The sequence below is a fragment of the Aulonocara sp. 'chitande type north' Nkhata Bay genome, linkage group LG12 (assembly GCF_057382095.1).
Source record: "Aulonocara sp. 'chitande type north' Nkhata Bay isolate Kocher_YH1m ecotype deep benthic linkage group LG12, A_spYH_male_GT1.1, whole genome shotgun sequence".
NCBI lineage: Eukaryota > Metazoa > Chordata > Actinopteri > Cichliformes > Cichlidae > Aulonocara > Aulonocara sp. 'chitande type north' Nkhata Bay.
The window spans coordinates 38,053,091-38,197,269 of NC_141355.1; the positions used below are offsets into that span (position 1 = coordinate 38,053,091).

At 41.0% G+C, this 144,179-nt stretch overlaps 2 protein-coding genes across 6 annotated transcripts; both read left to right on the top strand.

Moving 5' to 3' along the window:
* The first annotated feature begins 1,564 nt into the window (after window positions 1–1,564).
* Window positions 1,565–66,777, top strand: slc4a4a (solute carrier family 4 member 4a). Of its 5 annotated transcripts, none has more exons than XM_086257699.1 (27): window positions 1,565–1,662; window positions 2,170–2,258; window positions 7,718–7,791; window positions 15,986–16,159; window positions 27,280–27,415; window positions 29,568–29,728; window positions 32,281–32,433; window positions 36,059–36,135; window positions 41,330–41,487; window positions 42,428–42,515; window positions 43,596–43,750; window positions 44,424–44,531; window positions 44,739–44,913; window positions 45,003–45,136; window positions 45,687–45,961; window positions 47,148–47,218; window positions 47,544–47,729; window positions 47,851–47,964; window positions 48,338–48,499; window positions 50,050–50,228; window positions 51,855–51,927; window positions 53,709–53,777; window positions 54,503–54,676; window positions 55,860–56,021; window positions 56,909–57,002; window positions 57,872–57,951; window positions 63,889–66,777. In XM_086257699.1, exons 2-26 carry the CDS (start codon window positions 2,242–2,244, stop codon window positions 57,913–57,915), a joined length of 3,213 nt encoding a protein of 1,070 aa, XP_086113825.1. In that variant the 5' UTR covers window positions 1,565–1,662; window positions 2,170–2,241; the 3' UTR covers window positions 57,916–57,951; window positions 63,889–66,777. The 5 variants fall into 5 exon arrangements, with proteins under 5 accessions (XP_086113825.1, XP_086171653.1, XP_086171652.1 ...); XM_086315527.1 differs by lacking the exon at window positions 56,909–57,002 and adding an exon at window positions 35,036–35,131 and having other exon boundaries at window positions 1,566–1,662; window positions 32,281–32,460; XM_086315526.1 differs by lacking the exons at window positions 1,565–1,662; window positions 2,170–2,258 and adding an exon at window positions 35,036–35,131 and having other exon boundaries at window positions 7,173–7,791; window positions 32,281–32,460.
* A 27,604-nt stretch (window positions 66,778–94,381) lies between these two features.
* On the top strand, window positions 94,382–124,636 carry npffr2a (neuropeptide FF receptor 2a). The gene is made up of 4 exons (XM_086315521.1): window positions 94,382–94,579; window positions 102,122–102,456; window positions 109,778–109,877; window positions 116,171–124,636. Exons 2-4 carry the CDS (start codon window positions 102,129–102,131, stop codon window positions 117,021–117,023), a joined length of 1,281 nt encoding a protein of 426 aa, XP_086171647.1. The 5' UTR covers window positions 94,382–94,579; window positions 102,122–102,128; the 3' UTR covers window positions 117,024–124,636.
* Window positions 124,637–144,179: the final 19,543 nt, after the last annotated feature.

Genomic DNA, 144,179 nt, shown 5'->3' on the forward strand with positions numbered 1-144,179 from the left:
TGTTTTGGATACTGTGGTTTTGCAGCGTGGCCCACCTTGGATTTGGTCTGTGCTGCCACATCCCACAGATGCTCCTTTGGGATCTGGCAAAGATGGGTCAAGACTTGACCCTCAAGCTATTCCTGAGCAGACTGACCTGCTGGGCTATGTTGCTGATGTAGGACAGTGACAGTTTGAGTCACTCGAGCTATTGTCTTACTTTAACATTGCAAGTATTTGGTGTATTTAACTGTTACGTGGGTTGCAAACCAAGAAAAGACCTTAGTGAACAGTTTTCTGAACCACAGCAGATGATAAGATAAGAGTTTTGATTTAGAATGGGAGACTTTAGGCTTTAGACTTTAACAGTGGCTCAAACCAAGACACCACAAACAACTATTATTTTTATAACAGGGTAAGCTATAATTAATAATTTCATAGTGTGAGGAAGACTCAGGTAAAAAAGAACCTTCAGCAAAAATAACAAAAACCCTTTTTTTTCAGCCATGGCATGAAACTTACTTTCCATTTAGTCAAAGGAGCTTGCAAAGAAAAGCGTCTGGTGATGATAATGCCGATATTACAGCCAAGTAAGAAGGTCGACTCAGCCAATCTTGCAATATTTCTTCCAACAGATGGCGCTCTATAGCTGCAGAACTAAGCAGCTTCAGCAGGTGTCCTCTTTAGAAGCTGCAGCTATGCTGAACATTACCGGCATCTAATGAAAGCCAGGGCCGTGCAGAGATGTTTGAAGGGGCGGGGGGGTCAAAGCTAAAGTGATTTCATTATCCACAGTTAACAACCTTGCACTTAATCCATAATAAAGTAATGATAGAAATGTTATAAAATATTGCGTTTATAATTGTTTTTATACTTGAGTAATAACTTTAAAAAATCTATACACATAAAACACGCACAGACACATGCACATACAGTGACATTTTATAGTATATACTGTACGTACTATGGTCAAAAGTTTGCATGATGTTGCTGATCCAGAATCCTTCCCATAGGATTTATTCCTAGTGCTATAATAATAAAGTAATAAGGACAAAATAAATAAATAAATATAAAAGAATGCATTTATGAGGATCCAGTTTGTTTGACTATCCACTCTGTGCAAACCCTACTTGGGGCACCCATCAGGAAAGGGGCAGGTGCTCTGCTACCCCCCTCTGCAAGTGCCTGATGAAAGCATCCACAGATTGTTATGTGAGCCAAAAGTATGTCCAATAGTAATAAGTTAAACGTGATTTCAGAAAGTACAGATTACCAGATTTTGAAGTATTTACTAATTTCGGAGTATCTAATTGAATGATTTAAATCCAATGTCGCTCTTTTTGTGCGTGATTTTAGTTCGGACAGACTTTACTGCGAATATCCGCGTGCGTTCCAACATCGTGCCCGCGCGGTCAAACCGCGCAATGGTTCAGCTGGAGCAAAAACAAAGCTGGGGGAAAAACAGGACGGTGCAGCGGAGGGGCAGTTTGACCTCCCACCGGAGGAGTGGCGTTGAAGGAAGGATGGTCCAGGAGATAGAGGCTGCACGCTGAGCGCAGCTGCTGTCACAATGCCACATTCAAACTTACTCTAAGAAGTGGGAGCAGTACCTCTTATCTGCATGCCAGCGAAGGAGGGACAATAAAAACCAAAGACACAAAGCCAAAGATCAATAACACAGAGGTAAGTCCGCAGCTCCAGTTTCACTTTAGACAGCGGAACGTGTTCCGGCCTCGTGTACATGCGTAAAAAGACGCCTTGGTACGAAATCAGCTTTGTTTTCTTTTCATTTTTCTGCAGGTGTCTTCAGGAGCCGGTAGACTTTTTCTTGCTTTTTGTGACTTTATATGCTCAACTTGGTAAATTATCACAATACTCAAGAGTGGGCTGCGCGTAAAATGCGCAGCTGTTGTTTTGGTCAGGCCGTTTGCTCGTTCAACTTGATTTGATGGTGTTTTCTGGGAGCCAAAGGGTCTGCACACAAGTGCAAAGTTAATGAAGTCCGCTTGTTTGATCTTTCGGTGTGAATGTCAGCACCATATGTTGCATTTTTCCTGCGTTGTGATTTTAAGTCTAACCTTTGCTAAACTTTTACAGCGGCAGCAGCACATGTAGCACATTGTTGTGATTCCTGTGTGTAAGACTTGTCCGTGAAAGCAGGGAAATCACCTCTCTGTGTTACTTTGTCAGGTCAAACATCAGCAGCCGCTCGCTCCTCTGATCCGCTCTACTCAGCAGGGAGATTTATCGCACGCTGAAGAGATGAGTGGCACCAAGAAGTAAGTGATCCCGTCAGACGCTTTTTCACAGCATAGTTAAGACATTTTATATATTAAGATTGATTCGAACACACGTGTGTGAAAAAAAGCTGCTGATACTTGTGAGCAATTACGATGTTTTGATTTAAAAAGTAAAAGCGTAAAAACAGGCGTTTAATTTGTTCTTTTAGTCTCTGCCTTTCAGATTCATTTAAAATAAGAAACCTGTCAGTCAATTTGAGCGTAGCTCCCATAATAAATATCACATGTCGAGGCAGGACAGTCGTCCATTAACAAAGGCCCAGCCCTTTAAGGTCAGTTTAGGTTTAAAGATGTGAAAGTGTAAGCTCTGACACACATGGATTCTGTCACCTAACGTGCAATTGTTTGGATGGTGAAGCTACTTTAAACACACCGCCTATATTTCTCTGATAAATATTAATCACAGAATATATTGGATATATTGATCTATCTTTGTATTTTAAAAACATTTGGAAGGTTTTTGAAATAACTGTAGAAACCCAGATCTTGGTGCGGCTTTATGATGGGGTTTTTCAAGGTTGCAATTAGAAACCCAATAAAGAACACAAAGAAGAAAGAAGAACACAGAGACGATAAAAGCAAAGCTTATTACAGTTAATCAATCTGATCAAAAATGAATCACAAAAAGTGTCTGAATATCTTTTGTTTGTTCCATCACAAAGATTGGAGCCATAATTTCAACATCCATCAGCACCTGCGTTTATTTAGACACCACACTTGAATCTTCAGGTGTGATAGCTGCCAAAAAACTATCCTTTTACTGCACAACCACCCTTTTGGCTTTCAGAGTGATGACTTTTACTTCGCCCTAGTTGTTGTTAGGTGTTGTAGGGAGATTTTCCTTTACAAATCTGACCAGAGGTCAGAGATACTCGATACATGACCTGCATGCATTTTTTCATTTCTCACGTGAGCAGATGCCGTCAGCCACAACACAACGTGGATGCCTTTAGGCTGTTTGATGTTTCCATGGTTTGGAGACACAGACAGAGAGTGCACGCTACATGCAGGTTGTAGTGAAGACAGAGAGACTGATAAGTTATCTGTGAAGGGACAGATTGCACCAATGTAAGTGCAAAGTTACAGCCCTCTAGGTTCTGATTGCTTGTACAGTTTTAATAGGGTTGTTTCAAGGTTTAGTTACTAATCTTTAACATATGCAAAGTGTCAATTATTGATTAATGAAACTTGCATAAGGGTTCATGTGATTTGCATTTTAGGTGCATTTATTCTCCATTTGTTCTAACTGGAGAGCTAGCATAGCATTATTTTAGCAGAACTTCCATTAAAAGCAAAGGTAATGGAAAGCTTTCTATGTTAGCAGCAGACTCGGAGCAGATCAGGTTCAAGGTCAAGTCCTGAACTTTTGTTGTATGAAAGAAGGAACATCTGTTGAAGTGCTGCCCAATAAAAGTTATGTAAAGGTGGACGAAGTGTATCGTCTTCTGCACTTTTTGGTAATATTGTTTTTCCCCCTTTTGGTCTCATAAGCCGCCACACATTCTTTTTACAAAGATGATTTCTTACTATAAACTTGACTGGAATCAGACTCTGCCTGTCACTTTTGGTTTAAATGAGTTCATTATGAACTATAAGTCACTCACTTGTTAAATACAATAAGACTCGTGTTTCTAAATAGCAAAGCATATGACAGAAGATGCAAAGAATGTACCTTTATGAACTCATGAGATCACATGACATGAGACTGGTCTTTAAGTCAACTTGGAAAAGTCTGAAAAGTTAAGACTGTACAGAAAAAAAACAACACATCCTTTCAGCAGAGGAATCAGTGAATGTTTGGATTGCTTGTTTTTCATTATGCACTTTAAATCTGTCAGATTATGTTTAACCCAGTACTAAAAGGTGAGGCTCAAAGGTTTTGGTTTCATATCATGCACACAAAATATGAAGCCAGATATCTATTAAACCTTTACCTCTTAAAACTCTAGAGTTAGGGTAGAAGCAGATACAAGACAGAGTTTTTAGTTTTTTATAACACGAGGTCGTTTCTTCTTCTCTTATGTTAAATTTAGTGCAGGCATGTGTGGGCGGTCAGCCGAGGCCGAATGGAGTTTTGCATGTTATGTCCTTGGTTGTTCCATAGGTGGCAATGAAGGAAGTGGGAACGGCAGCATTAGCAGGAAAACCAGTGAAGTGCAGAGATACAAAACCACAGCTTTAGCTGTGACTGAAACTTAGTGTTATTTTAAAGCTCTTAAGAAGTTGACTCAGGCACATCAAAACTCCAGTTTGTTCTTTAACCGGTAAAACCACAAACCAGGCTGCATGGGCATGGCAAAGGGCACCAATTAAGAAACAGTTTATGCTAAATTAAAGAAATATAGGAAGTTAAATCAACCAGTGTGCATGTGTAGTTAGTGCAGTCAGGAGCAAGCAAACGCTGAAGCAGTGTCTCAGGGAAGAGGGCACCACAGGAACTGAAGTCTGAGGGCTGCTGTGAGGCACAGGTGCACTGCGCCCAGGTGTGCTGGCGTATTGATTGAGAACAAATAACAACTTCTCTGCAATACCTGTGGCGAGACACACAGACAGGCAGAAAAGGATGGTGGGGCGAAGGAGCCCATCACACAGCCTTTATCTGAATATTAGGTAATATCACCAAATCCTGGATAAGAGACTCTGTAACTCAGATCATTTGGTGGATTGTTGCAAACACACACTTCTTCCTGCCCTGGCTTTATAACTTTGCCTAACAAGAGAAAAAGTAAACATGTTATTTTATATGCATGATAATTACACAGCACAACACATTAATGAGTCTCCTGACAGTTCTGTAGCTGACCTTTACCCTCTGAGCCCTCTCATCCCCAAACTGTCAAACCTTCTGTGACCTAAACCCCTCAAAATGTTGAAAACGTCCTTAAAGGTGCTGTTGTTATTTATCTGATATTGCCTAAATACACAGAATAACCAAATGTAGATCATTAATATATTTCCTGTCTTGGGGGCTTCAACGTCCGTTACCTGAGGCTCTGCTGATCATTTTTTAAGATTACTGTTACAGAAAAAAGTGCTTTCATTTCCAATAGCTCAAAATGACGTCTACAGAGCGCCTGTTTTATGTACGCCTGTTTACAACACCTTAAACGTTCGATCTGAAAGTATGCCCCGCTGAAACAATGCTGCTAACTTAAAGAAAATTAGCTTGTTAGTGTTTTCTCATCTTTTAGCGTGTTTGTTCTTTTGGTTAGAAACTGAGTAGAAATAGATTTCTCAAAGAACGCCTCATAATCTTTTCAAATGTCACTCTGACCTTTCGACAACGGAAGACAACATTTCGTTGATGTGCAGAAAAGGCAAGAAATCCTATTTGAAAAGCTGCAAGAAGAGATTTCAGACATTTTCTTTTTTCTTTATAATCAATTAATTAGTGGAAGAAACGGATGTTAAATGAATTCAATATTTTATTGCTTTGCAGGTAACAGTTAGGAGGCTTTTAAATTCTGCAGACAGATTGGAAAAAATTGGACTGTTTCTTTGCAAAACACATGAAACAGTCTGTGTCTGCATTAAAACCTCTAAAACGACTGGTGTTGTTTTCACAGCAGCAGCAGATGTTTTGTTTGAACTTGAAGCTTTTTAAGGGCTTAAAAAGATTCAGAATCTGACTGAACTGATGAGGAAAGATTTGTGTTTAAGGAAAGCATTATGTCATGCTTTTATCATCTGTTTCCATCCTGTTTATCATGCAAAGGCACCAATTCCCAACAATCACAACAAGATGTGTCACACAGTCTGTCCAATGTTAGACAGAAAGCTCCCACAGAGACTTTCCCTTTTGAGCAGCACAAACAACGGCAAAGAAAAGGCCAGTTATAACAGGAAGTGGCCTCCACCTGAAGCAGGTTAAGGGCGGGGCATCCAGAAACTTTTTATTAATTGACAGAATATTTAATTTTTACATGATTTTTACAGTGAACTGACAGTTCTATAGTAGGCAGTGCACTTTCTGGTATTTAATTGTTATCCAACTTTTTTGCTTTGGTATTGGACGGGGAGTCACCATCAAGAAAAACTGTAAAACTTGAAAATACAGGTTTAAAATTCATGTCCTCCTTCATGTTTTCCTAAGCCGCTCAGTGGCCCAGGTTGGAGTCTTTGGTGGGCCAATTCTGGCCCCTGCACCTGATGTTTGGCACAGGCTTTCTGTCACTTTTCAACTGAAAAAATCATTAAGTGAACCTTGAAGATCTTAGTGATGAAAAGCGAATTTTAATAGACTGTTAAAACGACCGAATTCTGCACCCCTACTTAATTTTATCAGTTCAAAAGTCTTCGATCGGTCGTGTTAACAGACAGAACGACATGCACACAAAAGAATTGTCCTGGAAAAAAAATACTCAGAAATCTTTTGATTAAAACAAACGACATCAAAGTTTTTACCAGGAAGAAAAGCACACTGTAGGACAAACGAGGGTGTGAGGACGCTTGTGAATTATGAGGAAGATCTGGAACTTATAACTGTGAATGTTTTTGTGTGTGTGTAAAAAAACCCCCCAAAAAAACAGAGATTTGAGCTTAAAGACAGCAAAGTTTTTATTTCTGCTGTTGCTCGTCTTGCATAACTGGCAGTACATACTGTAAAGATCAGTATAAAATCTAGAAGGCAAAACCTGTTGTTACCTTCAAGGCAAGTCAGCCTGTAGAGACATTTGAATCCTTTTTTATTGTCAATGTTTGTTGGCCCATTTGAGGTAACGTTACGTTTGTGAGGTTCTTGGAGAGTGGCGGAGGCGCCGGTACGCCAGCCTCTTACGGGCTTGTGTGAGTGTGATGTCACTTAAGTAAAGCTGGTGTAATCCTGTAAGGGAGGATGAGTATACAGACATGTGATGGCCCACTTGTTTCTTGGGTGGAGGGTGATGGAGGGGGGGCTGGCAGGCATTACCAAACAGATGGAGAGGCTTTGTAATGTGGGGGCGTGTAACTGATTAGACACAACATTTATTGACGCTCCCTTTGATGGTTTTTCACCTTGATTCTGTTTCTAATCAAAGTCAAGTGAAGCCAAAGTCACATCCGGATTTTACCGGGTTTAAGTCTCGGTCAGTCGGACATTTTTTCGCGCATGTCCAGCGCGGACACTCTGGACATCGTACTCAATTAGAGGACTTCCTGTCCTCCCCTCACCCCCCTCTTCTAGATTAAATCCATTACACCACACTTACCGACTGCACACTTTGTCCTCCGGAAGGACGACGCGTGTTCTCTAAGTTAGGATAGTTTGCTTGCTGAAAATTACATCTCAAGGCGCTGTAACTCTGGAGCCTTTGATGGGTGGAGATGAGCGCCACCAGCAGCACCAGACTGAACCCCAGTCCGAACTTACTGCAAGTGAACGAGCCCAAGCGCTATGGCTCCACGCTGTCGCTGGAGGAAAAGTGTGAACAGTCTTTCTTCCTTTTTTACTACTACAGGATGGAGGATGAGGCGGTGCTGGACCGCGGGGCATCCTTACTCAAGCACCTTTGTGATGAAGAGGAAGTAGAAGGTAAGTTTTACCTGTTGCTCTTTAGTTCTTCTATGTAGCTGCCTAAAAAAAAAGAGAAATAAAATAGATTTTTCCCAGTTTTTAAAACTTCTGAGAGGTTCCTCAGGTTCTGAAGTAAAAAACAATCCCAATTTGCCTAGAAACAATAATTAACCAAGAAAACAGAATTTTATATATATATGTATATAATTCTTTTTAAGAAGTCCCAAAACACAGGGAGGTGGTTTAGCCTTTTCAAAACTGCCAGTTTCTACTTCCTGCATGTACAACCTGATGCTCAGCTATTCAGCGAGCTGGCAGGAGAAAGATGTGGACCACAGAGCGCGTGACGCTGTGTTTACCTCACTAATCCTGACCTACAGGACAGCGGACAGGAACAGGAAAACCTTTCAGCATTGCCGTCTTTAACATGCGCCAGTTAACAGCTTTAAAACTTTAGAATGAGCTGCATTCTGCTCTCTGCGCTCATTTAGGATTACAGGCAGCCAAGGCCTTTTGTTTTTGTTACATTTTAGATTGTGTCTGTAACAGACGAACTGAAAAATTTTTATACATGAAAGCTGATTTTAAATTCGAAATGAAGTAAATCTTAAATACTTTAAATCGAGGAACTTCAAAGTATGGCATGCGATCCACCTTGCTATTGTTTTGTGTTGCCCAGGGCCACTAATGAGACATTGGGGCATATTTACGTAATTTAAGTTCATGCCATGAACTAGCTGCACAAAGGAAGACCAATCTTCCCAACACTGACAAATACACCTGGAGTCAAGGAATGTAAGAGCCACCTAACCCGTGGTTAAAAAACTATAAACCTGTTCAATAATGAAAGCTGTCAACATTATAATAATAATAATAATAATAATAATAATAATGATGATGCAGGGCTCTAGAGTGCGACCAATTTGGTCGCAAATGAGACCAAATTTTTCAGTGGTGCGACTAAAAAAAATATTTGGTTGCACCAGTGCGACCAACTGTTCGGGTAACAAAAAACAAAAGAAAATCTCTGCAATTCTCCGTGTGGTCAACAACAGACACACATTATGCCCCTATCGTGGACTAAACCAATCAGAGATAGTCAGGGGCGGGACCTCTGTGATTGTCCGTGGTCCAGTTGAAAGTGCAGCGTGGATAGAGGGAGGTGAGTAGTTTGAATAAAGCGATATCGATTCATTAAATCCTGAATCGACTTTTAAATATAACTGTGTTTTGTCAGAAACGCCAGATTCTCAGATTAAAGCTCACAAAACTATTTCAACAACAACCAAACAGTAAATGAGAGCAGGTACACGGACTCCACACAAAGACGTAAACACAGACCCGACGCATCAGAATCAGCTTTGTCTTTCTCGGCTTTCTCACCCGACGGCCCGTAGACGGACACGCCATCGGAGCTCAGCGATTCTGATGCGTCGGGTCCGCTCTGTGTTTACGTCTTTTTGCAGGTTTTGTCTCTCTCCAACCAAAATTCACCGAGCCAGCAGCAAAAGAAGCAGCAAACTGCGCTTCACATGTGATCAATGTCGTCATGAATTCCCTCTGACTTTTGCTGCTTTGCTTCCACCACGATAAAAATCACACTTCATGCACAGCTCTCTCTCTCTCTCTCTCTCTCTCTGTACTTCAAGAACAGTTTCTCGTCTCCAATCTCTGTTTTCTGCATTATTCATTCTCTTATTACCCACCAGTCTACTGTTGTTTACAGCGCTGTCGGCCGCTTTTTATTTTATTTTATTTTTTTTCACTTAAATGACCTCGGACAAAAAAAGCCTCATTTCTGTTGTTCAATACTGAAGAAATTTAAACTTAAAATAAAATAGCTTTTATGCAAAATTACAGAATATTGCAGAATATTTTCTGCAATATTCAGAATATTTTTAGCCAGCTCTGACACGGTGCCATCAACCTCTGAATGCTGAAAAAACACCAGTGTATCCAGAAAACACATTATATGCTGCAATAAATGCCCAAGTGTCCCCTCTCCCCACTGCCTGTCAGCAGCATGCAACAGCAAACAGGCCGTCAGAGGAGCCGAGATGATGATTATGTTTAACATTTTCTACAATATTGACAAAGCACTTTAAGCACAAGTTTGTTAGTTAATAATTTAGAAATGAATATTGTCTGTATGGACTGCAACTTCCTCCCAAAAAATGTGCACATGTAAAACTGCGGTGTTAAGCGATGCTAACAAGTTAGGCGCACCGGTGCGCCCATGGCAAAAAGTTAGTGTAGAGCCCTGTAATGATAATAATAATCTCATGAGTTTTATGTATATTATCAATACACACAGAAGACTTTTCACTTGAAGCTGGAATTGGGAGCAATGTTATTAAAGTGAAGTGAAATTAGGAGTGAAACAAAATAGTGAAAGAAAAATGAAAAACAGCTTCAGCAGTGATTAAATGAAGGAGTGACCGACGGCCTGTCATGGCATCGAAATACATCGAGCGATTGTCCAAACATTTATGGACCTGACTGCATGAACAAGTCATTTTTGAGATCCAAAAGGTCAGTTTCTACATATCCCACTTATTGTACTCTTTGGGGACAGAAGCTCCGCCCACCTGCTATTCAAACCTTCTGTCTGTGAGTGGCATCCAATGAGAAGAAACCTGGCTCATTAAGGTGAGGAGCTCAAACAACCAAGACCCAGAATAAACAACAGAATAATCTACTTTAAAGATGCGTATTTGTTACTGTGAAATCAGTGCTGGAGTTTACACGTCAGTCTCGGATCTGATGGCTACGTTTTGTTTTCCCCCTCTGTGCTGCTCTCTCAGAGGAGCCAAACGGACATACAGCCGGACATATAGTCTCTCCTGCTGCTGAGTCAGCAAAAACAAATCTGTATTCTTTCTGACAAAGAAGCCCAACAATCAACAACACGTTTAAAGGCTGGAGTATTAGTATGCTGTCAGTGCTGTGTGGTGTGCTGCCACTCCCCCCACCACTGGTCTGGCAATGTCCCAGCAGTGCTGTTACTGGGGAAACTGGCTGTAGCCTTGCCTCTCCTCAGAAATCTGGCGAGCTAAACAAACCTCCTGGCAAACACAAGATTTCATTCACTTTGTGCTCATGGGCGACCCCAAAAGAAGTTCTTCTTCCACCCTCCAAAAAAGAACAGGAAGTTGTTTCACAAAGCCGCTCTGGCTCCCTGCAAATCTTCCCTTCCAGCTCCTTGACTTGACTATTTTTTTATTCCTTCGCCTTCATCGCTGTCCTCTCATTCAGCCGCCTCCTTTCTTGTTCTGCTTCGGCCTATGCAAGCGTCTCGTTTTTATCGCTCGTCTCTCAGCTGTAATGGCTCTGTGTTCTTTATTAGCGCCGTCTGTCTCTTTTAGCTACTGTTCAGCCATCTGTGTCTCAGCTTTTCTGTCATGTTGAGTCACAGCAACAGGAAAATCTCCACATTAGTCTCCAAATCCACCATTGATCCAATTGTTTAATTACATAACTGTCATTTATTGACACTTTGAAGTTGCTCATCAAACACAGGTGTTTGAAATGTGTTTTAGTTTCCCTTGTACCTATTGCACTTGATGTATCCAGGTAGGCTGTGTTTCCACTACATTTTAATTTGACACTGAAGATGGAAGCTCACCTGAATTTAAAGCTTGTTTACGACTGCGTCAGGGTTCAAGCTATCTTCTCCTATGCCACCTGTGTTATGTTAAACTGAGCTACCTTGCTCTGCTATACAACTACCAGCATGCCGGCACAGAAATTCACCTAGAAGCAAGTCTTGCCACCCAGCATCATCCCTGCACCCCTGGGCAGTTATTTCATTTTAACAATTTTCAGTGGTCACCAGCCCAAAATACATGCACCGATTAAAAAGAGATTTAAAAAGTTTGATGACTTTGACTCCATCGCAGGGTTTCCCCCACAGCAGGTCTTATCCTGCTACGTTAGGCTGGAGAGACGCAGACTCGGGCAGCTAAGTGAGTTCCTGTTCAGATGCTGGCATCTCCTCTCCTTTCTTTTGTACATGTTCCATAAGAGAAACAAGCATAAAAACATAAATAAATAACAGATCAATAATTAAAAATAGATTTGAACCATTGTTAGCTCTGCCTCGGATTTGCACCCTGTCTAGAGTGTACCCCACCTCTCACCCTGTGGTACCTCTGCGAGGCTCCAGCCCCTGATACTGATAAAGAAGAGAATTGATGGATGGACATGAACTGTAAGGAGGCAGGGGAAGGGCTGATTTTGTGCACAAAGGATGCAAAAGCTGGAAAAAAAATCTCCAGAAGACTGGAAAGAAGTAACAGCTGTTTTTGCCCGTCTGAAACTAAGGAACAGATCAATAATGATCTGCTGCTACAGTAACTTAAACGTGTTAGTGTAACCAAGGCTGCTGGAAGATTTCCCATGATGCACTGAATTCTTCTCTACTCCCTCTTTTCACTCCTGATGCATTTATGTGCCATTACTGCAGGGATGCCATTAACCTTTGTCTTCACTCTCCTGTAGTTTGTGTTGGTCCCTGTCTCTCTGTGTCCCTCTTGTCTCAGTTCTCTTTCCTCCGACCAGTCGTAGTCGATGGCTGTCCCTCCTTGAACATGATTCTCTTAAATGTCTACTAATTTTAAAATGATGGTCTTCCTCCCCACTGCTGCTGTTCAAACAAGATAAACAAGATACAAAGAGGTATCAACCAAACCACCAGTTTAATAGTTACTTTAGTTTAGCAGTAATTAAATCTAACAACTAACTAAATGCATAACACAAGAATCCAAGGAAGTAAAAACTATATTTAAAGTAAATGACACCAGTCGTCCCTCCATCATATAGCAGGCTTTCTCATTTCTCAACCTGTACTTCCTGTATTTAATAGTTCTGCTTTCAAAGACCCCAAGCACCACGCACAAAACCTTAGGGTGGGCAAAACTTTAGGGTGTCACGAGAGTTTACATTTAGCTGAAGGCTCGTTTCTTAGAGTACATGAATTCTGTTTGGATGTTTCCCCTCCTTGGCACAGGATCCCAGAGTTGTAGATTAATCTTGTGTTTGCATGTTATCATGTAAACATGGGAGTTGTGCCATCTTTGCTGAACCAAAAGCACAGAGGGCAGGAGGTCAGGTGTGGGTGATGGTGGCTCGGTCTCCAGTTTTGTCTTCCTCTGTCTCCGTTTTTATTTCTGTCATGCTTTTTATTCACCACCTCCCACACTGACGTCAGATATGTGGTCTGATTAAGCACATCAAGTTTTTGAGATACCCAGCATTGACGTTTTTAAATATTAATATAACAACACTCCGTGTGGAATTTTAACCAACCATCCATTCTCTTCCACTTATGCTTGTCAGGGTCACGAGGCTGCTGGAGCCTATCCCAGCTGCATTAGGGCGAGAGCCAGGTTCACCCTTGACAGGTTGCCAGTGTGCCGCAGGGCTCGCATAGAGACAGACAACCATTCGCATTCACATTCACACCTGTGGGTAATTTAGTTACCAATTAACCTGTCCCCACCAACTGCATGTTTTGGACTGTGGGAGGAAGCCAGAGTTTAGTTCTGAGAACAAAACAGAAGACCAGAGATGTGTTGAAGCATATTTCTGTCATTTTAGATGAAAAAAAAAAAAGAAGAGTTTTAAACAAACCACATCCAGCCGACCCGACGGGCCAAGGAAAGAGCTCAAGCTCTCCTAAAAGTGACGGAGGTAAACGTTGGGGGGCAGCTGTAGATCAGCCCCTGGCTCAGTGTAATATTTGCTCTTCACTCTGTTTGGACGTCATCTGAAAAATGTAATAAATGATCACAGACAGAGGAGCACAACGCCCGACCACCTAAAATAGTCCCCTTGGTTTACAGAAGCCTTCACAGTTGTTGACTTTCTCCGTCCCTGCATCAGCTCGGTGTTGTGAACTGTTGGTGTCACTGAATTTAGATGAATCCCTAAAAATAAAACACAAGGCGTTGTGGTACGGGTGAATAATGAACACTGTTGTGCTTCTAAGAGGTCATTGTTTGTTGTGCTGAGGGGTTCAGCCACTTCCTGGTTGGGTCATGTGCAGTGCTTGGCTCAGCTTCGCCCGACCTGCTCCAAAGGAGACATTTGACACCGATCGCACAGAGCTTTTTGTTCCTGGAGCCCGTTTGATGTTTGCTCTGTGATGTTGCTTTTATTGGGTTTATTGGTGAAAATAATAGATTATATAAAACAGATTGTATTAGCTTAAGTTAAAGGTTTGCAGGTATGAGAGAAGATGATGAGAATTATTCTTATTATTCACATTTTTACTAATTTACTACAAAGAATAAACATCTGAAATGAAAAACAAAAAGTTTTTTGTAAAGTTTTGGTAAACTGGCGTTCATGATTATTTGCTAAGTATTAGTGGCGTTAAACACCAACTAATCTGTTGAAACTGCAAGAAATGAAGCGTGCAGAACTAAATTATTACTCTGTTATCACTAAAGTAGCTTCAGGGGCACTTCCGATGTTTGATGCTATGAAAGAAAGTGTGTCAGGATCAGATTCAAAATTAATAAACTAATTTTATGACCATTTAACTCACAATGTAACACTCAGGTACGTGTGGCTTCAATTCTCACATACCCGCATTAGTAATAAGTTTAAGTTTAGTAACTTATGTAAAAGTTTCTCGCCTTATTCTGCACACGTGTAGATGTACAGCGAAGCCTGCTGGCATGAACCTCACATCCATGCAAATAATATGTTATTAGCATGCAGTATGGTCTGCTTGTCAGCCTGTATACGAGGGATGTAGCCATGCAGTCGGTGGTGGCTTCACTGCAGAGTGTGACTTGATGGCATACTGCTGCCACTGTTACGCTGCTCTGGTGCCATCGCTCTGCTCTGATCCATGTGAGAAAGCTCGAACTGAGGTGAGAAGTGGTCAAGATCAGATCGAGTCCACAGGTTCCTCGTTCCTCGTCGTTCTTATTGTAGTGATTAAAAACCAGGCTTGGGAAAAATGCTAGAATGCTAAAATGCTATGGTGTGTTGTTAGGGATAAGAGAAATATTTTTAATGTGTATCTGCTCATTATATTGTTTTATGTACTTTAATAAAGGCTTGTAGAGCAAGGCCGCTTTTGACTCCCAAACTAAGTGCTCAGCCAGACTGAAAAACAGGAAGTTTTAGTGCACAGCCATATTAATAGATAAGACACTGAAATGAGGAACTTGCCATATAAGCAATGTTTGAGACTGTGTGATGTGTAAAGTACCAAAATCACACCTATATGAAGCACAGTTTATGATTCTAATGTTAGAGAGCTCTTGCAACTGGCGTTTGAGCTGTGCAGGGGTCTCTCTCTTCCGGAAGATGATTGAATAAAAGAAATGTCAATATTTTAACACACTATGAGTCGGTTTTCTCCGTTCTGTCATGGGGACAAAAGCATCGGGTTTAATAGTGTTTAGGAAACAGGAAAATATATAAGAAGTTGATCAGAGATGAAGAATTATGGTTAATAAGTTTTCTGTCAGTGATGTTTGATAGTTTAAAATTGTATTATCTAAAGGTCAGAGGCACATCTGCTCCACTGTTAGGCTATGTGTCCTGAACTTCAGCACTTTTGGGTGCCAATATTTGCTTTATTTATCTCAACATTGCATAAAAATTGTATGAACTTCAAAGTCCTACCTTTAAATCTTGTTTGTATTCTAAGATCTACTCTGCACTTCTGAGAAATATGCCCCCGACATATAATATAAATGAAAAAGATGACTATAAATGTCAATATATAAAACTAAAACTGAGCATTGTTAAATAACAGCTGACATGAAGCGAACAAATCCCCTCAGGAAAGCCACCGAACCCCACCTGAATTACAAAAATAAAAACCTAAAATTGAATAACTGGTTTTCACTAACCAATAAAAATGGTGGGATGCTTTAACTTTTATCAGCTCCTGAAATGAGGTGTTTGAAAAGCACTGCTTTAACATCTGTGTATGTAGTGCAGACAGTGCATCTGGTTTATTTTAATGCTTTATAACAATGTAACTATTTTCCTCATTTAAATGATTATAACGTGTTGAGCTGAGGGCTGTATTCACAGGGTGACTATGAGCGCACAAGCCTTCATAGATATTCTGGCCTTGTTGTCATTTCTGGAAAGCTCGGACGTTTGTCTTTGCGGTATCATGGCGCTGTGAATTTGTCAGGATGTTGCGTGTCAGAGTTCATCTTCCTTTCTGCTTTATTTACAGGTCACCACACCATTTACATCGGCGTGCACGTGCCCAAGAGCTATCGACGTCGGAGGCGTCACCGCCGGAAAACCGGCCACAAGGACAGAAAGGAGAAGTTGATGGAGAATGTCTTTGACAAGTCGGAGACAGAAAACAACGACGAGGCCAGCAACAGCATCCTCAAACCTCTCAGTAAGTTCTGATGGACTCGGTGTCAGGCCTGATTAGAGTTCACGTCTGTCTTTGCTGAAGGCTGCTCTCTTTTCCAGAGAAAAACGCTTCTGTGACTCTGCGTGACCTGAGCAAAGTTGCTGAGTCCACTTAGTGGCCAGAAATAGCTTTGTATGTCCTGCTAAGTGACAAGTCTGCCTCGACAGAGGACAGTGAATTTCTTAGGAAGTCGTGGTTGTGAAGATGCGAATGCAGTAGTGCTGAATCGTCCCGTGGCTTTGTCATAATTTTAGACAGGAATATGTCTGTTTTGGGTATACGGTAGCATGTATGTTGTATGTGCTGGTGTTTGTTTTTTGGTTGCCTTAACCTTCTTAGGAGTGTAAAGTGCAAAACGCCCTCAGGCTGCTGAGATCAGTGGATGCTCAGACAACCAGCTCTGGCCAGTTGTGAGGAAACCAATAGAAGAGGCGGGTTATACTGGGTGACATAAGTATAAGCAAAGCTCTTAATGGTATCAGTATTTTTCTCGGTCATTGCCGTGTTCAAGTTAAAGTTTCAGGTCAAGTAAGACTAAAATCCTTCTGGCACCAGAAACCTTTAGTGATGTATTCAGTCACAAAGAGAAAAGCTCACGACTTAGTCAAGTGAACAAACTGAAAGGAAGCTCAGTGTTTTCGTCGAACTGCATGAACAGTTTGGTGAAGATGGGACTCTCCTGGCAGTTTTTGGAGAAACAGAGCATCATAACGCTGATGAGTCCTCGTGAAAACAGCTTAAGATGTTCTTGTGTTCTGCCAAGTCGTATAATGAGGCAGACCGCTGTCATTTCCAGAGAATGATGCAATTTTACACATGCCTGCATGCGCGTGATGTGACAAGAGGACTAAAGTGTGCCAAAACTGGATTTCACAGTGTGCCCACATCACTCCATGAGAGGGATTTTCATAAATCCAATCACAGAATAGATTACAGCCGGCCCATCTGGTTGGTGCTGGTCACTGTCCACATGCATGTTTAGCAAAAACTGTGTTTTTTTTGGTTTCTGGGATATTTTTTAAATTACAGTTAGGAGTATTGAACAGCATGGGGCTGAAGTCAACTGTAACTGGCTTTTATAGTGTATGAATTCATTTTTTTGGTATGTTTGTTTAGTAAGAGCTTTGTGTTTTTATTTGTTTATTGCAAGTAGAGGATGTGTCATGTATTAAAGTCTATGATTTTTCATCATCAGTGATAGCTCACCAATCAGTAATACATGTTTCATATGGTAAATGGCCTGTATTTGTACAGCGCTTTACTAGTCCCTAAGGACCCCAAAGCGCTTTACACATCCAGTCACGCACACATTCACACACTGGTGATGGCAGCTACATTGTAGCCACAGCCACCCTGGGGCGCACTGACAGAGGCGAGGCTGCCGGACACTGGCGCCACCGGGCCCTCTGACCACCACCAGTAGGCAACGGGTGAAGTGTCTCGCCCAAGGACACAACGACCGAGACTGTCCAAGCCGGGGCTCGAACCGGCAACCTTCCGATTACAAGGCGAACTCCCAACTCTTGAGCCACGATCGCCCTCGTATAAGTTCTAATTCGTGAAAGGGAAGGCTGTGTTTTTGTTCCTAAAACTCTCTGGTGCTGTCGGCGCCTCGATGGGGGAACAGATGAAACCTTACGCACTCTGATTTGTTGATTTGACCACTAATAAAATGTCCGTTTTATTAGCGGTCAACACTGTTTGCTGTGTGGAACACCACAAACGCAGAGCATACGGTACAGTTGGTGTTGTTGTACAATCGGCTGTTCTTATGTTTTATTGTACGTAAACAGACTTTTGCACATTGTGTTGATGTGCTCCATTTACTACTACACGTGAAAAGTCTCTCTTTTTAAAGTTATGAGCTGATTACTTCATAGATGAGTGCCAATTGTAACGTCAAGCTTAGCTGCATATATGAGTAACTTTCAGATTTCATTGTCGTCATAGTGAAATAACATGAAATATTCTCTGATCGATAGACTACAGGTAGGGGTGGGCGGTATAAATGGTATACGGTCGAAGCGATATGAATTTGGCCAACTGTAGAGATTTTGACTATACCGCTCTACCGCGATAGCGCATGTTGATGATGTCATCAAGCTGCACCTGTTTTGGTTGAAAGCATTGCCACTGTCACTACCCGATCTGTACCGAAAACCCGATCGGTACCACGCATGTGCAAATCTTACCTCACTTCCTCTCTTTGCCAACACTGCGACATTTAATGTATTGGAATGACACGGTCAGCGCCCAGTTAGCTGCTAGCATTTCTCGACAGCTCTGCCTCCTTTTCGACTGCCCGGGACATTTAAATAATGGATACCTCGTATACAAACAAATTCAGGCTTTTCTCCTCAACAGAGAGTGTCCCCCGATTGAACAACGACGCTGTAAAATAAGAAGAATGGCGCCTAATTACAGACTTAATAGTACAGACTTAGTAATGTGCCACGTGAAGATTCATCAGCCAGATTAAGTGTTTACTGATGACTGACAGTGATAGCGGACATCATCATCATTATTCCAATCAATCCTCTCCACACAGAAAAGCTTAAACACACTCGACTATCACTAAATCAAATTTAACACGCACACACAAACACGATTTGTAATGACGCAAATTGATACGATTGATGCATCTACTTAAAATCTTGTACGAGTTCGAATCTTAGTGATCGCAAGGTTAGAGGTCAAAGGTCAAGTTTTCTGAAAATCTTGTGAATGCGATAACTTGAGAGGTTGGAGATGTGGGAATTTGAAATTCATACTGTATCACCGGCCATCGGCAATATTTTTTAATTGATAAAATAACACAAATTACAGGTAATTTTAAACAAAAGGGCAGAGACGGGACAAAAAAAATTAATTACCTTGAGGGTTGATTTCATTCGACATATAGATTAACTACATTCACCGTCAAGCTTATGATCAGTTCTCCTGCAGTCATTTCAGTTTTTTTTATATACTGTCAAATCACAGCAACAGTTGTTTCAAGGTGCTTTATGAAGTAAAGACTCTGCAATAATACAGAGAAAACCCCCAAATCAAACAACATCTTGGAGCAACCACTTGGTGACAACGGGAAGGAAAAACTCCTTTTTAACAGGAAGAAACCTCCGGCAGAACCAGGCTCAGGTGGGAAAACCGCCTGCTGTGACCAGTAGAGGGTGAGGAGAGGGAGACGGGACAAAGACACTATGCTAAAGAGACCCTAATTTTAAAAAAGAAGACTTTATTAAATTCTTTCCATAAATGAATCCCCATCACCTCATGACATCCACAACATGGGTCCTCCCAAGTGTCATCCTCTACAATTGTAAAACTCAAATCTGCAGGCATTCAAAAACTGACAGGCATGCAGTAATGTCATGCTGTTATTCACTCCATGTTTGTCTCTGTGGAAAACATGGCCGCCCCCAGGGGAGGGCCGTGTTCTTTCTGAACTCAAATCCTCTTGTTTGGTCAGATGGACACTGCAGGGACTGCAAGTGCGTCCTCCCGGCTACGTGCATGTCCACTGCACAGCTTTCTGACCCTGCTCATTTTGATGAGTTTTGTTTTTTCCTTTTAAATCCTAACCTTTTACTCATCTTTTTCTGCTCTGGGGTCAAATGCTCTTTCAAAGTGGATTATAGGGATTACTTAGAAACTTAGCTTGCACACAGATAATAGCTTTAGTTTCTCAAAGTCACCGAGAGCAAGCTGTGATTGCTATAATTGTTTTTTGTATACGGATTCCTAAATGGAAAGAATGGAAACCTTTATGAGCTTTTCCTGTTTGATAAATGCAAAGATTTAGAGAAACACCGCAAAGTTTTCTTCTTATTCCTGAAAAGCATAAATGTGTGGCATGTATGCTATCCCAAAAACATTTCTAGGTAACAAGTTAACAAAAAAACTATGTTTACACCACAGGATGGTCTGTGGTACTTTAGGATTACCTTAATCCTAAACATATTCCAGCTGTTTGCTTACCTGGTCAACACACAAGAATGATTTTTAAAAAGAAACACTATACAGAACACTTCACTGTACTTTTCTGTGTGTTCACTGTAAAGCCTGAATGATTAAAGTGCTGCAAAAGTATGTTGAAAACTATAGATAGAAACATATCACACTATCATTTTATCTACTTTAGTTATTCTTCTACACTTTTTTGACACAAACTACTGAGACATGCATGAGGACATGCAGAGGTTTGGTGTGACAGAGGAGGATGCTGGGGATCAGGTGAGAGGGAGGCAAATTCCCTAAAGGGAGCAAAAGTGCCATTAAACTAGCTGAATATTCGAGGGCTTATTTGGATGCTTTTGGTATAATTTTGTTAGAGAACTTGTCTAATGAAGTGAGACAGAGCAGCGAGTACCAACTCATTTATTTTACTTGCAAGGAAGCAAAAGCATAATCTATGTAAATGCTCACCCACACAATCCCACGAGTTTCATTTATACACTTCTTTGAACGTTATCCTGGTAACAGATATGTGTGCGACACTCTTGCAGAGAAACAGTTCAGTTACACAGTGAACTCGGACATCTGGATAACAGATAGCAGAGGAGCCACAACAAGGCCTGAGACAAGGACAGAGAAAGATTCCTTCAGCTTGCAGTAAAGAGTGTTGCATGGCTTTAATAATTTTTCCATCAGATATCTAATATTAATAACAATAACCTCATTATTATCTCATTTTAGCTGTCTTAGTCATTATCTCAGCACTTTTTGCCTAGTTCACTTATAGTGATTAGCTTAGCTATAAGTTAGCAAGCTACTGAAGCTAGCTAAAACATGCACACATGGAGTCACTGGACTTTTTTTTAATGATCCACATTTAACGCAAGCTGCAGTGTTTCAAAAATGTTTGTTTGAAGTATCGTAACCTAACAGTGTTACTGATGGGCCTGCAGGTTTTTAACTGTTTTTGCTGATGCTTGCTTCTCATTGCTGGAATCTGGTTTAATAACTTGTAAAATTATTTAAACACATTTTGTTGTAGTGTGCAGCCTACTTTAAATCTTCCTTTAAATGCACAGGCTCTACTTCATTGCATAGCAGATTGATATCAGCTGCTTCTCTGCCACTCATTTCAGTTTCCTCCACTGTGGCAGCTGCAGCTGGAGCTGCAGGCATCGTTCTCCTCTTACAACCACCCAACACCCAGGCACTCCACATTTCACTCTTACAGACCTATTCTGTTTTTCACCCACAAATTTAAAAGTGATGTGAACATCCAAAGTAAAGAGTAGACAGGAAAATGGGGAAGAGAGCAGCAGCAAAGGATCGCAGGTCAGAGTCCAACCCAGGCCGCTGCATTTCAGCCGTAAGGCTGAATCAACCAGTGAGCTAAACTGACAGCCGTATGGTTAAACAGGTCTCTATTTGAAAAAGTAACAAACAATCTGTTTAGTAATGCGTCTCAGCACCGCCTTCTTATATCAGTTAAACATGACAACAAAGTGGAGCGCGCTCCCAGCTGAGCTGTCGTACGCAGGAGTGAAGGTCCTGCACGAAATCGAGCTTTCTAACTAAGTAACAGCACATTTATTTCATGCGAATTAAACATTACTTGGGATGAATGTGGCTTGGAATCAAACTTACATTTGAGCTCAGTGGAGGCACAGAGAAAATGTTTTTTACATCCAGCACACCTGCAGACAGCACAGTGGTTTCATTTCAGGTTATTTCCCGCAGCTGGAATTTGTTATATTGGCCACCTCAGCTATCACAGCAAAATACCAGAGCTAGATGTTCTTGATATAAATACTGTGTTCTCAATGAATCACCCTCAGGGTGTCACTCTGTATTCAAGCCGGTCCCTGCTCGCTGCCTGTGTGCTAGCTCCTCTGCATACTGAATGTCAGACTTGAAAACATGTCCTGCACTTTTTTTTGCTTTGAATGAGGTGAAATGGAGACACAGATATCATTGCATGTGTGGCCAAAGACAATGAGCATGTTACTACATCCCATGTAGCATTTATACTGCACTGAGATTTTCAGAAAGGTCAGAGTAGATGGAAGGTATTTGTGTAGGATGCATGTCAAGAATGGGACTAAACAGGCCTTTAGTGGCAGTCGCACTAAGCTTTCTGCCGGGCAGCATTCTTCCTCCGTACCCTATCCCATGAGCCTTTGCTGCTGGGACAAAGTCCTCTTTGTGTGCCCATGGCTCTTGGCTAGAGCACACAGAGCTTTGAAATTGTGTTTGAACGATGGGATTTTCATTTCTAGCCCTCCTTTTCGTGCTTGCTCTCACCCCTCTTTGCTTTCACTCTGACTCAACCCGCACCCTCCCCACCAAACCCACCTTTCTCTTAGCAACTGGCCGAGTAGGACGGTATTGCTCTGACACTAGCACTATTTGTGTTACCTCTTCATTTTTATATTGGATCACAGCACCTATTTCTCATGAGAAATTTCAAAAATCCTCGGACACATTTTTGTGTAACAGCAGTTTAGGTTGCGCGCTGAATATTTAGCTGTAAAACTTTGGGGAATTCATTTTTAAAGACGCTTCTAATTTACAGCTACATATTTGCATTCTTTGACTCTGTTATAGTAACTTTGGGTGAATCACAACTCAAAATAATCCAGATTTGAGAACTGGTGCAGCTCGTCAGTCTAGCCTCATCATTTAAGCCACTTTTCTTCTGATTGTCTGCCTCTGATAATCAGGAGGGTTGAACTAAGATGATCATATTAAGTGTATCCCCTCTTGTTGACATCATACAGAGCCAAGAATAGAAAGAATTGTGTGAAACAGCATTTTATACCAGTCTGAATTCCGAGCTTCCAGCTCACAGCATGTCCTCCTCCCCAAAGGGATTTTTTCCTCCCCACTGTCACCAGATGTGAACATCTACTCAGGTCTACATCACCGTTTGATTCTTGATTCTTCCAAACTGCATGTCAAAGGATCCTTGGGCAAGATGCTGAACACTGAGATGCCCCTGGTGCATTCATTAGAGGGCGAGTGTGTGCATGAATGTTAGACAAGGTGTTTGGAGAATAAAAGCGTTGTATGAATGTGTGTGATTGGGTGAATGAAGCTGGTAGTATAAAGCATTTTGAGTGCTCAATTAGAGTAGAAAGGCCCTATGTAAGTACCGATCCACTTACCATTGTACGAGGAAACGTGTGACAGGAAATAGAGCCATTCATAAAAGGCCCTTTAAAATGTGTTCCTGGCCTTATTATGAGGATTGTAGATGCCCCCTCACACCCAAACGTGCTTCTTTCGTTTCCCTTGTGTTAATTTCTTTGCTTGTGCAACATAGTTGATGATAAATGTATATGTAGCTCTTATTAGTAAAACCAAAATGTAAAGGCTGTAACTTGAAAATGCGGATAGGCATAGTAGTGGATTACAGCCGTATACAACTGCTTGCATGTTGGAAAAAATTCCTCTGGAAGCAAGTCTCACCACTAGGCGGCCATCTTGAAACTGCTCCGGGAACTTATTTGTATTAAGGTGAGGTTGGCCGTTATGAATGTCTCTCTTCCACAGCATGTCTTTATCCTGTCTTCCTTCTCTCTCCCCAACCGGTCACAGCAGATGGCCCCGCCCCTCCCTGAGCCTGGTCCTGCTGCAGGTTTCTTCCTGTTAAAAGGGAGTTTTTCCTTCCCACTGTCACCAAAGTGCTGCTCATAGAGGGTCATATTATTGTTTGAGTTTTCTCTGTATGTATTATTTTAGGGTCGACCTTACAATAAAAATTGCCTTGAGGTTACTGTTGTTGTGATTTGGCGCTGTATAAATAAAATTAAATTGAATTGTATGTATTTTTTTATTTATTTTATGTAAGTGGCTTTTCCCCCTAGAAATTGCACTTCTAGCACCATCTTAATTTCCGTTCTGGATTATTTGAGAGCCATGCCTCTCTCTCGACATTTCTCTGCTGTTAGCTTGTCCTAACCCATGCTAAAGCTGATTTCTCCTAACATAATGCTTGGCTTCATCTGGAGTGTCTTTACTTTGAATTCACAGGAAAGAAAAGAAATACTTACTGTCCACAGTTTGGTTTGTTACACTTAATGCCACTTTAAAATATTTCACGATGATTTTTGATTAAATATTTTGCACATTTGCCGCTCCTCTATTATTTTTTTTGCCGCTTCTTTTTTTAACCAGAAGTACCTGAAAATTACAGCAGTAGATCCTCGGTGTGTGGCCGCATCACTTGGCTCTTTGCACCCACCTGCCTGCCATTGTTTGCATGTAATTTTGTCCATACAGGTATTTAAAGCTTGTTTTAAATGTTTACTATAATCAGCCTAAATCGCTCTGGATGTGAGTGTCAGCTGAATGTGTGAAACACACGTGTGCTTTACTCCCTCTAAGATGTTATTAAACAGGTTGTGGTGTCTTAAGCTAGTTGCAGCTTGTAGAAATGAGTGAGTGTGTGTATGTGTGTGTATGTCTGTGTGTGCGTGCCAGCAGACAGTTTATCCCCTAACTAGTAATCTTACAGCTGCCTGTCTGGCTCATACCTGCTGCTGTTCCTGTGCCACAGAAAACACAATCGGGAAACTGCAGCCCTTCACCCCCTTTACTATTGGGCCATGAATGAATGAATGAGTCAGTGTGGTGGATGATATGATGTTAATTGTGTTTGCCAACATCTAAATTTGTCCTGCAAAGTAAAATCCAGACTCTTATAGTTAACTTGTAATTGGACCATGGTGGTGGCTTCAGAAGCTCCTACAGACTCAGAAGATTAAGAAACAAAAGCAAATTTTTACTAATTACCTGTTGAGAAATAAAGATGCTCCATGGTAAATATATCCATCACTGTAGTAGCTCTCTGGTGCTACAGTATTAGCAAGCTGTTGTGTAATCTGATCAGCTGGCTTTGCTATCACACAGAGACACACACACATGTGTGAGCAGAGTTATAATTCTGTGCTCTTAAGGCGATTCATTCCTGGATCTTTACCGTAAATCCAAGTCTTAACCCTCAAAAAAGCCACTGAAGGAATGGTCACTGAAAAGACCTGGGACTCAAAGTGATGCTAGTAACAACAGGGATGCAAGAACACCTCATTAGTAATGTCACAGAGTAAACTCGCTGTCCATATTTAACTTTAATCACTGCCTCCTAATATTTACTAGTTTTCTAAGTTTTGCATATAGCTGTACATACACAACTTCATTTTCAAAACCTTAATTCAGTCACGCTGTGATCATTGTTTCTGTTATGTTGTGTTTTGTTGTGACTTCGACGCTGTGGGTGATGTGGTTCCAAGAGTTTGTGTGAAGGTTTAGCTAGCAACAGCCTCCTGCAGAGATGAATGTTGAGGGTTAATGTTGCTGAATGTTGATAAATGTTCATAGTTTCTTAACAGGTAATAATTGTGTAGAAACACTTAGCTCGCTATGAAAAACAGGAAATTACTGCAACATTTTCCTGAGTTTACACTTGCAAACTAGGGTAGTATAAAATGCATTTACCTTTAAACTTTGAAGCCATTTACTTTGGTAAACCATTAAGTTCATGCGACTTCTTAAGTGCTTCACATTCAAAGTACAAAATTTAGCATAGATATATTAAATTGAGAGTATTTACTGATTTACGCAGCTTATGTTTTGCAGTGTACAGTATTATCTACTAGTTTTGTGAGCAAATGTTTGCTTTTTTGGCTTTTTTGGGGGATCCGGGCTAAAATCTGAAGTCTCACATGTCAGGTCGCAGGAAAGCCTGGAGAGCCATCAGAACAGATCAATAGAAGCTGTAAAATCAAGCCCCCAACACCACATTAATCGGTTATTGAATAACCACGTTATCTGTCTAACTGCGATGCGTGCCGCCAGCTAATTAAAAGCCAGGGCTATTCATTCTGGATTTAAACATTTAAAAGCTGGAGCCCAAGACAAGCACAAAAAATATCAGCAAATTAGAATTACAGCCCCGCACTATTCACGCCACAACAATACTAGAGATGGCACGATACCACTTTTTTATGTCCGATACCGATACGTAATATCGGATCGGTCCATCTCTAGACAATACTGAAGTAAACGTTAAATTTTAAGATCAGCAAAATGTTAAATGAAGACATGATCTTAAATGTAACATGAGCTTCTGCATTGAGCAGTACAGAGTCTGAATTTCAGTGACATTTGCTTTAAAAAAGTTCAAGGTGTAATTTTGACATGTGATACCAGCCAAAGGACAGAGTTACTAAATAATAGTGATTATTAATGGTAGTTGTGCTCTTTTTATGTCTCACTGTTCAGTTTTAGGCACTCGTGGATACTGTGCAGGTTTCTGGTGTCTGTGTCTATAGTGATGTTGTGTGGGTCCAGTAAAAAGTAGGGTTCAGAAGCAATGTTCAGATATTGTCTGTTTCACTCAGTGAAAGACGCTGTTGTCATGTCGACTGTTTGCACCATGTTTAATACTGAGGAGTATTACACCGTTATTGTTCCTGCTGGAACTGTGCTGGGTTCACTTATGTGTCACTCTCTCAATATTCAAATGAGAAGACAAGAGGAAGGAAAGCCAAGCCTGAGCTGAAGAATGGACCAGTTTGTGAACCATTTCCTAATTGTTAATGAGGGGCTTCAGGACAGCTTGCCAAGGCTGGAGGGCCAATGGCGAAGAACTGTTTGAAAAGTGAAGGGGGGGTTGGGGGGGTGGACTGGGGCTAGCTGTTGGGCCACTGTCACTGAGGGGGACCCTAAACCCAATCAGCCCCCTCCTACCTGCTTCACAAAGTGCTGGAGCAGGCAACTGAGAGCCGCTGTCACTTCCACCGAAGATTTTAATGAGGGTCTAGCTGGTGCTTTGGGACTGTGGTGAGCCTGTGACACTTGCAGACTACAGTCTGTTAAGCAAACGCTGTGTCAGCTGACTTGGAGAGCAAAGGGGGGTCAGATTTTAAAGATGTCCAACAACAACAATAATCAAGAAGAGAAGGAGGAAAAAGAAGAGGACGCTGAAGATAAAAGAGAGGAGGTCACAGTGAACACTGCGCTGCTTCCACCTCCTACTGAGGTCAATGTGAAGAGTCCAGCTGAGGACGAAAAGCCAGTGCCCAAGCCCTTGCCCAACGGGCACCACTGCCAGCCTATGAACCTCAGTATCTTTCCTCTCTCCACAGTCTCACCAGCAGCAGAGAGGATTCGCTTCATCCTAGGTGAGGACGACGATGGCCCGGCACCCCCACAGCTCTTCACTGAGTTGGATGAGCTCCTGTCAGTGGACGGACAGGAGATGGAGTGGAAGGAGACGGCCAGGTAAGATCCTCTTTGAGTGTATCTGCTTTGTTAAAATCATATCCTTTCACGGAGTCACTAAAAATGTGAATAAAAATGATGAAAAACCAGCCTCACGTTAAGTTTTTATCTCAAAAGGAATGAATATTTGTTTTTTATGGAAAAACAGTGAACAGACATTTGAAAACAGCTCCAAGTTTAAAACTGAGCTCAGAGTTTTACTGGTTTCTTCTGAGTGGCTCTCTAGTGGGACACACTGGGACAGAGATGGGATGATTGTTTATACATAATTAGCAGTGGATGAGTGAAGTTCTTTTAGGAGGAAACAGAGTCTCTGGACCGCTGCTCGAGGCACCCAATCAGCGATTCATTATCCTCAACTCAGACATACTGTAGAAGTTTTGATTCACTGTTGTTTAAACAGTTTGCAGAAGTACTGCTGACATTTTTAGTGCACTTTAAAATTGCTTTTAATTAAACTCAGTGAAGCTTTTAATTGCTAAGTTCTGCTTTAAATCTAGTTGACTGTCGTTTTAAATTTGGCCTTTTTGCCAGCGTTTCTAATGACTGACGATAAAATTGTCCGGCCTCCGCCCCCGTGCCTACTGCACACAGGAAGTTATTATATATGACTGAAGGATCAGATGAGGGGCTGATCCTTCAGTCATATTCGGTCAGCTCTGGAGAAACTTCAGCATAATTTAACCTGCACTGGACCACATGTTTGAAACGCACTATGATAGGTAAGTGTGGCCTCGGGAGTAATGATTCCCATCATTTCATGTCAGCCGTCTGAAAAAATCTAATAAAAAGCAATAAAAAAGCTGATCTACTTGATAGAAGAGGATGCAGCATATTTTTTCAGTCTCTAAAAATAAAAATCTTTAGCATACAGAAACTGTATGGAAAAAAAAAAAACAGGCTGAGGACAGCAGTGCAAGAGTTGTAGTTCAAAATTTAAGAACTTGTGCAGCATCTCGCCGAGTACACTCAGAGGACTCAAACTGAATAAAAGCTCTGCAACGTGCCGGGCAGTGCTGACTGCCTGCCAAGTGCGGTTTTGGCAGCCAGATTAAAACCGCAGTAGAGAAACAGCCGCTCAGTAACACCTCTGATTCTCAGGTCTCTCACTCTGAGCTGTCGAAATGAAGAATGGCAGAAAAAATATAACAATGCAGACTCAGAATCCAGTTTTTTTCCCAATAATGAAAAATTGTTTGATTTAAAAAATAATGGCTGACCCTCATCAAACAGTTGCTCGTCAACAGGTCCACCAAGCGTACATTTGATGGCTCATAATTTGGACTAAAGAGCAAAAAGCATGAAATAATCCTTTAAGTTTGTCATATATTTGACAATATTTACTTTTCCTTTTTTTCCCAAGACAAAGTTTAATTACATTTTATTTATACAGCACCAAATCAACACAACAGTTGCCTCAAGGCGCTTTATATTGGATGTTAATGACCCTACAATAATACGTACAGAGAAAAACCCAACGGTCATGTCGCACTTTGGCGACAGTAGGAAAGAAAAACTCCCTTTTAACAGGAAGAAACCTCCGGCAGACCGGATGGGGTGAGAGAAGGGCGAGAGTACAAAGACATATTACAAGTATGATTCAGTGCAGAGAGGTCTATTAAAACATAGTGAGTGAGAAAGGTGACTGAAGAAGAAACACCCAGTGCATCATGGGAATCCCGCAGCAGCCTACACCTATTGCAGCATAACTAAGGGAGGATTCAGGGTCACCTGGTCCAGCCCTAACTATATGCTTTATATGCTTTAGCAAAAAGGAAAGTTTGAAGCCTAATCTTCAAAGTAGTAGAAGTGCAATACATACTTGCATAGATATTTTTAGTGGTGGCATTTTTCACCAGGCTCTTGTTCATTGTGACGCTCTACATTCTGACATTATGAGAATAGCTTGGGCTAAAATTAGACTTGTGATGCCTCGAAGCCACCCATACTTACTCTCTAACACTGATATCTCTCCTCTTGCATCCTGACTGTACAGCCTGTTTTTGGTATGCCTGCTTCCCCCCAAGTTAGCAGGTTACTGCTTAGTACATTTCTATAAAATAAAATAATGTAAATGTTTATCCAAGACTATGATAAAAAGATTTTCATGTTAAATCGTGTGCCTGTCTGAGTCTTTTTTCTTTAAATCCAGGTGGATCAAGTTTGAGGAGAAGGTGGAGAAAGGTGGAGAACGCTGGAGTAAACCTCATGTGGCGACGCTGTCCTTACACAGCCTATTTGAACTGAGGACATGTATAGAAAAAGGCACCATCATGCTGGACCTGGAAGCTTCTACACTACCTCAGGTTGTTGGTAAGCTCATCTCTTCAAAAATAATTTGTTTGTTTTTTTTCTTTTTAATTCCAGCAGCTACAAATTAATTTAACCCATCGAGTGATTATCGCCATGATGTGTAATCACAGCTGTAACAAATTCATATAAAGCTGCAGTTCATCCTGTGATTATGAGGTTAAAAGTGCAGTAGAACACCTTTTACTTCAATAATAGATGTGTTGTATCTTTAAAAGGTTATGTTCACATAGTTCAACCACAATGGTTGAGAGAAGGTTAAAGTGGAAGGAGCAGCAGGACCAAAGTGTCTTCATCCCACTTCATATGTAAATTAAAGTGGTCTCACTGCAGAGATACATAAGTGGACAATGTTTCAGCTTCATCTCCTGGTTGGGGCTATGATGGGAACCTCAGACTGCATATAAATGATGGCTATAGCCACGGTGACCTCATCCAGCATGTGAAGCCCTCTTTTAAGTTATTTAATTTAAAGTTATTAGCTGATGGTACTTTACCAAGTCATGACATTTGTCAGATAATTTCATGAAAAATTCAACCTCAACTCTGCTTTTAAAAGCTGAGACTAGTGATGCGAACTTTTAACTTCGATAACATTTAAACAAATGTGTTATTTTAAAAAAAAAAACAGACCCTGAAGAGCTGTTGTGAAGGGCAAAATGGGCTATAGTCCGGTGGCCAAAACAGAACAATGCTCAATAAAACCCCCCAAACAACCCCAAAAGCCCCCAAAACAAACACACAAAACACGACGTAAGTGTTTTTGGGGAGACAATAATGTGACGGACACTTCCACAGCTGGTCCGTCATGTTATTGTGTCCCCAGAAACACTTCCATTATGTTTGTGTAATTGACCTCTCAGGGCCACCGTACTACAGATACCGTGAAGGTTTTTTGTAGCAGGGTGTGTCACTACCCGATCGGTACCGGAAACCCGATCGGTACCGTGCGAAAGGCCACTACTCCGGGTAGCGACAGGGTGTAAAGTTTTAACATGGGAGTAAATGGGGGTTGACTCACCTTTGCAGCAAGCCTCAAGTGGCCATTCATGGAACTGTAATAGAGCGACCTCTATGGAAATATTTTAAAATTTTTTTGAGTAAATAAATTTTATTTTTCATTTTTTACCATTCCATGAACTCTAAACTTTGAATTATCTCTATGATTAGAAGTAAAATTATTTTTGCTGAGTCTGAATATGAAGAAATTGAATTTTTGGGAGATACAATATAAAATGTAAATACGTCTGGATCTCTATCCCTAAAAAATCGTATTACTTAACAAAGTCCAGCACAAAAGTGCTTTAGAGTGTGAAAGAACTGAACTGACAGATTTCTTTGATGTAAGAATATTTTTTTCTGCGGTTTGATCGTTTCGTTTTTTCTCCCTTACACATCACTATTTTTTACTGCTGCGTAACGATACTAAAGGTCAGCATCTTCCTGCTCTGAAACAACAGCCCGTCTGCCAGCTTGATTAAATCAGCTGTGTGATGTGCAGCGTGTGCAGATCAGGTCGGCAGGTTCACGGATTGATGCGCATCAAAACACTCAGGTTTCTTTTCATTCCCGTCTTTTAAGAGCGAGAAAAGAGCTGAGTTGCAGGCCATGCTGTACTTTACATTACAGCACTAGTTGACTATAGTTTGGACTAAATGGCCACACAAAAACTTCCTAATCTGAGGGCAGCTAACCTTCTCCAGTTGCTCTAAGATGATTATATCTCTGTGTCCTCCTATCTCATGCCACCACCCCAACATTTTTGTCTGCATGAGGGAGCAGGAAGAAGAGTTACCACTTGGAGTGATTAATGTGAAGTAATTGTCTGTGCTGCTTGAGCTGCACTGGGCGGAGTGGAGCTGGGCCTCTTGCTCTGAGGCCTGCTGACTTGACTGATAGGCCATTAACAGCACTACCCTTACACAAGAAGAGGAACTGCCCCGGGCTGCTTTCATTCAGCATTCAGGCTTCTGACCTTCTTTTCAAAAATAGACTAGACCTTTTGATTGAGCCATTTCATGATGCCATAAAGAGGAGCATTAGAGTCTGGGAGGCACTAATTGAGTCCTTAAAGTATGAAGAGACTTTTATGGTGACCTGTTTTGGGTGATAGTGTTGCCAAGTCTACCTTTTTGAGTAAAATGCTGCAGGGTGGGGAAAGAAAGAGACCCCAAATTAAAGTGTCATTTGACAGAACAGCACAATATAATTTTACTCTTTGTGCTCATCTTTTAATTTATAAAACTTGAAACAGGTGGCACCTTTGCAATAAACTTAAAACAATATTTTATTTTTGTTCATGTTGCAAAAAAGTGTTTATTCAATCTAACATGTTAAATTTCATGTTTTGTTTATATATATATATTTTTTTTTCTTTGGATTCTTCTGAATTCTTCTGCTCCTAATTAAACCTAAAGCTCAAGAAATTAAGCAGTAATTAAAAAAATGCATCCACAGTGTCTTTGCTTTAATGCAGAGTATTTAAAGCCTGCATTTAAACTTTAACTCAGCTTTTCACCTTCTCTTCCTCGCCTCGTCTCTTTCTGCATTTTCAGAGATGATCACTGACAACCAGATAGAGATCGGCCAGCTGAAGGCCGAACTTAAGGACAAGGTGATGTACACGTTGCTGCGGAAACATCGCCACCAGACCAAGAAGTCCAACCTGCGCTCTCTGGCTGACATCGGGAAGACGGTGTCCAGTGCAAGTAGGCTGTTTTCCACCCCGGAAAATGGTAATACTGATGCCAGTTTGGTGCAGTCTTAGCTTAAATAATTAAAGCTCGATTGCTATTTTATAAGAATAAACTAATTGCAGAATGGAGTCGACATTGAATTTTGTTAGGTGAAGAAAAAGATGTAGAGTGGGTTCTGAGGAATACCACAGTGTGTCATAAGGGGCACACTGCTGCCCTCCTCTGCATGAACCCACTAATGGGGCTTTAAACACAGTTCCAGCTGGAACCAGCAGATGAGGGAAAACACTAAAGAACCAACCTGAATAACTCGACCTGCATTAACACCAAAGCTAAAGAATAATTGAGTAAAATTAGTAAAGTTCAGAAATGTCTTTTGCACTTTAACGCTTTAAGTGGACTCACTGCAGGGTACTGTACTAACTACATAAACAGAGGTAGAGGTTTAAAGGGGACCTATTTATTAGTCATCTACAGTCAAGTATAAAGGAAGTGCACCCTCTGTCAATTCTAGGTTTTTTGTATCAGGACATAATAAAAAAATAATCGTATCCTTAACAGGTTTAAACTCATTCAATACAACATCAGATGGACAACCTTAATTAACCTTAATTCTGATGATCATCAGCAAGTGTCAGTAGCTCTATAGCAGGGGTGGGGAACTCCAGGATTTAAGGGTGTCCTGCAGGTTTTAGATCCTGGAGGTAATTTAGCCATTTAAATCATCTGTGTTGGATCAAGGACACATCTAAAACCTGCAGGACAGCGGCCCTCGAGGCCTGGAGTTCCCCAACCCTGCTCTACAGAGATATGCATGTGATCAAGGATACTGTAAAAAAACACAAGACCAGACTCTGTAGGCCTCTGTTAGCTGTTTATGGCAAAGTTCATGATGGTACAAAAAAGTAAAGAAGTAGTGTTTGGAAGGGCAGCCAGGAGAAAGGCTCCGCTCTCTAGAAGGAACATGGCAGGACAGATCAGGTTTAAGTTCAGTCTGACCAAGCAAACTTGTGGAACAATATCCTTTGGACTGAAGTGGATGTATTTGGCCATAATGCACAGTGCCATGTTTGGAGAAAACCAAACAGCTGATACCAGCTGTCAGCACTGGTGGAGGGGTGATGAGCTGGGTTATTTTTCTGAGTCACAGGACCCGGACACCTTGCACTCGACCAGTCGATCAGTCGAAGTATCCTACAGTCCGACGTGAGGTCATCTGTCCTATGACCAAAACATGATATAAATTTGTTCATGCAAACTGGTCATTAAAACAGAAAAAGACAAGTCCAGACCTGAACATGACTGAAGAACTGCAGCGGGACCTAAAGAGAGCTGTGCATCAAAAAAATGCTCACTAATCTCTGTGCACTGAAGCAATGCTGTAAAGACGACTGGCCAACATTCCTCCACGATGATGTGAGACTGATAAAGTCATAAAGAAAGATTATTACTTCGAGTTATTACGTTCTTCCACAAGCTGTTGTTAATTTTAGAGCCTGCTCAGATGATTTTTTATGTCCTCATGCATAAAACCTTAGAACTGAAAGAGGGTTTTTTTCAACCATAGCCGTTGCAGTTGTTCTTACATCTGATAAATAAAGTCACATGAACAAGTCATTTCTGTAAACCTTAACTTTAATATGAGAGAGAACAATGGGTCCTCTTTAACTCTGAAGAAGTGAGCTGGGGCAAGACTTCACGACCCACAGGAGTAATCATAAACCTGAAATCATAGGATTCTGGTGTTTGCTACTTTGGTCACAATCTTCTAGATTTATGATTCATGTTAACAGTAACGTTTCAAATCAATTAACTCTTAGTTTTGATTAAATTCATGGAAATGCATGTTTTATTTACAGAGCTGTCACTTTGTTTTGCTGAAAGTTGTCAGAAAATTAACTTTTTTTAAAAATTCTTCTTTAAAAAATAATCATTAGTTCACTCCCGGGATAAGTTTCATTTGTCCCGGGATAAATGAAATTTCACTCTGGCACAAAATCTTCAGAAATATCTTGATGAAGAACTCAAAGTGACAGCCCCACCACACAGCTCTTACTGATGTTAACAACATGTGGATTAGTAGTCTGTCAAATATTGATTTACTAAATGTTTATTGTGTTGACAGTGGAATGAATCTGTTACTAGTCATGGGCCTTTGGAAAGTGAAGTTATTTATTAGCCACTATCAGATTTCAGGAACTTTGACGATCAAAGAAAAGGCTTTCTGTGTTCATGACCCAGCTCTAGCTGTGCTCGTCCTCTTATCACGGCAAAGATAAGGAGCCACTCTGATAAATATTGCTTGATTACCATCTTTTCAAGGATAAAGTTTATTTTCTGACTTATTAAAGTGCAGGTCAAACTTCTGTCCAAAGACCCATGATGTCCTCATTTAATGATGCCCCTCCTCTTTCCTCACTGTATCTCTGCACGGCTTGTCAATTGCAGCAATATCATGTCTTCACATATTTTAACAGCCACTTGATCTTTTGTGCATTTAACAAATCTTCTGCTTTGGCTCAGCGGGCTTTTCTGTCAACTCTGCTTTCCATCTCTCTTTCGTCCTCTTTGCTTCCCTGGATTGGCTTTGATAACCTGCTGCTGCCACTAAAAGCCCGCAGTCCTCTCGAGAACTCTGTGACTTGCCTGTCAGGTCGCATCTCAATGGAGGACTTGCAGACCCAAAGGAGTTCCAGTATGGACTGGCTCAGTAAGTTCACTGAAGTCTACATTCACACTGCAGACCCCTGGTGAGCTTCCATTTGGCGACAAAGAAACGAAGACCAGAGAGTTCAAATTTAGTCTCAAACTGAGGCTTTTTAAAAAATACAGACAGCGGATCGTAAAGTTGTGTCCGAGGGCATCTTTGTGCTGATGACCTGCAGCTTGAATGTAGTCACGACTAGCTTGAAATTTCACTAGATGCAAGTACTTGATGGTGAATAATCCCTGTCAGCTCAGGTTGTTTTTAAAGAATATTTTCTCTCACCTACACTACACCTATAAAAAAAAATTATCTGGCTGCATCATACTGACATGCACGTTATTACCAACAGTGCCAAAGGTGCAGATGCATGAAAGGCTGCAGTGGCACCAGATTGTTGCATTCTTTGAGGTTTTTCTTTCCCTCGGATCTCTGGACTGAAGCCTGTTCTGCTGTCACATTTCAGGATCATCTTCTACTTATTTTGTGTCTGCACCCATTAAGTCCATCCACAGAGTAAGGCTTTAAATGTGACAGTAAGAATGATGACACTAGATCTCATTATTATCAAAGCACAACAAGCTGATTGAACCTCAAGAAAGATGCATTAATAATGGTAATTTTACTATTCGTTTTTGACCTCCTGCCTTCTTTTATTTGAAATTCAAAGTAAAAAGTTGATATTTGATCTGATCACACATTTTATACCCGACGGGTTAGACCTAAATATCGGCCAGTTACTTTATCACAGACAATAGCTTTTGTCCTACAGCTTGCACGAGTATTTCTGATGGATTTTTTCTTCTTTTGGCAAAGCATGTAAGGAGCTAATTGTCTGGGCCACTTTGGGTTTCTGCCTCTTTTCCTCTTGAGTCTTAGACCACAGTGGGGGTGAAGCTGGTCTAACTAGTCAATGTTGCCCTGTCTGAACAGATAGTCCCACCACAACTCCCAGGAACCTGACATCCACCAGCCTGAATGACGTCTCTGACAAACCGGAGAAAGACCAGGTAAGTCGCCCTCATGCATCTGCTGTACTGTTTCTGGACACCAACCCTCACCAATCCATCAGACTCAGTGGTGAGAGGTTTATATTTCCTGGAAAATGAAGGGGATGGATCTCTGTATTCCCAAGTTCCCAGTTTAAGGTGGTGTAGTTGTAACAATACGCTTGATTATTTTTATTAATCTGTTTTATTCTGAAACATTTATAATGAACCAGCTTGTCTGATTTCTCGAGCTTGAGGCTAAAAACAAGCTAGTGCATTGGCAGAAGAGATGAGAAAAGCCTGACTAGACTCCATGACAGAGCTGCATGGTGTAGGCTGGATGTAACAGAGCTGAGGAGGCCCGTCGGAGTATTTCGTGGTTGTTGCTTCACAGCAGAGATAACATTGTCTAAAGTGCATTGTTCCAGCTCCTGGTATTATCACCCAGCCTGCTGTAGCTGCTCTGAACCTTCCCCGCCTTTTCCTTTGATGGTTAAAGTGGAAATTTTTGTAGCAACTTTAGACTGCAGTGAGGATCAGGCTGTGGCTGATAAAGGATGATGTCATCAACAGCAAAGAGAGACTGAATTTCCTCTGCAGCCTTACAGTCGACAGCAGCGGTCCCCAAACCCCGGGGCACGGACCGGTACTGGTCCGTGAGTCGTTTGGTACCGGGCCGCGAGAGTTGAGGCTTGGGTGTGAAACTGATGGTTTTCAGGGTTTTTAGTGTTATTGTTTTTATCGTTGACTCGGTTTCCCTGGGTCTTTTCCCACGTGTTATCAATAAATCTTCTTTTTTTGGTACTGGTTTTATTTTGTTGTATTTATCTGCGACACCTTAAAGGGCGGTCCATGAAATGCTGTTGGCCATAAACTGGTCTGTGGTGCAAAAAAAGTTGGGGACTGCTGGTCTACAGTGCCATTAAACTGTGTTTGCACCGTTCCTGATTTCTATCAGACAAAGATTACTCGAGTAAATACAAAATGCAGTTTTCAAATCATGGTTTAATTTATTAAGAGGACAAAAAAGACTAAAAAACTTTTTCCTACCAGCCCTCGGTGAAGAAGTAACTGCCCCCTAAACCTAATTACTGGCTGTGCCACCCTTGGCAGCAAGAAGTGCAGTCGGGTGTTTGTGATAACTGTCCGTGAGGCTTTCATGTGATTGTGGAGAAACTTTGGCAGAATCTTTTTTGCAGAATAGTTTTCATTCAGCTACAGCTGGGGGGATTTGCCTGTTAAAGGCACACCAGAGCATCTCGGGCTTTGAGGAGTCTTCACCAAACCCTTTATTTGTCTTTTGAGCCATTCTGAGGTGGAGTTGCTGGTGTGCTTCAGATTATTGTCCTGCTGCAAAACCCAAGTGCACTTGAGCAAAACTCATGGCTTGACATCCTCCTTCAGGATTTTCTGGTAGAAAACAGAATTCATGGTTGCATCAATTACAGCAAGTCTTCCAGATCCTGAAGCAGCAAAGCAGCCCCGTGCAGCGAACACATTATCACCACCATGTTTGACTGTTGGTGTGATTTTCTTTTCATGAAATGCTGAAGTAGTTCCACACCAGATATAACAGGTATGAAACCTTTTGTTTCATCGATCCACAGAATATTTTCTTAAAAGTCTTGGGGATCATCAAGATGTTGTTTGGCAAATCTGAGCTATGTCTTTGTATTGTGTTTGGTCTGCGGTGTTTTTCTCTTTACATTTTTACTCTGTGTCTTTCTTATTGTCTTTTGGATGCTGAGTCAGATGAGTCATTGTTGGGCTCTTGGAGTAATTTTTGTAGGCTCACCACTCCTGGAAAGGTTCACAACGGTTTCATTTTTTCCATTTATTTTTTCCATAATGGCTCTTACTGTGTTTCACTGCAGTTCCTTATAAATGGCTTTGCAACCCTTTCTAGACTGATAGAGACAGCTGTAGATCGTGGCATGATGCGTTTCATTTTGAGATTGTTGAGCCTACTTTACTTTGTCTTGTTTAGCAGGAATCAGTGACATTTGTTACTGAGTCTAGAGGAATGATTCTCACTTCGGGTGCGGATGAGCCCCAGTTCATGTTACGACCCGTCTAGGGGCCAGGTCATAGCATGGATGAGGCACTCGCTCCCCCACTTCCTCAACTGTTACGGAGCACTGCACCCGGCGGCTGTCACAGGCGTTAGGGGAAGCACAAGAACCTCTCTTGCCGGCGGTGCTCCAGGCTATATTTATAAGACGGGTCCTCCAGCTGGAACCAGTCATTCCGGAGCCATACTTCCACGCACCAATCGCAGCAGGGATTTACCATAACACAGTGAGCTGTTCAGACAGAAACAAACACACATGACAGGTGTCGTAACCCAGGTTTTAAACAATAGGGTTCATCACGAATTACGTGGAGGGGGCAATGACTTTTTCACAAGGGCAGGTGGATAGTTTGGATAGTTTTCTTCCCTTAGTGAATGAAACCATCATTTAAAAACTGCAGTTTGTATTCACTCAGGTTATCTTTGTCTGATATTAAAATTTCTTTGATCTGAAACATTTAAGTGCAAAAAACATACAAAAAAATGGAGAAATCGGGAACAAGGCAAATACTTGGCGCTGTTGCTATATTTAGATCATCTAACACGCCCACAGGACATAACACAGTTTTCCTCTGGGTTTTTGTCAGAGGCTTCCACACACTTGAGACACGCTGCTCCTTTGCCCTCACGCTATCTTATCCTTACTACTTGTATGCCAACATGTGTAGTAGCATCTGCAAAGGTTGTTCATTACCAAAGTGTAGCTCCTGGAATATTTCTCATGTAGTCTACCTGTGTGAGTCAGAAATGTGACATGTAAACTCTTCTGACTGGATAAATGCAAAAACATTGTAGCTGTGCTGATTACTAAAACGAACAAATAATTTTATTTTCCAGACTGAGTAGATTTAACAAAGTCAGATTAATCTAAACTAATCAGTGAGTTACTTTCTCATGAAAATATCCAACCCAGTATCACGGCAAGATGGAGAATAGACACACCAGTCGACCATGTCATAGCATGCAGAAATTGCATTACCACCAGGGGGCGCTAATACATTTAAAGCCGTGAGGTGAAGATCTACAGAAGCTCAAAAAAAGTACATTCCAAAGGCCTTAAGCAGTTAATGTGTACATACACATATAAATGTGATAATAATGTCTGTTAAACACTCAAATAAAATCTCCCCCTGCTGTTACTGCAGAGTACTGCAACTTACTGCAAATTCTGCATGCGTGTCATACGATTCATAGAAGCAAAGTGCCAAATGGACACAGTGGACCGGCGTTTCTATTACACGTTTTGTTGTGATGTTGGGTTGAAATGGCAGCTCTTCTCTGGACTGTACTCTATGCATTCTCATTGTATGTATTGTCATATTCCATGTGTCATGTTACCCCAGTTCACAGCAGACAATGTTTTATATGCCCTCATCCCAGACGAGGCCTGTGGGAGAGAGGAATTAGGTCAGAGCGACCCAGTCAGAGGGACCCAGTGAGTCTCCTGTGGGACAGATTAGAGACTCCCAGGCAGGAAACGAATCTCCTAAACCGAAGCTCCTCCACACCCACTCAGCCCATAAATACCATAATGACGTTTCCACATGGAGCGATCGTGACTGATAACTTGTTGCTAATGTAGAGATAAGATAAAGACGGGAGCTGTTCAGATTAACATACAGAGACTGCAGCCACTCGAGGTGCACAGATGAATTACAAACGTATATAATTAATTTTCTCTTCACAGTGTATTACTTTTGCAAGGACTTACAAGTATTAGTTTAAATTTGAACCTGAGTAACAACATCTAAATATTATATTGTATCATATTCAACAAACGCAGTTCTGAAAATGTTGGGATGCTTTTAGTGGGTTTTTGGTGCCTCTAATTTCTTAACACGTCACATCTCAGATCTCACTTTGATCTTTGCACTGGCTCATTTTAAACGTGCTAATAAACATTTCAGGTCCATGCATATTGCGTTTGTGTCTTAGGGCAGTAAACAACAGATTCAGGTGTACGTGGTTTACGAGCGCGGTGTGGATTAGCTGGGATTGGACACAGGCCGTGGTGTGCAGTTACACAGGTTTAACCTCTTGACTTGAATCATTTACAGACAAACTCTTTGCCAAGATGGCCCAACAGCCTGTGATTGGATCTGTTTGGCTGTTAACAGTGGAAGGTCACAAGTTTATGGGATTTCAGTCCTTAGACGCTGAGAAAGCCCAGTATGTCATCTGCATTTGCTTGTCATTTGAATATGTATGTTAGTCTGTGTGTACAGCAGGCTATCTAACGTCTTTTAGCAGCATCAGTCTGACCGCACCAAGCTGGCAGAGCTGCTTTTCAAGTCACTTTTAATAGTATTTGTTACTCAGTTTGGTGCCTCAAAACTTGTCTGGACCGATAATTGTTGGTTGCCAACAAGAACTCTAGTGCAGCGGTCTCCAACCCTTTTTGCGCCACGGACCGGTTTATGCCCGACAATATTTTCACGGACCGGCCTTTAAGGTGTCGCGGATAAATACAACAAAATAAAACTAGTACCGGTACCGAAAAAAAGAAGATTTATTCATAACATACGTGAAAAGACCCAGGAAAACCGAGTTAACGATAAAAACGATAACAAAATAACGCTGGAAACCGATAAAAACCCTGAAAACTATACATTTCACACCTGAGCCTCAACTCTCGCGGCCCGGTACCAAACGACTCACGGACCGGTACCGGTCCGAGGCCCGGGGGTTGGGGACCGCTGCTCTAGTGCACTAAAAAGGATAAAAAAGAAAACATTAAATCCACGACTGCATCAAAAGCATGAAAAAAACAAACCTCTGAAAAATGACCGAATCCAAACTGAAGCCGTCTTTAACACCTCACTGGTTTACTGCCGCCCCTCTCTGTCTATGCAAACACATTAATGACATAAGGATGAGCCGTCGTACAGATAAAAGTCCCATGAAAGACACACATGTAGCTGACCTCCTGGCATGTCTGTGTCATTATGTCGAGAAGAAATGCTCATTTTACTGCTTGCTTCTTATTTAGGCACCATGGGGGACGCCTGGTTTGGTATTTAACCTGAATGGGATTGCCTCGTTTGATATAGGTTTTTTAATTTCGAGTGCGTGCTTCTAGACGGCTTGCTGGTGTGAACGGAGCACCTCTCAACTCCTGTTGCTTTTCTCTTTTGTGCTTTTCAGCTGAAGAACAAATTCATGAAGAAGTTGCCAAGAGACGCAGAAGCCTCCAACGTGCTGGTGGGGGAGGTGGACTTCCTGGACGCGCCCTTTGTGGCGTTTGTTCGTCTGCAGCAGGCCGTGATGCTGGGAGCCCTGACGGAGGTTCCTGTTCCCACAAGGTGCCTGAAATTTTGTCCAATCCAGACTCCTGGTTGTCCGTTTGCAACCTGGATGTGTTGTTTATACATTTTGACAGGAACCTAATACGTTTTCCTTATTTTCTGTCACATCTTCTGAATGTGAATGAATCAGAGTGGATATCTCAGGCACACAGCTCTGACAATGAGCACAGGAGGCCGATGTTCAAATCTTTCTTTTGAGAGCGGCAGCCAATCAGAATAAACCTAGCTTAAAGGGAAATGATGATAATGTTGAACTGTGAATCATGCAAAGCTGCTGTAGCATCACAGTCCACCAGTAACATAGTAACTGTGGAGCTTGAAATAAGCTCCACTGCAAAATCCAATAAAAAGTGGATTATATGATAATTCCGGATATTTTATTATGATCAACAAACAGTAAAATATGAAAGAGTATTGCATCACAGCTGTAAAACACAGATGTATGACGGTGTTTCACCTGATGTTTGTTCACTGAAACAAGCATCATAAAGTTTGATCACTGACACCTGATGTCTGTTCTCATATTTAAGCAAAGGAGCCATAAAACAATTTAATTTTCAGTACTTTTCAGTGAAAGTATTTAAAGCTAGTTCATGGTATTTATACGACAAGGCCTCAGTTATGGTGTCATATCCATTATATCATCATTTGTTTATTCTTATAGTGAGCAACATCCTTTACTGCTCGTATCTGTATTGGAGAGTAGCTGAATAGATGATTGTCATACAAAGCAGCATCTTTGCAGCCAGAACAAAACAAAAATGTCTCTGAGCTTCGAGTTATGTTTTATAAACTGCACAGGGACCCCAAGTGTGCGCATGGCATCTGAATAAATGCAAACTGCCCCAAAAAGGCTCTAATTAAAATAAGAAAATATATTTTTAACCTGTAATCTTTTTGTTAAATTTGAACTCTGTTTTTTTTAATGTGGCTTCAGATTTTTATTCATCTTGCTTGGACCCAAAGGCAAAGCCAAGTCGTACCACGAGATCGGCAGAGCGATCGCTACACTGATGTCGGATGAGGTAAGATCTTAGATATTAGACATTAAAATGTGATCCTCACGTAAACCTGTTTAGGATAAAGTGCTGGTGCCAAGTGAACTCTTGGACATCGTGTCTGGGGAACGAGCTGAATCAGTAATCTTTGCAGTCGTGCAGCGACATGTCCTAGCTGCAGTAGCAGTTAGCATTATTTTAAGCTCTCCAATGAGGAAAATCGACCTCTTTAACATTTGTATTTGCCAGTATTGAGATAGATATAATCAATAGATACTTTATTGTCCCCACTGATAAACATGGTACACAACCCCAGCTGAAACAAAACAACAGGCATCACACAGAAGTGACCCTGCAGTGTAACCTATGTAGGGTTCATTTATTTCACACTGCTCTGTAAAGTCCTCAGCAGGCTCTTAAACCTACCCGATAGTAGCAGCTCATGCTGAGAACATATATTGTGCTGGATGAATCATAAAGTTTTATTACAAAATGTTTAAAAACCAGTTTATAATAAAACCTGAAACCAGTTTGGAGGCTATAGTGGTCTTTTTAACAATCGCTGCAGTCTGAACTAAGCAAGCTAACTTTGATTTCAGTGACACAGGAGGGTTCCCGTCCCATGCAGTTATCCCACACCTGATTACACTCAATAAAACAAGCCTGATTAAACATGCTCCCCTCCAAACACATGCCAGTGTCTGGAGGAGAACTTAACCAGTGAACCACATTATCCTCCCATGAATATGAAAGGTTAATGTACTGTATCACTGTGGACACTGAGATATTTACAGCACTGTATAATTGAGTGGTTATGAATAACACCTATCGCTTTGTGGGACCAGGTCTTAAATGCAAACTAAATAAAACTAGATGGGACAGGCACCTCTTTAATGTTATATTCATGCTGGGGTACATTATGAGAGTTATTGTTTTGATGAAAACAAACTGCATCTCTGTCCCCCTCCAGAGTTTTGGGATTTACCAGATGGGATTAGTTCACAATCCTTAGATCTGATATTGCAGTTTGCTGCCCCGTGACCCTGGATTCTTTGACAGGTGTCTTTTACACTTGAATGCCCCATCTCTCCCCCTCTGTGTGTTCAGGTCTTTCATGATATTGCATATAAGGCCAAGGACAGACAAGATTTGCTGGCCGGTATTGACGAGTTTCTGGATGAGGTGATTGTGCTTCCTCCTGGAGAATGGGACCCAGCCATCAGGATAGAGCCTCCAAAATCCCTCCCCTCCTCTGACAAAAGGTCAGTGAGCTCAAACTTGTCTGTTTTACATGATTCAGATTTGATGATTGAAGAAAAAGCTGCCTGTCACTAAAGAAGATACGCAGAATGGGTCATATCAGAGTTTGTGGGAAAAAAATATGTTAAAAAATAAGCGTTAGTGGTTCAGAGGGAAGTTGTCACTGTGATCTTATCTGAAACCAAAAGAGTTGATTGATTTAAACACCTGGGGCTGTATATTAGTGTGCTGGTCATTCATTAAACCTGTGTCAGCACAAACACTTCATCTAACTTCATGTGACCCAAAGTCTGCTCTAACTCTGGCAGCTTGTGTCTAAAAGAGCCATTTAATAACCAGCAGCATGAAAATATGTCTGCCTAGATGTTAACACAAATCCACAGAGGACCAGTGCGAGATTAGAAGACGTTTGTAGATAAAAGACGGAAAAATGAGGAAAAATGAGATGTTCCAGGAGAGTAAAATCACTGAGGTGCATCCAGGTGGACAACAGTGTTCAATTATGAAAGAGCTGGTTACATAAAGCTGGCATGTAGTAACTCTAGAATAACTTGACCTTCTATGATTCTTCTATGATCGATCGATCTCCCAGCACATACCAGTATCTGTAGGACCTGGATCAGGTACTCTGACTTCCTGCTGCTGAACAAATCTGTGCCTTCATGTGTATTTCAGGAAAAACATGTATGCAGGAGGCGACTCTCAGATGAACGGAGACATGCCTCACGATGGAGGTCATGGAGGAGGACATGCTGTGGGTGAAGAGCTCAGGAAGACGGGAAAGTATGACACTTTGAACAAAGCGATGTCATCTGCATGCAATAGTTGGGAGCACTGTACTGTTTTTACCTAACATATTGAATATTGAGTGAAACGACACTGTCCAGTGTCGCGTGTGTGAATGTCATGTTCGGTGCATCAAAACGAGTTGCTGGCTTTAGTAGTCCATACCACTGACAGCGACTCACCTTTTGCTTTGTCCTGTTTCAGGTTTTGTGGGGGTCTCAAACTTGACATCAAGAGAAAAGCGCCTTTCTTTGTCAGTGACTTCACCGACGCGTTTCACATTCAGGCCCTGTCGGCTATTATGTTTATTTACCTGGGAACTGTAACGAACGCCATCACCTTTGGTGGTCTGCTGGGAGATGCTACGGAGAACATGCAGGTCAGGCTTTTGCACCATGTGACGGTTTGAAGAGCGTTCACCGTTTACACTGTGAGCGTTTCCCTGACTGCTTTCCAACATGTGTGCAGGGTGTGCTGGAGAGTTTTCTGGGCACAGCCATTGCTGGTGGCGTTTTCTGTCTGCTGGGTGGTCAGCCTCTCATCATCCTCAGCAGCACTGGCCCCGTTTTGGTGTTTGAACGGCTGCTTTTCAACTTCAGCAGGTAGGTCTCCATTCTCTCTGTTTTTTAGATGCCTGGTTACTGCCCTGTGTTTTAGAAAATCTCAGCTGTCACTGTGTCTTTTTGATTCTGTTAAAGGCGATGCGTTTTATTCTTGGACTATGAATGAGTCACAGTTTAAAATGATCCTTATTTATACTTATCACCGTGCTTCAGTGCAATTCTTAGCTGATTCAGAAATAAGGCTTTTAGCTCTGTTTAATCCAGCTCGATTCTCATTTGCTGTCTCTTGAAACGGTTTGAGTAGAGGGCAGGTGGTGCAGAGCTTTCTGCACAGCCACATTAGGTACATCTGCTCTGACCTCATGACAACAGCACTCAACAGAAAATAAGGAAAAGCACAATAAGTTGTGCTTATGTTGTACTGAGCAATAACTTTTTAAGAAACAATATTCACAGTTCTTTGTGCTGTTTTTGTGCAAATTGTGTTCAGTGTCTATAATTCCAATAATACTATTGTTGTTTTACTCTGAAAGTCACATCCCCGTCCCATCATATGACTCATTTGCCCCCCCCCTTTTTTTTTTTTTAGAGATAATGAGTTTGACTACTTGGAGTTCCGCCTGTGGATCGGCCTGTGGTCGGCTTTCTTCTGCCTGCTGCTCGTGGCGACTGATGCCAGCTACTTGGTCCAGTACTTCACCCGCTTCACTGAGGAGGGCTTCTCCTGTCTCATCAGCTTCATCTTTATCTATGATGCCTTCAAGAAGATGATCAAATTAGCTCATCATTATCCAATCAACCCTGACTTCAGAATGGAATATGTCACGCAGTACGACTGCCTCTGCATGGCTCCTACTGTCTTGGGTGAGTAGTTACTAAATTAAAGGCATATCTACACACTGTACAGCCTGTTTTGTCCACGCATGCCAATGAGCCGGTCTGCTATTCAATGTTACAGGTTTTGCCAGAATCTTTAAGAACAATGCATGAAATTTATCTTCTTGTGAGAATAAGAACAGAGATCTTTTTTTAAACCAATATGATGCGTTTAATGTCTAATTATCAGTTAGAACAGAGGTTTAATTTAACACAGCTGGTGCTGTTCAGCTCTGTGTTCAGCTTACAGTAATGCTGCTGCATTGTGTAATATAGAAAAGAGGAAACGACAGTTCTGTGGATCGTCCAGTCCACTGGCATAAAGTTAAACCAGCAGTGCATTCATAGCTAAAGGTCTATGGTGCAAAGGCAGCAGTACACATGTGCATTTTCTTTAATCAGATTTGCTACAGCTGTACTTTTTATTTGTGTAACACTTTAAAAAACACAGATTAATAAAGTGTTTCAGTTTGAATATTACATTAAAGCTAAATGCACATGTTCACACAGACATCAACCAAATTATGGCCCAAAACAAAGGTAAAGATTAGGGAAAAGCTAACCTATAAAAACGAGTTTATCCTGCACCTAATCATAGCTGTCAGGTTGTATTGATGCTTTTCCCTCTTATTGTAGCTGCTTCTTCTGTGGCTTGGTCTAGAGTTTCCTAGCAGACATAAATGCATAAAACGTTTGTATCCTTTGTGTCAGATTACAAGAAGTTACAAGCATTGATGTCTCAATGTCAGATTGTCTGAACACTTATTATGTCTGCTTCAAGCTGTTCTGTGTAGATGGGACATTATTGAAATGAAGTAGCTGTTGAGTTCATTGTTAGCAGATTGCTGCTGATTTTCTTTGACATTCGGATGCACTCAGGTAACAAAGGCTGTTCCCAAGGGCACTTTAACATGATAGCTAATACTTATATTGAGATAGTATCACAATGAATGCAAAATAATCACTGTAACAAGTTAAGTCATAGCTGAGCTTTGTACTGTACTGCAAGTATCTTAACCTTGACCAGAGTTTACCAGGCTGATTGTCAGATGTCATAAATGGCCTCTGTAAAATTAATTTTCCATATAAGATTTCAGTCGTGTCACTTTGGAAACCTTTAAACGTATTAAAGCTCTCATGCTGAGAGGAAACATGTTTTGTTGTTTTCTTGCAGAAAACAGCACAGACATCATTGGCGATCCTTTAGAAGGCACTTCAGACTGGTTCTGGAACAACACAGATCTGGTGCGTCTCTCTCCTTTTATTTGATGCTTTTTAAGAAACAAACTAAAATGTATCATTTTCAGGTTAATAGTTTCTTTTGATGAGTCACCTGAGCAACCAAACCTTCTCGACTAAACCCCTCGCTGTGCTTTGCTGTATTAACCTCTGCAGGAGAGTCACCACATTAACACTGATGCTCTCGGTTTTCTCTCCTGTGTTTCTGGGCACTGTTTTATGAATCTCTTACACTGTAAAAGATGGAAATTCTCAAGCAGCTATTTTGGTTTAATTTAATCTGGAAGTTTGATCTCAAACTTTATTTAACCTGTTTGTTTCTCTCACGCAGCCACCGAATGCCACGTGGTCGTCCCTCTCCAGGACCGAGTGTTTGAAGTATAATGGAGAGCTGGTGGGCAAAACCTGCGACTTTGTCCCAGACATCACCCTCATGTCCTTCATATTGTTCTTTGGCACTTACACCTGCTCCATGTGTCTAAAAAAGTTCAAGACAAGCCCCTTTTTCCCCACCACTGTGAGTCAGTGTGCCGAGCTAATTTAACTGAACAAGCCATGTGTGAAGGAACTAAATGAAATTTCCACCTGTTTGTGGATCAGCAGGTTCCAGAGTCTCTTTGTGTTTTCTTTTCATTCAGGTGCGAAAACTCATCAGTGACTTTGCCATCATCTTGGCCATTCTTATCTTCTGTGGAGTTGATATGCTCGTAGGAGTTGATACGCCTAAACTTCTTGTGCCAAGTGAATTCAAAGTGAGTGCCCTCTTCCACCCAGAGAAATTAAAGTCCATATTAGTTATGCATGGCTTTATGAAACCTGAGGCAACAATAAACTCTTGTTAAATTGTCCTGCAAGTCATCATCATAGACTGTATGTAAAAGATGGCCAGTCGGCATAAGCGGCTACAGACAGTGGTGTAGCACTTTGTACCAGGTTCATCTTTCACTAAAAGCAGCCACTCTAATTGTGCACATAATGAACCTTAACACAGTTTCAGAGACAGGTTAACAAAAAAAAAGGTTTTCTGGAGTTTAAATGAACATGTTTGATGGACAGGAAGCCTTTGCAAGGATATGTACAATTTAAATCTCATGGACTGACTCTGTGTGTCTTCTCTCCTTATAGCCAACAAGTCCAAACCGAGGCTGGTTTGTGGCCCCATTTGGAGGAAACCCCTGGTGGGTTTATCTGGCGTCTGCTCTTCCTGCCCTTCTGGTCACCATCCTGCTCTTTATGGACCAACAGATTACTGCTGTGATTGTCAACAGGAAGGAGCACAAGCTAAAGGTAAGTCAGAAATCCTTCTGACAGAATGAGCTTTGTGAAGCGTCTTTACAAAGCTGAACGTTGTTGCTGCGTAAATACTGATAAATCCAACAAAAACAGCTTTTCATAAGGTGCAAACATAAGAGGTTTTTTTCATTTGGTTTCTCTTTTATGATGTATGGAACTTTTAGTGTGTTTCACATAACAACCTACAGTCCCTCTATTATAACAGGGGTGTCAAACATAAGGCTTGGGGGCCAGAATCGGCCTGCCAAAAATTCCAATCTGGTGCACCGGACGGCTTTGGAAAATGTGAAGAAGGGCACAAATTTTCACATTTTCTCTGTATTTTCAAAGGTTTTACAGCTTTTCCTACTGATAAAGACCTCCCCCATGGCCCTTCATACTAGAGATGGCACGATACCACTTTTTTATGTCTGATACCGATATCATAAATTTGGATAGTTTTAATCAATAAAAGTGTTTTTTTAGTATGTTGCTGCATTTTGTATAAGTTCATACTCAAATTAAAAAAGTCGCGACAGCTGATCATTGATCAGTTTCATGATTGAAGTAGCAGCAGGAGAGGGAGGGAGAGAGGCAGTCGCTCCATATATCTGTTGTTATGCTTAACGCTGGAATGCTTTACAAACATTCAGAGATGAACTTACACACTTGCTTTACTTCTGTCTGGGATCACTTTCTCGGAGATGAAATACCAGTTTGGTAACGAGGCTCCAAATGCTCAACCAGACCACCGACAGGTCTCGCACGCCACAGCCGCTCTATCAGGTGACGCACACTGCTCCGACGTGCTACGGTTATGAGCTGAGTTACGCCATGTTGCAAGTTTTTTGAGGTGCTTTCATGATATTTAATGGATCGGATTACATTTTTTATTTCTCTCCGATATCCGATCCAGTAATTTAGGTCAGTATTGGACCGATACCGATACGTAATATCGGATCGGTCCATCCCTACTTCATATAAGAACAAAGTAAAAAAGCATTAGACAAACAGTCAAGAAAGTTCCTGTGTTTTCACTATCTGCTATAGAAATGATGATTTTTACAGTGTTAAAAAAAATGAAAAAATTAACAACACTGTTTTATAATTACAGGATGTATTTAATTACATTTTTTATATTAAATATATCTAAACATCTTCATGTTGACATGAAGACGAGTTTCACTGGTCTGGCCCACCTGAGATCAAAGTGGGCCACGATGTAAAATGAGTTTGGCCTCCCTGCTCTAGAACACTGGATCCTTTCACACTGGAGCTAAACATCATTCTTCTCATAGGGGTGAGAGAGATGTCACGACAGTACTACCTGTTATTTTTAGGCAGTAACTGCTGAAGTAGACCAATAGGATTCTTTCAGCGGGGTAATTTGCCCCTTTAAACAATAAATGATGGAGCATCGCGTTGGTTCTTCTGTCTTATTCTGCAAACAAACCATAAATGAGCAGTTTGCAGGGTTTTAGGTCTGCCTGTATCTGCAGCTGTGCTCTGCTTACTGCCTGAACATACACACACGTTACCTCTGACCTTGTTTTTGTCTGTACCAGAAAGGGGCAGGTTACCATCTGGATCTGTTTTGGGTGGCTGTTCTGCTAGCAATTTGCTCCTTCATGGGTCTGCCGTGGTACGTGGCCGCCACCGTCATCTCCATCGCTCACATCGACAGTTTGAAGATGGAGACTGAAACATCGGCTCCCGGAGAGCAGCCAAAGTTCCTGGGTGTGAGGTAAGAGCAATGCTTGTTAGGAAGACGCCCCCTTTCTGGACTGTGGTCACATACAGCCCGATGACAGTTTTAGTTTGACTGTGAGAAATGAATGGCTTTTACATCTGATCTGCAGGTGAGATTCCAGGAAGAAGAAGGCAGAATCACTTGGTTAGATTTGGTCAACATGCATCAAAGAGCAGTAAATGGATAATCTTTCAGATATTTCATGCACTAAATTGAAAATGGAATTAAGTGCTTTCAGATGAAGGGCTGTGGTTAAAACTGGAAGGTCCATGAAGAAGGACTCGTGCTGTGATCTGCTCAAACACCAAGTGCTCTGCAAATGGCCCGAGTGTTGCAGCAGCAATGAGTCATTTTGAGATGTGATGAACACAGAAGCAAAAACCTTCCTCAAAAATAGTTACGCTAAGATGTTGAATTGGCTCATGAGTTAAACTTTTTCTTTTATTTTCTTAGCACATATGTCATGTGCACTGGAAAGAAGGCTGTTCATGCCAGAAATGCTCAAATTAGCCACACTTGTTTCGATTTCTGACTGTTAGATTAGCTGATTAGTCTTAGTTTAAAATTTATTAACTGATTAGCAAATAAGCAGCTAAAGACACCCCTGCCTACTTCTAGTAGATTCATGTTGAAGGACTCGATGACAGATGTTGCAGCTGTGGCCGCTGATCAGGGAGGCAGTTTGAAGCCTCAGATTTCTTTAGCCGATCACTCTGAATATGAAACCATATACTCATTGTTAATGACCTTTAACTGACAAGTATTGCTCCATTGTGAAACATGTTATTACCACGATTTATGAAGCAGACTCTGATTTGTTATTCAGTATGACCCCAAACGTGTGACTGAGCCCATAAACTCGTCACAACATGTTCACAGAGGTCATGGCAGAGAGGTGTTTTTCCATAGACTGCTATAGGACCAAAGTCTTTTTTTGCAACCGCATCTATCGCCATCTGGTGGCCTTCAGATAGAACGCAGGCTTAAGGCACGTCAACGCTGGCTTCGTTTTTCTGACCTGGAAGTTACGTCTGTGCTTTTTAACGTGCACACGATCTCTGAACAAAGTGTCTCGATCACTCTTATCATTCAAATCATAATCAATAAACACTTATTGCTGTTGGCTTGTTGATCCTAGCTGGTCAATATTGTTCATTCAGTGTTTGGTCTCAATAAATATTTCAGAAAAAGGCAGCGTGAGACAACTTTAACAAATGTTCTTTTTTTTCTCATCATCTCAGGTTTTTAATGATTATCTGTATTTAAATTAAGCTGTGTTATTGGCAGTATTAACATATTTTATTTTCAGCATCTTGCCTGGTTCTTCCTTTGTGTTCATTTTAGTTTTACGGGGCTTTTGATTGTTTTCATGTCTGACGTCCTCCCCGGCCTCCTGATGTGTCAGCTGTAAGCTGAGCTAACAAACCGTAACACCAGAACATCCACACTAACTCTGAACCCTCTGCAAACACTGGTGCTGTTTTCTTTTTCTTGGCTAAACTAATTTATGAATTGGTAACTGACTGCCAGGCTGCTTCAGATCATGACTTTATAGCAAGCAGACAGCTCAGACGCTGCAGTTTTGTTCTTGTGTAAAATGTATTTTTCTGTCCTTTGCAGAGAGCAGAGGGTCACGGGTGTGTGCGTGTTCATCCTCACAGGGCTGTCTGTGTTTATGGCTCCAGTTTTAAAGGTAATCAATCAGATATTGATTTTATTTCTTGTCTTGTGATTGATTTGTTAACTTGACATGCCAGTTAAACGGTTTATGAGTTTAATCAATGTCCTTCTAGAAGCAGGTCTTACCACGTAGCAACCATGTTGGTAACAGCTCTGGGGAGGAGTTTGAATTTATTTTCAAGCCTCTGACTAGAAATCAACAAACAACAATACATTTTTAATAGATCTAGAGACATACAATGCAAGTACTGCTTAAATGTGATTTACAAAAATGCTAAAAAGCTCTCTTTAGTTATACTGCACAAAGTTAAACAATATAAAGGCAGTGTAACTTGGCTTCATCGCCATCTCTGAGCAAAAGTCATGCTGCTTCACACTATGCTCCTGCAAAAAATGCAAAAACAAAACACAGCTAATGTCTAAGGAGCTTGGAAAGAAAAGCATCTGGACGTCTTTAGGTTTCTTAAAGATGTTTCATCCGAGAAGCTTCTTCAGTTCTAAGAGCAACTGGTGGAGAGCCCCAGATTTTAAGCCCTATGGGAGTGTCCCCAACAGGGTGATGGACCCCTTATTGATCCTCTACCTAATCACATGAGCCAAGGTGTCATCTGGGACCCTCTTTCCAACCTCCTTAGGCTACGATGACCTGGATCACTGAGAGCCCTCACAGACACGATTAGCTAATATGTCCCATTTCAGTTTAATGTGTTTGAATTCCAGTTGCTCTTACGTGACTTTTCAAATCTGCATCAAAATGCAACGACACAATAAAGTGGTAATAGTCTGTCTAATATGGCCGGTGGGTCATATTATTATGAAGAGGATCTGTAGTATTTAACCTGTTCTTCAGTTACCAGGACATATATGAAATCGGACTTCTCTGCTTTTTAACATAGTTTTCATTGGTCAAATTAAATTTAAAAGAATAAAAGGATTTCTTTATCAGGCTGCCCATAAACCTGCATAATAAATACACTCACTGATTACTGATAAGCTGCTATCTTATCAGAATCAGAATCTTTATCGTCCCTGCAGCAACGAGGCGCTGAAAAATGACATTGAGGTCCAGTTATCTCAGTGCAAAAGAAGATCGCTCAATACAATAAAAATTAAGTTAACACACACACACAATAAATACTTATGTGGATGAAGTCAAAGATCAGTGGAATTTTTTTTAAGTCCTTCTAGACGTCAGTTGTCTCTCAGTGAGTTTTACAGCAGCGCCATTAACTTTGATCTTCGGCCACCGAGAGGCCAGACTCTCTCACAAACTTTCATAAATGTTCACAAACTTTATAACTCAAAGACTTTTGCATGCCGAACACGTGCCAAGTTCCTTGAGAGAGTTTTATATGCAGCTTTCCCTCGATTTATACAAATCAGCCAATCTATCATTAGATTACAAAGATTAGATATACTTATTCTCACCTCATATTTTAAATTCAACCTCTGAAAGCTGGGTTCAAAAAGCTGTCATTGGTTCCCTTTGCAGCACAGTAAGTAATTTCAGACTTTTAAATGATATTCAGCTGCTCTTCTTTCCTGCGACTGTCGACAGCTGTGGAGTAATACGACTTCTCTTTTTGGAGCTGTGATGCACAACAGTCCACACGCTGTTGTGGGAATCTTTGAGAGCACTACACAACTCATAGGCGACTCCTCGAATTCAGAACAAATCAGACAAGTTTCAGTGGTTTCATTTTGCTCACTAACCTTTACATATTCTGTGTTTCCTAACAAACCAGGATCTAAGTATCATCTGTGATGTGCATTCTTCTTTTCCCCTTTACCTAGTTCATCCCCATGCCTGTGCTGTATGGAGTCTTCTTGTACATGGGGGTCGCTTCTCTCAATGGAGTGCAGGTATCATTTTAATTTTTAAAAAAAACAAGCCACAGAAAAAATTTGACTAAAGAGAAACTGATCTGAAAAAACAAAACAGCAGCAACAAAAAAACAACTACAATTACCATATTTCCACAAATTAGACTAGTCGGGGGGGGGGGGGATATAACCCAGTTGTTTAACCATCATTTCCTTTTAAGAAATGGACGGTTAAATGGTAAAAACAGACACAGGAAGCGCTGAGTTGGCAAGGGGAGCGTGGAGGATGGTCCAGCTTTGAAGTAGCACATGTAATGTTATGCTTGTTGCGTCAGAGCTGCTGCATGTTTGTTCTGGTTTCCTTCATGTTAGAGAAGCAAGCCTGTGACACCATAGGTGCAGAGGCTCTTTGGATAGAAGACCATCTGTGCATCAGCACAGACAGATGTGCTCAGAGTCAGAGAAACTCAAGCTGCCTTGCTGCTTTCTCCCCCCTTTGAGGTAGTCACTCAGCACTTGTGTAGGATAAACTGCATTATGCTGTAAATTTAAGGATACCAGCTGGAAATGATTGGCTGAATCTTCACGCTTAAACATAAAAAATCCAAACATGCTGCAGATGATGCCTGGGTACCTTCGGCAGCCGATATCAGTAAAAGTCTCAGAATAAGGACTTGCATAGTTTCCTTTACTTTAGTTGCAGTGAAAAGCAGTGATGGTTACTGAAGCTCTGTCATATTAATTGGTACCACGGTCTCTCTGTAGTTCATGGATCGTCTTAAGCTGCTTCTAATGCCGGCGAAGCACCAGCCGGACCTGGTTTACCTGCGACACGTTCCTCTCCGGAAGGTCCACCTCTTCACTTTTATGCAAATCCTTTGCTTGGCTCTGCTCTGGATCCTCAAGTCCACCGTGGCTGCCATCGTCTTCCCTGTCATGGTGAGACATCTTTTTATTGAGATGCTGCTAATTAAGTTTGCAGCATCCTAGAATGTATAGTTTTAATTAATATTAGTGAGTAATGTCTTGACGCACGCTCAATCACCCAGGTAAGTGGATCCCAAAAGGTTGATTCTGTTCATCTGGACGTTTTCAGTGTGAGAAACATTTTGTCACAGAAGAGCCACCTCGTCAGGCCAGGACTCTGCAGTCTGTTTACGCCTACAGGCCAGTGGACACTCTTTCAATGATGAGGATGTAACATCCTGGACAGGGAGGAACGCTGGTTTGAGGGCGGAGTCAAGGAGGCCATTTACGTGAAAAGGGAAAGACCATCTCTGAATGGAGGAGGGGCCTGAGGGTACATCTGTCACCATCTTACAATGCTGTGATTGCAGTCATTCCCCGATTCTTTGATCAATGCTCCGTGGGCTTTGATCAGTGGTCATGACAGTTAACATATTAACGATCAAAGAACTGACCTCACAGAACTTTGTTCATTCAGTGGTGCTGGTTTCAGTCATTGTGCAAATGTGCTGTTTATGAGAAACGTTTCTCCCATTGAAAACGTCCAGATGAACAGAATCAACCTTGTGGGATTAGTGAGTAATACTAACACCTTTTAGTATTATTGTAAGAGTCATATCACAGGCATCAGCAGCAGAAGGACTCTGATCTAGGTACATAGGTATTGGGCAGATTCATAATGGCATGACGAAAGTTTCATATCAGGACACATTTTTACAGCTTAAATGGAAAGTTCATTAACAGAGAGTTTGTGCTGTTTTAAAGCTAAGCAGGCACTATGTTCAGCATTACACTCACCAAAGCAGAATTAAAGAGGCTGTGACCAGAAATGCATTTTCAGTTCAAGTTCAAACCGTTTCTCGAAAGTTTGTTTTGTGTACGTAGACTTGAGTTTATCTGGGTGATAAATCAGCAGAGATCATCCCAGTACTTCATGTAACAGTTATATTGCAGGATGTTGTTATAAACTTCATTGAACGATAAAGTTTGTTGTACTTTTCAGAATCAAAGTGAAATAATCAGGTTTGACGTGTTAATGTGGGTTAATGTATTATTTTATTTTACAAATTACGTCGATTTCAGCTCATGTTTAAAAAAGAAATATCGATAGAATTAACGCTGACGTCTTTCTGTCAACGAATGATCTCAAAATCAGATCCTCGCTCTGGTCGCTGTCAGAAAGGGGATGGATTACCTGTTCTCTCAGCATGACCTCAGTTTCCTGGATGATGTCATCCCAGAGAAGGACAAGAAGAAGAAAGAGGATGATAAGAAGAAAAAGAAGAAACGTGGCAGCATAGACAGCGACGCTGACGACGTAAGTTTGGGATATGTTCATCTCTTACATTTCTAACTCACTCTTAGGTTTATTTGAGATTCTTCATTCTTAACTCTTTTTGTTTGTTTTCTGTTACAGCAGCTCATCCTAACTCGGAGTTTATGCACATTTCTTTCATTTTTAGGTTGTAGTTCTTCCAGTTAATGAACATGAGAATGTTTAAGAGGCGACATATGCTGAAATCATACCTTCACCGTGTAGACCGGAGAACGCCGTGGGTTTTATTCAAGCACTTTGCATTTTTAGATATTTGCAGCACAGAGAGAGATCTTATTGCAAGAGTTTTGACTAAAGGCTAAACAGTGCACCTCAGCACAGTTATCGTTAACTAACAGTTAACGAGTCTCCTGCAGCCCAGTCTGTATGATTGCATAGTAAATGAGGTGAAAAACAGCCACACCCCTTTCTTTTGAATACATTTAATGAACTATCGCTTTAAAAACAGATGAGTCTGTGACGCATCCGTGTTTTTCCACCCTCAGTGAGTTTGCTGGACATTTACATTATGATTTGCAATCACAGTGGGCATTAAAAAGTACAAAACTTCATATACATTGGTTTTAAAAACTAGACAATATTATTTTATGTCTACATGAGTTTAAAAACAAGTTAAAATTTCCACATATTTTTACTCCTGTGTGTTAACGCCATCGTCGTGCTGCATTCAAAATATAATGAATGACTTTGCTCCAATTTCTACACTTTGCAGAGATGTGCAGTGGGCCCAGTTGGACCCTCTGGCAGGCTGCTCTGAATTATTCACTCATGACTGATTTTCTTGTAGCTCTGAACTGGATATGGCTGGAAACAAGCCGGTGAAGAGAAAAAAGAAAGTTTCCAATGATGATGTTTCCTCTCTCCAACAGTCTGACTTTCCTTACAATGAGAATATTCCCAGCATTAAAATCCCCATGGACATGATGGAACAGGAGCCCTTCTTAAGTGATAAGGCTTCTGACAGTGAGTAACTACCTGCAGCACCGGAGAAAACTACTTCTTGCGCCTGCCTAACTTGCTGTACTTAGTGAAGATGTGGTGCCTTTTTGTCTGTAACTGCATGATATTTAAATTTGCTTCACTTCTTTGCCGTTCTTTGTGCTTACTTCCTTTCAAACATGCATGAAAGCTGCTCGCTTTCTACCTCGTCCTGCTCAATTAACTTCTTTCCCCCCATCAGTTTCCATTTTCAGTTACGTGCTGTTAAGTCTGACTTTGTGGATCCTGCCTGTTTAAACATATTTAACAGTAACTTTAGTTTTATGTACAAAAGTCTTCTTGAATTCTAACTTTTGCCTTAATATATAACTAATGTGTGTTTGCTGAAGGACTAGTGTGTAGACTTAATTACATTTATTGGAGGTTGGAACTAACTGATTGGCCCTGCTTTTCAGAGGGTGTTGATTATTATATGTTTTAGGATCACTTCACCTAATAAAATCAAATAGAATACAACACAGCAGACCCTCTCCTGAGCTTTGTCTGGGCTGGTGTAGAAATATACTAGAACAACCTTTAAAGACTCTGTTGAAGCAGATAAAAGTATGATACACGCTGGATGGGGAAAAATAAATGACCCCAGTATCACACACTGGTCCTTTAATACTAGAACAAATGCCTGTTTACAACATTAAATGAACTGACTGGTTTCTATATGTATTCATTACAGTATCTTTGATCCACACTGTGTTCCTGGTTTTACCCGCTGCTTTGCTCTTACAGATGCTATGACACACACAGGATGTCAAACATTAAAGTGTGTCAGAGGCTATCTAACAAGTTACATGGATATCTGTGAGCTAATGGCTGTTTTCTTTGGGGTTTTTTCGTAGGAGACAAGTCCTCATCATTCCTTGAACGACACACATCGTGCTGAGCAGCTTCGCTTCTACCAGGCCAACTACTTGTCCAGGTGAGATGTGTGTGTGTGGATATCAGAGTGTGTACAGACGGGAAGCTGAGAGCCACAGACTGTCACAGTGCAGCTCACCTGCCAGACTAAACAAAATGGCAACGAAACAAAACAACCTCCACCAATTTCCTTTTGCATTTAATAAAGACAGTGGCATCAGAGATGGCAAAAGGTCAGAAGGCACGCTAACTATCCCCACGTGTAATGCTAGCCTGAACTTTAAAGGTCAGTTAGGCTAATTAGCTTACCTATGGCTAAACTGTATTTTCCTCAAGGGGAAGCAAAGCGCTGGGCGCCATATGCCAGCTCGTCTGTCTGCCCCGTCATGCTGTTTGCATGCTGTATGCTAAAAAGTGAAAGGCTTCTGAATACTAGTTTTTTGCTGTGCTTTTTTTCTGCTATGTTCACAAAAGAGTTTTTACTCTATTTTATTTCCTTCAGTAAAACAAAGGAGCTGCTTCAGTGAGACTTTTTCTTTTTTAGCTAATATTTTATTTTGTTTTTGGTTTACTTTTCCACAGCTTTAGAGATAAATAAAGTTTGTCCTAAACACATTTTGTGACTTAGTCTGTGTTTTACTCAAATTAACTGACATCTGTAGATGCTGGCTAACCTAAGCTGCCACGTAACTGTTAAGCCTTTTGAAAGACAGCAAACTGAAATCTTCCATGCTCGGCTGCAACTTGCACCCAAAGTGCTTTCTAATGGCCAATGATGCCTCCAGAATCTGCATTATCACAGATAATACTTTATTATTTTCAGCAAATATGCATAGGATTAAAGCTACATAATAATTATGGCCCCAAACTATAGCATTCAGACCCGACGGGTGTACTTGGAAGCAAAATTAGCCCATATTTTCAGTCTCATGGAGACTCATCTGTTTGTATGAGTTTTAGTTAAAGTCATATGTAAGTTTTCCACACTTTCCCGTTTGTGTGATTTAGTTTCTGTGCCGTAGCAATGCAAAAAGTATATAAAACAACAAAGTGTGTTTCACTAATTTTCCCATCTTTATGGGAACGCGTCAGACATCAAATTTCAAATTTTTTCAAATTCAAATTTTATTTGTCACGTACACAGTCATACACAGTACGATATGTAGTGAAATGCTTGGACAACTGCTCGTGACCTAAAGAAAACAAAAAAGGAAAAGGCTATGAATAAGATAGGAAATAAATATGAAAAATTAAAAAGGGTAAATTTAACTAGGAAGGAAAAAAATATAAATTAAGGTTAAAAATGAAATAACTGTACAACACAAATTAGAATGAAGGGTAAATTTAACTGGGAAGGAATAAGATAAAATATATAAATTAAAGTTGAAAATAAAATAACTGTACAACAAAATACACAATATAGAACTATATAAGAATGTATGAAGAAATCTAAATATAAATAAATATATACACAATAACAGCAGCTGTACAAGTATTAACTGGAAATGAAGAATATAGTGACCAGTGTTGTGCAAAAACAATGTCCAGAAAGTCCAGTGTGTGTGTAAGAACCATATGTGTGGGTCAGTACTGTGTGGTGGTGTGATTGAGAGACCGTATCGCCTGCGGGAAGAAGCTCCTCCTCAGTCTCTCTGTGTTGGTCTTCAGGGAGCGGAATCGCTTTCCTGACCTCAACAGAGAGAACAGTCTGTTGTTGGGATGGCTGAGGTCCTTCACGATCTTCCTGGCCTTGGTCCAGCACCGCCTGCTGTAGATTGAGTGCAGGTCAGGGAGCTCGGAGCGGATGGTGCGCTCAGCTGACCGCACAACCCTCTGTAGAGCTCGTCTGTCCTGCATGGTGCTGTTCCCGAACCAGGTTAAGATGTTTCCCGCCAGGATGCTCTCTATGGTGCACGAGTAAAAGTTCCTGAGCACCTTGGAGGGCAGTTGGAAGTCTCTCAAGCGTCTGAGGTGGTAGAGACGCTGTCGGGCCTTTTTCACCACGGTGTTGATGTGACAGGACCATGACAGGTCCTGCGTGATGTGAACTCCGAGGTATTTGAAGCTGTCCACTCTCTCCACTGGGCACTCGTTGATGACGGGGGTCTGGTAGTTCCTCTCCTGCTTAGTGCTGAAGTCCACTATCAGCTCCTTTGTCTTACTGACGTTTAGAAGGAGGTTGTTCCTCTGGCACCAGTTCTCCAGATTCCTAATCTCCTTCAGGTAGGCCGTCTCGTTGTTATCAGAGATCAGGCCCACCACGACGGTGTCGTCAGCAAACTTGATGATGGTGGTGGAGCTGGTAGTGGCCACACAGTCATATGTGTACAAAGAGTACAGCAGGGGGCTCAGAACACACCCCTGGGGGGCTCCAGTGCTGAGAGTGGTGGAGGCTGAGACATGTCCGCCCATCCTTACTGCCTGTGGTCTGCCAGTTAGGAAGTTGGAGATCCACTGACACATAGATGAGCTGAGTCCCAGATGCTCCAGCTTGGTGGTGAGTGTGGAGGGAATTATGGTGTTAAATGCAGAGCTGTAGTCTATGAAGAGCATTTTAACATAATTCCCCCTTCTAGTGTCCAAGTGAGTGAGTGATGTGTGGAGGAGATGAGAGATGGCATCGTCTGTGGAACGATTTGGACGGTAAGCGAACTGTAGTGGGTCCAGTGTGTCTGGTAGTGAAGAAATGATGAAGTCTCTGACCAGGCGTTCAAAGCACTTCATCACTACTGAGGTGAGGGCTACAGGGCGATAGTCATTGAGAGAAGCAGGGTGGGGTTTCTTCGGGACAGGAACAATGATGGACTCTTTGAAGCATGTGGGGATCACCGACTGAGATAAAGAGATGTTGAATATCTCAGTGAACACAGGAGCACAGTTGTTGAACTTCTACAACTGTGCCATCAGCAGCGTTCTGACGTATGGATTTCTAGTGTGGTTCCCCAGCTGCACCAAGGCCGATCAGCAAGCACTCCAGCGGGTGGTGAAAGAAGCTGGCAGAATTATTGGAACAAGTCTGCCAGAGATCAGTAATATCTTCCCCACTCGCTGTCTGAGGAGGGTGCACAGTATCCTGCGGGACCAACATCACCCTGCGCGCCACCTTTTCCATCTGCTGCCCTCAGGGAGAAGGTACAGGTCTATACAGGCCAGAACATCCAGACTGGCCAACAGCCTGTATCCACAGGCTGTGAGGCTCCTGAACTCTCTGCCCCCTTCTCACGGACAATAACCATATCCAACTTCTTAATAGCAATGAACTGGTCTGCATTGGTGCATCATATCTTTATTCTCTTCCCCCTCCTGCCCCCCCCCCCTCTTTCTTAAATAGATAACTATCATATCTGATATCATATCTCACAGTACAATAATATTGAATGGGTTGCATTGTTGTATTTTGTCATGTTTCTCAGGTCTTTGTCTGAATTTCTACGAACATTATTGCTAAGGATTATTGCATTGGAGTCACACTGGGTTAAATATGTACACTTGGGTTTTAAGGGGTATTTATTATTTTCTTCTTTTTTTTGGGTTGTATGGAAGCCCCAAACGCAATTTCATTGTTCTTGACAATGACAATAAATAAATAAATACTAAATACTAGCTGGTATGCGCAGTCTCTTAGGATACGACCTGGGATGCCGTCTGGTCCTGCTGCTTTCCTGGTGTTCACTCTTTTGAAGGCTCTCCTTACTTCATGCTTGGAGATGACGAGCACGTTTCCGGTGCTGGCAGTATCTTCCTGTCTGCAGCCGTTAGCGCCGCTAACACTAGCATTGTTGGAGACCTTAGCTGCAGCCTCGAAGCGAGCATAGAAAGTGTTCAGCTCGTCTGCCAGAGTCACGGCCGCGTTCGTCACACACTGAATAACATCAAATGTTTAAACAAGTTAAAGATTGAGAGCTGTAATGTGCAGCACCACCACAACGAGTGGTAAAATATATGAGCCTGAGTTACTTTTTCACTCGTGCTTGTTACGATCAAATCGAAACATTTACAAAATGTCTGCAACGTCTGTGTCGTGGTTCTGGGTCCTTTTAACCCAGCATTTTGAGTTAGTTAATATTTTGTAGTATGGTTTATGTTCTGGTTCATTAGTAGTCCTAGTGCTGTTTTGAGTTTCCTATATTCCCTGTTTAGCTCTCCGTGTCTCTGTTTATATCCGTTTGTGAGTCCTTGTGTCTTGTTTCGCTCCTTATGTTTCGTTGCATGTTCCCCTGTCTACCATGTTTATCCATGTTCCCCTCGTGTTCCCTCGTGTTCCCTCGCTCCCTCTCATCTGCCTTTTCTCCACTCCAGTGTCAGTCTTGCGTTCGTTTCCTGTTTTATTGTGAAAGTCTTGCGTTCCATGTTCAGTGTGTTTCGTTTTGCTTCCTCGTGTCTAATTTGTCTCCGCTGTGTTCCCCATGTGTTTCCTGTTCCCTCATCATCCTATTGTGTATTTAAGCCCCGTGTTTCCCCCGTGTCCAGTGTCGCGTTCTCCCTCATGGTTGTGTGTCATTCTGTTTGCCTCCACATGTGTTTAGTTCTTATCATTTCCCACTGTTGTTTTGTATTTCCATTTACTTAATAACGCTGTGTTATATGTTATCTGCATTTGCGTCCTTTCACAGCCAGTTCACGACAGTTTCTCTCATGCAGACAAAGTTGATAACCACCTTTGTGACATCCATCATCTCTGACTGGGATTTAAGGTTTTATCGAGCCAGCTAATGCTAACAAAGTCTGACTATGTTGAACTTCATTGAACGTCTGCAGGAACATAACCTGCAGGATTATCAAAAGCAACCAGCTGAATAACAGCTAAACTGGTTCGTCTTAAATTTGCCTGTGACTTGTAAGAGATTAGTATCTAAAGCTGCATCTTAGGCCATTTTGTAGTGTTTTTGTGTATTTAGGAACACAGATCAATCTGCTGTGTGGATGTTGTAAGTCTATACTGCATGATAAATGCACACTGTGTTCCACTGATAAGAGCTTTAAGGAGACAATCGGTCTTAAAAAGGCATGACAGGAACTGCTGGTGTGCAAATATTTATAGCAAAGATTATGCTGCTTAAGAGAGATTATGTTTTTCCATCATGTCCGCAACTTCTCACAATGACCAGGATCTGCGCATTGTGAGCACATGCAGGGTCAAGCTGCCTTCCCATCACCCCATCTGCCCCACAGTCGTCCCACTAATCCTCTTCCATCATCACTGTTACCACAATGTGTGAAAAGCAGCTGCGATTACAGGACATCTGCGATGTCAACAAACCACAACCAGTGACATAATTGGTCCGCAGCCACAGCCGCAGTGCTCTTCAGTCACATGTTGTTTTCTTTTAGGGTTAATTAGCTGGGTGCTTTTTGATGTCATTTTACTTTAAAACATTTTAGGCATTTTAATAGTTACATGCTCATTATTATCACTGGCATCGTTCCTGGGTATCTATTGTAGGAATGACGTTACGCTGACCCTGCTGTTAAGGTAATCCTGTCCCACTAAGACTGAAGGCAAATTGTTTTGAGCTCAGACGACCTCAGGAAACATCAGATCTATACTGAGGTATTAGTGAAATACCACAATAAAGTGACCTAGAGGTGAGATGTTAAGTCAGCTAAACATAAACTAGTAACCAAGAAAAGCAACAATGCCAAATAATCACCGGGTACAACCTTTGAGATGTGAGCATGATTTTTTTGGTGGGCATCTATCAGATCTTTGTCATATTTACTCTGCTCCCAAAAAATTACAGGAAAACTTTGAAATCCTCCTGGATATCTACTGAATACTGATAAGGACAGGATGATGTGTTAGGAACAGAAGGATGCTGCGTTGTTTCAAAGAAAAGAAAGAGCTGAATTTAAAGACACCCTAAAAACTGAAGTGAAAAGTGATGCAGCAGGCGAGTCTGCTGAAGCTTCATCTAATCGACCCCGAACACCTAGATGATATAGTCGACGCACTACGTCTGCACACATGTACTTAAAATATTTTATTTTTGTGTTTCAGTCCTGAGATGAGTCCGCTGAAGTCTGTGCCTCAGATTAGAATAGACATGGACCCAGACGATGATAACACTTTCTACTGGAAGAGCAGAGGATCCGAAACATCTCTGTAGATCTCCACCAACCTGCAGCACAACTTTTCTTTTTACTGACCTTCGGTGATTCTTTTAACTCCGATCTCCTTCATGACTTCAAGACTTTGTTGTGAAGAGCGGCACGCTTTAGAAGAAGCATTACGCTGCACGCTATATGGTCTTTCCTCACCACGTTTCTCTCACAGCTCCACAGCTAGTCTTTGCTTACAAAGGTAACCCCTGAATATTCTTCTATACAACTCCTCCTACGCATCACCGACCGAGGCTGCAGCTCACTCTGACCACGCATGGACCTGCTCTTTTTATATAAACATATACAAATATCATCTGTCTGAGTTTTTATATAAACCGAATTATTCTAATAACATTTTCCTGTAGCAGGAAAATCATGTTTTTATAGCTCTACCTCTTGTTTTAGATTCAGTGCTTATCATGAATGATTGCAATGTGTTGACTTTTGATGGGGTTTTGATATTTTCTCTCTGTCCTCTTGTAGAAATGATTCACACAGATTCACTCTATGATCATAGCTTGTGAAGGAAATACAGTAGATATTTAAGTAAATTAATAGCAGATTAACAATGCACATTTGTATGTGCAGATGAGGAAAATATTTTTATTCTCACTTTGTGATGCAGTTTTACTTGCTTCAGTTTCTAGTTTTCTGAATCTTTTACTCTTTTGCTTTTGTTACTCGTTTAATTTAAATCATTTTCTTCTTTTGTTTTGCTTTAAAAAAAAAAGATTTTATTGTGTGTGTGTTTGTAACATTTCTTATTTTTTTTCTGTTCGAGTAGAAAACAATCCAGCGACCTAATCATCCGATTTTCCTCCGCCAAACTTAAACTCTAACTAGAAATGCATATCATAATAATTACTTTTGCTGCACAAAGTACTTTACCTAAGTGGCTTATAAGAGATTGATTCTTAAAGTAACAATGTGAAAAAGAGGAGACGGGAATCAAATCCATGCGAGCTCAGTTCGGTTCACGGCAGGTTTTCTTTGTTTTTCTCAGCTGTTTTTGGAATTATCTGATGATGTGAAGACGTTTTTCATAAGGACGTGTTTGGGCTGTAATACAACGGTCACATGCCATCTGTGCTTACATTCAGAGACTTATTGGTCGGTGTTATGCAATCCTATCTTCTTCAAATCCACACAAAGACCCGTGCGCACGTCAGCTGTCAAACATGTCTTTGAATCTCTGATTGCTGGTCAGTGTTTGACTCAGTTTTCTTCACTTTAACTCAAATTTCTAATTATCAGGCAAAGCATTTTAATTTTGGCCCCCATAATAAACTTGCTGAGCTTGTAGAGTGTGCACAGGGCATGTGAGTGTTATGTTTAACCCACACACATCCTTTAAACAGTTGTTAAAACATCATGTCAGTGAGGCAGAAGATGCACAAACTCCATATTTGCTCCAATGTTTTTACTTCAGACGGTTTCCCACAGAATGACCGCGTGCATCTCTCTGACTGCTCGTCTGTTTTTGGCCAGTTATAAAGGATAATTCAGGTTTATGTGAACTTATATTACATGAATGTGGCTGCTGTGTGGGTCGTGCTAACTTTGAACTCTTCCCTTCTGTTGTAGTAATCAGGCAGGAAACAGAAGTTGTATTTAGAGAAATACAAGCTCCAAAGGTTGTTTGAAAAAACAAATTTGCAGCTGACCCATTATGCATCAGCTGTAGGTTTCTTGGTATATACAAAGAAAAATGTTCTTTTCTTCAGTGCAAAAACATTTTACAATTTCCCCCAAACTGCAGTAAGTATCTCACTGAAACAACTGAAAGCAAAGTGCTCTGCTCCTGGTACAGGTAATTAAGTAAAAAGAGTTGCTGTACACCCACTTTCACCTGACATGCATTTTACTTTAGCAGCTTTGTTATATAATTTCCCATCAAAATAACTGGTGGGAATTATAATAATAACTCCATCAGATAGCAGGACATACAGGTGGATGTAGACCCTGTGCATCTTTAACATACTTATTCCTGGAGATTACAGATTACCTTTGCATGGTAAGATAAATAATCCATATTTATCTTACAGTAGTCATTACTGTTTGAAACAAGTAGTTTTAGCCTCAGTTCTCCACATCTGAAGAAAGTGACTGGATGACTCTCATAAGCAAAGAAAAACAACTACAACAGCACAAAAGAGCCGCTTTAAATGTTGAACGACACACTCTTGCAGTTTGATCTGAACAATAGACACAAAAAGCTTTTACATGCTGTTTTCTGTTTTTGTTTTGTCTCTGTGGTGAAGATGGAGCTCAAAGTTGGCATGACCCACATTGAAAGGTTAAAAATAACCCACGGTTATCTTTTAACTCCAGTACAGTGATCGACACCATCTCCCCACTGAATCTCTAATGGGTGCACTGAAGCACTTTCTCACTTTTTTCATTTTAATTTGAAACCTCCGGGCCTCTGTACGGATCGCCACGGTAGAGATTTCAAAGACGTAGATAAGAGTCACGACATACTTAATATTCCACCTCAGTATTTACAGCTGTCAGCAGCGGCGAGTGGAAACGAATGTGAGTCAGCGCCCGGGACATCTTCTGTGGGGAGTGGTTAGTTTAAAGTGTGATTCTGTGTAAGTGTGTCGGACAAAAACCTACAACACGACGTGAAAATCTTCTGTTAATCCTAGTGTTCGGAATACTGATGCAATTTTTTTTTTTTATTATTAACATTTTGTGACTTTAGAATAGGTGAAATTGTTTATTTTAGAATTTATATTTTTCAAATGAAATGTATATTGGAAATAAAGAGAATTATCAAACAGCACTCGAGTGCTCGTCAGTCTGATGTTGGGGATAATTAAAGTGTTCCATATTGAAAAGCCAGCATAATTACATTTAATGTCACATTTATGAACTGAAACTATTTGAGGATTATTTATGTTAAAGTAAATTTAAGTCACTATTTTGTGATTTAACAAACAAGTGAAACCTGAATAACTGAGTCACTGCTCTTTAAACCTTCCTTCAGAACAATCATCAGAAACCACTTTTACTCTGGATAAAAAAAGTCTGAGGTGAATGGTTGCTGAGTGATGGACAGTTAATGATTTTGCATTTTTGCCTTTTGAACATTAGTTAAAAAATCTCCTTTAATCTCTTTAAGACACATAAAAAGTTCAAGGACATTCATCAGTTAGACATGTGCTCATGGACTATATCCCCCATAATGCAATGCACCAAGAAGCTGGCAGACCTGAAGCACTCACTAGAAAACACCTTAAAATAATAGTCTGTAAAAAAAATATATATGATGGTGCTGGAAGGGTCCTCTTTGCACAGGTTTTTGATTTTACTCACCATTACTGATTATGTAACTCCCTCTACTGTCAGCTGAACGCTATTAAAGACTATAGTACAGATGTTTCAATAAAAGAGCTGTGTGTGTGTGTGTGTGTGTGTGTGTGTGTGTGTGTGTGTGTGTGTGTGTGTGTGTGTGCTTTTGAAGGCTCAGTAGTAGTTGTTGGCTATTTAATTTAAAAGTTTCATAATACTGTAAATACTGCACTTGGTGGTACAGTTTTTCTTAGTTATCAAAGTTCAAAACAGTATGTGTGACAAGAGAACAAGACTGAAAAGTGTAAAAAGACCCAAACAGCACAGGAAGATGCAGAAGAAGAGATGCTTCTTCACTCACCTTTTTGCTCACCATGTGTTTACACACCACTCTGCATCTAACCATTAGTTGTTATCAATCTCTGTCTTCTTCCAAAACTATCTTCTGACCATAAACAACATAATGTCATTGTTCATGTACGATGACAATAGAGGGCTCTTCTATTCTGTCACTTCAGCTACAGTTTAAAATACCTGCAGGTCATTTTCAGAGCAGCTTCAAAGCTCCCGTTGGCTCTGTAACAAAAGGCCAACAGTGCTCTCAGATGTCAGCTAATTATTCTACACAGAGTGTAAGAGGCGCTGCAGCTTATCCACCTCATCAGCATTTAGAAACACCATCAAAACAAAGCACTAATCAGCAATGTGTGATTCCTGCTCTCCCATGTAACCAGGGACTTCCGGTTCATTAGCAGACATGCAGAGATAATTACAGAATTACATGAAAAGCATGATTTCACGTCAACTTTGATACTGTGTCAGAGGTTATAAAAAGGTAACTGCTCACTGTTTCCACTAGGGGGCTATAAAGAGCTGTGGTAGAGATAAAAAGCACCGGTGAGGATGAAGCTGCATTCAGCTGGAAGCAGGTTGAAGGGAAAATAGGTAAAAAATACAGCTAGACTTATTCTGACAAGACTTGTAGCTGAAGACTATAATTTATGTTAAATTGCTGTGTGAGCAATTGTGGTAGTTTGCTGCCAAGTGAAAGAGACAAGAAAAAGTCCATTAAATGAGCTGAATAGACTTAAATCATAGCTTGACATGAGCCGTCTTTCAGATGAAAGAGGACATTTCTAGAAAGTGCAGCAGACATGGATGTAACAGTAACTTTATCACAAACCTGGTCATGGTGTGACTGCAAAAACTGTGCAGATCAAACAGAAACCAACAGGTCACAGTTTGAAATCTCAGTATCTACTGGGACTGGCACTACATCAGAGTTAGAATTTATTAGTTAATTTCCTTCACACTTCACACACTACAGGTATTTTCATACTGGAAATACCTGGAAAGAGCAGCAGCATACCATCAACTCAGAGAGTTTTCTTCACATATCTTTGAATTTTGTTTCTGATTTGTTGAGGGGCCAGCACGCCTCATGTATTCACCGTTAGTGAATTCCCTAGAGAATGAGTAGATTGTCCATCGGATCAGTGTTGGGCAAGTTACTTTGAAAAAGTAATTAATTATAGTTGCTAGTTACTTCTTCAAAAAAGTGGCTCCTATCCCCAAAGCCGCCTCCTATCCGCCGCATAAATGTCCTTGCGCTTTTACACCAGTCTTCACGGTAGCGCCTTTTCGCTTTATATCCTGATTGAAAGCCTAGACTCGCGCACACGTGCGCGCGCGCGAACAGTCACACGCACACGCGCGCACACAAATTATAACTTTGTGTCCTTCTCTGGGACACCTACTGTACCTGTGTGCCAAGTTTCATCCAGATTCACTGTAAAATTCCTCAGAAATTAAAGGACATTTATATACAATTCAATACAGCCAATACACTACAATTATGTAAATTTCGAAAATTCATTAAAAATCATCCTGAGTAGTTGAGGAATCTGTTGAAAGTTGGACCTCAACTATTCTGGAAAAGGCGAAAAGGCGCTACCGTAAAGACTTGTGTAAAAGCGCAAGGACATTTATGCGGCGGATAGGAGGCGGCTGGCTTGACCGCGGCTCACAAATGACGGCTCACTTTACCGCGGTCCCATGTTACTTACATAGACAGCAACCTCCGCGCAGCTGATATAAGATGCGGTAACCTGAAGACAGCTTCAAACGTCTGTTTGTTGAAAAATAGTAATGCGACCGCATTTTCTTGTTAGTAATGGTAACGGCGTTGTAACGATAGAAATAGTAATTAGATTACTCGTTACTGAAAAAAGTAACGCCGTTATTCCCATCACTGCATAGGATGTATACAACAAAAAGGAGGAGGCAGCTGCCATGTCCTGACAGTGAAGGCAAGGGCATGAACCTTGCATTCTTCTTTATGGCCAGCAGGGGGCGACTCCTCTGGCTGCAAAAAGAAGTCCAGTTATGCAGACGTTTGTGCAAATGATGGCTCTCAGCTCTATGACCTCACTAAACATCTTCTTCATGGCATATGGTGTCAGTCACTCCTTTCAAGTCATGTTGAATACAACATGGATCTCATTCAGTAAGTTATGGCGCCCGTTAGAGTCGCCTCGTGATTTAGATGTTGCTAAATGATCATGTAGTGTTCCTCAGTTAAAAAAAACCCTAAATAACTAACCTACTAACTAACTAACTAAAAAAATTGTAAAAGGCTCATTTTAATCCTGGAGTGGCATGTGGACCTTTAGCAGTGTTACTGGTGTGATGGGTGTCTTTTAGCACAGAGTACAGGTTGTAACCGAGCAGATTTCAGTGGCTGAACATGAGCACAGGCTCCACAGGAGAAGAGAGGTGACACTTGAGTTGGGGAGCGAGAGCAGGATCCACCCACACGAATAACACAGTCCTTCTAGCTGTGTGTCTGGGGTAAAATAATATTATTTTACTTTTGTACATGCAGTACTGGTGTGCATTTTGAGCTACAAGCACATTTGTGGACAAATGCAGCGGTCTGATTGGTCAGATTTGCTTATTTGCATTCGACAAAACAAAACAAAAAAGCATCAACCTTAGTCAGAAAAAATAAATGCTGCAAATTCATCCGAACGTCTGCGGTTCAACTGAATTTTTAACACTAAACATATTCACACAGATCCTGTGTGTGAAAGGCCTTTAAAGCTAGTGATCAGAGACCATAAACACATGAAAAACGTGATGATCGAGGGCACACTTTAAAGGGTTTTTTTCCTATAGACTTCTAAACAATCGGACTTATTCCTGCAACCAGAGTCGCTGCCTCCTGCTGGCCATGAGAAAGAATGCAGGTTTAAGGCATTTTTGCACTGATTGAACTTTGCAGACGCTGACGCTTTGTTGTCCAGTGTCGACGCTCATCATTTTTACTTTCATGATGAGAACTGACACAGCCTCATAAAAAAACAGCTCATTCTCTTTAATGTGTTAAAATTGGAAGCTCATTGTGTGGCAGGTTGGGAGTAACAAAAACAAGGTATACCCGCAGAGAGGATGAGTATAAGCTCTATAAACATAAACTGTATTATTAAGACGTTGTGTCCCTTCACCGGAGGAAACCGGGTGATTAATCGCAGTGCACGAGTGATCTGTCACATCTTAATCAGTATGTGTTTGCCTGCTGACGTCAGGATATTTCACTGTTGTGTGAACACAGACCAACACTGACAGGGAAGCATTCAAGAAGAGGAACATTTTGTGACCGATTTAACAATAAATTCATGGTTGTTCTTACAGCACAGCTATTTCAAGGTTCAATGTTCTGTAACTACAAAGGACAAACAACAACAGAGTGCAAGGTTTAGGACCTGAATGATTTGCAGGACGAGCTTCAGTTTGCACGTTTCTTTTAGAAATGTGCATTTGAGCCTCGGTTTGATTCTCCATTTACAGTAGTGACATAACTAAGTGTGCAGTTTTTATACAGTGGCTTGAAGCACAAAGGAACTACCTTCTGACAATAGTGCAGGTTCGCCCTTTGTCTGTATGTGGAATTGTTATATTGATGTCTTTGACCCTGAAACAACCGAGCTGTTTCAATAAAAGGACTGAACTGAACTTTTAAAGTATTTTGTACAAAAGCACTGAAAATCAAGCCTGCTGCAGCAGGATGTCTTTCTACTATATTTATATTAATTAATTCAGGAAATTACAATGTAGTGATTATAGGTGCAAAATCACAATAAAATCAAACCCAACCGTGATAGAAAGAACAAAAATTAATGGGCTGTAAATGACGTCACACAACTTTACAATACTCTCACCACACAGTGGGCCACTTCCTCCAAACATGAAAACATGTTTTTATGTTTGGAGGAAGTGGCCCACTGTTCGTTGCAACGAAAGGTTGTAGGACTAGTTATAGGGTGACAAATCTATGGGACTAGACACTTTTAAGACTGAAAATCCTTTTTTTAAATAAAAAAAAAACATTTTATTACACTGATCTTCAATTTTTTTTTTTCAGTCCTTTATGCTGTTTTTGCCACACACACCTACTGGAGAGGAAATGTTTACAGGAAGTTTCCTTCATTATGATTCAGCTGTTGTTTTGTTGTCTGTCACTCACAATATGAAGGCTCAATTATAACCTAACTGCAGTCAACAATTAGTTTATTGACAGGTTAAATTCAGATGAAATTAGTTTGGACATTTTGGGCTTCACAGCATCCTCAGTTTCCATCTCTCCTGTCTGTCTTTCTGTTACCAATATGAACCCTATGAACCCTTCCAGTATGGCTTCCATACACACTGCAGTGCTCAGACTTTAGCAAAATAACTAAAAGCTTCTCATTCCTGCTGACTCTGGCCACATCAGCATCCCCATCCTCCTGGACCTTTGGAGCCTTTATCAACCTTTCTCTCACCATCCTTCTGTCACATCTATCCAACTGTCTTGGCTTCACTGGTACTGTATTCTCCTAGTTTCAGTCCCGTCTCTCTTGTCACCAGTGGGAGGCTCCTGATCCACTCCTGCCCCAGGAAATCATGGTGTGCCACAAGGTTCTGTGTTTGGACCCCTTCTCTTCACATCTATTCTTCTTTTACTCCCTGTTGGTCAGATGGGAGAACATGTAGATGTGTAAAATCTCCCCTCTTACTCATCACAACAAAAGCAAAGGAGGCACCATCCTGTGACGCTATGTAGCAACTGTGTTTTAGGAGTTGCCAACACCAATAAAACAACAGGCCCGGGACTCTGGGACCACTGAGAAATGTGTCATGACCTCTGGGATGCAAAGTTTACATTTTTAGTCTGATGAAGTCCGTCTGCGTGATGTGGGACTTATGTGGAGAGATTATTGTACAGTTAAGTAACATCTTTGCTCCAGATCCATGAAACCCCCACTTTGTCACCACAACAACTCTTGAGCCTGACACAAGCCTTTGTCCTGTTTATGCCGCTTATATCTGTGACAGTGGGGGGAATGTTATCACTAAATTTAAGCCTGCCTCGCTGCGCAGATATTCACCTCGTCCAGTGAACCCAGATGGGGCCCCGAGGACGAGGGAGAGAGGACCAACAAAAACACAACGTCTACAACCCTGATGCTCTGATAAACTCTGAGGCTGCTATTTTAGGTCAGTGTCAACATGGAAAAGTATTGAGCATCATCCAAACATGAGTCATCCTCAAGAATTAAATTTTATAGCTCTGTAATTAAGTAGGACAAAAAGCAAATGAGATAAACAGAATAAACCGAGAGACTCATTATGAAATATGTTTACAGCTTCAGGATATATATATCGCCACTGATTTACATAACTATTGATCAAAGGAAGCCACGCCATTGGATCTGAAATTCACCCTGATGTGCCAACCTCACAGCAGGACTAGAGGAAACATACAGGAGGCAACAGTTAGTAGGATTCATCCTTTGGGAATCCCGAGTATTTCTCAACATTAAACGTAGCTGTCAGTCTGAGGGCCGAACCACAGATCCGCTGCTCCCAATAATATAATGTATTTCCAGAAGTTTTCAAAACCAGAACAAACAAATCACAGCTTTCATTCATTTTATTTTATTCACAACCCTACTTCCAAAAAAGTTTGGACACTATGTATAACTTAAAAAAGAAATCAGTATTTCAGTATTTTGAAAATTTGGTGACAGAAACGGCTTAAAAACAGTTGGCAAACATCTGGGGACTGAGGAGAGCAGCTGCTGGACCTTTGGAGGAGGAATGTGTCCTGTTCTTGTCTGATAGACGATTGTAGCTTTTTGGTTTTATGATGAGCCGAACGTTGTTGGTTGGTGAAAGGTCTGTTCAGGCCAGTTCAGCACCTGGACCCTTCTGCTATGAAGAGTCCAGGTCATTTATGAATTTGAAATGAGCTTTGCCCCAGAGAAGACAGCGGTGTTTCTGCATCATGTTCACACATGGCTGCTTCTTTGTATGACTCAGCTTTAACCTGCATTTGCAAACATTTCCTGAGCCCATGATGAGCTGATGTCCAGGATTCACGGGCATCCAGGACTGATTTTCTGATCAACTCTCACACTGCTGATGATGAGATATTCAGTCTTTGCAATTTTAACATTATTTAACATCATATTGAAATTGTTCCACAGTTTATAGATGCAGTTCTTTTTGCAGATGGGTGATGCTCTCTAAGATGTTCTTTTTCTATTCCCAGTAGGGTTTCTGACTTGATGCCATTTAAGCTGATTAGGTGCAAAATGTTCCTAAAACTGTTTCTTTTTATTACCGTTTTCCCAAATATCAAAAGGAGCAAATATTCTTCAGGAAACAGTGAAATGTTTACACATTTTATACTTTTTCTTTGTTCTATCTTGAATAAAATCCGGGTTTATGAGATTTGCAAATCATTGTCTTTAATGTACATTTTACATGGGATCAGACTTTTGGGATATGGGACTGGAATTTGTTGGCAGGAGATTTGATCTCTGGTGACTTGTGTAAAACAGCATACTTCATTACCAAGTGTGTCAACTTTATTACACTGATTAACAGAAAAGGCACCAGAGAAGAAGAAGTTGAAGACATTTTGGTAGTTAACACAGCTGTAAAATAATTGAAACCTCAAAGCATCCAAGAAAAATTTCTGATGCACCAAAGAAACTGAAAACGTGCTTTAAAAGGATGGATTACAGTCACCACAGGTAAGGACACGTTTTTAAAGAGGAAATGACATTGAGGGCAGACCTAGATGTCACATTAGTGCTGTCGGACAGTTTGCTCTTGAAAAATAATTGAATCAGGCTGCGCAGATGTTACATTTATTCAGTTAAAATGATGGATTATTGCCTTGGGGCAGCAGAAATTTCTCTGAAGTTCTGAAAGTACATCATTAGCGTGTGTTAGTGTTTTTATAATTACACTGTTTTAATGGGACAGAAACTTTAGTACTCGTGGTTAAAACATCACACTGTATATTATCATCTTAATTTTAATCTTGAGAGCACCCGTGTGCGCACACCCTGCAGAACTGGCTGGAGGTAATACAGAAATACAGAAGCACAGCGTGGTTGTTTTTTCCTCGCCAGTTATCCTGCTCAGGTTTTCAGTGCTCTCAAATTTAGATGAACATGTGGTTACCAGTATTTATAGATTTTCTAATCTTTCCCTATTTCACATTAGAACAGCCACAGACTGCTTTCGCTTCTAGCTTCTGTACGGTGGCCCCAAGAGGTCAAATGCACTGCAACTCAAGAAAACACCAGCAATTAGAAGAATGCTCCACAATGAGCGGAGCCAGTTGAGGTAGCTTGAGGATCTGAATACGACGTCTCCTGAGCACCTCCTAAGTGAGTTGTTCTAGACACGTCCTGGGAGCAGGGCTCGGGGTAGACCCTGGACAGGGAGAAAAAGATGCAAGGTAATGTGTATTTTGACTGCATTATTTACAATCAGCCATTCCTAAAGTAAAGAGAGCTGTTACCACTTGTTGGCTAGAAACTAGGAATTTCTACCCAGTCATAGTCAAGGGTTTCAGTCCAATGTGTGACCCAGCTGCTACTGGGGCACAAACTTTAAAATCAACAGTAAATTTATGTCAGACTAATGAGTAATATCACAGACTAACCACCTGCTATTACACGTTTTAATTCACTTTTTATATAAATAAAATCATTTATAGAAATATGTAACTGTACATACCTTTAAGCTGTATTTCTGTTCTGAAGCCCACCTGCAGTACCGTCACTGCCCACCAGGTGGCCCACACTTTACAAATCACTACTGTCGATAACAGTTTGCCATTTGCTGGTTACTGTTAACTCGTCACTTCTGTCACCTTATAAAAACACATCTGTCATGTTTTGAGCTTTTGCAGCATTTTTCTACTTTCTGGTCTTTCATTAAGTGTGTTGACCTCTCTGGGTCACTGTAGAGAAGCACTCGATTTATTGCATAAACCATTTTTGCTTCTCTGTAGTTTGTATCTGAAAAATAATAAATAACTTGAAGGACATTTTTAAACTTTAGTTTAAATGCCTCTCTGCTGTGCTGAGACGGTTCTGCTTACACTGAAGGAAAGAAAAGCAAAACACAAACATGTGGATCCATGCTGGGTTGCACTTATTCGTGCTTCCACCCAAAACCTAGAATTACTAAAATAACACCCCCACATTAAGCTTGTTACCAAAGGTTTCTCAGAGACCGCGGCAGCACTGCAGCTTCACTTCATACTAACTGAAACTCCAAAACCCAGGTGGTTTATCAGGGGTCCACAACCGACCGGTTTAATGTCCAACAGTATTTTCACGGACCGGCCTTTAATGTGTCCCGGATGAATACAACAAAATAAAATGACACGACCAAGACAAAAACTGTGGTATTTTGTAAATATAATAACAATCGCGAATTCAGTTTAATTGTGTAACTTTATTAGCAGCGTCCTCCTCCCCTTAATGCTCTCTGGTCGCTATGGTAACAGGTAAATATTTCTTTCAACATAAGACACACAACTACAGCACGGTAAAGGCCCAGTGAAACCGAGTTAATGACAAAAACCCAGAAAACCATAAATTTCACACCCGAGCTTCAACTCTCACAGACCGGTCCATGGCCCGGGGCACCGCGGGACGATCTTAGACGATCTTTTCTCCCGTACGAGCATCCCAAAATGAAAACAAGTCACACAATGAAATTAAGACCAGGCAGTGATCCAAAAGCTTTTCAAAAATATATATATATTTTTTACAATCTTGGCCCAGGAGAACATTTCAAAAAGGTATTTCTTTACGGTAAACACAGTGAAAACTTTGGAGTGGTGTTTTCACGCAGCTCTTTCACTGCTCTGGCTCGTTTTAGATCGATGTGGGCAGCATGTGGCGTATTAACTACAATGAGTCTGACACCTCCGCTCTGAATGCAAAAAGTTGTCTTCTGATAAAAGCCAATATTCCTCCTCAAAAAAGGCTTTCAACGATGCTTCAAGTGTTGAATGTGCCATTTGGAGGACGCTCGCCAGACAATAACATATTGGCTTTGGAAAAATCTGTCTTCACTCAAATATGAGATGAAATACGCTCCGAACTCCAGCTCCTCCAATTCTGCTAGAATTAAGCTTTTATTTCTGGGTGCTATTTACCAGCAAAACCCCTCCTGACATGCATTCCTGCCATTTTCATCAATTGTGTCAAATTTAGGGTAAAGTCTTTTGTTTAAGGCAAGCATCAGTCCATTCCATGGTTTCATCATCGTTTCCAGGGAGAGATATTGAAACCGTTGCTGCTTGGACACGTCGTCCTGTTCTAAAAAAAGAAAAAGAAACATGACTGCTTGGCTTCAAAGCAAAGCCCCAGAGTGGGCACAGGAGTAGATTTGTTTCTGGAATACTTTTGCAAATAAAATTTGTGTTAACTTGCAAACTTTTGTGCTATTCTACAATGTACAGCAGCAGTTAATGTGCTGTTCCAGTCCAGATTTGATGACGTGTCACATTCAGAGAAAGCCTTCTAGGAAGAGAGCAGAGATAACACAACACTTGAGCTCTGTGATATGGAGCAAAAATCTTGCACTCATCTTAAGACACTGATTGATATAAAATGTGATGATGTTCATTTTCATTCAGAAAACCGTTTCCACTTAGTTCATTTTCTTTAGAATAAGCTGGTATTTTCCCTCAGACACAGGACATAATGACAGACATGAAGCCAGAGTGAAAGAAAGAACATGCACAGTAGAACAGATGAATAAATTAGAGAAGCTGGATGGAGAGAGAGCCTGACGGCACACGTTTCTATTAATATGACAAACTCAAGACAAGTGAAAATTAAAAAGACCTCAGCAAGCTTGCATCTGCAGAAGTGCCCGCGCTGTCATTTTTGTCACATCCTTGCTTCACCATGAGAGCTCACCACGGCTACATCACAGGTATGATGGAAAAGAACTCACACAGTGAAGCACAGTGACATTAGGTGCAGGATTTGATTTGATATACCTTTATTAGTCCCACAACAACAATCAATCAACAGATCCATGCAGATCCTTCAAAGGAAAGGACCCCCAACTGTGCAACCAAACATCAGTCTAAGGCCTCAGCACAGCAACCCTGATGCTTCACTGATACAAACTCAGACCTCGGGCACTTGACTGAATATCTTGAACATGAACTCATCCTTTGATCTGTCACATGAAACGCTGAACTCCCGACACAACAAAAAAGGAAGAGAACACAACCCTTTGGCTTTACTCATAACCAAACCTTATGAGTTGTGACTCAATTGTTCACAGAGAAAGATCAGTCGGCAAATCAGATGTAGACGTGCTCCTATTCATTTAACCGTAATGTGTTATGGGACAATAAAAGCCTGAGCATGCTTCTCTTGTTGAAAAGTAAAATACGTTCAGCTTGATTTGCCTGTGTCAGCTTGTTTGTGTGTCACTTACCGTTCTCCTGTTTTCAGGACGTCCTCATTCAATAATGAATAAAACAGAGATCAAGAAATTTATTTCATTAAATGAAAGATAGAAGTTTGGACACACCTCATTTAATGGGTTTTCTATGTTTTTAAAGCCTGTTTACATTGTAGATTCTCACTGAAGGCATCAAAACTATGAATGAACACATGTGAATTATGTAAACAAAAAAAAGTGTGAAATGTCTCAAAACACGTTTTATTTTTTAGATTTTTTCAAACAGCCACCCTTTGCTTTGATTACTGCTTTCACACTCTTGGCATTCCCTCAATGAGCTTCATGAGGTCGTCACCTGAAAGGTTTTTGCAGCAGTCTTGGAGGAGTTCACAGAGGTGCTGAGCACTTGTTGCACTTTTGCCTCACACAGCCTGGAGCTGTGTTTGGGGTCATTGTCCTGTTGAAAAATAAATGATGGTCCAACTAAACACGAACCTGATGGGATGGCATGTCGCTGCAGGATGCTGTGGTAGCCATGCTGGTTCAGTGTGCCTTCAACTTTGAATAAATCCCCAACAGTGTCACCAGCAAAGCACCACCACACCACCACACCTCCTCCTCCATGCTCCACAGTGGGAAACATGCATGTAGAGACCATCTGTTCACCTTTTCTGAGTCACACAAAGACACGGCGAGTGGAACCAAAGATCTCAAATTTTGGCAGTCAACTTCGTCGCAGTGCTTGATGGTTTTTGCAGCTGCACTTGTGGACACGTTCAACATTTTAGCAACGTTTTACTCCATCATTACTTTAAGAACTGACCCTCAGTTCTTATAGTTTCGTTTCTCTTTACTTCACAGATTGGCTCTTGCAGTAATATGAATTCTAACAGTTCTCAAGTAGGACTGTCAGCTGTGCACCAACCTGACTGCTGCACAACACAACTGATGGTCCCAACCCCATTAAGAAGGCAAGAAGCTCCACAAATGAAGCCTGACAGGCACAGCTGTGACGTGAAACCATTCCAGGTGAATACGTCATGAAGCTCATTGAGAGAAGGCCGAGGGTTTGCAGCGCTGTCAACAAAGCAAAGCGTGGCTACTCTGGAGAATATAAACTATGAGACACATTTAGAGTTATTTATTGATTGTTTCTTTGCTCCATTTATCTTGCTCTGATGTTTTCAGTTTGTAGCTATAGTGTAGAAAGTAGTAAAAATAAAGAAAAAACATTAAATGAGAAGGTGCGTCCAAACTGGATTTGAAAACCTTTAAATGCAGCCAACATGCATTCAGTGATAAATTGTAATGCAGCTGACTGGAGGGAGTGCTATGCACCAACCTCTGATATTTGGAGGACAGCAGATAATGGAAATGCACCTTAAAAACAAAAACAAGACACAAGTACTACAAATCAGAGCTCTAAATATGTCTAAAAACCATTCATGCAGCGAATGGTTGCCTCCTGCTGTTCTTGTGAATGTTCACCTTGAACTATGTCTCTGCTTGTTTTTAATGTCAGAAAGACATTTAAATAAAAAAACAATGCAAGAGCCAATTTGTCAGGAGCCAGTGCATCATCAGCTTTGGACAAGGTGATTATCAGTCCTCTGCCAGCAGTGTGTACATCATCACTTAGCTTAAAATGACTACATCAGTCATCAGCCATTGCAGCTACAAACCACTTTATTAGGCTATAATGAGATTAGACTGGGTGATGCTTTCACCTGACACACACCTGACACACACATCACAGTGGATAAGAATGTAGTTTTCTACAACAGGAATGTCCTGCAATCTGCACATTAGCTTCACTTGTATCAGTCATGCAAACTTGCTTCAGAAATGTAATGTAACAAAATCCCTCCTGACTTCTGAATGCAGCTCATTAATACAAAAAAGATGATCAAGATGACCAAAGAATCGATCGGTCATTAAAGCATTTTACTGAAAGCATAAACAGAAGCAGGACTGTTCATCAAATTCAACTCCTACACTCCCCAAACTGTGAAATAGGTAAAAACAATGTTGGTGCAGTAGCACTGAAAACTGATACACAGGATGATACAGAAAACTTCACTTTCAGTGCAATCCTTTAACCAGCAGTCTTTGGTCTTACAAAAGGTTTCACACAACCAGCAGCTCTGCAGACACGGTGACTTCTTCGATTGAGATCAAAGATCGATGCTGTTATTGAGGTCGTTCATTGACAGTCTGGCCAGGAGGCAGATTTAACAGCTGTGTTTTAATCAAACTATAATAACTCATTAAGAGTCTGCACTTCTCACTCTGCAGCTGGAATATTACTCAGGGTGAGACGGAGGGGAGAGAACCAAGGAGCAGGAAGGACGGCTCGGTCTTTATCATCTATCAATAGCGAGCAGCTTTCCGGGGCGTGAAAGCGACTCTACGACGTGGGTAATTTTTACTGTAGATTGCTGGAGCCGCTGAACGACAAGGAGACAAAGCTCACGCCGAAAGGAAGCAAGAGGAAGTAAATTAACAGTTTATGACCTTTGTGATGCTTGTAGCCCTTTTATAGGAGCGTTCATGGTGCTGCTTCTAGTGGAGGCTAATGTGGAAAAAATGACTGTCTGCCACTAGTGCTACGAATCAGTGATCTGACCTTCAGGCCAAAGTCACTGGGATTTGAACTCATCTGAGATTTTCAGTAGACACAACTATAGTACAGCTACCACAGGGCGAGAAGCAGGATGCACCCTGGACAGGTTTCCAATCTGACACAGAGAGACAGACAGCTACACCTCTGGGAAATTTATAATCGCCAGTTAACTCAACTCCACTAACCGAGTGTCTTTGAACTGTGGCAGGAAGCTGGAGTATCCATTTTATTATACTTGACATACCTGACAGGTGTGAAATATAAAAGGCAGATCAGGGGTCAGAGGTCAAATGTGGAATGATATTTGGATACAAAGCATAATGTGATATTTAGAATCCTCTTGTAGCAGTATCATTTCCTAACTGTCAGCGATACAACCAAAGGAATTTTAAGTTTTAAAGATCAAACACATTTTAAGAAAATTTGATCTTATTTGACCTTGAAAAAGAGGTCAGAGGTCCAAGGTCATGTGATATTTTGAATCTCCATATATCATTCCCTGTATGCCTCTGTAATGCCAATGCAGACAATGACAGTAAGAAATATAGTTTTAAATAGCTTCATAGGATTATTATCATTTTGACCAGATCAGATTCAGATCAATCTACTGAGAGGTCAGAGGTCAAATGGGACATATTTTAATTAGTTATACAATACTTTCCAAATGTTGCTAACATACACCACACTTATAAGAAGCATAGTTTTTGTCTGTTTTCAACCAACAAATTGTGAAGTTGACCTTTACAAACTTGGTAGTTTAACACGTTAACCGTTAACACGTCCTCCTGCTACACCACCACAAAGTCTCATCAGAATTTGCTGAAAACTTTTCGAGCTATCGTGTTTACAGAGCGAACGACATGCACGCATGCACACAAAAAAAACGTAACTTCCTTGGAAGAAGTAATCAAATCGATTCCTTGCAGGTCTAATCAGTTGTTTGTTTTCAGCAAAGCTTCAGCATCCTCAGATGTTCATTATGTGTTTTTCTCATTGTCACAGCTGTTAAAGTTTATTAACTAAAATCAGTATTTTTGGAAGAAATGTTGCCATCACACACAACAAGGCCCAGGAGAACAACAAAGGCAGGAACACAGACAGCATACTAATTTTACTTCTTCTTCTACTCCTTTTGCAAACAGTCAGTGTATTTTCTGCCAGCTTTATCTGAAAGGATAAGATGAATGCCTGTAGGAAAAAAAGCCCTAAGCTAATTTGTTGTGGTAAGGTGATCAAAGCTGGGATGAAATTAAATTTGAGTCTGTAAAGGTTGAAATGATGACTCTAGAACAGCTTAAAGTGTTTTCCATGTTACAGCTTTTGTCCTTTTCTTTTGGTAGTTTTGGTCGACATTGAACCGCTGCGCTCCGCATCACAGTCTGCCTTTTTGCAACTTCTTGTCCCTGGATTTGTCTCATCTAAATGCAAACATCCTGAGGTAACTGCTTACTGCCCAAGAACATGCATAACAAACAAACAGAGACTCTTAAATCCTCAGGCAAGGACGGCTGTCCCAAAAGTCTAGACCGGAGATCAAAACACGACAGTGCTTTTCATCCTACTTGAAATGTGTGTTTTAAGTGGCACCACCTTAAGTCATTAAATGTATTTCTGACTTTTGTTTTCAAAATTGACACGGTGCTGCATCATTCTGTTTTTGCCTGTTATTATGTAACCAGCTTTATTCTGACTGACAGCGTTCTTATTTTATAAACAGGGTTTGTATTAGCAGAAATACGCCTGTCTTGTTATGTTCTGCACATGAGCTTGTCTAATTGGCTTCCTGCGAGACTGAGGTGCCTCTTGTGAAATTATTAATTAGTCTCTTGGATGTTTTTTGATATTTCCATTTCAAAAGATACCCTGCAGTGGATTCCTGCCACATAAGCTGTAATATCACCTGGGCAGGAAGCTGGGCAGCTGTGAGATCCAAATATCACCATCACGAGTGAGCCGGATGTTTCTTATTATGTTCCAAGATGCCTGGCAGCTCACTATTTCACTTATTTTGTCCAGTATATTCACTATCTGCCCTCTGCACATGTCCAAAACATCTATAAACAACTTTGTCTGCCTGCTCTCTTCTTCACCTCTCCTGTGCCCAGGTATTTAAACTTTCTCTCTTATTCAAACTCATGTATTGGAGGTGTGCTTTCTTTTCATACCTCCACCTCTAATGCGTCTCTACCACCTGCTCCCTACTCTCACTACAGGTCACAATGTCATCGTCTGCAGACACTCCTGCCGGTCAGCCTGTCCATCACTGCTGCAAACAAAGAATGAGCTCAGAGCTGATCTCTGATGTGAGCCAACCTCCATCTGTCACTCCTACTGTACACCTCACCACTGTCTTCCTGTCCTCATCCATGTCCACCACACTCACATACTTCTCTGCCACTCGTGTCTACCTCAGTTCTTCTCCCTGTTATGTCCTTTTTTCACAAAGACAGAGTGAAGTGCTGTCTGACCTTCTCAATACTTGTTTTCTTCCAGGACTCTTTTCTGGATCTTCGCGGTGTGGCTGATCAGCTTTGTGCAGTTACCACAGCTCTCTTATTCCTGAAACTCAGTATCAACACACTTCTTCTCCATTCCTCAGAAATCCTGTCATTCTTCAATATTGCGTTAAACAACCACTCTCCTAGACATCCTCACACCTGTGGAAGTACAGAGATTCAGCTGGACCAGCTACCGTTCTTCATCCTCTTCAAAGCTTCCCTCGCTTCCTTTTTACTAATTCACTTTCCTCCATCTGTCCTCTTCTCTCATTTTCCTCATTCATGAAGTCCTAAAAGTACTCCTTCCATCTTTTCATCTCACTCATCGCTCTCCTTTCCAGCTCAATGTCTGTCAATGTCTCTGTCAAGCCAAAAATCCCTTTCTTGTTTCTTAGTTCCTAACAATCTGTAAACATCACAGTACTTCAGCTTTCAGATTTCTGCTATAAATATATCCACAAAAACATCAAGTTGGAAAAATGTTCAATCCGTAGACAGCACTGCTTTGATCTTTCTGCACTTTGTTAAAAATATAGACATATAAAGCACTTTCTACTATGTGCTATATATATAGATATAGGCTCCAACCCTGAGATATGTATGAGTTAATATATACAGTATGCAGAAAGTGTAATTCTCTCTTGGTTTGTGTGGGTGTGTGTTTAAAAAAGAACGAGCTCTGCCTCGCAGGAAAACCCCTTCTGGCAGATGGCAGCGTGTCTGAGAGGACAGACTCCCCAATGATTTCCAAGCTTGTTAAAAGAAAAAAAGGACAGTACTGTGGAAATATCTTTTGTTCCGATCTTTGTTAAAGTTATCAAAAACTGCTTCGAGAAAACTGAAATTTCTCATTTGGGTTCATCACTCCGTGCCATTGACTGTCAGTCCAGTTCTGTGTAATTTGGTATACCTCAGTCTTTTCTCCCTGATCCTCCCTGATCCTGTCTTCCTGACAGCCACTCGGCTGAAGGATGAACTGAAGGCTCTGATGCATCTCTCAGGCTCCGTATCAGGTCTTTGCTGGATTTTCTTTTCGTATTTGTTAAGCACGTGACTTTCACATGCTGTTCATCTGCTGTAGATAGTTTTTATGCCTGCCGTTTCTTTGTTTGCCCTCCACTTCCTCAGATTTTTAAGGGAACGCTGCACAGCATGCAGAGATGTGCCACATTTTCAGCTAACAGCTCTTTTGGAATCGCCTTGTTGATGCTAAAATCTTATTTCATGTCTGTGAAACGGTTACCTTTAACATTTTTATTAGATTCAACTAAAGAAAGCCTCGCGAGTGATGGATGTCTGTGGAGGGACGTCAAAGTGCTGAAAATTGGCACATTGTTCGTTGTGATCTGTCAGGTGGACTTTAGTGACAAAAGAAACAAAAGAAAATGTGCTGGTGACAAATTCAATGAAAAACTGTGAACCGGCAGAACAGCCAACAAGTTTCCAGACTTTTTTTCCAGACTGTTGGTTTTTTTTGGGTTTTTATCATATAGTTTATTCCAATAAAGAAAAAAAGGGAAATCGATCACCAACTTCCTTATTTAGTGAAAACTGAAAGGGCACTGAGCTACATTCAAGATGTATATTACAGGCTGTGGTTGGAGCTAGTTTGCATGTTTCAAATTCATGAGCCGATAGAAAGAAAATTTGTGATGCTGATGAACCTGTTGCCCTGAGGCCTGTCAGGTGTGCAGAGGTAGACGTTCCAGCTGTATCAACCCTCCTGTCTGTAATAATCAGGATCTAAGGGTCGTCCCTGGGGTGCACTTTTATAACCCTGCAGTGCATCTCACCCTCAGCTGCTCTACACTTTTCTGTCTTAGCACTCTTTTCCCCCAGAGTCACGTCACCTGACACCACAGTTTAGTCAAACCAACTGTGGGTGGATGCAGGGAATTTGAAAGAGGAAAGACTGTAACACACATGCGCAAGACATATAAGTGCAGGACAAGACGTCATTTGATTAACATCCTCAGAGACTTAGCAGCTACTAGTGTCTTTAACAACCAAGCGCATTTTAAGAAACTATATATTAAAGTCGTAACCAGGACTCTTATCTAATCTTGAGTCTGATAGTTTTTCAGTTCTTTAAAGGGCTATTACCATGGTGACTGATCATATTAATGATGAAAGAGAGCATGACCAATCCTTAATTAACTAATTAAATAACTCATTTATAATGTTAATGTTTTTAAATATGCCAGAATTACTTTGTATTTTCTGTATACATGTCAGAAAATATAATTTGTAGCAGAAAGAGTATGGAGAAATCTCCCCGGTTTATCTGCTTTTAGCCTTTATGAATAGTGGTGGCAACACAGAAGTGCTGAAAAATGTTTGAACACAGTGCGGCTGCTGGTTGATCGTAGACGGGCTGATAGGTTTGTTTAAGGGTGTAAAATAAGCAAAAGGAAAAAAGTGAATGAACAAGAAAAGTTGCAAATGATTTTATGCTGCAAAAAGCGTATAAAGGAAAGTCAGACTGATACAACATCAAAGCTGACAAATTAAGCGGTTCAGGAACGTGGTGATAACTGGGCACCAGGAAAGACTTGACTGTTGGGATGTGTGTCTTCAAACATATTCGTAACTAGGGATGGGTATCGTTTAGGTTTTATCGCTGCCGGTGCTTAAAGAATGGAGAACACACACTTTGTCCAAAAACCTCTCATGTTCAGCTGTTTTTTTGTAAAAAGATAACAATGTTAGCCTTTTCTGCAGCTATGGGGCATATATGGTATCACTCTTGGCTGGAAGCAGTGCTTAAACAATGGAAAAAACACAAACTTTGTCCAAAAACCTCTCATGTTTAACTGTTTCCCACTTTTTCTTTGGTCATTTTAAGCTTTTTGGCCAGGGTGAAGGGAGTATCTGCCATCAAACAAGAAGACAGCCGCATGTAGCTATGATGATGTTTGCTAGTTTACCTTACATGCATTAATATAATAAAGTGGTTAGAGTACTCAACGTAAATTACACACGAACAACATTAAGCTACTCACGCAGAGAAGAACAGCTGCTGCTGCATCATCATCCTCATCATTTCTGCTACACTGGCAGGGCTAGGGGCCAGGACTCTCCTCTTCGGGTTTTTGGGGGATGTTGCTAACTCCGGGTCCGATAACAGGCACCACACCGCAGTAGATGTGCTCGGTGTGAGGTCTCGCAGCAAGCTATCAAATACAGCACATTTCTCGGCTTTTAACAGAACGCTATGCGTCGCCAGGTGTTGTTGCAGGCTGCTGAGTTTGCATCTTTTGCTGTGAAGTACAGCCAGACTTTTGACCGCTTTTTAAATCTGTAGCTCTGCTCTAAAAGAACGTATGTACCTGGCCCCGCCTACTATCCTCGGAAACGTAAAATGATTGGCTAGAATCTAAAGCGTATCACATCTCAGGGGGAAAAAAGCACCGAAATGTGCTCTGCTTTTCGGTCTGGTTACTACCGTTTATGTCAGAACCGGTGCCATCATGGCATCAGATACCGGTACCCATCCCTATTCGTAACAGTTTATAACCTGATCATTTAAGCTAAAATGCAAAAAACAAAAAATAAAACAACACACACACACACACACACACACACACACACACACACACACACACACACACACACAGCAGTTAAATCCATGTTGGACCAGGAGTTCTTCCTCTTTCCTCTGTGTGTACTTTTGTTCCTCGGTGTTTGGGGAATCCATTAGCTCAGAGGACTTCTGACAGTAACACATTTTTCATTCACTCCCCAACCAGTGCCAAAAAACCTGTATAAATGTCTGAAGTGGGCCAGAGGTAAAGCAGTCGCTCTGATTAGCATCCTGCCTTCACCGTCACTGGAGACAAACAGCCTGCTGCATGTACAATACTTCAGAAGAAAAAACGGCTGACAGATGCTTCCCACGACCACTCCAGGGGGGAAAAAAGAGATGTTTCCCTGAATTCCCTCATTGTTGCTGTGAGATAAGACAGAATTTAAACAAAGAATAACACGTGTTCTGCATTTTAAACATATCAGACTTCAGAGAGTTAACCCATGACTTCACCTTCTTTTCACTTGTTGGGTAAAAACTGTTGCAATAAAGTGAATGTGAAATCACTCCTGTGTGTCCAAATATGAACTGTGAACGTTCACATAGATTTATATAAAAAGGAAAATGCATGCCGTTTTCACATTCCTCTGGATACTTCAGTCTGCTTAGCTCTAAACATGCAAAGAGAAGGTCTCATTTTTCTCTTCTGCAGGGATCCACAGATGCATGATTAATTTTATTCATAGCTTTAGCCTCAGTCGACTTAGTCTACTGTGGACTTGTTGTCTGCAGGTATACACACATTAAGTCTGTAACTTTGTGACCTTTTTAATGGCATATTAAATTATATTTGGGACCAAACGTCAATGGAAAAAAACCTCATTAACATCCAGTCGTCCCAAGTTTGAAACACCTTCAACACAGCCGTGTTTGCTTCTGCATTTTCAGGCCTTTAATATTTGTCATTAAAGGTTTGTGGGTTTGACAGAAGACTGGATGGAAAGATCTTCTGACATCTACAGAGTTCATGCGGTCTGATATTTCTAAAGCTTTACGATGTTCTCTGGAACACATTGCTCTACAGTCATTTTGTAAACTACGAGTTTAGACTGGCTGAAGCTGCTCAGGCATCCCCAGAAGCCTGTCTGCCTCATCCACAACAAAGGGATGCCGTGCAGAGTGATTCACAGTGCACGTGAGACAGAGGAGTGAGACAATCCATTTAGATTGTTCTGGTTAATGACCGGATCATGAAGTCTACTGCCAGCAGTAAGAGGGATCCAGTGGACACTTTGTGGATGACCTTGAGCTCCTGTAATTATACCTACTCAACACCAGCAACAAAGAACCTGTTTGGCTTGATGCTGCGCAGCTTTCATGTGCCTTAGCAGCACGATGGATAAGAAGGTGGGACAAATGATGATGTGAAGAGCAGAAAAGTCCAGCACCTTTGTTCGGATAAGCTCCGAAGCTCCAAGGAGATCAGCCAACACACCAAGCTGCATTCTATCAGCCTTACTCTGAAAACAGCATCTGAGCAAACAGAACAAGAAGATATTCTCGTGTAGTAAAATATTTATCTGGAACACATGAGGAAAAGGATGGAAAGTTTGAAGCAAAGTCCTGCATGTTAAACATGTTTTAAAATCAGAGTGTAGGAAAAGTCTCCAGGCAACAACATTTCTGAGTCATGAGATGAAAAGTAAGATAAAAATCAGCTCCTTGTTCAGTCTGAAAGCACCTGCCTGACACTAGATGTCATTTACTGATGATGCAGGTGAGTACAAGGTGAGATGAGACACTTCCTGCCAGAGGCACCTTTAAATCAACAGCATTATGGTCACGTAAGACACAGACATTACATGTCATGACTCACTGAAAAGTCGGATTTTTATCTTCAAATGCACTGCTTAGAAACTTGAGATAGGTCATTTGACATTTCTTTCCCCCTTTTTTATCATTTGAAAGAAAAACAGCATGAAAAGATTATTTTCTGAAGCTGATACTTCTTTCAGTCTGACCAAGAAGAAATCATCGTCCGTAGAAAGGCCAGCTACATAAAGTAGTTCCCGCTGTTCTTCTTTATTCACACTTGTCTTAGCCAAATTATGCATAGATCATAAGCTGAATAAAACTAACTGAATAAAGATCTGGCCTCGCACTAAAGCCAAATGTCCAGTGACTCTTAGATCCAGCATGCACATTCATTCCTGCGGGGTTTGGTTATGGCTTGGAGCTGCAGGTAGGTGGTGCTTATCCTTTTTTATTTGTCGTCTGTGTAGATCAGGGTAAACAAATGTATGAATCTCATATTTATTTATCAACTTGAGAATCCAAATAATAATCTTTTATTTTATTTTCAGTAGTAAAACGGGCGAACATACCGAGACAGAAAACAAAGAAGAGCCCTACAGTTTGGCTAAGCAGCTAGAGAATGATGTATGCAAGTAAGCGCATATGTATGTAATATACAATGACAGAGCTGCAGTAACATTTCTTTATCAAAGCCTTTATGAAAATGTTTCAAATTACCATGGAAACAATATAAATCATTTCAAAGACCAGGCACTAAGCCATCTATGCAGCCTTTCTTCTGGAGGCAGAGTTTATTTTTGTACAGGTTTTCATATTGTAAAGCAGAATGAACTGATGATTTTATTTTTATATGTGTACCAATATACAATATATACATACTGACAATAAAAATGTTAAATGTTATACAATCTTTAGCATTAAGTGACCCAGTCTAGGCCGACTGGAGGCTGTGATCAGCTCCAAACGTCGTGCTGTGTTCCTGGAGTTAACCTTGCTAAAGGCAGGCTTTCCATGTAGACTTCCTGTTCTGTTTGCCAGTTTTTATCAAAGTGGTTCTGAGACTGAACTTCACCAAATGCACAGTCCAACCGCATGAAGCCAAAGCTGGTTTAACCAGGAAAAAAAACAGAAAGCATTTTGCTTCCAGATGTCTTGTCCTTTGTCTAAAGATAATGCACAAATGTACATGGAGTAAAATAACATTTAAATACGCTGCCAGATGTGTAGCTATATAGCTCTAACAAAGCTTAAAAATGCTGTGGTTTAGACAGAGACATGCGTAAAACTGTAAATTTGCCTCAGTTTTAATATACGGCGCAATCTTACTTTCTGTTTTCGATTTTGTTCAATTTAAATTATTACGGCTTTAGTAAAGAGCCAAACAGATTTGGACAGACATTTGACAAACATTGGATTGATGATTTGGATTTTAGGTCTCTATGTAAAGTTCTGATAATGATGAGGAAACTGAAAAGACCTAATCACACATAACTCAACCAGCCCGTAAAATAATCAGAATCAGAATACTTTATTCATCCCGAGGGAAATTAGGGGTTACAGCAGGCAGCACGCTAATGGCGCATGCGCACTCACAAAGGAACCTTCTGACCAACTTTACACAAACATCACATTGGGGAGACATGTCAGTAAACACTCCACTGCAGGCAAGTTCAGTAAACAAAGCACAGGGTCAGGGAGCTGCAGTGTTTGTAAAGTTTGAAAAAATAATGCAATCCTATCTATCCTTCCACATGAGGCCAGCTCTCTGCACTCTCTACAGCTGCTGTGCATATAAAACAATGTTATTCTCAAGGCTCGACCTGCATATACTGCAGGATGCCTGTCGTCCACAAACTGCCTTCTTGTTACCATGGTGACTTTCATCAGCGCACACACACACACACACACACACACACACACACACACACACACACACACACACACACTCACAGGATTCCCAGAGAGTAATCCAATTGTTTGAGGTGTCCTGAGGGATGACCCAAAAGTTGCAGCAAGTTCAAGTTTTAAACTGGTGTCATTTTTGGATTTTATTAGTGCAAAAAGTGTTTGGCATCACTTTATTTCAAATGACAAAACCCCCTTGCTAAAACAGCTGTGTTGCCATACTGCAACTCCCACAGGGGGGGTGCAGTTACTACTGCACGATTTCTTACCACAAAAAACCGAAGTACAATGCACAACATTGCTTCTTTAATAGAAGGGCAGCCTATTTGAAGCACCCACTAATCTGATATGTTCGACCCTGTGCCACTCGCTCCACCGGTCACCCACAATTTAAGTTTAATTATAGATTAACATGGTTCAGTGACACATTCATTACTTGGTATGAAGTTGGACCATCAAATCAAAGCTCGGTCCTAAAAGTCTGTAAAAAAAGAAAAAGATTTAAAATGAAGAGCAAATGTGGCAAAATTTAAGAATGAAAATAAAACATCACAGTGAATAAATTAATTAAGAAGAAGCCAAGTGTAAAACTGGGAACGCCAGTCATACCTAAATCAGCTCTTTGTGGGAATGACCCATCTTAATACTGGGAGACAAAAGGAGCAGGGAAGCAAATACATGCACATGCATGCCCTTCAATAGGTGGAGAAGGTTTAAAAGGCTACTTTAAACATGTCTGCCAGCAAGATCTGCATCGCTTCATCTCTGGTTCTAAAAAACCTAAATGTGGATCATGTTACTACAATTAAATCATTGGGTGGGTAAACCAAATTGGAGTTAACCAAACATGTAAGTGCTTTTCTCCAAAAATAGTGTTTCATTGCATATCTGCGCAAACAAAAAGAAAAAGTGAGATGTTTTCAAAATAACACAAACTGAAGGCAGCAATGAGCAAATATATATAACAAAATATATAATGGGAGGAATTCAGTTAATAACTGAAGGGGATAAGAGAGCAAGAAATCCATATAAACATCTGCATAATGCCTTCTGAGTCCTGTCTGCAATGAGACAATTTGCTCCTGGCGTGCTGAGAACTGAACTCAGAGTCTATGTTCCTGTGATTTGTGTGTGTAAGTGCACTTGGCTGCACTGTTCACCACCAGTTGTTCACATTTGAGAGTGAGAAAAAACATTCTTCATGTGCAGCTGAGGTGAATCTAAAATCTCACAACTTTTGTGCAACGTGCTCAGAGGCAAGGTCAGAATATCAGCACTCGTCTGCACAGAAATAAAAAGATAAAGAGTTTTATTTACATTACAGGTTAAGATTTTTAAAAATATCTTCTGCTTTTCTATTTTTTTCTACAGTTTTAAACTCGCCGAGGTCTCACATTTATTCTGAGAAATAGAGAAGATGTTCAGAAGGTTATCCCGTTAATACACACCAGCCTGAGAGCCTGAAGCCAAATAATCCAGCAGACCGACTGGTAAACTAAGACTTCAGGCTGCAATCACTACAAGCAGAGAAACTGTCTCAAGAGAGAGTCGGCACACTTTTAGATTCAGGGTTGGTAACTAAAGTTTATTTAAAGACAAAAAAGAAAAGACATTTCTTTTAGAAAGAGAAAAGCGTGACTGTCAAATCTAAAGGGTTTTTTTGTTGCTCAGCAGGTAACATGGAAAAATGAAAACACCACAAGATGGCAATCACAGTCCTCCACAAACGCCGCACAAGCCTAAATCAATTTTAAAAGAAATACTATGATATTAAGATGAGGCAACATCTGCTAATACTTTCGTGAGAAAAAAGTGAAAAAAAAAAAAAAAAAACAGCTGACAAGTAGATTTGAGATCAAGACAAAACAGGAAAAGGAAAGAGTCCAGAAAATACAAGCAGCATAAAAGCAAAAGTTTTAGAAAGTACAGCAAAGTTGTAGCAAAGCAGCAGGAAGAAAAATCACAAGGGGCAAAACAGAGACACGAGGAGACCGACAGGGAGGTGCAGAACTATGATTGGCTAACAAGTCACAGGCAAGTTTACAGGAAGCAGAACCAACTGAGACACACGAGCACGTAGCAAACAAAATAAACAGTAAATAAGAACAACGAGCGACACAAAGCTCACACAGACAACAGGGAGGGAAACACAGGAGATATGGTTTAAAAACAAACGTGTTTCATGATGAATCCTCACATATCAATAAAAGACGCAGCAATAACTGTGACTGACTACGACAATCGTCACAAAATCATGATAACGTTTATCTCACTTAATTGGTCGCTTTAGGCTTCAAAGATAAAGCATCTAAGGGTAAGGCAGCCAGGAAGGCCGCCATTAACGATGCTTCTGCAGGTTAGATCTTGTTGCTCAATAACTTTTTCTCAATGATTCAGACTCGAGCCGAATCAAACATGCCAGAGCCTGGGGAAGAAAGTTTGGGCTTTTAACTGCAACGCTTTCTCAGTGTGTACGCAGCAAAACAGCACTCTCTTCCATCTGCCATCTACAGGGGAGCATACTGTGTGCTGCACACACGTTTCATCATCAGAGTCCAAAGAACAAAAAAGAAATAAAATACAAAGTGGGAATTTGCATTAATAGAAGCTGATTTAGAGACAGATTAATACTTTCTTAACATATTAGCGCAATGAAAGGAACACATGCAGGAAAGGTCCACAGCAAGATTCAAACCAGTAACTTCATAGTTCAATTATTTGACCAACACATTAAACCCACAAACCACAAAGAAACCCAGATAAGAGAAGTGACCCTGTTAGACCAATCCCTTGATGAGGCAACAGTCAAGCTGTGGGAGCTGAAGCAGCGCAAGCAGGCGGGTGGTGGTGGTTTTAATGCAGCACAGCAGCTACCAAAGCAGAAATACAGGTTTTTAATGTTGGGCTATCAAGCCGACCGCATTTGGTCCAATTTGATCTCAAGTGAGCCACACCAGTAAATTATAAATAAATCCATCTATAGATATACAAAAGCAATAAATGCTACTTTTCATCGTTACACACTTAATCTTCTCTCATTACATTTGCATTCAATTATATGGTTCACAAATAGACCTTTAAAAAAAGCATAACAACACATAAAAAATCATAATTTGTTAGTTCTTAATAATCCAAAACAACAAATGAAATGCTGTATGTACATGGATTTCCACTGGAAAGGCATTTTATTGATAAAATCTGAGGTTATTATTCATTTCTCTGCAGGGAAGTTCGGCCTCAGTCACACAGGTCTAAAGATTAGATGACAACAAAAAATTGGGTGGCAAGTTTCACCTTTCAAAACACGTTGGCTGCAGCATTGAGGCACTTTTACTTTGAAACAAGTGTGCGTCACACTTTTTCTAGTTTCACTATTGCTCGTTGATTAGTTGGTGGGGGCAGACAAGTTTCTGTCTTCAGTGCAAACTATGGGCAACCAAGCAAACTGCTGGCACCCAAAGCAATTGCAAGGTTTTGTTGTGCAGCACCCTGATTTAAGGACTGATTTTAGCTAGCACCATTCAGCAACAGACAGCAACCGCTCTCCAACTGGTTGGGGAATAGCCAATTTTCCTAGCGACCAGTGGTTGCCAGGGGAGTGCAGACTTAATAAATTCTGGCATCTCAGGGCTTCCATAAATTTGTTGACCGTGGCTTTGAACATTTTTAGAAAACATCCACATGACTATATGGGGTGTTGTGTGACGGTTCCTGAGGCTATGTTTTACTGCGCAGACCATCTGTGTTCTGCCCCCCCACACTTCCACCATCACAGACAATGACATTTAAGAGTCAGCAGCTGGGCGAGATCGGGGCGATATCACTCAACCATTAGCCCGTTCATCCTCATCCTCTAATCCCACCCCTGCGCCCCCGACGTCACAGCATCAAACACGGCTGGATCTGCACAAATCCCACACTTGCGCTCTGAGCGGCCGGCAGAGCGCACCATGTGCCACGAGAAGCGCGCTTTCAGGCGACGCGCTTGAACGTGGATTGGTACGGAGCTGAGTGAGAGAGAGAGACTGGCTTCTTTCTGTTTTTTCTTCGGTTTCATATAAATATGTCTCATTCGGAGAAAAGTAGAAATTTGGACATTTTCTTTAAATGAACGCTGCCCGTTGAGGTGAAAGCAAACAAGGTAGGACAACATCATAAATAAGGCAATGGTGAACATTTCAGTGTTTGGCAGGGCGACGTGAATCTGTAGAATTAATTTTCAGTAACTTTTACTTATCTTCAAGCTGAATAGTTAAAACTGGACAGCGTTTAAAGCTCGTTGGGGCGTGTAGAGGCAGGGAACAAGTGCGCATCCATCCAAACCATTATCACCGCGTTTTTGTCCACTGCCTGACAGGACGCTCTTTGTCCAGGAGCGCTCAGTCATTCAGCTCCTGAAGTCTGCATCCAATTCCTCTCCTGTGAGATTTACTGGGAATCTGAAGAAGCGATATTATGTCCTGATTAACTTTAATGTTTCATTAAGTGATGTGCGCATAATGGTTGCACAGTGTGTTCATGGAGCTGTCTGCTCGCCTCGATGCATCAGGCAGAATGCTGCTGGATGGACGCGAACTTAACGAGCTCCTGTGTACGTGTTATCATTATCATTAGTGGGAAAGAGGATCATGCACAGTCATCACTGGGGACTTTTGGAGCTCCATTAGAATTACATTTGAATTGTTTGATTAGTTAATAAAAAAACGTAACTTCTTTTCACCTTTTTCATTAAAATATAAAATTTAACTGGGTTTGACTCTAATTAATTAACTTCTAAACACGTAATGAGCTCCTCTTGTCTCATGCAGACGAAGGTGGAGCATTAAAATCTGAATACAAACGTGCACAATGCAGCTCTATTAATGCCATTACAATGGCTGCTTTTAATACATGCTTAAAGAATGATGAGAAATGCAAAATCTGGGGTTGGTGAAAGATGATGAAGGACTGGATCTGACATTTAAGTTTATTCTAAGCTGCATGTTTGACAAACATTAGAGAAGGCAAAAGGATCTTATTCGTTTTTGAGCTACATTTCCAGTTACACCCTGGATAAATGCACTGTGATCACAAGTTCACCAAAAAATGATCAGTGGCATATTAGGGACATGAACACAGTCTGGAATTCCCTTGCGGCTCCCAGCTCATATGCAGTATCATGTGAAGAGCATGTTTAATGACAGCAGAACCTCCACTGTTTATTGTAATAACTTTATTGTTTAGTGAACATGAGTGAGAGGAGGAAGCTGCTCTGAACGTGGTCTTCTGCCTGCTAAAGGAGAAGCAGTTATGGTTGGATAGTGAGATTAGTGTTTAATTAAGAGGTCACGATCAGTCGATTGAATTTTAGAGGGTTTTTTAACATTAAGATGTAAATTTGTTTTTTCACAAAATGTAAATGTTTTAACATGATAACATGTATTGTTGGGCTGCTGTGGACCACTTAACACAGTACCTCCCCAGTGCAGTAATGTAATTAGTAAAAAACCTTATTTTATAAAGCCTTATTTTAACGCAGATCTTAGTCAGATGACTGAGACGAGGCTCGTTTTGCTGGTCAGCTCTTCCCCTTTCATACTTGTGCTGTTGAAATACAGAGAATTACCCAGATAGAAGGATTGATACACTTTTATGTTGAAGTTCAAAAGCTTTTAGCACAAACCAGAACACAAACTGAGAAGTTATCATGTGATTCCTGAGGTCCACCTAATGTGCTAATGTTGTAAACCCGCTCAACATTTGGCAATAAAACCCTTTCTGATTCTGATTCTAAAACCATGTTTAGATATTTCCAGCTTACAAATGATTTCCTTTGAAATCCAACAATGTTTCTGACTGAAATTTCATATAGTGGTGCTTTCTTTTACCTGCAGTATATCTGCTGTAGAAGTAATTCACTGAAGGAGGAAGACACTTCAGTTGCACTTTATTTTACAGTTCCCTAGTGAAGTGTCACACAGTGTACCAGCGGCATCAAACACAGAAAAACACTCATACACTAACAGATTCAGACACTCTGATTAGAAACCGATCTCCAAAATGGACTTGATTTTGTTGGAGGGTGGGCTGCTTGGAGTGGCTGATATATCTGTGTCCACAGCACATGACTGTCCTGCAGAATTCAGTCGTTTTCGCACTTTTCTCATCGTTATAGGTAATGTGGTGGTTGACAATGTGAACATAGTGTGAAAAGATGGCTTCATAGCTGCACAATGAAGCTTTAAAGTGTAGTGTGCATTAGTATGTCCCCACCAATTATACTGAAGGCTCAGCTGCTGTGGGTTAGCACATTAGGACAGTGACACTGAAGTCCTTGAGTGTTTCTGGGTCAAATTTTGCTTCTCATATGGAAATTAGCATCCAAGTCTACCATAGCTTGGAGCCTGTAACAAGCATTGTTGCCTCCTCCTCACAAACACTAGCCGGCTGAGTGGGGAAAAGCTCTTTTGCCCTTTTCGGCGACTTTCTTCCCAAAGGTTCCTTAGAGCAAGTGATGTCCTTGTAATATCAGTCCTGGGGTAACTGTGGTGCTTGGAGCCAGTATGTGAGAGATTTAGGAGATTTGTGCAGACCAGTGCACAAGTCCACAGTGTGTAACATGCACAAGGCAACCAAAGGTGCTACCTTTTCTAAGGGTTTACAGGTGATAGACCAGCCCTGATTACGCTGGAGCTTAGTGGTGCTGTTGATACCGTGGATCATAACATTCTTGCCTGAAACACTGGGTTAGCCCTAAGCAGCGAGTTCTTCTCGGTTCAGTTTCCATCTTAAGGATACAACGTTCTCTGTTTGTCAGATTTTCTCATCCTCTGCTCTCGTCCGGGTTTGTATCTGTTTCCATTTGGTAATATTATTAGGAGGCACAGCATCTCCTTTCTTTTCTATGCTGATGACCTCCAGTTTTATCTTCTACTAGAACCTCAGGATTCCCTACAGCTTCTTATGAACTATTATGAAGATATTAAAGCCTGGATGATTAATAACTTAAAGTTATAACTGAGATCATCATCTTCAGTTCGGCCAAATCTAGAAGTGCTTTTGCAGGCTGTTTAAGTCATTTCACCTCATATTTAAAGCCTAATGCAAAAGACCTCGATGCAATTTTTTAAACCCATTTGTTCTCTTGTTAAAAATCATCTTTAAACTCAAATCTTTTTTTGGCTTTTCGTGATCTGGAAGTTCATCCATTCCTTTATTACTTTATGTCTGCTTTTTTGGAGATTCCTGTACCTTGGTGTCACCTGTGTCTTTAAACACGTTAACAGAGTTCAGCAGCTAGATTTTATTGCTGATTTCTTACATTTCCAATATCACATTTGGAGTAACAAGGTAACCATCTTTGCAGTCACTGCTCCACAGCTATGGAATCACTTAATGCTTGAGATAAAAGGAGAGTCTAGGCTCAAAACCACCTTTACTCTCTGGCCTTTCCAACCCACTAACCTCTCATTTGTTGTTATATCTGTAACCCTGCTGTCTTCTGGTTGATGTAGTAGTAGTTATGTACCTGCTACTGAAGGCCACTTAATTCTGTATTCTGCATCTCCACTGTTTACTTTACATTGTACAGTGGAACCCCGACTTACGAAATTAATTTGTTCCTGAGGGTCTTTCGTAAGTTGAAAATTTTCGTAAGTCGAAGCACCCGTCGCGCCTTTTGAGTGAGGCGATGCTGAACGATAGGCTATAGGCTAATTGCTAACTAGAACAACAACACGTTGTTCAAGTGGAACAGCGAAGCGCAATTATGAAAGCCAAGGGGTTGTCACATGATTCGGAAGGCATTGTGGGCTCAGCCAATCAGAGCCAGCGGATTTCGTAACTCGGGCAGAAATATTGCCGTTCAGCGCCTTCGTAACTTGAATTTTTTGTTTAACGGGGTATTCGTAAGTCGGGGTTCCACTGTATTTGTATGTATTTTTAATGTAATTACATTTAATGCAACTGTATTCTTTGCACAGCAATTCAAAAGCTCAATTTTAATTGTGCTGTGTAAATCTGATTTTGTTATACCTGTGAGAGGAAGTAAGAGACGGCCCCTTTTTTAACTTTCTTGGCTGATTACATTTTGCTTTTTAAAAGTTACATCTGCTTATTACAATTTTTTGAGGTTTTTGATTTTCTGAGAACTATAATTCACAGCATACCTAAGAATTTTTATAACAATCTGCAGCAGCTATTAGAACCTGGAATCAAACCTCAGAAAAACCTCAGGTTACTGGACTTAGGTTAACTTTTGTTGATTGATCTAACTGAAAGTGTAGCCAGCTTGCATGAGTCTGTAACTATGTTGCAGTTTAGTTTGCACTGGGCTTTCTATGCGGAGCTGGGATTTTTTGTGCATTTCAAACAATGGCAGCTAACACTGAGGTGATCCACCTGCTGTTGGACTGATTAAATGTTGAATAAGACTTAACATAAAAAAAGGGTTAGAATCGACAGAGTATATACATGCATTGGAACTGTGAGAAACAGAAATCAGGATGTGGCTACACTGGCAGATTAATGACTATTACATTAGAATTATAATTTATTTGCAGGCTATTAAATCCTACACTTTTTTGAAAATAATATCTTATATCAAATCACAGAAATGCAGAGACGGATGAAGAAGAGCTCGATACTTCTATCAAAAAGGTGTTACAGAAACCATCTGTCAACAACACCAAATGTGATACACTTAACTGAAGGGGAATTGTTGATCTTGGGTTCAATGATGAAATTGTAAAAACTGTGATGCATCATAAAGGAGACTCAGAAAATGTGATGGGAGGATGACGGTGATTGAAGGAATCAATTTAAGACATCAGCAAAGCACAGGAAGTCAGCTCCAAAGTAATATTGTGTTTTCTTCCATCTAGACTTTCATATTACTCCATGTAAGTAACATCCAATCATGACCAGACAGTTCAAATCAGACTTAATGATTCTCAGCAGCTACCCTTATCTGATCCAAATCTCTTCTATATAATTTCTTGAGTAGACGCTATCACAGCTGTTAATTTGCTGTCTGCTTGAAGGCACACGAGTGTGACACTCAGACAGCTGAGAGGAGGCTGACTTTTTCATTGGCCCATTTTGTTGTTCACATATAATCAATAGTTATTTTACTTTTCTTCACGTGTGTCAAATTCAGGTGGACCTACTCTTAGAAAACAGATTAAGTTCTATACGAGAAGAGAGTAAAAAATGAAAGTGTTAAATTCATAGCTTTTCATTCTAACATCAAACATGATATGAGATACCAGTACAAGGGAGGGAGGCTGTCAAAAGGTTTAAGAGACTGAATAAGCCTGTCAGAGAGAGAAAAAAAATCAAAAAAAGCTGAAAGACTGCAGAAAGCGCCTCGAGGAGACTGTTGTTGTGATTAAATAAAACTGAATTAAATAGAGGCCAACTAGAGTGGATGACATCTAACCAAGGCAAGACCCTTTTTGAGGGGGTAAGCGTGTCACTGTCAACATTTACAAACCAAAGTTGGCTTAATGAATAGAAACACATTCAGGGTTTATTACAAAGCATAAACCACTGGTTTCACTGAAAAAGAGGAAGATTGCTTGAAACGCTCTAAAAGAGCCTTCACAGTTCTGAATGCAGAAGGATGTCAGAGTAGAAATGATTAGCCTGCACTTACAACACGTTCACCTTTGAAATGTTTTCGACAGCATACGAACATAAATTCACAATTGCGAGTTTGTTGACTTGGTGGGTAATTTTTTCTTTGGCATTTTCTTTTTCCCTCAACAACCATCTCATCTCGTTTTATAAAACGCAATTAGACAGCGACAGCAGGATCCCACAACAAGAGCTGCTCCAGTGTGCCAATGCTCGGGTTGAAAAAGTGAAGGGGGAAGAAGTGCTCTTTTCAAGTAGCAACACAGATGGAAAATAGGACAGTGAAGTAGCGCGCTGCTGCTGGCACGGGGCCGGTTTGACATGTATTGAAAGAGATGCTGATTTATTTATTTTATTAAAAAGGCTTAAACAAAATGTTGAGGAAAGGTTTGATAATCTCATTTATACCAGAGACTGAAAAGATGGACACAGCTTGGGATCTGTAAAGTGAAACAAGTGGTTGTAAAACCAAGTGCAGCTGTTAAGAGGACGACTGGGAAAACTTAATCCATCAGCTTTTCCAATAACGAGTTTGAGTTGCAAGTTTCAAAGTCTTATTGGACACTTTAATATTTTCATTTTGTACTTCATAATGTACGGATGTACTGAATGCTGACTATACTAAACTACGTTTGAATAATGGCCAATAAACGCCCAGTAGGTAAAAGTTGGACAAGAGTTGGCAGTTTGTCTTGTAATGGGAAGGTTGCTGGTTCGAGCCCCGGCTCCGACAGTTTCGGTCGTTGTGTCCTTGGGCAAGACACTTCACCTGTTGCCTACTGGTGGTGGTCAGAGGGCCCGGTGGCGCCAGTGTCCGGCAGCCTCGCCTCTGTCAGTGCGCCCCAGGATGGCTGTGGCTACAATGTAGCTGCCATCACCAGTGTGTGGATGTGTGGATGACTGGATGTAGTGTAAAGCGCTTTGGGGTCCTTAGGGACTGAGTAAAGCGTTATACAAATGCATTTATATTTTAAAATCAGACTTACTCCAGCCTGGAAAACCTCAGGGGATAAAGTACAAGCAGTTACAACAACGCTGCTCAAAATGGAGCTTTTAAAAAATAATTTATCATCACCTCCATTAAAATAACAGACAAATAAAACACAGCGGGTGATCAGATAACCATCAGATACATCAGCCGACTCGAGCTTTTTTGATAAGAAATGATCAAAATCAAAATGTATCTGCCCACACTCAACATCTGGTATCATGCAAAAATCGCAGCATTGTTGTAACACAATAAAAACCCAACACGCTGCACTGATGTGAGAGTGAAAGGAACAAGGTTTCATCACAGATTTCTCTGAACTTTATCATTCAGCTACAAAGGCAGAAAACTTCTCTTTGAAGAGGTGAGGGTATTTCTTTTACTTTTAGAGGAGCATTATCTTTCTTCATTTTGATTTCTTCCCGTTCTTGTGTAACATTATACATTATAATCTGACAGGATGATATGTTTTTAAGGTATTTTTGTACTCCTTAATGGGTGCTTTTTTAAAAGATTGGGATTAAAACTTTTTGATTAAGCTTATAGTTAAGGCTGGATCAGGTGACCTGAATCCTCCCTTAGTGATGCTGCAGTAGGTCTAGTCTGCTGGGGGATTCTTCTTCACTCACATCTTTTTTGTTTGTTTGTTTTTTTAAATACTATTAATCTCTGGCTCACTTCCACAGTGCGTCTTTTTCCTTTCTTCCTCCCTAACCCCCAAGCAGATGGCTGTCCCTCTCTGAGCCTGGTTCTTCTTGTTTTTCCTTCCCACTGTCACCAAGTGCTTCCTCATAGGGTCATCTAATTGTTGGGGTTTTCTTTCCAGTATTGTAGGCTCTTACAGTATGATGCACATTCAGGTGACTGTGACTGTGATTTGGTGCCATGTGAATAAAACTGAAATGATTTACAACACTAGAGAGGGATTCAGCCGTGGTCAACAAACATGTTTTCACCAAAAATCCTTTAACAAACCTTCGATTGCAGGATTTTACTTAATACAAAACTAATCTTAAAATAAATAAATAAATACTCCAGTACCTTCTCATTGCACTTTTCTAACGACTTTTCATATTACAGGGTTAAAATGAACGAAGGATTTGAAAACAACTTGACTCAACTGAATGACAACTGGACGTTGTACAACTCCTCCCTGGAGTCTGTCATACCCAGGAGCAACATCACTTATGTTGGATTTTACCTGCATCAGCCATCCACGGCAGCCATCTTCATCGTGTCCTACCTGCTGATTTTCCTCGTGTGCATGGTGGGAAATGGAGTGGTGTGCTTCATCGTGCTGAGGAGCAAAAATATGCGGACTGTTACCAATTTGTTCATCCTAAACCTTGCCGTGAGTGACCTGCTGGTGGGGATTTTCTGCATGCCAACAACGCTTCTTGACAACATAATTACAGGTGAGCAGACAGTAATAGAGGTGTGTTGCTCTTTTGTGCTATCAGTGGCAACACTACCCAAAAACTACCTGGTGAAATTGCATCAAATTTGAGAGGTTGAGCATGGAGTAGGGAAGAAACTATTACCTTTTAGCACAGAGGAATTTCTGCATGTGGATTCTTATAAATTAGATGATTTATTGCTTCTTGCTTCCTGATAACCCAGATAGAGGACAAACTTCTATTGTGATTAACATCCCGAAAGGCGTATTGAAGCTTCAGTGTGTAGACCGAACAGCAATAATGGACAACAAAATAAAAGGTTGCCAACATGAAAGTTAAAATCTAATTTCCTTGATGAAAGTTTTGCAGATTATCTGCAGAACTCAGCAAATACTAATGAACAGAATCATAACCAGCTACTTACCAGGTTCTGAAGCAGAAAATAACCACTTTTTGGTAGCGATAGAACATCTTAGAAAGATTTGGTATACCCACTGCACACATAAACCTAAATTACAAATGAATGTTAAGGCAGCCGGAGTATGGTAAAATCCAGCCTGACCAGCAACAGCTGAGTCACTGCAGTGGAACCAGATCTGATTCCTGGTATCCTGAAACGGCCACCGAGCAGAAGGGTTAAGGTTTTTCTGTCGTCTTCACTTTTGCCCTGTTTTACCAAGACTTGCTTCACATTTCAGTGATCGCAAAGAAAATGCTGTATGAAAAAAATTGTTCTCACCATCTTTTCCAGAGTTCAACCAGCCATTTAGCTTTCTACTGTGAAATCACAGCGTCAGAGCTGCTGGCTTTGAGTTGTATTAATGTGGACTACCCAAGTTTTCTGTAGAGCCATCTGAACCTTGTGAGCACTGAGACATGACCCACCGCTTTCTTATCGCCTGTGGTGGTGAGAAACAGAAGAGGCTCGGCAGAGTTGAAATTGTGAGCTGAGATGGAGAAACCGGGGCTTTTTCCACATTGTGCTCCAATTCCGTTTGACAGTTGGTTGCTGATGACTAAATCACACATGAGCAATTTTTAAGGCAAGTGATAGTAGCTGGGGGTTCAGATACTGTCTACAGTTACACATTGAAATTAAATGACTAAAATTTTCCTGACAATGATTTTATGATAATTTACTCTTGGAAAGTGTTTTCAAATTCCTTTGATTCTGATATGAAATGACAGTTTCAAACTAAAGCCCACGAGCTTCTGTATTTTGCTAACAATAAGAATGTCAACTGAGTGACAACGAAATTGCTTTACTCATTTAGAGCAACAATTTTGGATGTATAACGAGAGCGGAATCTGCAATTAGTGATTACAGTTACAGACCAATTATCCACATCTTTCCTCTTTGTAAGAGCAGATATTTGGTATGAAAAAAAACCCCATTATAGTCTGAATCAAGAGCCAAACCAGACATGTGAACGTACAGCTGGCTGGAATTCTTTGTGTGATTAAATTCCTGCTGCGATGACATAACAATGAATTTAATCCAGAAATGTAAGGGACGGCTTGCACCCACCAGCAGGAAGCATATTCCAGATTAGCTTTCCAGTAGATTATCGCATTAAAAATTATGCAGAGTTTTAGAAAAATCTCTTTCAGTGCGAACCTCTAACCTCAACAGTTCAAGAATACACCAGTGGGTAAGCATTTGCTGCACTATGAATGGCACTGGAACAGCTAAAAATAACAAAAGCATTTAATAAAATAAAGCGTGTATGCAATCCCAGTGTCATCCATTAATAAAAGAAACCTAGAGGAGAGACATGTCAACGGAGTAGGAATTGAGCTCTGGAATCAACACCTGCCGAGCACAAAATAATAGAAATAACAGGATAATAGTAATAATAGAAAAAACATCAGTAAAAATTATTTTGTGATGTAGCTTATTGGAGAGAATGATGATTACATTTGGCTAATAATAGTAAGATTTTTGCACTTGGATATATCCATATCTGCAGGGGAACAAACGTCTTGCACAGAAGAAGCCTAATGTGTAAACACTGAACCCAGGAGATACAAGTATACCGACCCCTGCTCGCCACCTCTCACTGAGGACGACTTTACAGACCGTCTTTAGGACATAGGCTTCAAAACCCGAGCTGTGCGTTGAAGAAAGCATGACTATATACAACTGGCATCTCTCAGCCTGGTGCAATAGCTCCAGCTGCTGCTGTTCAAAGTGCCAAGAACCAGTTTGGATCTGACTGCCCAGACCTCCCCCCCGACTGCTTCCCCATTCATATTGCATCAGACACCAGTGGACCCCCCAGCCAGTAGGAAGGGTGATTGGCAGGGCTGGCCTATGGGGCTGTCTCTGGTTGAGGTCAAGTATTGACCAAACTCAGGTCATCTGCAGAGCACGTCTCCATACAGAAATCTAAAATATTTGATTAGGCTTCATCAGATATGGATTTTAAAAGGATTACACTTTGGTGGGAGGTGCATGCTTATAGGTCATAATTAAGCGGGGATCCTGATTGCTTTCCAGAATGCATTAGCCTTTGCAAAGGATGTACCACCCGAGAGCTTTACATTACCTGACTCTCTTATCAGCAAGATTATAGAAAAAATGAAATGTGGATATACCATCTTATTATGTGACGCCACCTGCAGCCATAACTGTTTTTGATCGCTCCAGAAGGTGATTATGTGAAGATTCTGTCAACATTAAGGTGTCATGGCCACACAATTTCATGCAATCATGAAATGATAAAGCGGGATAGGAGACATCAAAATGAAGGCCTGGTTCAATAAAGGGAGGAACAAGTGGCTGATGACCCCGACCACTAGATGCCTGTTGCAACACTTTTATTTTTTGGGTCTGTTCTGAGAATTCATGAGTCAGCTTGTCACATTTCATGTTACACAAGATAGGATAACACAAGATGTTTTAGAAGAATATACTCCAGTAAATTCTCTGCAGTTTCTTTAGTGTGTTATGTTGCATGACCTAGTGGAGAGGCCGTGTTAACAGGGCAAGAAAGATTACCGTCGGCGTCTCCAGCAGATTTTTCATGCCACTGAAGATCCAAACATTTGAGCAAGAAGGGAGCCCAAAGTGATGATCAGGCGAAAAAAGATGGCCCTCTATGTTTGCTGATCGACTGTTGAGATTTGAGTAAAATATCAGTGGACATAATGGTAAATGTGATGCAGCAGACAAAAAAAAAAAGGTTCAAGGTGAGTCAAGCTGCAGTTTGTATGAGGACAAAATGAAAGATTCATTCAGACGCCAGCAGGCCAAAGAGCTTTTGGCACAGAGATGAAAATTGAGCTCACTCAGCTGGGCTGTGTCAATCATAAAGTGGGCAGAGCTCATCACCTGTCTGCCTGCACTCCATCTTTCAGTTCTTTCAGTGTTAGGAGTAGGATACAGAGAAATTCAGTGGCATTTGGCCAATAAATCACTCCGACATCTCAATTCAGCTCTGCTTTCCATTATTGCGTCAGAACAGATTAGATGCCATTGTAATCTGTCTGTCTGCAGTTTGCATGTTACTCAGGCTGCATGTATGAAAACATGACCTTATGCATAATTTTTTCTCCTTGTAGCGTAATAGTCATGTGTTTACAGTGATCGTGCACCGAGCTTCGAGTGCAGCCAAGCATGGGCGACCTACAGCTGAGTGATAATGCACGATGCATTCAGGCACAGACAGAGTATGGGAGCCGCTGCTGCTGATACTGCGCTCGTGTGCTGCTCACACCTGTAAAGGCTCAGGGATGTGATGCATATCCTTTTTTGTATGTTAGTTTCGGTTGTCAATGAAAACTCTGGGTGTTTGATTTATATTTAAAATTTCACAAATACCAAAAAGATATATTTCTGTGAAAAAATGTGTTGATGAGAGATTGTGGACAAAAGGAGAAAAGCACAACTTAATTTTGTAGGCAATAATTAAAAGTTAGGACAGGGGCGACAAAAACATGAAAAGTGATAATAATACATTTTAAAAAACACACAGTGGAACATCTGATAACTAAGATGTTAATTAGTAGCATTATTTGGAATAAACAGACATTTCCTGAGAGGTTGCAAATTTAATAGAGACTAGAAGAGGATCACCACTCTGAAGGACTGCGTGTGCAAACGTCTCACAATTATGAAGAATTTTTGGTACATAAACAAGTAAATGTGAGGTTCGGCCTCTCAGGAGCACTCTCTCTGCGATCAGGAAAACAAGTAAAAACTCTAAAATGCAAACAAACAGATGCATAATGCACATTTTCGAAATGCTGATATCTCCTGGGTGCTCAGCACTCAAATCTATGTGAGCTATGAAACTACAGCTAAGCCCTCAGTGGCTGAAAACACCTAGAAATGTTGTTAAAAGGAGAGGTGATGCAACCAGAGGTAACTTGCCCCTCATCTCACCTTTCTGAGACATGTTGCTGGCATGAATTTAAAAATGAACATACTAAAATGTGTTTCTGCATTTTTAATTCACATTTTTTCAGCTTTTTTGGAAACGAGACTGGACTCAATGTTAATGGAGGTCAGGGGTCAGGGCTTTAACACAATGAAGTGAAGCAATAAATAAAATGTACAGCTCTCCATTTGACAATGAGACTGTGAAGCTTCCCAACACCAACGAAAAGCAGTGCGATGACGGTTACAGTCATCTTCTTTCAGCTATAGTGATAAGAGGCTCTTGTTTAGCCCATGAGTGCTCTGAAAAGACTGGACTACTCGCAATCTGCCGCAGTTTCTAAGAAAGCTTTCATCTACAGCCCATGTGATGATGCTCTAGTTCACCGTGAAGGATGGTAGTTTCTAAGAAAGCTTTCATCTACAGCCCATGTGATGATGCTCTAGTTCACCGTGATTGATGGTATTGAATCTGCATCAGTGCTTACTGGCAATTCAAATTATATGAAAGAGGCATCACAAGAAGATTAAAGACGCCCAAAATCTGCCTGCTCGTCTGCTCAGCACTGTGAGCAGATTTGGCAGATGCTGTGTAATTTTGGTTAATAACATATTGTGTGTAACAGAAGTGCACTATCGCACTGTATAATATAATTTTGTGAATAGAAATTATTGTAAAAAACAGTAACTGCAGACCTCCAGCAAGAAGGAATTGGTGTTTGAGGATATTTTTTATTATGGAAACCGTAATTAATAATGACACTAGACCGTGTCTGCTGGTTCTAAATCCAGTATGCGGATGGATGGCAGCTCAGGATATCAGCATATTGTCTGCCTACACAGAAGAAATTTGATGAAAGTGGGTCTGTCTCTGCCTTATTTAGAGTTTTCTGTTCTGAAAGGGATTAAGAAGCTGAGCGTATTATGTAGACAGCTTGTTAATCTGTTTATTCCTTAAAAAAATGAAAGAAAGGAAGACAAGGAGGTAAACATATACACAGTGAAATAAAAATACGCTTTCAGTCCAGTTATTTCTGCCATTATATTTATCTGACATCATCCATGTAAGAGAGCAAACTTCCAGATCGTTGTGCTCCCAGCTGTGCGAGGCTTAATCCTCAAATAATTTACATAGTTCAAAAACAAGACTATCCCCTCCTCTTTCAAATCCCTTATTCTGTTTCCTAGATATACATTTTAATATCTTAAACCAGTAACAGAGATATGCCTTATGTTATTATTAGAAACCGAAAAGAAAAATAATTTCATTAATTTTTTTGTATTTCATTTTGATCAATTAATTTTAATTTCAGCAGGTGGTATCACACTCGAACAGATTGAACACGGACTGAACAGTGGGAAATACATGATTTAAACCTCCCTATACCACAAAATATTTTTTTTCATTGTAAACAGCTGTGTTATACTTGGTGAGACTCTAGAACTTAAAGAAATATACATATTTTTTAAATTATTAGTAATTGTTTGTATGTACTGTTAACATATACTGTTTTATCAAACAGCCTGAGCTTATTAATATTAAAAACATTTCACCGTAATTTTGACAATAATTCTAACAATGTTTTGACATTTTGTTAAAATTAAAAGTACGGTATGTTTTAGGTAATATACAGTTGTAAATCGTAAATTCAAATGAAAAAAGCAGGAAAGATTGCCATTCATACAGAGTTATTATGTAAATTGTAGGGTGATTCATTGTAAATAATGTTACAGATTTTTCCTGTTGTTTTCAAAGACAATGTGCCATATTACAGTACATTAATTTATTTTCAACATATTAGCAGTGTAAAAATAAAAGCAAATCACCATTTTTCAATTTACAGAAATGTAATGTCCATATTACAATAAATTACTCTTTTTGATTTAATGGTAATTTACCATTTTACAGTTATTAACTGTCATTTTTATGTACATTTCTTACAGTGAGGTTCATTTTCAAACTCAAAGAGCCCTCATCAGATCCCCCAAAACGTAGTAATACTGCTGGTGGGTGGAGATAGAAACACTATTATAAAGTTCCCTGAAAATCTCGTCCTATAAATGTTTTTCTCGTCACTGTTCAATGCCACTATTTTAAAACTCAGATTTCAACTTCACTAATAAGAACAACACGCTCTGCCAGGAACCCCGTGAGGTTTGTTAGTCTCATTCAACCTTCATCTGGTATAACAATTAATTGCAAGTGCAGATAAATGGCTCATATCAACATCCTTCTAGCCTGCTGGCCTCTCGGGCGCTTGTTTGTGCAGTGAAGCTCCTATATGAATGAACTGGAGAGGGATTCACACGTTTTACTGAATGCTTAAAAGCATTTTCTGCAGATTTTACTAAACTATTCTTGCACAAAGGGCGGATTGAGGATTCCTTGAGTACCGTGTTTCTTCTTCCTGTTCACTCTGTACTGATGATTGTCTGCAGGCATATTAAACATCAACACTGTAGGTGTTACTGTTACCAGCATCACTGATTACGTATTGTTCCCAATCAAAACACTTGCTTATGGCATTAAGACAAATCCCCTCAGCTTCAGCGTACACTGGTGAGTTTGTGGGTGTAATCTTTGTTTTCTTGTTTCTTATTCTTCTCCAGAATTTACATAGGTACTGGAAAACTATCATATAGAGCAGTCGTGCCTCTCAGGCCTTTGCATACATGTGGGTCGCATAATTACGTTAGTCCTTCCAGACTAACCGGCAGTGTTTAACACTATGGTCTGGATTATTAAAAGGTTGTTTTGAAAAGTGTTTCCTAAATGGCCTTCTGGCTTTTTCAGAACTCACTGGTTAAATATTTCTTAGAGGAACTGATGGTTTCTTCTGTGTCCCAGAAGTATGCCATTACATGAGAGTCACAGCCTGGGGCTACAGTCATCATGCCAACTGTCACAGTTTGTTGTCTCAGTAGTAAATCAGCTGAGTGCATCTCTCTTGTCAACAGGATGGCCTTTCGGAAGCTTGGTCTGCAAAATGAGCGGCATGGTTCAAGGCATCTCTGTGTCAGCTTCTGTCTTCACGCTCGTCGCTATTGCTGTTGACAGGTAACGTAGATGTATTTTATCTTTTAAGCTGCTTTTGAAAAATATAAAGGTCGCAGCGTCTTTTATGCAATTTGTTCAATATGTGCTTTCCATGAATTTGTGTAATTAAGTACTTTGAAGTCCTGTCATGATCCTGGGTTTTTTGTGAGCTTGTGATTCCTTTTAGTTGTAAGAGTCTCTCGTTTGGAATCTGTTTGTACTATTTTTATATTCTCGTCCTCCTTTGTCATCCCTCTGTCTCCTCAGTCATGTCCCCCCATCTGTTTGGATTTCTTTTTCTATGTCAGTTCGGTGTTTCTTGTTTCGTGTCAAGTTTGTATATATCAGTCAGTCACCTGTTCACTTAGTTCCTGTTTAATTTGCCAGTCCCTTGTCTCATGTGCTTTGCGTGTAGCTTTGTTTCACTCTGTCATGCTTCCCCTGATTTAGCTCAGCTGTGTTTCCCCGGTGCGTTACATCTCCCAGATTACCTCTTGTGTATTTGAGCCTTCAGTTCTCCTGCAGTTCCACCCCCAGCTTTATTTAAAACAGTCTTTTAGAGTGAATGATATCATTAAGCTTATGACAAAGCTCAGATGGGTAATGATAATAATAATAATAATAATAATAATAATAATAATAATAATAATAATAATAATAATAATAATAATAATAATAATGGGGTGCCGAGAGAAGAACTGTGGTACTGCATGAGGAAGTCAGAGGTATGTGAGGGGGCATAGGAAAGACAGTGGTACAGTGTGAGGAGTGACAGATGAGTTTAAGTTGAGTGTGGGATCGTTTGTAGTAGGGATGGACAGGTTGACAAGTGAGGCTATGCAGGAGTTTCTGTGGACTATGATGTTTGCAGACAACTTTGAGATCTGCAGTGAGAGTTGGAAGCAGATGGAGGAGAATCTGTAGCGGGGAGGTATGCTCTGGAGAGAAGGGGAAGGAAGGTCTGCAGAAGCAAAACAGAATACATGTGTGTGAATGACAGGGACGCAGAAGCAAAGGTGAACATGTAAGGAGTAGAGATATTGAAGGTGGATGAAATGAAATACCTGGGGTCAAGCATCCAAAGCGATGGGCAGTAAACAAGAGAGGCGAAGAAGAGTGCACAGGCAGGGTGGAGCAGGTGGAGATGAGTGTCCTTCTATCACAAGAGTGAAAGGGAAGGTTTATAAAATGGTAGGAAGACCTGCTGTGGTGATGGCACTGATAAAAAGACAAGAGGTCGAGCTGAAGATAGTAAAACTTAATTTGGACAGACCAGGAAGGACAGGATTAGAGGGACAGAGGGCTAGCTCAGGTTAAAAAGTATGGAGACAAAGGTAGAGAGGCATGGGTAAGATGGTTTAGGGATGCTGGAGATACTGGACAAAAGATTTTGAATATGAAGCTGCCAGGCAGGAGGAAAAGAGTGAGACTCTAAAAGCAGCAGCCCAAACAAGAAGACGTTGATGACAGTAGGCAAGTAAATGGTAGTGCTCTGATGCAAAGAAACAGGAAACTGCAGCTTCAGAGTTCTGAGATAATTTTATGGGGATTATCAAAATTCCCATAAAATCCCCTTGTTTCTATACTTTCTGCGGCCCATCTGGCCTGAGTTGGGCACCCTGCTGGCCCCAAACACCACAGATAGCTGACATACATCTATTTGTGTCCTCTAATCGAGGATTACACGCATGTCAGTGACGGAAACAGTGGATCCTGTCTCCTCTTTTGTTATCTCGTGTGTGCAGAAATGCACCTAAGCCATCACAGTTAGTTACGTCCTCTTGGTGAGTGTTACAGGAGATTTGTACCATTACAGTAACAGAGTGCATGGGCTGAACAACTACTGAGCAAACAGAGAACCTTTGTCTTCATCCGGTCGTCCTTCTCTCACCAGTCAGGGCAGATGGCCCCGCCCCTCCCTGAGCCTGGTTCTGCCGGAGGTTTCTTCCTGTTAAAAGGGAGTTTTTCCTTCCCACTGTCGCCGAAGTGCTGCTCATAGGGGTCATATGATTGTTGGGTTTTTCTCTGTATCTATTATTGTACGATCTATCTTACAATATATATAAAGCGCCTTGAGGCGACTGTTGTTGGGATTTGGCGCTGTATAAATAAAACTGAATTAAAAATTGAATCGAACCAGAGAATCGCCTTAATCTAACTTCTCTCAGCCTTTGGGTATTTAATAGCTGAGCTATTATACCAATAATTTTTTTTTCATTCTCAGACTGTTGCTGTTTTTGCCTCAGCAGGAAATGGAAATGCTACGGCAGTGTTTCCCAACCTTTTGGAGCCGCGGCACATATTTCACATTAGAAAAATCACACGGCACACCACCAAACAAAAGTGTCACAAGAAGCATATTGATCATTTTTCACCAGGCACAGTGGAATTGGCTCGGTTTGTCCCCAGTATACCTTTTTTGCTTTCTTCTGACCACTACTCCTGCCTTCATCTGGGTGAGAATTTTCTCCGGGACCAGGTCGGATTGACCACTTTTCCTTTTCAAATATGTATCTATTGCTATTACACGCTGGTTATCTCACTCACAGCATGACATTATGTAATTTCTTCTTTGTCTTCTGTTTTACTGGCGGTTGGCAACCCATTTACAGTTTTTTACAGACGCTAGGACACATTTCTCAATACTTAGGTCACTTTTGCAAAACTCCTCACACAGTGAGCACAACAGAAGTCTATGTGGGCTAAACTGAGGACCAGTTATCATTGTTTTGGTACAAAATGCATTCAATGACTACATCTCTCAAATTTCATGAATTATCTTCTCACTCAGACACAACAACTGCCAAAAATCTTTGTACGTACAGGACATTTTGCATGTGCTTACATACTGTTTTCAAAACTGTTAAACTTACGGCCAAAACAATAACACAATGCAAAACTTAAAAAGAGCAAAATGCAACAGCAATATTTTATTGAAACATATTTTAAATCTAAAAATGCAGTTTAACCAGCCACAGCTGATTCTCATTGTGAACATCTACACAGGTGTTACTCCTCCAATTGTTCAACTCCTTCAATTGTGGCAGCCAGAAGATTCTTTCCTAGGTGTATTGCCCTAGATGACATAAGATGTGATGTGGATGAGAACCTGTGGCCAAATGGAGAAGACCGAGTAGATTAGCATTACTATTGTATGTGTATCAGTGGATGGTGTGTATACAAATTCTTGTATTTTGGGATTACTTAGTGCAAAAAAAATAAAAATACATAAACAAATATTAACGAATTCTGCATGATGTCTGATTCATTCCAGTAACATATATTGAAATTATAAACAGAGATGTGTCCTTGTTTTACACAAGAAAACACTGTAATGCTACATGTTGCTAGTGTTTTTTAGGTCATTGTTTTGTGGGTGACAAAGTGTGTTTGTCGGCTGTCAACCTTTGCTAGTGTTCTGGAAGAATGAGTTTATTTGAGACCTGAATGAAGTGTTTTGGTAGTTGTAGTGCATTTTGAATGTGAAATGAACTGCTTTGCCAAGCTGACGGTCAGTTAGGAGGATTGTGTGAAGAGTTTTGCAAAAGTGACCTAAGTATTGGGAAATGTGTCCTAGCGTCTGTAAAAAACTGTAATAAGAGCAGGTAGTTGTGCTGCCCTCTAGTGGAAGAGAATGTAGTTGTTACTCACACCGATCACTACTAATCAGGTGGAACCGGATAATCTTCCACGGCACACCTATGTGCCGCAGCTACGGAGCATCTGTCAGCTAAAGGAGGAAAGATTTTCTCTTGGGTGCAAAAGGAGACCAAAAACAATCCTTAAAATTGCCTGTAGTGCAGGGTTCTTCATAATGCTTGAAGTTGGAGAATATTGGACTGCAGGCATTAGATCACAGAGACACGTCTGTAAAACACTGCCAGTCTTACTTAGCCATAAGTGGCGGCTGTGTTAAAATTTTATCTGCTTGTTTCCCTCAAGTGGCAAAAAAAATAATAATTAAAAAACAAAACAACTATCCTGCCCCTTTTTTCAAATTCACCAAATGTCAGTGAAATCTGTTTTGTGATGTCTTGTTGAAAAAGACATACGCCGGACAGGCTTGTGCAGCTTTATTATCTTTAACTGGCACATGTCTTCATTTGAATTGCTTCATTGCCGTCCACAAAGATGTCAACAGTCGGATGTTAATCCTGCTTAATCGCTTTACAAACCAAAGCAAGAGGCTTTAGAATCCAGTCTGTCGCCAGCACTCGAGCCCCACAAAAAGCCCCACATCCTAAGTGGAGTTAGAAGGTGTAAATATGAGGGTGACAAAAGCTCTGCGTGGTGTAAACTGACAGCGCTGTATATTATCATCTCTCTGTCCTCAGACACTAGACATGCAGCGATATCACTCCATCACTATTTGATATCACTAGAGGCTGACTGTGCCTCTGGGATGGACAGATTTTGAAATGCTTTGACATACAGAATTGAAAGTCACCTTCAATATCCATCAGCTACATACTTAGAATTAAATTTGAAAGGACAAGGAGACACAGAGCTGTGTGTTGTCACCTTTGCTGTCATTGTTCAGTGAGCCAGTAATCACTCAGTCTCATCTTCTGTGCCTTCACCTTACTGCTGTCACATTACACAGCACTGTATCATCATGACTAATTTAATACCAAAATATCTTTTCAGTCTACGAGCAATTCATTTTAAACTCCGAGAGTCATGCAGGTTGAATGTTTGCACAGCATCTCCAGTTGGATTGAAGCTTTTGATTATATGTTGTTGTGTTACCGTGAAGTCAGTGGGCAAGACATCTCAGACAATGGCTGGAGAAAAAGGCACAGAAGAAGGAGGGCATTAGCATTTTTGAAGTACCCGGCAGTGACATTTGTAAACACGGAAAAAGCAGACTGGCCCGGGGGAACTTATTTAGTCACTCGTTTATCCAGCGCTGCACGGTGACAGGCATCAAGGGAAAAAAGGGCTTTACTTCACAATGACATCCACAAAGCAAATTAGCCACACCAAAATAAGTCCAACTGAAACTTTTCAAATACAGTTTGCATGCTTAGACACAATGCAGCTGACATGACTGTCAGATACTGCAAACAAATGGAAAGTGATGGTGTAATGTTTGCATGGAGAGGTGAGAACACGACCATATAAGCTGATTTCTAAATGAATTGTACACTGTAACTATAGTTGGCAAGTGCTCACTTCAGAAGGAGTCAGCACAGAGACTACAAGCCCATTATCATCAATGGAGCTCCAGTGGAGAGGGTGCAGTCCTTCAAGTATCTTGGTGTCCACATCTCCTCAGACCTGACATGGGCTGCCCACATTCAGGTCCAGACCAAAAAGGCTAGGCAGCGCCTGTATCACCTACGACAACTGAGGAAGTTCAGGGTCTCTCCAAAGATCCTCAGGATTTTCTATACAGGCGCTGTGGAGAGCATCCTCACACAGAACATGACATCGTGGTTTGGGAACAGCTGTGTGAAGGACCAAAAAGCTCTCCAGAGAGTGATCCGTACAGCAGAACGCTGCTGCAGGATTGCTCTCCCCCGGCTTCAGGACACCTACACCAGGAGATGCCGGACTGGAGCAGATACTGAAGGACCCGTCCCATCCTGGCAACAAACTGTTCCAACTTCTGCAATCTGGTAGAAGGTTCAGCATCATCCGGGCAAGGACAGAGAGACTCAAGAGGAGCTTCTATCCCCAAGCCATCCGTGCCCTAAACACACACACCCGCCCTCTCACATCATCTATAATTGACTGAGACAGGACTCTTCCAGACACTAAACCAAGGCACAATGTACATTTCAAATTCCTTTAATTTTAAATATGTTTATATTGTCTATCCTGTAAAATAGTCAGATGTCTATTCATATTAATGTACAGAATTCACCTGCTTGCTGCTACTACTGCACATTCACCCAATGTATATACTACATAATATATATATATATATATATATATATAATGTTCTTCCTCTACACCCCCCATTTCTGCACATGTCGAGGAGCGTGTCAGGCTACATTTCACTGTGTGTTATACTTGTATAACTATGCATGTGACAAATAAAGAACCTTGAACCTTAAAGAACACATTTGTGCTTCTTAAGGCTTTGAACACAAAGGAAAATGACACAAAAATAGTCCTCGTAAACCTTAATGTCCTAATGAGCTAATCAGCAGCATTTATTCAAACAGCATGCCAGGTGCACGGTGACCTTTAGTGCAATATGATGTGAACGCCATGTAGCTTTTCAGACGCACATGCTCACGTAGTCAGAAAAAGTATTTTAAATGCCTACATGCATCTTAACCATCACCTTTTGTACCCTCTTGCAGGTTCAGATGCATCGTCTACCCATTCAAGCAAAAGCTGACCATCTCCACAGCCACGCTGATAATAGTCATCATCTGGGTTCTGGCCGTATCCATCATGTGTCCCTCTGGCGTGATGCTACAAGTGACGAAGGAGCAAACCATCCGGGTGTTGCTGGGATATGATAACAAAACTATTCCTTTTTATTGGTGCAGAGAGAACTGGCCAAACCAAGACATGAGAAAGATTTACACCACAGTCCTGTTTGCCAACATCTATCTTGCCCCTCTTTCCCTCATTGTGATCATGTACGCCCGGATTGGGATTACGCTTTTCAAAACAGCAGTTCCAACGGGAGGAAAGCCGGGCCACGAGAACCGCCACACGGTGTCCAAGAAAAAGCAACGCGTCATTAAAATGCTTCTCATAGTTGCTTTGCTCTTCATCCTGTCCTGGCTGCCTCTGTGGACTCTCATGATGTTGAGCGACTACGCCAGGCTGACTGAGCAGCAGTACAGGATCATCAACATTTACATCTACCCCTTTGCCCACTGGCTGGCCTTCTTCAACAGCAGCGTCAACCCCATCATCTACGGTTTCTTCAATGAGAATTTCCGCAGAGGCTTTCAAACCGTGTTCAAGTTCAGCCTGTGCACAGCCGACGGCCAGCGGAGGAAAACCTACTCGCACAGGCTGCAGGGAAACTCTGTCCTCCCTGCGAATAATGCACAGACCTGCCTGGAACCCATCTCTCTCAACAGCTTGGAAAAGAACACGTCCAGGCGAATCAACCATGTCACCGAGCAGGATTTGGTCATGGAGGACCTGGAAAAGGCATCTTGCAGTAGTGGGGGTGTGACTGCAGTGTCTATTTGAGGACGCACACACACACTTTGTTGTAGGTGGTGAGGAAAGATATTTGAATCTTAAATCATGCTGTGCTGTGCCTAAGAAAACCACGAGGCTCCCTTAAATAGATTTTACAAGCGGATGGTGAGCTGGAAAATGTCCAAGATTTCAATACAATACAAGATTTCAAGGCAAGAAAATAAATAAAAATAATAAATACACATCTTTAAGTGACTAGTTTTAAGGGGAACACAGCCTTTGGTTGTAATCTTATCACTTCAGATGCACACCATGTGACACACGTGCAAGGGCAGGACTTAATATTCCTGCTGTCCGTTGCAGAATGGTCAATTAGACTTGTCAATATTGCTTTGATAACAGGCTGCTGCACACTTGACATACAGATGGTGTCAAATTAAAGGGGAAAAAAGAGCAGCCAACAACACCATGTAAGATTTCAGGTCCAAAACTGTGACGGAGGGATGAGCGCCATCCTTTCAAAATGCATTTCTAGTCTTTTAATGATTCATAACTTTTTAAGGAGCCCCTGTCAAACTTGAAGAAACTGCCCTGATCACGACAGAAACGTTTCATTATAGGAGACAAAAACAGACGTACAAATCTGATAAATGTCCCCGAAAGCATAAAAGAGCCCCCAGATCCCTTCACAGTAATGCTCAAGTGTCCCTTTAATCTTTAATCTGCACCATATAAAATTTCTGTGTATAAATGTATAAAGATGCATCAAACATGACAGCATGACACTTGCAGAGAAGATTTCAAGATATGTCTTTGTAATGTGGCAAACTACACGAACAAAAATTCTCCCAACATCTGTCTCGTATTATTCACTGCTGCTGCTGCTGAAACCTTCGGCAACTTTCAGATCACGAGGAGAAATCCCACGTTGTGTGGTTTGTGTCGCCTAATGTTTGAACTGCTTTATTAAGTCAAACAACATACACAAGATATAAAAGTCAAAGGGCTCAAATGAGGAATAAAGGAGTTGAGAAAAGAAGTGGAGGTTGATGTAGCAACTATTAGCAAGTATTAGTCATCACGATCTTTTATATTCACAGATGCATTAATACATGAGAACAGTTCTTTTTTAAAGCGAGGCATGTTTTTATGCTCTGCTATCACAGCCACAGCATGTCACACTCACTTCAGAGATCAACTAACAAGTAATTTCAGTAAATATGAAATCTTTTTCTATGATTTTTATGCCATTAATCTAGAGGCTTACAACAAGCTGTTTTGTAACCCAGTTTGTAGCTGCTCCTATAAAAATGGTGCAGAAAGGTGACATCTTTACACTAAGAAAGGCAAGTTTGTGTGAATCAACTCAAAGGAGGAGAAGTAGTAGACTGTAAAGCAGGAGCAATCAGCCTTTTTAAATAGCCTCAGAGGTGATTGCTGACCGGAGTCAGGTGGCAAACGAGGCTAATCAAAAGCAGCTGTGTCCTGGGGAGAGAGGAGAGTGAGAGAGACAGAGGGGGTAGGAGTGGCAATCAACCTGTCCAGGGTAGCCTCCGCTATGACAGTCGGATAAGCAGCTAAGAGAATGGATGGCCTTCTTTGAAACAGAGTAACTCCAAAACCACAAAGACAGAAAAAACCCTGTTTGTGCAAAAGTGATAATTAAAGGTTGTAAAACTTAAAAAAGGAAGGTTTCCACTTGATTTTGATTAAAGTCCAGCAGCAGAGCAAACACACCAGTAGTTAGGAGAGTTTGCTGCGAGTTCTGATATTCACCAAGATTTTTCTCAGAGACACTGGAGATGGGCAAAGAGGCTTAGGTTTGAGAGCTCTGCTATAGAGATTGAATTAAAAATGATAAACATGTACTTTGCTTATGATAACTAAAATAAGGTCACATAATAAATGTGCTAATGATCTGTTGACATTAAAACATTAGAATAATTTTTTGTGAAGATGTTGCTTTGAACTGAAGACAGTTTGTGTCTTTTTATTGACAGAAAGACATTAAGCAGGAAAGATGATACTTGCCAACAGATATTCTGCAGGTGACACATTTACTGGGTTTTTTTATTCGGGCATAAAGCCCTATAGATGGCAAAGAGATGAAAGCTATGATTATCCATTTACAAAATTTTCATTCAGGATTTTACCCTAAAATCTGCTCTGTAAACATCCACACGTCAACGTGCAATTATGCACATTATTTATACAGAAACCTTCAATGAGCCCTTTATGAATGTGCCGTGTAAACACATCAAATCTTTTCCTGTCATTTTATTTTATTTTTTAAAATCTCTCTGAACCCTGTTGTGCTGTCGTCACAATGTAAATATGATCCAATGAATGACTTCAGTCGCTTTTTGTACTAAATGTCCTTTTTCAAGCAATTTTGAAAATATTCATAGAAAAGATTATAAATCACAGAAAAAGTAAAGCTGTAATCAACAAAAACATCATGATTTTACATTATTTACATTATAAACTCTGGCAGCTGTGAGATCTAAACTAGAACAACTTCAAGGGGTACCTCGGTAAATACACAACACATTCAGATTGCCAACACTTTAATGCTTTGGTCTTGTTGACATCTTTATATGTGTCGATTTATACAAAGGTTAAAATTTAACATTGCTTTATGTAGTTTACCCTTTCAGTAAGCAACACATCTCGTGTTTGCATCTCTCTCCTGCTACAAAACCCCTCAAGTAAGCCTGAACAGTGCAGCAAAGGCTAACCAGGCCAGCCATCACTAAATAAAATCACCCAGAAACTCGACTGATTTTAGTCGCTGCTTTTGGCAAAACCACCGCAGGGGTAAAATAGAATGTGGGAAGGCAAATAGTTACTGCAAATAGCATCAGAGCAACTTCATATCAGGCTGTAATGAGTTTGCGTACAGTTGGAGTTTACAATGAGTTGCAGTCAGTGATCCATTTTGGAAACACTGTCAGCGTTCTCTAACGATGAATGCCTGCAGTGAAATGTGCAGGACAGCTGCTTTTAGGGACAAGGCAGTCACCCAAGAAGTCATGAACCCGCTAAGCCCAATCACTAATATAGCTCAGTGCAGCTGAATCACGTATGCTTGCTGAGACTGCAAGAAAAAAAAAAATTCTACATCCCGAAATGAAAAGAATACCACTACATCCAGGATAAGGCATGTGGTGTCAGTTAAGGTAGGCATTATTTACCTCTCAGATAAACATGTTCACAGTCCAATAATTTCCACGTTTTAGATGCTAATTTCATGCAGATTTCTACTGCTGAGTCTTTACAGCACAGATATACACGCACTGATAAAATGCCATGTAATGTGATACAATTCAGTTTTAAAGTTGAGCTCTACAACCTAAAATTTCTTCATATCGCTCCAACCTTTAGCTTTAGTGTGAATATGTCATGTTTTAAAAAAATCAAAACATCAAATTATTGCAAAATCAGCAGAAGCCTTTCAGCACAGCAGGTTGTAGCTCTTTGCCTGCTGTGAGTAAGTGCACAGTGATCACTGCCGTCCCAGAGGGAAATAAATGGATCCGCTAATGCTAAAAAACTCGGACACTTCTCAAAGGCAGGCAAACTTACGCTTGACAAGTTGTCCACATCAACCAGTTCAGTAAACGGATATCCACGTGCACGTAGAAACTAACTGAACTTACAAGAGACAAACACATTTAGCCTGAAAGTGGCTGCTTCCCTGCAGTTGACCGGTGCGCGGTCTCAGCATGATGAATGAATGAATGCAAGGCTCAGAGGTGACATCCATCCGCCACTTTTTTTGTGTGCACTGGGCACAATGTACTGGACTCGATGTCATCAATTATTGCTATATGAGAGTCATTGTCCCAAAACATTAGGTTTTCAATGATTAGATGAAGACCAAGTCTCTGTCTTGTTTAGAAATATCAAAAACAAACTGCCATCTTTACACTGTTTTATTATGGTGCCAGACATGGTTTCCAGGCATTTTATAACTCCCGCTAACCTTTACACTGCAGTCACACCCTTGGTCTTTGTGGTCATAACGTATTCTGCCATTTAATGTAACTGCTAACAACATAACCGCTGGCCTCGACATGTCTGCTGAAGAGGGTGCATGTCTCCCTTTAGACCCTGATTTGACCCCAAACAGCCTGCTCACTTCTTCACTTCATACTGCTACTCAAATTCAACTTTATGCCATATTGATTATACATGCCGAAAGAATTCATAATTCACTGTAGAGAGAAAAAATGCAGCGTGAATGTGGGCAAAGAAACATATACTCAGTATAGCTGAGTGTTTTTTTTAAGTTAGAGCATTGGGTGCCACTGGTCCTTTAATCAAATCAGTACTTCAAATATGAATTCTCATGAAATAATAATAAAAATTTACATGAGTCTTGAGCCACCACTCATTTCTTCATATTTTGCTGAGGTTGTCCTGATTTATGGACAGCATGAACTGAAATACAGTGTATAAGGCAAGCTTTATTTATTCTTGTTATTTCTTTAAATAGTTCTCCAGGCTCCCGCAAAGACATTCAAAGCTCTTCTCTGAATGCCTTTTATTCCGGTCTCCGTCAAGACGTTCCCAGTCTGCTTTAATATATTGTTCCAGTGTGCGTTTTTCTATCCAGGTATGCTTTTACTGCATAGGCACTGTGTTTGGGATCACTGTCATGCTGAAAAATGTAGCGATTGCTAATCCACGTGCTTTTCAGATGGTGGTTCAATTTTCCGTGCTCGTAATTCATAAATTCTGAGAAGATCTCCAACACCACTGCTTGAAATGCAGCCCCAAACATGACAACGCTCCTAAACCATCACAGTTATACCGTTTAGGTTCATCACGCCATCAGACCTGTTGCCACTGATTTGTGTGTAATTTCTATAACCTTAGCCTTTTCCCACTGTTTCCCTTCAAAAATGGCTTCCTGGCAGCCAACGTGTCCACTGAGACCATTTGTGATGAGACTAGTGAACAGTATATGGATGGAGGGCCAGATGGATCTCAGGTCCTGAAGAAATGCATCTCTTTCTAAGGACCTGACATTAGATACTGTTCAGCTGCTGCAGATATTTCATCCCTCGATTAAAGTGCAGTTTTTACACTTAATACTGACCTATGAGTCATTTAAAAGGCTTAAAAAAACAACAAAAGCATTGCTCTAAAAATAATCAGAGGATTGAAATGAGTGAAAAAGCAGTCAATGTCCAAAGAAAAACTTTGAAAGACCTTCAGAAAGCCTGGAGAAGGTTTGCTTTAAAAGAATGAGAAGAAAATCTGGCTTCTTGGAAGCAAAAACAAAGAACTGAGGAGTGGCTCAAGAGCGCTTAAAATTTAAGTTAAGACTGGGGAATCTGGGCAGTTACGAGATCTAAACTTGGATCCAAAGTGCATGTAGCAAATCCAGCCTCTCTTATCCAAGCAAGCCACAGCATGGATACATCACAGCCACAACAAGGTTGTTTTTTTTAAAATATTAATGCTAATATAAAGAACAAGTTTCGCTACAGCGTCCAAATAACACATTTTATAGCATCATTCCTGGTTCCTGGTTTAACTTCTTACACAAACAAACAAAAATACCTGCAGAAAAATAAACACTGTAAATATTAAATGAACAGAACCAAGATCCAGATGGTGCATTTGATAATTAATACCAAGACATCAGACAATACTCACATATTTTTGTTTTTCAGCTTCAAAGTACTAGTTGTACCATTAGTTAAGCCAAAAATAGATATTGGTTCCACATTTTGGTGCGTTTCTCATTTTGTTATGTAGCCGTTACACTTTTCTCTGATTCAAGCAGTGAGCTGTTTTGATTTTACTGCCAAAGACGTCAACAATAACTTAAACACGACAACACTGCTGAGGTACACAACACTCCAGCAAACACATTTAGCACAAACATGTGTGAAGGTCCAGTTTTGAATGTAATGAATTTGTACTTTTTGGTGCCTGTGGTGAAAAAAAATAATCACATTGCAATGAATTACTGTGAAATACTTTTTGTGATCTCTTGGTACCTTTGTGTAGCTTGCATGTGACTATTTTGTGTAGTAGCATGTGTGTTCTTTTGTGTTTGTGTTCGTAAATATTGTTTATTTAATGGGACACAAATGTGGACTTTTTTTAATAGAATGGAGATTGTAGGTTTTTACTGAAGGCGAGGAAGCGAACGGTGTCCTATTTTAAATTGTGAAGGGCTATTCATCAGATTATCTATTACCTCTGTGATTGTCAGCACAAAATTTAGGCAAGGTTTATAATCAAGTTTCTAATGAAATGTCTTAATGCCTCTAATTCATGCCAATAGTGGTAAAATAACAATTTCTTGACACGTTTGTTATATATTAGGGAGACCAGAAGTTTAATGACCAGATTTAAACAGATGTGCCTCTGAAAAAGCCTGATGACATTAAAACAGACAGACCTGCGACAAATCTTAGACACTTTATTGGGTACACCTGTTCAGCTTATTAACAGAGATTTCTAAGCATCCAGGTGTGCAGACATGTTCGGAGTGACCAACTGAAGGTTGTTGGTGCCAGATGGGCTGGTCTTTTTCAACCCCCCCCGGAAGCAGAAGGGCTACAGAAACAGAAGACCAGAGCCACTTCTGTCAGCTGAGAACAGGAAACCCAGGCTACAAACTCACCAATATTGACTGACTGAGCCATCCATCTGCTTCTCCGGGGGTAGCAGCCTAAGCAGAGAACCCCAGACCTCTCTCTCCCTGCCCACCTTGTCCGGCGGAACACCAAGGCGTTCCCAGGCCAGCCTTGGGGGGTCTGCCCCAGGGACTCCTCCAGGTGGGACATGTCCAGAACACCTCACCCACGAGGTGCCCAGGAGGCATCCTTATCAGACCTGATCCACCTCACCTGGCTCCTTTCGATGTGGCGGAGCAGCGGCTCTAATCTGAGCCCCTCCCGGATGTCTGAGCTCCTTACACTATCTCTAAGGGAGAGGCCGTCCACCCTTCGGAGGAAGCTCATTTCCACCGCTTGTATCCGCGATCTCGTTCTTTCGTGGCCATAGGTGAGGGTAGGGACGTAGGTCGAATGGTAAATTGAGAGATTTGCTTTTACACTCAGCTCTCTCTTTACCACCATGGACCAGTACAACGCCAGCATCACTGCAGCTGCAGCACCGTCTGTCTCCCGCTCCATTCTCCCGTCACTCGTGAACAAGACCTCGAGATACTTAAAGTCCTCCACTTGGAGCTTGAACTCATCCCTGACCCAGAGTGGGCACTCCACCCTTTTCCAGCTGAGGACCATGGCCTCAGATTTGGAGGTGCTGATTCTCATTTCCACCGCTTCACACTCGGCCGTGAACCGTTCCAGTGCGAGCTGAAAGCCATCACCCGATGAAGCCAACAGAACCACATCATCTGCGAAAAGCAGAGATGAGATTCTGAGGCCACCGAAGTGAAAGCCTTCTGACACTTGGCTGCACCTTGAGTACAACAGAATTGGTGACAAAGACCAGCCCTGCCAGAGTCCATCACCCATCGGGAAAGATTCCGACTCGGATTCATAATATTAAGATGGGAAGGATATTTCCTTGGTCCACTTTGGGGCCATTATCGCCAGCTGACCTTTGTTTAAACACCTGGCAAAATGAGGTTCAGCCTAGTACTCCAAGGTGTATCTAATAAAGTGGCCTAGTGACATCATTTACAAAAGAAAAAAAAGGGAGGGGGGGGGGCATTTTTGACCTGGTGTGGCACACATGGCAATCTAACCCATGATGACTTATGCACTGCCTTATTGGAGATAATGAATAAGAGAAGCATCTTCTTACGCAGACCAGTCTGAACGTGGTCTCAAACTGGTTGCTAGTGACTTTATGGCAGCCACTTTGTGTTCTCATATGATTTGCTACCTGTGATATGACGTACTTGTAGCTTAATGCTTAGCTATGTAGACTGAGACGAACAGTCTGTGTTGTTGTTGCTGACGAGAAGGATGGTGAGAATTCGTGAGTGCAAAGCATATGCTCTGAATTCATCCCATCCTGAAAGGAACTAGATGTGTCTTCAAGGTCTGTGAACGCTGCTCCACTGTACGACGCACACGCTGTAGTACTATTTATTTATAAAAACAAACACAGGATTACTCTGGTCTATTTTTTGATAGTGTCTTTGAGAAAAGATGCATATTTGTCCAAAATTGTTCATTATTTCTCTTTTAGTCTACAAATTTCTATTCTCCCTTTTTTTCCTCTAATGTCGTCCAGCTGTCTAGTGAGAATTAATGTCTATGTACAGTGATCAAAAATTATCAAGTATGTTAAAATGACTCATTAACATGACCTGAAATCTATAGATGGTCACGACTTCTAATTTTTCTTGTAGTTAAATGATTAAAAATGAATTCATTTATGTGACTGCCTTAGAATAATGTGTAAATGGTGTCCAGTGAATATCGGAAAGCAATTTCCCAACTAAGCTCATTCCTGCTTTTTAAGCTAGTCTGGAATAGTGAGTGATTTTGGACAGAATCTCTGTTTAATGCTTTTCTGATTTCTTTTTGTTCTACTTTCAAAAGCTGATACTTGCCTTCCATCTCTGTTTTATATACTCAGTGACCAGAACAATAGAGTCTCTGCTTAGTACCACCTTGAAGCACCACTGGCTCGAGGGGAGTTCAGAGACAATAAGTATTCTGGCTGTGCACAAAAGCAGAAGTACAGTTCAACATTAATATGCTCCCGAGTCTAATGGCAAACTAATTTCCTTGAACATTCCTACAACTATTCTTTGTTTATCTTCTTATAATGACAGGATAAAATGCCCCATTTTCTTAATTTATTATGTGCCTCTGATGTTTTGCTGCTTTTTGCAAAAATTCTGCAGGGCATGACTCAAGCTAATCATTTCCATGATTAGATGAACCAAAGCTGTGCCAAGTGAAAGCCCTCCATCTCCAGCGCTCATTCCACATTGACAGAAAACACCTTCCTTCACAGACCAGTAGTTTCATTGTTCTGATCACTGAGTGTATATTCCCTTAAGGACCCTAATTGTGTTAGTGTTGAATCAGTGGGGAAAAGTGGTGGTTGTGTGTACAGGGAGTGCAGAATTATTAGGCAAGTTGTATTTTTGAGGAATAATTTTATTATTGAACAACAACCATGTTCTCAATGAACCCAAAAAACTCATTAATATCAAAGCTGAATGTTTTTGGAAGTAGTTTTTAGTTTGTTTTTAGTTTTAGCTATTTTAGGGGGATATCTGTGTGTGCAGGTGACTATTACTGTGCAGAATTATTAGGCAACTTAACAAAAAACAAATATATACCCATTTCAATTATTTATTTTTACCAGTGAAACCAATATAACATCTCCACATTCACAAATATACATTTCTGACATTCAAAAACAAAACAAAAACAAATCAGCGACCAACAGCACCGCCTACAACTGCAAAGCTCTCCAGCGAGTAGTGCGGTGCTCTGAACGGATAATTGGAGGTGAGCTTCCCTCCCTCCAAGACATCTACAGGAAGCGCTGCCTGAGGAAAGCGGGGAGGATCATCAAGGACTCCAGTCACCCCAGCCATAAACTGTTCAGACTGCTTCCATCAGGAAGGAGGTTCTGCAGCATCCGGTCCCGTACCAGCAGACTGAGAGACAGCTTCTTCCATCAGGCCATCAGACTGCTGAACACGTCATAGACACCTCAGCTTCACTACTGGAACTTCAACATTATGCACTCCACACTGTATATAAATGCCACTTGTTTTGCACATATTCAACTCTGTATATTTTATATATTTTATTATTATTATTATTATTATTTTATTTTATTTTTTTACTATTTAATTTGTAAAAATGTGTATACACACACACACACACACACACACACACACACACACACGTAGGAAAATATTTAGTATACACATCCAGAAATGCATACACTATTATATATTGTACATATATTTATTAGTTTCAGGTTGGCCATTCTTGTATTTTGCTCGTTTGTGTTGTTGTGTTTGCACATCTCTGTTGCTTGTGGGGCTCGCACACAAGAATTTCACTCGCATGTGCTGTACCAGTGTGCCTGCACATGTGATGTGACAATAAAAAGTGATTTGATTTGATTTGATATAGCCACCTTTCTTTGCAAGGACACTCAAAAGCCTGCCATCCATGGATTCTGTCAGTGTTTTGATCTGTTCACCATCAACATTGCGTGCAGCAGCAACCACAGCCTCCCAGACACTGTTCAGAGAGGTGTACTGTTTTCTCTCCTTGTAAATCTCACATTTGATGATGGACCACAGGTTCTCAATGGGGTTCAGATCAGGTGAACAAGGAGGCCATGTCATTAGTTTTTCTTCTTTTATACCCTTTCTTGCCAGCCACGCTGTGAAGTACTTGGACGCGTGTGATGGAGCATTGTCCTGCATGAAAATCATGTTTTTCTTGAAGGATGCAGACTTCTTTCTGTACCACTGCTTGAAGAAGGTGTCTTCCAGAAACTGGCAGTAGGACTGGGAGTTGAGCTTGACTCCATCCTCAACCCGAAAAGGCCCCACAAGCTCATCTTTGATGATACCAGCCCAAACCAGTACTCCACCTCCACCTTGCTGGCGTCTGAGTGGGACTGGAGCTCTCTGCCCTTTACCAATCCAGCCACGGGCCCATCCATCTGGCCCATCAAGACTCACTCTCATTTCATCAGTCCATAAAACCTTAGAAAAACCAGTCTTGAGATATTTCTTGGCCCAGTCTTGACGTTTCAGCTTGTGTGTCTTGTTCAGTGGTGGTCGTCTTTCAGCCTTTCTTACCTTGGCCATGTCTCTGAGTATTGCACACCTTGTGCTTTTGGGCACTCCAGTGATGTTGCAGCTCTGAAATATGGCCAAACTGGTGGCAAGTGGCATCTTGGCAGCTGCACGCTTGACTTTTCTCAGTTCATGGGCAGTTATTTTGCGCCTTGGTTTTTCCACACGCTTCTTGCGACCCTGTTGACTATTTTGAATGAAACGCTTGATTGTTCGATGATCACGCTTCAGAAGCTTTGCAATTTTGAGACTGCTGCATCCCTCTGCAAGATATCTCACTATTTTTGACTTTTCTGAGCCTGTCAAGTCCTTCTTTTGACCCATTTTGCCAAAGGAAAGGACGTTGCCTAATAATTATGCACACCTGATATAGGGTGTTGATGTCATTAGACCACACCCCTTCTCATTACAGAGATGCACATCACCTAATATGCTTAATTGGTAGTAGGCTTTCGAGCCTATACAGCTTGGAGTAAGACAACATGCATGAAGAGGATGATGTGGACAAAATACTCATTTGCCTAATAATTCTGCACTCCCTGTATGCTTTTTTTTTCTGTCCTGCTTTTTTCTTTTCTGTCTTTTTTTCCTCTTTAAATCAAGGGATATTTCAACATGCCCAGACCGTGTGAGGGTGTATCTGTGTTTTTGTGAGCAACAAAACATCCAAATGGTCATGAATAAAGATAATATTGTACAAACGTCTCGTGCAAATCTGTTGCCAGCTGCACATACAGAAATTCCCATTATCATTATCCAGCCGGAACCTCAGACTGGAAGAAATGACTTCACAAATAGTGACAACGTTGCTGCAGGAATGAGTTCAAATATGAAAACGATGCTTGGCGGCCCTGCATCTGTGTCAGGAACGTTATCAGAATACAACCAGCTGAGTGAAGTCTAACCACAAAGAGATGCATTGCAGATGACTTTAGCATAGATGGAACATAGAGAGTTTTTAGATATTTGATGGCAATTATGTCTGTTGAGAGTGATTGCAATCAGTCTGAGTTGGAGCACAATGACTTGGAGGTTGCCTCCCACTAGGTGACCCGTGCAATTCCCTTGCAATTGAATGTAGAAATTTTGGCAACCAAGTGGTCACCGAGAGGTTGAGCGTGCAACCTCCTCAACCTCTGGTTAGTTGCTGCAACTACTTCAACTTAATTCAGGGAAGAAAAAATTGTTGTCTCAAGTACCATTAAGCACTATTGACAATATTTTGAAATGCACCTAGTAAATAAAATAAAGTATAGAAGAATTTGTCAATACACATAATTTAACTTAACTTCAGTTACTCTTTATATTTTTTTCATGTGCTGTATCCAAGGCTTCTAAAGGTTTCATTAGGTTTCAGTGTCCATGAAAAACATCTAACATCACCAATAAAACTATACAGGTGCAAAAGATTCTATAAAAATACAAATATAATACAAAAAATACTGGCCACATTTTCTTGAGGTAATGTGAATCACTCTACGGATGCATATTTTGATGTCATACTCACAGATGATGCACTGCTTAGTTAACATTTCTTAGATAAATGAGGATACACCAGACTGAACCTAATTTAATCTTGCAGATCATCACAAGCAGCCACTGCAATTTCGGCCATGTGAGGAAACTTCAAAGATGGACGGATGCAGGTCGACCACTCATTCAAAACTTTATTTTCTCTGTGAAACACCATTGGTGATGATTTTAAAAAGTTCAAGTTTACAATTCAAAGTTTAAAAAACACAGCCATGTCTTGTTCATAACAAAACGAGCCACCTATTTTTAATAGTGCGAACAAACAAACCTAAAAATTGCCAAGATTATATTGAGCTACATTGTTCAAAACATTTGGACGTTTTTCTTCAGTCTACTTGAAACAGTGCTTGGTGCATCACCTCTCCTTGTTAACAGCCTGAAAATCAACGCATCCAACAGTGTTGGAGGACTGTCCTTCAGTGCTGGCCCCCCACGGGGGCTGTGTGTTGACTTCACAGCAGTGAGGCTTACCGTGTGGGGGGAAATATATAGAGATGAAGAGATGCTGTTCAGAGAACACATCCACCTCTGAACAGAAGAAGTCACCATCGACTGTAGTAGGAAGAAAATCTTTATAGGAACTGTGTGCTGCAGATTTCTAAGTGTGCAAATAGTTTACAGCCTATTGTGGATCACTAACGCATTCTTGTAATCAGAAACGCTCAGAGCATCATCAGACAGACCAACTTTAATGGGGAACCACTGGTGTCCATCTACTACTGTTCACTGGGATACTGCTATATTACTGCAGCCCTGCAGGGATGACTGGCTGTTCCTTAGCAGACAGGGGAGTGCACTAGAAGGTCATTTCTCCACCCAGAAAATTACTGCCTGCCTTCTTCCCGTCCTTGAATTTATCCACACCATCTTGCTGCCTCAGAAGACCCAGGGATATATTACAAAAAAAAAGAAAAGAAACAAAAAGAGCATTCGGGACTTCTGCTCTCATGAAAGTGCTACAGACAAAAATCTAAACAAGAACAAATAAAAGTTTTTAATCCTGAAGTGGAGTGCAGTAACTTTTACAGAGAGGCAACCAGAGACAGTGAACGAGCTGCTGAGCCTGCACCCGTTCAACTCGCGTCTCCTCTAAATCATCAAGGCGTTCTTTGCTAATCTGCTAACAGAGTTATTCAAAGTTTCTTCACTCTGCACCCCATCTTCTCTCAAAATAGCCAAGATGCTCAGTAAGGGAAAGTGTATCTGTTGTGATGATAAATCACAGAAGCTCATCTTATACTAAAGATAGTTGTGTTCTCACACAAAGCGCAACTCATCTCAGAGCAGTGAAAGCAGAGCCAGTGGCAACTCGTGTGGCATGCTAATCTCCCATCAGTCTCCACTCCACTCCACTCCACCACAAGTTCATCCATAATGTGTATGCAAAAACAAATTAGCTGAATTTGCTGGCCTCTCAGCTTGAGAAGTTCCACGTAGCATTAATAAGAGACAGATCGCCTGTCAAACAGCAAACCACTGGTCTAATCTCAATTATTTTTCAATGTGACCCTAAATAAAAAAAAAACAACCCAAAAAACCCCAAAACAAATGTGCAACATCTTTCTTGGTTTCTTTACAGAAGTATAAAATACAAACTTCGCATTAAGTGGCATTTTAAATGTTTCTGTTTTTCGCATTAATAATCTGAGGTATGCAGACAACGTCAACATCTGAAGAAAACGTGACCAGAAAACATCGTAAACGAGAAGAATGAAGAAGTGGGACTGTTCCCGAATGTGAAGACAACTGAGACACTGGTCATGTCCAAAAAGACAACCCAACATGTAACATCAGACTACAAAAACTCAACAAGTTCAGTTTTTTGGGTAAGACTGTGAGCAGTGACACTAGATCGTTGCATGAAATTAAGATTCGGATTGCAGCAGCAAAGCTGGCTTTCACTGACAAGATTTTAATCAACCAACAAATTTCTTCTGAGACAAGATAGAGTTCTAGATGCATACATTACACCAGTCCTCATGCATGGAAGTGAAGTGCAGACATTTTTTTTAAAAAGTGTAAAAACCATCAGTGCAGCAGAAATGTGGTTCATCAGACTGACTAATGAGTTTTAGAAAAGAGCAAACACCCAAAGATCATTATGTGAAAAGATCAGAGGGAGTCTTTGGATGAATTATGAGAAGAGGAGGATTGTAATTAGAGATGGACCGATCCGATATTACGTATCGGTCCGATACTGACCTAAATTACTGGATCGGATATCGGAGAAAAATAAAAAATGTAATCCGATCCATTAAATATCACGAAAGCACCTCACAAAACTTGCAACACGCTGTAACTCACCTCAGAACGTTAGCATGTCGGAGCAGTATGCATCACGTGATAGAGCGGCTGTGGCATGCGGGACCTGTCGGTGGTCTGGATAGCATTTGGAGCTTCGCTAGCAACCCGGCATTTCATCTCCGACAAAGTTATCCCCGAGAGAAGTAAAGCAAGTGTGTAAGTCCATCTCTGAATGTTTGTAAAGCATTCCTGCGTTAAGCTTAACGAGCGACTGCCTCTCGCTCTCCGGCTGCTACTTCAATCATGAAACTGCTTAACGATCAGCTGATCGGCTTTTCTGTCGCGAGTCCGTGTCTCTGGTTTGTTTTTGGCCCACTTTGCACCAGAAAGAGGAAACCAGCGGCTGAACAACAGCAGCACGTTTAAGCTTGATAAGCTGTTGTTAGAATTTATTTAATATTACTTTCTACTCGAGGATCTTTTTCTATGTAGCTGACGGCTGGTAACTGTGCAGGGGCGGATCTAGCAAAGTTTAGCCAGGGGGGCCGATAGGGCATTAACAGGGAAAAGGGGGCACAAAGACATACTTTTCTTTCTTATTCTCATTTAAAATGTCGAGCTTTTAATAAATAATTATCTGACACCCAAAGTTTTAATTTGATGTAAAATGAATAGAAGTCAATTACTGTACATAGTGACTATTAAGTCTAATATATATACCCTAGTAAGCTATAGTACTTTTTCCTTTGGGAAGGTACCATCTGTGCAGTCACCCCCAGCTGTGACTCCCTCCTGTTGCCCGTTCCCTGATTACCACCCTGCCTGTGTGTTTTCGTGTTCAGTACCATTGCTCAGTTTGTTTTGTTTTCTGCCAGCAAATAAAGCTGAGTTTTTTTTGAGTTACTACTCAGTGTTCGAGTCCTGCTCTCCTCCTGCCCGCACACAGAGCCCTGACAGATGACGGCTTTACCCACCAGCGCCTGACAGCTGTCATTGACAGCAGGAGGGGAATACAGTAAAAGCAACATGTTGTTATCATGTTCTGTCCGCACAGGCTCTGGGTGTTTGTTTCTGCCACGACATTCAGAGCTGAGCTCTACAAGCAGAGTGTCAGATTCTTCCAGCTGTTTAAACAGCAGTATTTCATCTGAAATTTACAAAGAAATCAGACCGTCCACTCTTTCTGGGTTGTCCCGCAACATTAGCCTCTCCCCCGAGCATCATAAAGCTGTAGTGTATTCCCATATCCCATTTGTACAAAGAAGCACTTTACTGTATTATTTTAATCAATATTTGATACAAATGCAGCATTTCTCCCTGTATTCCCACATCCCATCTGTATAGAAACTGTCGCGGTACAGCTGTGTGGCAGGCAGGATGTAGGACCCTAACGCAAAACAGTCAACGTAGGAATAAATGTAAAGAGGCTGTTTTATTGCAGTTGCATGCTTTTCACAAAAATGAACTTGCAAAAACCAAACTAGAAACTGGGAACTAATAACAAAAACACTGGGAAACCTGGAAACTAGAGACAGAGATCTCAGGGAGAACGGAAGGAGACACAACATGGTGAGGGGACGACGCAACACTGACAGAGAGAAACACAGGGCTAAAATACACTGAGGGATAACGAGGGACTGGGACACAGGGGGAGAGCTGTGGGAGCAATCAAACACAAGACAAGGGGAAAGCAAAACCACGCTGTGTCCAAATTCAGGAGAAGGATGCTTCAAATGCCATATTTGGAGGCAATGATGTCACAGCGACGCAACGAAGGCTGTCCAAATTAGAAGAGTCCTCGAATGTGATGTCCAGACGGTGTTCCTCTGGTGTTCTGCTGTGAAAGCTTTTGGATTTAGGGATCATCATAGTTGCCGTGGTTTTTTCTCGTCTCTTATATTTTGTGTGTGATCAGGACAATTCTGGAGAAGATGGGCCTGCAGGGGAAAGTCACCCACCTCGCAGGCCAGAAAGAAATGAGATAACTTAAAAAAATACAAAGTATGTATGTGTGTTATCAACAAGATAATTCTTAAGAACACAAGTTAATAAATGTACAATTACTAAGAGTTGTTGTTTTTATTTGTCTACTGACATTTTTGAATACCTTTGCAAGTATCCAGGCTCAGGAGAGGGAGTCAGTGGGAAGCCCACTGCTGCTACCTGGCTCTGGTTTGTGTGGGGGGGGCCACAGCCCCGTCCTCCAGGGCATGAAGCAGGTGTGGAGGAGATCAAAACTCCAGACATCCAGAGGCCCCCAGAACACAAGAGACCAAGGAAGACCAACAGAGGGGCAGCCGCGCCACTGTCCCAGAAAGAGCTGAGGAGAGTCCCAGATGAGGGCTCACTCAGCAGCCGTGGAGCAGAAGCCAGGGGGAGTTGCAGTGACACGCCCGTGAGCTCCGCCGGCAGCCAGCTGTGCCTGAGTGACCGAGCCCCAGGCCGAGAGGCCGGGGGCACCCCACCTCCGAAGTGGCTCGAGCGAGCCCCAGGCTCCAGGCCCCGATAAGCGGCCGCCAAGGAGTGAGCCGGTGTGTACCTGGACGCCCATCCCCGGACACAAAGAACCACCAACGCACCGACGTCTGAGGGAGTCCGCCACTGGCAGGGGAAGTGGTGGTAGGGGGAGATAGGCCTCCAAACCTTGGAGGGCCTGAGATGTCCCCAGAGAGGTGGCGTCTGACACCCAACCTGACATATAGACACAGACATACAGGCACACACAGACACAAACATCCATTCCCACCCTCATGCTCTCATATGCACTTACTCCACACTCAACCAACGTGGAGACAGACATAAAGAGACGCTGTACACACAATCACACTCCCCAAGCGTACTCTACAAACCGGGTCTAGGTACCCTTGCCCCTGGAGGGGGAACTGCACCCAGACCCAGGTGGTGTTACCCTTTTCCCTGCGGTGGGGGGAGGCAGACCGCCCCGACTCCGCAGCAGCAGGGAGGCCCCACACTCCAGACCCACATGCTGTTTAACCTTATGAGGAAGAGACCTAAAATATATTCAGACAGTGGATGAACTGAGGGACTTCAAGGCTCAGTGGAGGATGAATATAGATTACTTTAAACTGCATAACTAAAAAGTTTAGGTAAAATACTTTATTCTGAAGTTTTAGACTGCAGAATCTATATGATTTTACAGTGGTTAATGTCAAATACTAAATTCACCCGAGTGAGTGCACTTGTTGCTAAATATGCTCTTATTTTTATCTTACATTATTTCATGAGTGGAGATCTAGTTTTTTCATAGTTTACTGAATTTGTGTTCCATCATCTGGTCTTCAAACAATCATAAATAACATCTAAATGTATAGATTTCTGTCAAATAAGCTACACAGCATCCGGTTTAAAATCTACAGACCCGTCCTGCTGCAGTAAACCACAGCTTTCGGCATCTTCAACCACGCTGCAGTTCACAGTTAGCTATTCCTAATTGAAGTAGGAAACAAACAGCCCTGCTGAGGTGTAAGCACAGCTGCTGTTAACCAGCTTCACTGAGACGAGAGTGCCAGGACAGCTGGAGGAGCTGAAGAGGCAGCAGCAAACTTGGCTGTATGTGCAAATATTGTCCAGCCAAGCCAACAGAAACCACACGAGATGCCTCAAGAAAAGGGACCATTTTCAGCTAGAATCATGCATTAATTCATGTTCTGGATCCCCCTCACAAACAAAATTTAAAAACAAAATGTTTTAACTGGCTTTAAGACTTATGCTGTCTACAATATTACATTTTCATTCAAACTAAACAAAACAAAAAAGAAATCCTCCCCTTTTCACATAACACATGTTCTCCTAGCGCCCACACTCCTTGACTTTAGGCCACCACAAAAGTCTGAGATTGCAATTTGGAAATGATGACAGACACGCAGATGTACTACCTGATCAGGTCTAGGTCATCAAGTGGCATCCTCTTATTTATTATACTTTTTTCATGAGAAAAAAAAAGGAGATGAAATATGCACATAAAAAATGTAGAGTGACATCCAATAAAATACTCGCACGACCAGCAAATTTACACTGTTTTATTTAAGAAAAACTCAAAGTCAATCTGCAGAAAACAGGGAACAACCTTACAGCTTCCATATGAATTGGTAGGTAAGTACTGTAGCAGCCACGTACTGCTAATCAAATGTACTTGAATAATTGATCAACGGTGGTGTTAGCACCTCCACAAAAGCAGAGGTTTTGTCAATTTGCTGGTCTGGCGCATTCAGCTGTGCGTTAACACAATGTCAAAGCCTTCAGTGTCAATGACTCTATAGTAAGAGAGATTATTCACTTATTCACAAGTCAAAAACAGCTGCAAATGTTCCTGCATCCAAACAAATTCACCCTGAGGTCAGAGAAACTCTGAGAAAGTGCAAAAATCCCCAGAGCTACATCTAAGACTCTACAGGCCTCAGTTAGTTAGGATGTTAAATGCTGAACTTCATGACAGTAAAATTAGAAAAACACTGAACAAGTATGGCTTGTTTAGAAGGTCTGCGAGGAGAAACTCTCCTCTCTCTGAAAAGAACAAGCGTGGGTTGTTTAAGCAAAGCTGGATCTGATCAGGACTCGAGACGTCTGGAACAATGTTGTTCGGACTGACAAGCACAAAGTAGGGCGGCTCGATTATGGCAAAAATGATAATCACGATTATTTTCACTGAAATTGAGATCTCGATTATTTGACGATATTTATTTAACAATAACAATGTGTTGAATAATGACTTTAAAAAATAATATAAAATAGTGTGCAAATACTGATAACAGTGCAAATGTTTGCAATATAAGAAATAAATGAAAAATGTAAACATCTATGTTTAGTGAACTTTGCAGTGTTGCTCTGTGGTGCAGCTACGACACCGTAGCAAAGTTTACACACTGTGTCTACTTGATCCACGTCTGACTCCGTGAACCATAATGTTTCCACACCACTGAAGTTTTTTTACCTCTTTTCAACCAACGGCAGTCACTCTCCTCTCCAAATAACTTCTGCTTAGCTTTCCGAGCTTCCCTCGGGTCCTCTTAATTGTTGTGACGCGTGTTCGAAATGCAGAGCGGTGCGCTCGATTTGCCACAACGGAGAGTAAAGCACGAGGGAGGTGCTAATAATCGGCTCAGTCATTTTTAATGATCGTTGAAAGCCCAGATCGTAATCGAGATTAAAATTCGATTAATTGAGCAGCCCTAGCCCAAAGTATGTCTGATGTAATGCACAGTGCCATGTTTAGTGAAAAGCAGACACATCACATCAGCACAAACACCACACACCGGCTGGCAGCACCATGGTTGAGGGGTGATGATTTCGGCCTGTTTTGGCACCTCGCGGTCACAGAGCTGACCATGAAATCCTCTGTATATCAAAGTATTCGTAGAGTCAAATGTGAGGTTGGCTCTCTGACGGATCAAACTGACAACAGGACAATCATCCCAAAAAAACAAAACAAGGTTCAAGGTGCTGCAAGGTCCCGTTGACATGCAGACCAAATCTGGACCTCAAGAGAGCCGTGCATAAGAAATGCTGCAAACCTAAACTGAAGCAGTGGTCTAAAGAACCCAAACCCAATTCCTCCACAACGTGCGACTGATAAATTCATAAAGAAAACCACGACTTCAGGTTATTGCTGCTAAGAGGGGTTCTACAAGCTGCTGAATCACAGAGTGTTAGCAAGTCTGCATTTTGGTTCGATTTCTGTTAAATAAGTACTTTTACAGTTTAATACATGTTCAATTTTATCCTTCGGGGTTTGTATATTTATCTAATGTTTGGACCTGGTAAGGACCGATCCGATATACAGTATCAGTCTGATCCTGACCTAAATTACTGGATCGGATATCAGAGAGAAACAAAAAATGTAATCGATCCATTAAATATCACAAAAGCACCTCACAAACCTTGCGACATGGCGTAACCCAGGTAGTGACCTGAGCACGTTGGAGCAGTATGCGTAACATGATAGAGCGGCTGTTGTGCGAGAAACCTATCGGCACTCTGGAGCTACTTCACACTGAAAGCATCCGGAGCCTCGCTACATGCTTCCAAACCAGGTGTTGTGCCAAGGTAGGCATCCCGACAAAACCCGCTCCCCCAGCGCCGAGAGCACCTGCTGGGCACGGAGTGTGGATCTGGTTTACTCCGCCTCCATTACAGACAATTAGATGTGGCAGTAGTGATGTTTTAGTTTTGTGAAAAGGTGAAAAGTGAGTGTCATTACATTACCATTCAGTTTGAGGATTACAACAAAAAAGTAAATATTTATTGTTCTCACGTGGTATCGGACAAGATCAGTTTAACAAACGAAGGACATTTATTTTTATTCTCCTGTAACTTTACTGTATAAAGAGCTAAAACCTCCAAAGTTTCAGGAGTAGTTCGTTGTTATAAGAAGTTTTTGTGAACAAAAAAAAAAAAAAAAAAAAATCACGACTGTGGGATACCGTTTGTCCGTGATTTGGACAGCCCAGCGTGTGCTCTCGACGCAGGGGAAACAAATTCCACCAGCATGACACGACCAAAACCCTTTTATCATACTTTTGTTACATTTTGTATAGAAATGACACAAATGTGATAGAAACAGTTTACACTGACATCCATCTTGATAAAAGATGAGACTAATGAAGCTGTGTTTGCATCTATTTGCACTGCTTTCCACTCCAGATGTCTATTTATGTTAAGCTTTAAGTATAAAAGGGTCCATTCTACAAATTGTTGTTGGTTATAAACATTATTTTGTGCAGATATTGCACTTTTTTTCAGAACCAAAGAGTTTTTGAAATCTGCATAAAATTACATATTAATAACTTTTTGAGTATTACTTTAAATACTTAGATTGAAAGTTCTGCTACAAGTTTAAAAGATCAGTATTGCTGAACTGCAAAAAATATTGTGAGTGCAGTGCATGTTTTGCATACAAGTACAATAGAATAGCTTTAGTGTTTTGTTTTTTTAAATTTTAGTCTGAACTTGTACAAAATGCAGCAGGACATTAAAAAACAGTTTTATTCGTTATATAATTGACTATATCGATTCATATCAGTATCGGCAGATATCCAAATTTATGGTATCGGTATCGGACATTAAAAAAATGGTATCGTGCCATCTCTAGTAAGGACGGGATAATTTCTTTTACCAGGACTCAGTACTTAACTTGGTCATGCTAATACAACTGGCATTCCCAGTGTACGTCCTCCGATACACATCAGCATGTTTGTATGAAAGCAGCTTATTTTTGAACAAGTATAGAAAAACTCAAGGTTGCATCCTCATTTGTATTAAATAATGCTTGGAGCAAGCAGATTTATCCCATGCTAAATCACATAATGAGGAAGTAAATCTAGCTAATGATTGAGCCTTTGTAGTTATTGTTCCCTATGCAGCACAACAACTCAGTTTCCTGAGATTTCTGGCTTCCTTTCAGTCGTTCAGGGGACACACATTAGCAGGGTGTGTCATCATATAGTGCATACTAGGCTTCAGTCAGGGGTGATATTACCTCCTCTCTTACAGACCCCATCATGCTTTCAAGATCAAAGAGGAGCTACCCCCCCCCCCCCCCCCCCCTCTGTCCCCTTCTGGCTGCCTCTGCCTCAATTTTATCCCACAACTTAGACATTCACATTACTCACACTCTCATTACACATACATATAGGATCTTGGGGGTGGGCACGATACACGGAGTCCAAAGTACCATCAGGGTGTACACCCCACCCCTGGCATCGTTGCCCACCTCTCAATTTTAAATACACGTAGACATTGAGGGCTAGCAGGAGGGACCATGCGCTTACCTGCTGCTCTCTGGCAGGTAGCTCCATGCCCTCCTGGGTTTTAAATGCACCTTAGAACACACATGCATCAACATTACAATGAGCGGGTGGAGGGAGGTTTGGAGTCTTCTCTCACCCCCATTCTCTGCGACCTGCTGGAGCAGGGGGGCTAGGACTAGGAGGAGGAGTTGGCCGTCCGACTGCGGTCTGGAGTGTGGAGCCTCCCTGCTGCTGCGGAGTCGGGGCGGTCTGCCTCCCCCCACCGCAGGGAAAAGGGAAACACCACCTGGGTCTGGGTGCAGTTCCCCCCTCCAGGGGCGGGGGCACCTAGACCCGGTTTGTAGAGTACGCTTGGGGAGTGTGATCGTGTGTACAGCGTCTCTTTATGTCTGTCTCCACGTTGGTTGAGTGTGGAGTAAGTGCATATGAGAGCATGAGGGTGGGAATGGATGTTTGTATCTGTGTGTGCCTGTATGTCTGTGTCTATATGTCAGGTTGGGTGTCAGGCGCCACCTCTCTGGGGGACATCTCAGGCCCTCCAAGGTTTGGAGGCCTATCTCCCCCTACCACCACTTCCCCTGCCAGTGGCGGACCCCCTCAGACATCGGTGCGTTGGTGGTTCTTTGTGTCCGGGGATGGGCGTCCAGGTACACACCGGCTCACTCCTTGGCGGCCGCTTATCGGGGCCCGGAGCCTGGGGCTCGCTCGGGCCACTTCGGAGGTGGGGTGCCCCCGGCCTCTCGGCCTGGGGCTCGCTCGGGCCACTTCGGAGGTGGGGTGCCCCCGGCCTCTCGGCCTGGGGCTCGGTCACTCAGGCGCAGCTGGCTGCCGGCGGAGCTCACGGGCGCGTCACTGCAACTCCCCCTGGCTTCTGCTCCACGGCTGCTGAGTGAGCCCTCATCTGGGACTCTCCTCAGCTCTTTCCGGGACAGTGGCGCAGCTGCCCCTCTGTTGGTCTTCCTTGGTCTCTTGTGTTCTGGGGGCCTCTGGATGTCTGGAGTTTTGATCTCCTCCATACCTGCTTCACGCCCTGGAGGACGGGGCTGTGGCCCCCCCACACCCTCTAGCAGATTATTACATGAAGGAACCTTTTAAAAAACAAAAAACAAGCGCGTCCATGCTCACAGGTGTACACACGGGTGATCACACCCACAAACTACACCCTTTTTGGCTCCTACCTCAAAGCACACTGTGTTCTGTTGATCTTATGTGCTGCACAATAATGTTTAACATTTAGTATTTACTGTCATATTCCCATAGATCATTGTGATGTTGTTTATTCTATTACTCTTGTTCTCTTCTGCTTGCTTTCTTTTTTTCTTTCTCAGCAGGTGATCCAGGTGATTGATATATGCATTTTTTTTTTCTCTGCCCGTTCTGTTGGTTTTTGTTTTTTGCCCTTCTCCCCCGTCCCTCTTCTCAGCTGTTTCCCTTTCCCTCTTTCTTTCTCCCCTTCTTTCCCCCAGTCAAGTCTGTCCCGTATTCAGTAAGTGAAAATAAAATAAACAATAAAAGGTGAATCAAATGGACCATTACGGCAAGGCTGGGATGGTCAGTTTGGTAAAGTAAATCCGTTGGGCATCTTTCTTTGCCTTTAGACAACAATTCTGATGCAAAAGAGCCAAACGGGACAGGCCAAAAAAAAATAAATAAATAAATAAATAAATGGTGTCAGTGGGTATGTCGCTGTTAAGAAGCCATTCCTAAGGAGGGGAAACAGGAGAAAGGTTGAGGTATAACACGTGATGCAATGAATGAAGGTCATAAATGAAAATTTGAAGTCTTTGGTTCAAATCATCATTATTTTGTCTGGAGGAAGCCAGGAGAGAGGTACAGCAGTGAGTCTGTACATGTGTAAAACATGGTGGAGGTTCTGACATGTTTTGGTGTTGGACATCCAAAACTGATTTTGTAATGAACACGGAAAAGTAGCAAGACTGTGGCTCAGGTCGTACAACAGGTCATCTACCAATCAGAAGGTCAGTGGGTCGATCTCCAGCTCCTGTTCCAGTATGTTCGTGCCATCACTGGAGGCGATGCCGGGCTGCGGAGCACGAAAGGTTGAATCGTTGGACTGTGGTATGCATTGATCAGATGTTCGTTGGTTGGGGGCGCTGGAGTGCCGCCCACTTTGGCCCCTGGTTGCCTCCATCTTTGCATGCAGTCCATAGTGGTACAAATATGTATGTGTATATATATATGTATGTATATGTGTATGTGTATGTATATGTATATATATATGTATATGTATATATATATATATATGTGTATATGTGTGTATATATATGTGTATATATGTATGTATATATATATATATGTATATATATGTGTATATATATGTGTATATATATATGTATATATATATATATATACACATATATATACACATATATATACATATATATATATATATATATGTATATATATGTGTATATATATGTGTATATATATATGTATATATATATATATATATATAAATAAATCACGACTAGGGTAAGACTTTTGCACAAACTTGTTTTTTTAAGGGGGAAAGGACACCCTGTTTTTGGCACAAAAAAGTAACGGCGCTGAACAAAATGCATTTGCCATTATTATCATCATTATAATAGAAATTTTTAAAAGAGCATTTGCATTAAAGGACATGTGGATGAAAACTATAGAGCAAATTCCTTGGCTTGATAAAGCTCCTATATAATGGCACTTAGAAAAGGTTATTCGAATCTTTGGGAGCAAAGAGAAATACATTGTTTTACCATTTCCTCCAGCTTTTGTTTTTTTTGTTTTTTTTAACTTCGACAAGTGTGTTTGGCATTTAACAAAAGCTTTTAACTTTTCGATCCAGTGTAATTTCAGAGCACAATAGGACATTTAAACACTGTAACTTTCCAATCCTTATGCACCTGAACTTTTCATGTCTTTTGTGACAGTGGATGATTTCTGCTTTTTTTTTTCTGAGAAATTACAGTGATCACAAATGCATTATGGTGGACCAGTTTGCTGCAGCCTCTTCAGTGCTGCAAAGTGTAAGCTGCCGGACTGTGTAAGAGGTGGAAGTGGAGAGATGGGCGAGGGATGTACTTTTGTGTGTCTCCTTTATGCACGGACTGCTCAACGAACCAAACCCGGTACATGCTCAGGTGCTTAAGGAGCCACCAGACCCCTAAGACTGGACTCACATGTACTGTATGCATCTCAGGCTTCATGTTTAACTTTTTCAAGAACCAGCTAATAAAACCACCATATGAAAACATCCTAAAAAAAAAAAAAAAAAAAAAGATCAAAGAGGAGCAAGCTTTTATTTAAGATAAAGGCTAGTTATTTATACTGCTGCTGCTTTCCTCTCTTTTGGGCCAGTCCTCAGAAAGTTCATTCAGTCCTAAGAAAGAAAAAAAATTGTACCAGAATGTTTTTTCTCATGTTATTGTTGAAGTCAAAGTGATTTATAAAATCAGGCTACTTTAAACACACGTTTTCTTCATTCCACACATTTTTTCTAGAAATGAAACCCAGGAAAAATATCTGAAAATGATTAATTCAGTTCTATTAATTCAGTTTTATAAAGCAACAAATCAAAATAACAGTTGGTAACTGTTGTCCTAACAAAAGATGTACATTTGTGTGCGTCTCAACCCTTTGCCTTTAAAAAAAAAAGAACAAAAAGGCTGTGATAAATGTTCACAGTATGCATGTGCAGGTGATTTTTCACCTCATCTACACCTAACTGAGCACTTAAATACAAACACTTCTCATAAACACTTAATTTTCTGTTTATGAAAAGAAAGAAAAATATTACAAATTTTACTGCGTCATTAAACAAATTTTAAATTCCTCTCATTAACCTTTTTTCCTTGGGTAGCGATGAGGAGATAAACAACAATGATTCATTAAATGAGGAAAGCTTGCACAAAAGCAGTTAGCCTCCTACAGATACGCAGAGTAACAGATGAATTTGCTGTTTTTTACCTTCAAACACTGGAGATTCTATATAGAAAAGTCTTTTTTTGTAAACATGTGGTCCGCCAAAACGGAGTTCCAATTTGTAATGAATTGGCAACGACTGTAAGAGAGGAAGAAATGTGTTGGTGAGTGCTGCACCATGTAAGGACTAACTTACGGCTCTCTGGTGTAGAAGAACAAACGATGAACTAAGTATAAAGGAGGTTGTGTCTTCCTAAAACAGATATGATGAAGTCCCTATGCTGCAGCACACTGTGTAACATTATTCCTAAAAAATGTTGCCAAAGCTTTTTAGTTTTGCTTTGTTTTAGAATTCTGCAATACTCCATGTAAGTTTATGAACTATGCACTAAGAAATTCATATTTGCTGTAATTGACCAACTTTTGCCAACGAAGCAAACTTGACCAGAATTCTCAAGCAGGAAATTAATTAACTGTCCTCGTAATCCTTTGAACACGGCAGCAGGTCAGTAACAGGATCGGGTATAAAAAGAGCATCTTAGAGAGGCAGAGTTTCTCAGATGTCAAGCTGGGCAGAGGTTCACCAATCTGTCTACTAACTGTGGAACAACGGTTTCAAATATCTCAACGTTTATAGAATCTGGAGAAATGTCTGTGCAAGCAATAAGGCTGAAAATCAGTGCTGGATGCTGCGATCTTCAGGACTTCAGGGGGCACTGCGTCAAAAACAGGCACGATTCTGTCATGAAAATCACTGAATGGTTCAGGAACCCTTCCAGAAATCACTGAGCACATTTCCCCAAACCGCCCAGGTAAAGAATAAAACTCTATCACGCAAAGGAGAAGCTATATGTATATAACTATATGATTCAGAAATGCTATGCTACAGTCTGCCCTGCAGGCAAAGCTCGTTTAAAATAGACTGAGGCAAGATGGAAAACTGTTCTGTGGTCGAAATCT

Excerpts from the sequence above, each read along its gene's own strand:
- slc4a4a (XM_086315525.1), top strand. The coding sequence starts at position 7,584 with ATGAGCGCCACCAGCAGCACCAGACTGAACCCCAGTCCGAACTTACTG. Across the intron at positions 35,132-36,058 it reads TTCCAGTATGGACTGGCTCA|ATAGTCCCACCACAACTCCC; the intron begins GTAAGTTCACTG and ends CTGTCTGAACAG. Across the intron at positions 41,488-42,427 it reads GAGGTTCCTGTTCCCACAAG|ATTTTTATTCATCTTGCTTG; the intron begins GTGCCTGAAATT and ends ATGTGGCTTCAG.
- npffr2a (XM_086315521.1), top strand. The coding sequence starts at position 102,129 with ATGAACGAAGGATTTGAAAACAACTTGACTCAACTGAATGACAACTGG. Across the intron at positions 102,457-109,777 it reads TCTTGACAACATAATTACAG|GATGGCCTTTCGGAAGCTTG; the intron begins GTGAGCAGACAG and ends TCTTGTCAACAG. Across the intron at positions 109,878-116,170 it reads GTCGCTATTGCTGTTGACAG|GTTCAGATGCATCGTCTACC; the intron begins GTAACGTAGATG and ends ACCCTCTTGCAG.